The 108,957-nt window shown below is 43.6% G+C and overlaps 5 protein-coding genes and 1 long non-coding RNA gene across 15 annotated transcripts; 2 read left to right on the top strand and 4 right to left on the bottom strand.

The window, feature by feature from the left end:
- Nucleotides 1-19,237: 19,237 nt before the first annotated feature.
- On the bottom strand, nucleotides 19,238-23,178 carry TYW3 (tRNA-yW synthesizing protein 3 homolog). Of its 3 annotated transcripts, none has more exons than XM_085512472.1 (5): nucleotides 23,049-23,178; nucleotides 21,854-21,952; nucleotides 20,977-21,048; nucleotides 20,521-20,654; nucleotides 19,238-19,764 (listed from the first exon to the last, which is right to left on the bottom strand). In XM_085512472.1, exons 2-5 carry the CDS (start codon nucleotides 21,950-21,952, stop codon nucleotides 19,542-19,544), a joined length of 528 nt encoding a protein of 175 aa, XP_085368598.1. In that variant the 5' UTR covers nucleotides 23,049-23,178; the 3' UTR covers nucleotides 19,238-19,541. The 3 variants fall into 3 exon arrangements, 2 of the variants coding, with proteins under 2 accessions (XP_085368598.1, XP_015726384.2); XM_015870898.3 differs by lacking the exon at nucleotides 23,049-23,178 and adding an exon at nucleotides 22,618-22,983; XR_014933094.1 differs by lacking the exon at nucleotides 23,049-23,178 and adding an exon at nucleotides 22,618-22,983 and having other exon boundaries at nucleotides 19,332-19,764; nucleotides 21,621-21,952.
- CRYZ (crystallin zeta) lies at nucleotides 23,023-28,185 on the top strand. The gene is made up of 9 exons (XM_015870896.3): nucleotides 23,023-23,373; nucleotides 23,512-23,635; nucleotides 23,937-24,089; nucleotides 24,672-24,835; nucleotides 25,493-25,544; nucleotides 26,302-26,451; nucleotides 26,763-26,864; nucleotides 26,959-27,054; nucleotides 27,292-28,185. The coding sequence occupies exons 2-9, from the start codon at nucleotides 23,519-23,521 to the stop codon at nucleotides 27,451-27,453; spliced, it is 996 nt and encodes a 331-aa protein (XP_015726382.1). The 5' UTR covers nucleotides 23,023-23,373; nucleotides 23,512-23,518; the 3' UTR covers nucleotides 27,454-28,185.
- Nucleotides 28,186-28,295: 110 nt separating this feature from the next.
- On the top strand, nucleotides 28,296-46,881 carry ERICH3 (glutamate rich 3). Of its 4 annotated transcripts, none has more exons than XM_015870883.3 (16): nucleotides 28,296-28,447; nucleotides 32,035-32,128; nucleotides 32,981-33,106; nucleotides 33,642-33,713; nucleotides 35,454-35,582; nucleotides 35,864-35,947; nucleotides 36,374-36,532; nucleotides 37,023-37,241; nucleotides 37,649-37,829; nucleotides 38,208-38,394; nucleotides 39,083-39,378; nucleotides 41,014-41,232; nucleotides 41,683-42,186; nucleotides 42,961-43,119; nucleotides 44,257-45,763; nucleotides 46,166-46,881. In XM_015870883.3, exons 1-16 carry the CDS (start codon nucleotides 28,428-28,430, stop codon nucleotides 46,170-46,172), a joined length of 3,963 nt encoding a protein of 1,320 aa, XP_015726369.2. In that variant the 5' UTR covers nucleotides 28,296-28,427; the 3' UTR covers nucleotides 46,173-46,881. The 4 variants fall into 4 exon arrangements, with proteins under 4 accessions (XP_015726369.2, XP_015726367.2, XP_032302256.2 ...); XM_015870881.3 differs by lacking the exon at nucleotides 28,296-28,447 and adding an exon at nucleotides 28,596-28,615; XM_032446365.2 differs by lacking the exon at nucleotides 28,296-28,447 and adding an exon at nucleotides 31,313-31,477.
- Nucleotides 46,882-47,416: 535 nt separating this feature from the next.
- Nucleotides 47,417-90,667, bottom strand: TNNI3K (TNNI3 interacting kinase). Of its 3 annotated transcripts, none has more exons than XM_085512465.1 (25): nucleotides 90,562-90,667; nucleotides 86,281-86,389; nucleotides 84,944-85,029; nucleotides 83,779-83,876; nucleotides 83,174-83,284; nucleotides 81,729-81,827; nucleotides 80,912-81,050; nucleotides 78,418-78,562; nucleotides 78,232-78,336; nucleotides 77,269-77,363; nucleotides 76,458-76,607; nucleotides 75,705-75,791; nucleotides 74,453-74,509; nucleotides 73,338-73,430; nucleotides 73,195-73,252; nucleotides 72,878-73,072; nucleotides 72,410-72,514; nucleotides 58,998-59,050; nucleotides 58,218-58,270; nucleotides 57,716-57,848; nucleotides 56,054-56,163; nucleotides 53,336-53,395; nucleotides 52,499-52,668; nucleotides 49,986-50,065; nucleotides 47,417-47,990 (listed from the first exon to the last, which is right to left on the bottom strand). In XM_085512465.1, the coding sequence occupies exons 4-25, from the start codon at nucleotides 83,848-83,850 to the stop codon at nucleotides 47,920-47,922; spliced, it is 2,241 nt and encodes a 746-aa protein (XP_085368591.1). In that variant the 5' UTR covers nucleotides 83,851-83,876; nucleotides 84,944-85,029; nucleotides 86,281-86,389; nucleotides 90,562-90,667; the 3' UTR covers nucleotides 47,417-47,919. The 3 variants fall into 3 exon arrangements, with proteins under 3 accessions (XP_085368591.1, XP_015726373.2, XP_085368592.1); XM_015870887.3 differs by lacking the exon at nucleotides 90,562-90,667 and adding an exon at nucleotides 87,010-87,155; XM_085512466.1 differs by lacking the exons at nucleotides 77,269-77,363; nucleotides 78,232-78,336; nucleotides 78,418-78,562; ... (5 more) ...; nucleotides 86,281-86,389; nucleotides 90,562-90,667 and adding an exon at nucleotides 76,696-76,781.
- A 586-nt stretch (nucleotides 90,668-91,253) lies between these two features.
- Nucleotides 91,254-96,437, bottom strand: FPGT (fucose-1-phosphate guanylyltransferase). 3 transcript variants are annotated; one of them, XM_085512471.1, is made up of 4 exons: nucleotides 96,026-96,437; nucleotides 95,739-95,906; nucleotides 94,754-94,846; nucleotides 91,254-93,876 (listed from the first exon to the last, which is right to left on the bottom strand). In XM_085512471.1, the coding sequence occupies exons 1-4, from the start codon at nucleotides 96,420-96,422 to the stop codon at nucleotides 92,432-92,434; spliced, it is 2,103 nt and encodes a 700-aa protein (XP_085368597.1). In that variant the 5' UTR covers nucleotides 96,423-96,437; the 3' UTR covers nucleotides 91,254-92,431. The 3 variants fall into 3 exon arrangements, with proteins under 3 accessions (XP_085368597.1, XP_015726375.2, XP_015726377.2); XM_015870889.3 differs by having other exon boundaries at nucleotides 96,034-96,125; XM_015870891.3 differs by lacking the exon at nucleotides 95,739-95,906 and having other exon boundaries at nucleotides 96,034-96,125.
- Nucleotides 96,438-102,508: 6,071 nt separating this feature from the next.
- Nucleotides 102,509-108,091, bottom strand: LOC107317782 (uncharacterized). The gene is made up of 2 exons (XR_014932930.1): nucleotides 107,761-108,091; nucleotides 102,509-103,769 (listed from the first exon to the last, which is right to left on the bottom strand). It is a non-coding gene; the product is annotated as an uncharacterized LOC107317782 (long non-coding RNA).
- Nucleotides 108,092-108,957: the final 866 nt, after the last annotated feature.

The raw sequence follows: 108,957 nt of genomic DNA, 5'->3' as shown, positions 1-108,957 counted from the left end.
AGTGCCTCTTTTTTTTTGGACACTTTTGCTCATCATAATATTATGTTTGTCATGTCCATGTGTACTGAGTTGGGCTTTCACTCAGGTTTTTATTTTTTATTTATTTTGTGGTATTGTTCCTGTATTTGAAGTTATTCTTACATGTTTGATCACAACATTGTCTCTAGGAGCAGAAATATCCCATGCAACTCCAGCAGGTTCTCAAAAAGATCACTGCATGTCCTTGTAAATAAAAAAGTATACAATTTAAAAACAGTTTTGATGGGCAATTTCAACAAAATTGTGTTAGTTGAAGGTGTTGGTTTTGATGGAAGGCTATAAACCAGAAAAACCAGAAGATCACTTCAGCAAGCCATCATCTAAACACAGCTTTATTTGAATCTTAAGAACTGGAGCTAGATAAAGAAACCTCTTTAATGTACTTTACATGCTCAAAATGAATCATTCATCAGTTTCACTTAAGGAGAAATTTTAAAGAGAGTGGATGAGGAGCCAAGTTTTCTTTAAGTTCTGAGCCTCTAAGTTAGCATTATTGTCTTGGCTGTGTTCCTTTCCAGATGATATGATGCAGTCTCTGGTTAGTCTTAGAAAAGAAATTGCCCTCCCGTGAGTGAGTCTGAACAGAGCCAAGAAAGGGAGGAAATTCCCATGAAGACACTGTGTTACTCTTGCTCAAGGGTACTTTGCTTTTTCAGGAGTACAGTCAAAAAAAAGCACCACGTACTTGTGTATAAATCAGTAGAATGTTTCTTACATGGGTTGAACAGTCGCCTTCTAAGTATCACATGCCAGATTTCCAGAATCTCCGTGGTCTCAAGCAGAAAAGTCTGACAAGATGTGTTGAGTCTTGTAACTCATCTCACAGGGCTCAGGTGTGAATAGCTCCTTTTAAAGACAGATTTTGTAGTGTGTGAATACTAAATAAGTAACCACACAAAGTCAGTTTCTTTCCAACTGCTAATTCTGCTGTTCTTCATAGAGTCCTATAGCAAAACTAAGCTTTTATGTTTGCACTGAGAAACAGATATGCATATAAAATCTGCTATAGATGTAGTAACTAATAAAATACCTCTATTCTGATGTTTAAAGTAGCAAGTATGCAATGTTCTGTGTTGGTATGTAGGCAACTATTTGATAGATAGGGTTGCGGTGCTCAGGAGTGTATAGCCTAATTCCCGGGTTTTAGTTCCAGTAGAAATGATTTGTGGTGATTGCAGATGACTTCTTTTGTTCATGTTAACTTTTAACTGTAAAAGGCAAGTAGAGACCTGGCAGCCAAGAATTTTATGTAAATTGAATTTTACAGAGAATGCCATGACTAACATTTCTATTGCGACCTTGCTGTTTATTGGGATGGCTTTGCAATACTACAGTTTCCAAAAAAATCATTTCCATATGAGCACTGGTGTGAGATTTTACTTTCTGCACATATCTTCCTCAGTTTGTCAGGACTTCCAGTGCTGTGGAGCTAGGAGGAGTAGGAACCTATCTGTTTTAAATTGGTTGTCAGAATACTCACATACTTAGGCTGTGTGGTTTAGAACTGATTTATTTTGTGGATATGAAGTTGCAGTTATAACATTCTATTGAACAGTCATCATTGGTCGAGAGAAAGTTCAGGCACACTGCAAAGAGATTAAATACCTCTGAACCCAGGGGCTTTGGTCTGAGTGATGAAACAGAAAGCAGTCTTTTGTTATAGGACAGAGAGGGGCCTGGGATGCTCCACTGTCAACCTGCTATGAGATCTTGGTTTCATAGTGAGTACTGTGGTGTGTGTGATAATCAGTCTTCTGGACTATTCTGACTATGGGCAAAATTCCTCTTCGCTTTCCTTTCAGTCTTTCCTTATAAGAAGCTCTGTTTTTAGCTAGGATAGCACCAAGCTGCGTGTCAGAGTAATCTGAGCTAATGCACCAATGGTCACAGCTAAGGGATAGTTTTAATCACTTCTGTGCCTCTTCTTTCTGCTGTTTCTTGCTGGACTGTACATGCCTGTGAACACAGATGAGATATAAAAAATGTGTTTGGAGAACAAGCTGAGGACTCTGGGCATCAATGTTAAATTTCCCACTGTGTCATAGCTTCCTGTGTGCCCCAGGCAAATCATTCAAACTTTCACTATGACTCGATTAATGTGCTGCCAAATGGCACACAATGTGATCTCTTCAGGGCTTTAGAAGGAAAGATGTAGCAAATATAGTGAGTGCACAGCCTCTACGGCAACCCGAAATACTGTCCAAGCCTTGGGATCACAACTGCACCTTCACCACCAGGTGCTGGGCACTTTGCTTTGGCTAATAATGACGGGAACTCAGTCACAGAGTGTGGAGGAAAGTTTCAGGTATGTATTTCTCATGTTCATGTTTATCTGTTATCTTTACTCTGTCTCCTTATCTGATTAAGTCATCCAGGAATGAGTTGAAAGAGCTGTTTTATAATTACAAAGGGAAGATGTGGTTGAGTTTTCTTTTAAGCTGTTGCAGAACATGGAGCATGTGAGATAAGAAATGGATGTCAGCTTCCAAGAAGAGCTGAGTAATCATCCCAGTGATGCTGCCAGCAACTTGCTTCCTTCTGATGCAGCTATAAGGTTACTGGAGGATTGTTCACATCACTGTCACTGTGGGGACTCTGAGATCTTGATGAAAGTTCCTCTCTCTGTTTATTTCTCTTCCATGTACTTGGAAGAGTGCATATTGTTTTAGTTTGTTCAAAGAAGCCCTACTCATGTTTTTTTCCTCCAATTCTCTCAAAGAAACAAATCTGAAAAGGCCAGAGTCTTGACAGTATTTTGGCTCAGACCTTTGGCAGGTATTGAGTGAAAATATAATGTGAAAAGTGTAAGCTCACAGTATTTGCTTTTACATAGAACAGCTGGTAATAATGAATTGTGCTGTTAGATTTGTTACCTTTGAGTCTCAGTCACCCTTTGCAGCTCAAATGTCATTTACCACTGTCTGACCGCCGGGTATTTTAGGTCAGGTTTATCTGTGAATGTACAGATCACTACCATTATGCTTTTTCAGAAATGTCTGTAACTCCTGCTGGTATTTTCTGGGACAGGTAGCAGAAACCTCAGGCCATTCCCTGCTGCATATTAGTTTCAGCAAGTGTTTGGTGCTGCTGGTGCAAAGTAGAGACCAAACACTTACAAGGGGATGAAACCACCCCATCTTCTCCTGGGTGGCCGCAGGCACCCCCATCTGGTGCCCACTCCAGCCACTGACACAGTGCCCCATGGCTCAGGCTGGCACACAGCTTTTCATCTTCTCTCCCCTGTGCTTCCTGGGGCTGAAGAGACAATTTCTCCCCATCCATTCCCCATCAGGGTCCTCTTTAGACATCCAGCTTTCCAGGGCAGGACCATAGCAATGTTGCCTGTTATTTCTGAGTCTGCTGGTGACCTCCCATGAAAAACTACTCCAGGAAAGCTGATGTGGACCTGGATCAAGCTGCCCTGTAGGGTGACAGCAAGAGGGACCATATGACCACTCAGTGCAGACAGACACGGAGCTTACTTCATGGCAGTATCTCTTCTGCAATGCCCTCTGAGACCAGCCACCCTTTATTCTATCCTCTCCTTTGAGTTCACTTGTGTATCTCCTTTGGGGCAGGCTACATCCCTGTCTGACCCTGGCCGTCTCACATCAGCTTCCAAAAAGGAAACCTCCCCAGAGCCAGAGGTGAAATCATGTATTTCCATGCTTTACCACCTCCTGACCTTTCCTCTCTGTCCATCTTCAATAACTTCTCTTTTCTGTAACAAGAGTCTAAATTGTTTCCTGTGATGGATTAAGTAAAGTGTAAACTCAGTCTCTCAGTGTCACATTTTTGAGACTTCTGTGACCTATATGGTCTTGATGGCAGTCACTGTGGGGAATGATTACTTCTCATTTGCTAGTGGGATAGGACCAAAACTACAGCTACCCTTTATAAGCTGTCCTTTCATAGTATTGCATTTCCCTGCAAGCATCTTACATTTCTTCCCAAAGTAGCATCATTTCAATGAAGAAATAAATCTTCTTCTGTTCATTCCTAGTTTTGATATTCCTCTTGCAAAAAACCACCTCAACTCTGTTGAGAGATGAGGAGTTTGTTTTCATGTGTTGACATGACAAAAGTCTTCAGACTGGCCTTGAATCACAGCCTTAAAGCTGGTTCTGCTCATTGTTGAGATACACCTTTCCCAAGACCGTGGTGCAAAGAGAAGCTTATAAGTCCTCAGGTCAGTACATCCTCAGTACAGGCTCATCCCTGTGAGCAGCCCTCGATCTGGTCATGCTGTGCTGCTGTTGGTTTCACACTGTGTTCTGTGGTAACTTGATGGGCTGCTTTGGGGCTGTGTGCTGCCAGGTTGTAGCATGTGGGTCTGAGTTGCTGCACTAACAGGAGTGTTCAGAGCCCAGCCAAAGGTCGGTAGGACTTGAAGAATAACAGGATTGTTGGTGAGATGTTCTGCTCCTGGTTTTGCCTTTTAATGCTTTTTCCAATTGTGAAGGACATTGTTTTTCACTTCAAATGGATTCTGCACTCATGGTATGTAAGCAACTGCTTCTAGAGCTGAACTAGAGCCGTCTGTCATCGAGGCATCCCCTGTGCTGTGGGAGCTCACTGGCAGCAACACAACCATCCTGCCTGCATGGAGCCGTGATGTGATGGAGGCGGTGCCAGCAGCCCAGCACGGAGCGACTGTGTCGGTGCTGGTTGGAGCAGTTTGCCTCGTTATCAAACCAGAAGATAACAGTTCGGGTTGAGATCTCTTTCCTAACTGGACTTGAAAACTGAAGGAAAGAGAAAATACACACAAAACCACTGTTAGGATTGGTTTATGATTCTGATTGACCTGAAAGAATGTAGTTGAATGTTTTTCGCCCACCTCTCATTTTAATATTTTAACTTGCTTTAAAGTGGCAACTACTGAACAAATGCTTCTGAAGTGCCACAGTAGCTGAGAAGTTCAGCATCACTTTCTGAGCGGAAGCACTGCTTGTGCCTGTCGTCTTCATCTCACTTCTGATTATTGTGCATTTCTCATTTGATTTCTGCTATCTCCTATTATCTTCACTGGCACTATTATAATTGCTATTTGACATTATTATAAGACCCGCCTGTGCTTCCTGTCAGTTGTAGGAAGAATGGGGCAAATCTGATAGTCAAATTTCACTAAAAATTGTCTCTCTATAGAATATATTTTTTAAAAAGTTGGCTTTAGATTCAGCTTTTTGAGCAAGAAACTGTTTTTGATACTATACTAGACTATTTCACCAATGTGATCCTTGGCTGGAGCTTCCTTCATTCAGGATGCTGACGTGGGAGTACATGGATCTTCAGGCCATGATGAAAGTTCCAATCTATTTAAGCAACACTAAAAAGTAGAGCTTTTGGTAGTGTTTTGATTAGCACCACTGAAGGTCATAGTTTGCACTGGTTCCTGTGGTTCCTGCAGTGTGGCACAGAGAGCACAAAGGCAGAGGCCCCCAATGGAAGGGCTCTCCCACCACTACTGCTGTTCAGTGTGGAAGAGTTCTGCCTTCTGGAGTCACAGTCTTATGCTGCTGCCAGGACCTCAGGTGTTCTTGACTGCTTTGCCCTTTAATTAAAATCAAATGACATAGGCTGCAGGACAAATAGCAATAATCACCAATCTATTTTTCTTTCTTTTCAACAGTTTATGTTGGAACTAAGCATTTGTGGCTTGGAGCTGAGGTCCCTTTGCTTTGTTGTGCCAGAACAGAATGCCATGTTTTGGTGGCATTTTTTTTTTTTTTTTACTCAGCTTTGGACACACATTTTATCCCTCTGTGTGCTCCTTTGATTAATCTTTATTATTTGTCTTCTGATTTTCTTTATTTTAGTGTTTTTCCCTTCCTGCTTACTGATCATGGCAAACACACACACTAGAGAGTTTCTTCGACAGCTCACACTCAGTACAAATATATATATATTTTTAAAATGGAAAATGAAATAGGTTTTACTGTGTTCCCTGAAGATCAAGATAGAAGGTTTCCCATCAGTCAGTTATAGAAGATACCTCCAGAGTTTGGGGTTTAAAAGCTCTATCTCCTTTTCTGACACAGTTAAACTCAATGGCAATGAGATGATATGGATATCCCAGAACCTCTCAATGCCTGCACTGACCTCAATTATCTTAAAACTGAGCAAAGGAGGAGAGAAGTGTTCAGGGAACAAGGCTGAAATGAACTCTGCTATTCATCTACGCACTTGGAGAAGCTGTAATCTTTAAATTCAATGGATGATGACCTGAACTGAGAGATTTCTAAAGACAGATAAGAATGTCTGTCACTTTAGACTGCCTGAAATTTTTACCCTGAATTTTTTTTATTGGTTCTAGCTCTAGAATTGTGCAAGCCATTTGTATACATGTCTGAATGCTCTTGATATGAAGTAGCTTTACATCCTATGCCTAAACAACTCTGCATGAGAAAGGATTTTAGTCAACTCTGAAAAGAGCTGAAGAACTCAACAATGATATGTTGCAGACCCTTCAAAATTATCTAAAGTGGAAAAATAGGGTCAATGCAACAGTAAATCACATTCAAGATGAAGGAGCTGGAAAAGTAAATTTGAAATTATTGAATGAGATTTCATTACTATCTGCTGTGAGTGCTGTGGGATTAAAGAATTGGGCCAGATTTCCTGTGGTATGCTAGTATAATCACTGTGATTTTATCACAGCTATGTCAATTTAGTGCAAAGGAAAATGTGATCCTAGAAATGTTTGTGATGAGAGGTTAACAGCTCAAAGAAAACGAGCAAATTGCATGGCTTTCTATGGCACAGAGCTCATGAAGTCAGCAATTAAAACCACTATGTTGCTCCACGGGCAGTGTCTGTGGATAGAGATGCCAGAGCAGCAGGCAGTGGTGAGGTGGCACAGAGTGATGCCTATACCCTTGTCAAACAGGAGCTGGGGAGCAAAGATTCAAGCCTGGGTTGAGATCAGGGCTGGAGAAGAGCTGTGCAGGCTTTTTCCCCCTGTCCACAGCACACCTGCAGAGGTTGGGCAGCCTGGCACCCTGCTGGGAGGACTGGCTGATGCAGATTTGCTTTGCACACCAGGAACAGGTCTGGCCCTTGCACCTGGCTCTCTGCACAGTGTCTCCCAGCAGTGGCAAGCTGCTGACCTTAGCTTTAGCCAGCAAGGACTGACCTTGTCAGCTGAGCTCCTGTGAGGGAGATGTGATGTGCTCACAGAACTGTGGAGATGGTGAGATTGGAAAGTGCAACTGCAGCTTGTTGGCTTCGCTCCTGCTCTGAGCCACCTACAGCAGAGTGTGCAGGGCCTTGCTGAGCTGGCTTTTGAGTATCTTGGAGCATGGGGGTCAACAAGCTCTTCAGCATCTATGCCAGTGCTTGATAACACTCAGACTGGGGAAAGAAAAAAAAAAAAAAGTTAATTATTTAGTTTAAAGAGAATATTCAGTGCACTAGTTTTTGTCCATTGTATCTTGTCCTGGACAGCACTGAGTATAGCCTGCCTTCCTTTTCTTTGACTTCTCCACCAGGTATTCAAACACATGCATAAGGTTCCCCTTGGTGCCTTCCCTCTTTGCTACTAAACATCCCTGGTTCACTAGACCACTCCTCAAATGGAAGGTGCTCACCTCGTAGTCTTGCTCTGATATGTTCACAGCTTTCCTGTATGGGGAGCCCAGAACTGGACATAGCTCTGCAGGTATATGCCACCAGTGCTGAGCAGAGAAGAGGGATAATTTCCTGTTGGCAAAGTCCTTCCTGTTAGCACTAAGGGTTCTTTTGGCCTTCTTTATTGTGAGGGTGTGTTGTACTGCAAGAGGTACTGGAGTTGCTATGCACTGGGAAGAACTTCAGGGGGAAAAGAGAATTGGCTCTTAGTCCATTGAGGGAACATTTGGCAGTGCAGGGGCAGCGTTCTTGTCTGTCCCCATGCCCCATGCTGCTCCTGTAAGCTGTCCAGCACAGCATGTAAGAGTTACCTTATGGACCAGCTTGTGATGCAAAGATGTGTTTATGTTTTCCTTGGGGCAGTGCCCAGAATGTAAAGCTTGCAGTATCTTGCTTGAAGTTATCTTCAGCTAGATCCACGAAATCATATTAGCAATGTATTGTTTATTAAAGAAAGCTTGCACTCTGTTCCAAATGACAGAATTGAATGTGTGAGTCATTCTGCCAGAAATAGTGCAATGAGCCTTTGGTAGTTTGGGATCTACATCAGAAATAAAGTTTGGACAGAAAACAGAGTTTTTTTGGCTTCAGGTAGGCAAAGTGAACCCCTTGTGGAGAAAAAAAAATTGCAATTTCAAGTGGAAAATGTGGGATGAGGGAAGAATGTACAAAAAGAGCCAAGAAACGAACTCACTCCTCTGGCATAAAACAGAATGAAGCCTTTCTAGTTGATGGCGGGGAACCAAGAAGCAACAGAGCGGTCACAAGTTGGAAAATGTGCTGTTTTTTACACTGGTCAGTCGCTTTCAAGTAGATTTTGAGGATCCCACAGTATGTTGTAAAATCCTTCCTGGAGGATAAGAACAAAAAGCAGGTTCTGAATTTGTCAGATGCACATTCGTGTGTGGTTGTCAAAAGCAATAGAGCAGCCACTTCTTTTGAACTCAGTTATGGGTGGATACTGGGAGCTCCTGTATATCCATGTACAGCCATTAAGGGAATGTTTAATATTAATATGTTTCTTGAACTACAGATACTGGTGCTTCTAGCAAGTATGCTATTTAATGTAAGCGTAAATACCAGGCAAGAAAGAGTGCTGCTCTTTGTAGCCTGGGAAATCATATACAGTGATAAATGAAGTGAACAGTTTCATCCAGTTGTTAAGTGTTGAGAACCAGTCTTGAATAAAGAAATGCCTTTGGTTTGGGCTAAACAAAATGTCAGTGTAGCAATAATAATGAAGGCAGGCAGACAGGCTTCCTCCTGCAGTCCAGGTTCATTGATTTCAACATGTGAAGTAGAAATTCATATTTCTTACAGTATTTTATTTCTCAGCTTTTTTTTTCCTTCTTTTTTTCTTTCTTTTTTTTTTTTTCTTTTTTCTTTTCGTTAAATTTAATTATTTCCAACTTCTAATTGCCTTTAAAAGCTGGTAAAGAGTTGGGGCTGTGAATAGGCAACCTTTGTCATAGTGTTAAATGTCAGGGGCATTAGAGCAGTTTGATGTATTTATGGGGGGGAATTAGACGTCAGATATTGTTCAGCACAGCTCCAGGCTGAGCTCTGCTATTCCACAGATGTTTATCCTGCGAAAGAGAAAGAAAATCTCAGATTTTGAGCCCTTTGTTTTAGGGTTCTCTTCAGTTTATCAGCTTCTACTATTGAAGGCGTCCTCTCACAAATTCTGTCTAAAATTCTTCCATTCACATTTTTATGGACAAATGTAGGTCTTGAAGTGTATCGATCATCTCTCTGAAGTTCCTTTGTGAAGAACTAGAAATAAATTACTGCAGGTCAAGTTCTGTTTATGCAGTGGGTTGTTCCTGCAGAATTACCTTCTTGACTTAATAGCTTCCTTTTGGTTGACATTTCTCCAAGAAAGAAGACAAATTGTCTGAGGTCAGCCCGCGGATCAGCTCAGTGTGTAGGAGGAAATTGCAGCTGATCAGCTAAGTGCAGGGCTGTGCCCGGCAGTGCAGGCTGCACGCCGCTGCTCTGCGGCACGCACCGTGGGAGCGCTGACCCTGCCCTGCCATGCACTGCTCTCAGCTGCCTTTTTGCCCTTTTTGCCCTTTTTTCCCCCTCTCTATACGTTGTCCAGTTCAGGCCATTCTCAAGTCTGACAAATCTAACTGGCTTGGTGACAGCAGATTAGATCAGCAGAGCTGTCCTTCCTGCACAATGCTGAAACATTCAGTGCTCCCCAGTCTCCTTGTATTAACCCAGCAATCACCTGGCTGCGTCCAAAGCTGTCAGATACCTCTGCAGACGTTGCACAGTTAAATTTTCCCTGCATCTCCCCTCTCTTTGCCTCCTGCAGCCCTCTTGGAAGTGTATACGAAGTGCTGGGTGTTGAAACCCAGGGCTGGGGGAGAAGATTCAAGGACTGCTGCTTGTCCTGCAACTCTGCCTTTGGTGAACCTGATACTGCTTCACAAATGTGTACACAGGTTTCTCGCACTGTGAGTTATGCCTTCTATTTATTTCCACAGAAGCCACAGCAGATACAAAATGCACAATAACACTACTGGATAGAGCACATTCTCAGCTACAAAACTCTGCTTTTCAGCACAGTCTCCACCATGAAATGTGCATTTTCACCAGTGACAAACAAGAGCTTGCATGCCACTGTAATAACATAGGAAGCCTTACTTTCAGAGCAAGCCTGGTACATAACAAGTAAATATGATTGATTGAGAGTACATTTGCTGAAGCTGGTGACTTTTATTAGTATGAAATTCATGGTAAGAGAGCAGAAGATCTGCAGGCGCTGACTGCAATGGCACCAAACCTGTGCATTTTGGAGCCATGCTTAAAGAAACTAAGCTGGAACTTGGCTCTGTGTCTTTATCGTAGCACACTGTGCCCACTGGGGCAGGACCAGTTTATCTCTGTGTTGTTTCTTAGTTAGGGAGCTGTGGCTCTATTTTAACCTCGCACCTCCAAAGCTCAGCCAGTCCATGTTTGAGATGCTGGAATTACCTTTTCCCTTTGCGAATTCTTCTGTTTGTTCTGTGCTCCACAGGAGAAGAAAAATAAAAGTCTCCCTTTAATTAAGCTCTTTACCCTTTGAAGTTGTTTTGGATTTTTTTTCCATTGATGATGTAATTTATGTAAATAATCATCTATCTATGAAAGGAGCGCGTCTGTCAAAAGCTAAAATAAAAAACATCCGTCATTTTGAAGTGATTAACATTCTCCAGATGTTTAAATCATCAGATTTCAGGAGTTTCCCTTTGTTGTGATAATGATATAGTATCCAGAACAAGAATGTTTACTTTTTTGCATGGGTCAAACGCAGATTTTTCACAATCCCATTAAAGCGTTCTGTCTGTTGGAACCGAATGTGCAGGTGAAAGAATATGCAGTTATTATTATTTCCCTTAATTGTAAACTGCTGCTGGTAATTGTACTGTAAAACTGAAACAAAAGGAGCAGACTTGAAGGGACCACCCCTGCCCACTGATGTAATCGATGTGTGGAGCTCAGTTTGCACAGAGATGTTATCCGCTCTGCCATGGGGCCGTGATGCGCTGCCACCCTGCAGCGCTGCCCTGCTGCTGGGGCTGGCTGCGGGCTTTGGGTGCAGTGCAGATGGGAGGGAGCCTTGCCCAGGCTCTGCCTATGGTGGTAACCAGAGCCAAAGGGCCCTGCTGGAAGCCAGGGGGGTTCTATTCATGGAAAATGGCCTCAGGTGTATGAAATGGATCGTTTCTTTTCCCTTCTACAACCCCTGCATGGCAACATCCCGCAGTAGGTAGGACTGTCTGTCAACAAGAGAAATGTGTGGATCCTGATGTTGCTGGCCAGGCAGATTTCTCCCAGAGCTCTCTGAGCTCTCCTGGACAGGATTCTGAGCAGCTGAGCTGCCACACTCAGTGCTGCTTTTAGCTAAAGCTCTCCCATGATGCGCCTCCTTTTAAAAGTATCTAGAAAAATTGTGGGTAATGGTACCAGATAAGTAACTGCAGCTTCTTCCAACATCTCACTTGAGCTGACGTGTCAGCCAAATGATTGTTAAAAATTTAACATTTTCCTCTTCTCCACTTTTCAATGTAATGTGCCATGTTTTGGGAGCTTGATGTTAAGTGAGCAGTGTAACTGTGCCCCGCTCTGCCCTCTGCCTTCCCTGCACAGTTTGCTGCAGCACTGCTGTCCTCTGGGCTGCTCCAACCTGACTTTTTAGAACAGCAGCACAGACCTGTCAGGGTGATTTTCCCTTCCACCCAGAACTCACATCTCTCTCAAACTGCACTCACATGAGGTCCGTGAGGGGGAAGCTCAGCCTTGTGCCAATCCCCAGTATATGCTGTGGAACACGTGCCTCGTCCCAGCCATTATCTCATCCCCCCTCGGTGGCCTTTTCACCACTGGAAAAAAGAAGGTAAGTGAAAGTTACGTTTTGAGGAAGAGGAAAACCCTTAAGACACATGATTGTGTCTAATTTTATTATTTGTTTTCTTTTTCTATCTGGCTTTTTGGACTTGAACTTGCCTCTGGAAATAGTTTGAGAAACCTCACTTCAGCACTTCTTTCAAAGGTCTAAGTTACCTGAAGTAAGGTTTCTGCAACACATGGCCTTGGCAGGGTGCAGTTACTTGTCAGTGTACTTCCTTGGCATGGCCAAAATAACTCATGAATGACTTTAAGAGTTAATAAATGAAACAGATTTGCTCTGCAGCCAAAGGGAACAGCAAGCCAAGCCAGTTGGGAGGTAAGTGGGCAGCCAGGGCCCCCAGTGCTCACACCACAGCCACTTGTGCTGTGAGCTGAGGGCTTCTTCCCTGCTAGGCCTCTGCTCCTGGATCACAATTGCTTTCTTTTTGTGATGCTAAACTTGCATCTTTAGTTAGCTTAGACGGTAGAGATGGACAAAGGGCAGTTTTTCTGGTTGTGTTCTGCTTTCTTTTATATCATTTTTTTCTTCTCTATTTCTATGGCCCTGATTGTGATGGATGCATTAGCACAGCTAAGACTGCTAATAATGGATAGACCTCACTGTCAATTTCCCAAGCCTTTGCCATAGTGAAGAATGGGCTCCAGCCTTCCTGGATGCCCTGCAGCCTCTTGTCACCCCACTGTCTGTGTGGGATGTGGTTCTCCCCCCTGGGGCTGGCATGCAGCTCAGCTCTCTGCCTCCTGGGGCACGGGCCCTCAGATGTAGGCACGCAGTAGAGCTGGTGTTTTAACATTAGCTGGGATGGATTTGATTTCTTCACAGCGTCTGGTATGAGGCTACATTTTTGGTTCTAGGAGAAAAGCGATGTTGATAACACATCGGTATTTGTTTTTCCAGCCCTCATGATGAACCCTGTGGCTGCTCCAAGCCCTGTGATGGTCTTGCAGTTGCTTCCAGCTTCTCCTCTTGGACAGACCATGTGGTTAAATCTAACCCTTCCATTGAGCCCTGCAGGTGTCACAACCCTCTCAAACAGTCCTGTGATCACTTCAGTCCCCACAACAAGCCCTTCAGTTTAACCAGAGAACCAACCAGTGCCAGTGTCACTTGCTTCTATAAGCAAGACAAAAAAATATGCTCTGCTTCCCTTGTCCCCTCCCAGCACCCACCTCAGCTGTACGTTTCTGGAGCAAAGCTGAGAGCAGTCAGGAAGCACAATGAGCCACTCAAAGGATGCCTTCCAGAAAAAGAAGGAAGGTATAAATGCACTTCTTGGTCAGACAGTGGTTTTCAAGTGAACAAAACTCTACGGCAGCACCTGGACAGCTGTTCCACCCATGCGTTTAGTTGACATCTGTCATAGGAACCTGTCACGTCTCCATTTTTCATGTAACTGCTGCTTTGTTATGTGCCATGGAGTCCAGCTGATGCCCCATTTAGCTTCAGCTGTCGTTGTTCAACTTCATACTCTGAATTAAAATTCACACACACTATATATATATCTTTATATATATCTTAAAGATATATATATCTTTAAGAAAGAATATGGGAGTTGGAAGGGAAAGGAAAGACATAGAAGGGGAAAAGGCAAACATAAACTGCTACTTGCTTAAAAATATCACTACTTGATGGAGGCTAAAAGGTGGCAGCTGTGCCAAAGTAGTGGACCCTAAATAGCTGTGCAAAAAGGAGCAGGGAAAGCTCTGATTGCTGCGAGTACAGTAGTGAATGTGCGCTCAGCCTCAAATCAAGGAAGCTTTAAAAAAAAAAAAAAAAAAAAAAAAAAAAAGCCCCAATCAAGGCAATAATGGCCTCCACTTCACAATCAGAGAAGTGCTTCTACTTCAGAAATCCTGCCATTTATGGCTGATTGCTAACCCGGGCCTCATTTCTAATCTAAAGGGTGAGCAATAATTTGGAAAAGGAATTATAACAACTTCCCAACCATTTGGTAAATCGTTATTATTTTGAAGGGGTGTTCGGAGGCTGTTGCTGTTTTGTCAGATTTTTTCCCCCACTGCCGCTCTACCATTTCCACCACAGCGATTCGCACTGATGTCACACCAGAAGGAGAGTAATCTGCAGTGGAAATACATAAGAGACAGAGAAGCTGTGAGCAGTGCCAGATCCCAGGGCTGCGATGTGCGAGCGGCATGCGGGGCGCACTAAGGGAAGGAGAAGGCTCCCTCCCGTGGTCCTACAGCGTTTCCCCGCATGGGGCCAGGGCTCTTATATGTGTTTTCTAGGAAAAATCCAGAGTCGGATGGTTGAGATCATGCATCTCCCAGCCCTGAACCTGAGGAGTGCCCTGACTGCCCCAGGCCAGAGCAAGGGATCCCGCCCGATGCCTCTGTTCTGTGTCAAAGCACTGAAAAACAGATGCACTGTGTCACAGAACAGAAAGATGGGGACTCGTGTGTGGTGTCACCTTCATCGGTCTGTGATAACGAAATCATGGTAGCGTTTTGGTAATAACATGCATCTGTGAACAAAACACCTCTTATTTTAGTGAACTGAGGACAAAATGGAATGTCATCATCTCTCTGGATGAACGAGCTCTGTGAATTGATGTGAGATGTTTTGTGACTAGGACAATTGCTGTATCTTGGGGAATGGCAAAATTTCATTCACTGACTCAGGAGATAAACACAGCCACGGTCTGACAGCGGCTCTGTACCTCCAGTCCCTGGCTGTGCAGTGGAGGCATCTGACGCCGTTGTTATCTGTCTGTATTTCACATGATTGGAAGAGAAACTGATTCTAAAATTTCCAATGACCTGGTGAAATCTGAGCTACTTATTGCAGGACAAAAATACACAGCTCCAATCAAAATAACAACTTGGAATGTGTTTTATTAAACAGAGTTCATTTAATATTACCCTGGAGTGCTGTGGATTTGAAAGAGCATTCTTGAATTCGAACATTCATATCTTAGGCAATAAGAATGAGAGGAAAACAGCCATCTGTGATATTGAGCCATCCGGAGCACATTCTGATCCCCTGCGGAACCAACCACCGCATTCCCACAGCCGTTTCCCCAGCGTGGTGTGTCCTCGGGTCCTTTGTCATCCTGTGGTGAGGAGGATGCGGGGGAACCCACAGATCCCACACAACATTCTGCCCATTCTGCGGCCCCCGTTTTCCCTTCACTGCTCTACGTCTGCAGTGTTTGAAGCAAGTTTACCTGCAGCGAGAAAACACAGCCCCACTCAGCCTTGGTGGAACTGAGGTCTGAAAGAAGAGGGGAAAATAAATAGGTTATGGGTTATATACATAAATTCTACGAGCATTTCGCTTGTAAATATTGTTTGATTTTCGACAGCAGTGTTATGCAAATGTATTTAACTCAGCAAATGATGCAGATGATGGAGAAGCGCTGCTGGCAGCGCACACCGATACAGAACTGAGCAGGGACAGCAGACGTTGGCGCAGGGCTGCGCCTTTTGCCCCTCCGCTGAGCCCCGCGTGGCAGCAGCGCGTTGCAGGGACTCGCAGTGCCGGCATGAGCGGCACAAAGCTCAGGAAACGGCTTTTCTGAGCCAGGGGTGGGGTAAAAAGGACTCCGAAATACGGTGTGGGGAGAAAAAACAGCCCCGTGACTGAAACGACATTGAAATACCGCAACCTTTGTTTTTCATGGGAAACCCTACGTGAAAACGTAGTAACATTTATTTGCTTTGAGACTTTACAGCCCCTGTATTGTGAAAGGCGCTGCTTCCCCCGGCCAATAGCGCCGTGCGCGTTGCTGCGGTCGGGGCTGTCCGGGATGCGGCCGGAGTGCAGACACGTCCGGCATAGAGAGCGCTGGGAATAACGCGACGATGGAGAAACACGCCGAGTAGAAACACCGTCTGTTCATTGAGGTGGTAGCGAGCTACAGCTGCGGACAACCTCAGCTTAAAGCTCCAGCATCACTTACGGTACTAATGGAGAATCAGACCGTACACATTTCTAGCATCAAAATTACAAGCACAATAAGCGCGATGTGTTTATCTGTCCTGGAGCTGTCTGTGCCCTTAACGTAGGATGGAAAAACGCGTGTTCAGCCTTACTGCGAAAACAAACGGAAGCCCCGAACTCACTGTGAGCATCCCGGGGTGGGGGCTCGGCCTCCGAGAGCGAAGCGCCCGATGGCGCAGGGCGGGGCCGCTGCTCAGGGCCGGGAACCGCCGGGCGGCTCCCGAGTGCGGCTCCTCGCTGCCCGCAGCCCGATCCGCCGCTGGGCAGCCGAGGAACGTCGGCACGTGGGATCGTGTTTATCCTTCTCCGACGCTCGCGGCCGCTCCGCTGCGGTGCGCTGAGCAGCGTCAGGTCGCTGTGCGGTTTCGGACCCGCAGCCCTCGGGGCAGCCCCGCGCCCAGCGCAGCCCGGCGGGGCTCGGAAAAGCTCCCGGACAAAGCAGCAAAACGGACACCTGTCAGCTCTGCTGTATGGCACCGCGTTAAAATGATGCGAAGTTACACGTGAAAGGTGCCGAAACAGAGAGCAGGAAAATCCCATCCTGTCATACATGGAGCAGACGGCTCCGTCCATGAATGGAGCGCAGCCCTGAATTGGGGCCGCCCGGCACCTCTCGGGTGACGAGGAGCATCCCGAGCCGGGAGCGGCGCCGTCCGTAATGGGAGCGCTGGGGAGGTTCCGTGCGGGGCACAGCGGGGTCACAACGGAACGGTCGCGGTGCGGGTTTGGGGTTAGGGTTAGGGTTAGGGTTAGTGTTAGGGTTAGGGTTAGGGTTAGGGTTAGGGACCCGTCTCGGAAGTGCCTCGTTATGTAACTGCGGAGTGTGCTCACACTGTGCTGAAATGAGCTTTCGCTGTCTGATGAAAGTTCCACAGCAGTTGAGAGAGACGTGCTTTTGTTTGTCATGGGGCCATGCAGAAAATGAAAACAAAGTTAGATTTTTATTAATATTATTATTTTTTCCAGTATAAGATTGAATGAAGTCCTGCACTTGGTTACTCTAAACACACTGCATCCAGAGGACAGAACAAACGCTTATGTCTAATTTTTATATGGAATTCGGGAACGACTGTTTTAAAGCGGAGCCCAGGGCGATTCGGTTTCGATGGCCCCGGGCTGTCCCTGCCCACCCGCAGTGGGGCAGCGCTCCTGGAGGACTTTGCTTGCGTTTGGTGAGAACAAATTAAGCGGGCAGCTGAGAAGAATCGTGCGTGTGATTATTGCATCATTATCTGCTTTCTGAAGACAAAGAAATTCCCTTTCAAAGGTTTTTGTTGTAGTTGTTAACGCAGCGCGCCCTGTAGCGCTGCTGTGTGCATTGCGTTCAGCTGTCGGTCGAGCAGGGTTAATCCTCCTCCTTAGTACCACATTTCATCAAATCCAATTGGTAGGATATTGTAAAGCCGTTGTGTATTTCCAGAAAACGAAAGTGCAGAGGTTCTGTTATGTCCCAGCTCATGGTATATTTAATAGAACAAGTCATTATAGCATTTGTAAAGGTTCTGCAGTGTTTGTAGCTGCGCGCTGTTACAAACACGGGGCAGCTCCAAGCAGAGCTCACGGCGGCTGAGAGCTGAGCGGTGCGGGGCGGCAGCGCGGGGTCACACCGCACATCGCGCCCCGCGGGGCTGCAGGTGGCCCCGACACGTTCCGTTCCGCCGTCTCGGTGCTGGGAGCCGCCCGCGGGGTGTGCGGCCCTGCGGCCAAGCGGGGACCGCGTGAGGCTGCGCTGCGCTGCGGGGCTCAGGGCTGAGCGGGAGGAATGGAGCGGAGGAACGCGTCTGCTTGCCCAGAAACCGTAAGGAGAAGCGAATGACATCGGCCTTAGGAATGCTCTGGTGTTTTAAGAAAGAAAAGTAAATGAGGAACTTGTGCTGAAGACACCCTTTCGTTAACGGGGGGCCTCGCACTTAGGCAAGGATTTACCGATGGTTTGAACCTCTTCGCTTATCGGCGATTCCTTCCCTCTACGCGTGGGCGGTTCCGCCCTTTGGGCGCGTGTCCCGGGATGGCCGCGCGGTGCCGCTGAGCGTTACCCGCAACGGAGCGGACTGCGGGAAACGGGGACATCGCGCTGCGCGGGGCGGGGATGCGGGCGGCACCGCGCCTCGGAGCCCCGGCTGTGCGCCCACAGCGGTGCCGCACGATGAGCAGTGGCAGAGCTCCATCATTGCAGTTCTGTGCTCCATCAGTGCAGTTCTGTGCACCATTCGTACAGCTCTGTGCACCATCCGTGCAGTTCGTCGCCCCGCAGAGCGCTCAGGGCTTGCCCAGGTTTTTTCAGTGCCTGCTGCGAGAAGGTGGCACTGCAGCACGCGGTCGTCAACCAGCGCTCACCATCGAATTTGCTCTGGAGCGGCACCACGCGGCACACGTCCATCGCTTTTGGCATCTGCTGCCGGACGCGGAGCTTTCAGAATCTGTTTGAAGCCCTCAATTATTTTTCTCTTCGTCTCCTACATGTTTTGCCAGATTTTTACAGTGGAATTAAAACGTCAACTCGTAGGTTTAAGTAATAGAAACGACAAGTACCTCACCCACTTTGTAAGCTGGGAATCACTGCACCAAACATGCTGCTTCCCCCTGTCCCAGTGCTACAAGCCAATTCCTCTTCTTCTTTCTTTCTTTCTTTTTTTTTTTTTTTTTTTTCCCTGCAAAATATATTACCGTATGCAGTCCCTTTTCCAGTGCTACAATACAGCAATAGACAAACTATAGCACTGTCTGAAGCCTGCTAGTGTCATCTGGGTGACCTCCTGCCCGCAGCTGGGACTGGAGAAGTGCCCAGCCCCCCAGAAACACACCCGTGAGGTATGAACCACCAGCACGGGGCTGGCTGCAAATTGCAAAGTAAAATACCATTCAGCATCTGCTGCCGTGGGAAATGCACGACAGTGGGGCTGTAGCCTGAGCAGTAAGGTCAAGAAAGCAGCACAACCTGCTGCCCAGTGCCAGGGTCAGGAAGGGGCCCAGAGCTGCTGGGCTGCAGGCTGCAGTGGTACTTCTGTGGTTTCCTGTTCTCATCCCCAGCTCCATGCTGACACAGCGGCTCCATGTTGTTCTGAAAAGACCCTCCTCATTGCTGCACGTAGTTCTACAACACTCCTACAGGGATGAAAAGCTTTGAGGATAACAACCACAGTTTTGTAGCTGAAGGTCTCACCCCAGCACACAAAAGGGGAATGCTGCAAAGGAAACGTGGCCAAAGGCTGCAGCAAAACAGTGAGCTTTATGATAACCGACTTACACAGTAAGAGTGTAAATGCAACAGTGCTGTTAGAAACAAAGAAAACAGCCTAAAACATTGAGGTTTTGTTCTCTGTGCTTCTGCGGCATAAAATCTATTCACAATTCAGTTTAATGATCTCATGGGTTGTTTTGTTGTTTTTTGTTTTTTTTTCTCTTCTGGTTATGCCCAGCAGTTTTACTACTCAGAACAGAGCAATATTTGTATCTCTTATAAAGAGCACCACACGCATTGTCCAGTTTGCCATTTGCCTCTGAGTGGCAGAGTCTATAGCGTGATGCCAGCAAAAATATCAAGGCTTCCCTCTGGGTCATCCCCAGGCTCCAACTCCTTGTTAGGACGCTCTGGTGAAGGGAGCACGTCCTGCACTCGGGCAGTCCTCCTTTTCCTTCTGCGAACATAGACAGCACGAGCCTGCCCTGTGTCTGTGGAGGGCGAGCTGCTTGCACCACCTGCTGCTTCCAGGGCTGCCTCCAAGTGCTTGTAGAACCTAGAGAAGAGCCGTGCAGTTATTTTTGTTGTTGCTCAGGATCTGAAAAACTACTTTGAGAAATGAATGCTTCTGTGATGCAATCAAAACATATTAAGAAAACTATTACTAACACTGCAACAGTGTAGTCAATTCTGGAAGAAAATTAGAAATCTGTATAAATGTGTCCTTGTGTACAGCATGCCACTTCTCTTGGTAATGCTTTTGGGTTAGAAGTCAATCAGTGGATAAACACACTCATGTCCCATTAAGACTCAGTTAATCCCACAGGTGCACAATGGCACTGGAGATGAGATGCAATTTGGCCTTGGTGTCCTCTGCGCTCTTTGGCTTTTCTGCCTATTTTGTTCCTTGGCTGAAAGGAACCATAAAGACTCCTGGAGTGTGTAACCTTCCACACTACAGTACTTGTCCACACTAATATTCCACTATGGGAAACTACACAAAACATGTATGGATCGAAGCATGCACTGTAATCTGAATAATGAAATAGTTCCTGAATTAAATCAGAAAACTGCTGTTATCATCAGATAAATTCTACTCAGCAGCAAACACAGCCTAGAAACTCATTAGGTTTTACAGGTTTTTAATTCAATAGTTTATAGTCTTCTGAACTGAAAAAAATTAACTGAAATTGTAATGTAGACTTCTGGGGTATGTTCTTTTAACTTATTTTTCTTTTCACCTAACAACTCCTATGTGTTTTTCACTTTCACATTCAGATGTCATGGACAGGATTGGTGTCAGCTAACAAACCTGTCAATCCTCCGTGCATTTTCTTCCATTTTCTGATTAGCCACATGCACCAGAAATTCAATATATTCTTCAGAGACCATCAGTTTCCCCATGTGGCTCAATGGAACTTCCAAGCAATGAGCGCTCCGGACAGCCTAAAATAACACAAGTGAGGATTTCCCTAGAATAAGGTCGTTTGTTTGTTTGTATTTAATTATTATTATTTTGATCTTATAAAGGCTATTTAGGTAATAAGGGCAATTCACTGCAGGGAGAAAATAAACAAAATAATCAAAGTGACACCCACACAATTGCTTGGTTTGCTGACAGCTGAAGCAGAATGTTACTCCTTTGCACTGCACTCCTCATGGCAGCTGTGTTTCACGTTACAATTCAGAGCAGTGCTTGTAAATATCTGAGACTAATGCGAATGAAGCATTGTTTTACATTCCTTACAGGTAAGTGACAAGTACTTACCATCATAATTTTTCCTCCTTTGCCAATGGTGATGCCAGAGTTCTTGAACCCAGACTCCATAGCCACCGAATGCTGCAGAACAAATAAATGTCTATAACAAGTTACATACACTTTCACAGCAAGAAGTAACTGTGGAAGCACTGCAGTGCGGTTCACAAACTCTGCTTTGAAAAACCAACCAACCAAAAAGAAAAAAACCCAAACCCTCATTCAGAACCACTTCCCCTAATGAAGGCAGTAACAGTTCAACCATTTAAATGGTTCTGATAACAAACCCAAATAGTATCACAGATTTTGGTTGGTTTTCAAAGAACCGCAGTCAATGTCCTGTCTGATCTCAACCCATCAGTGCAGACAGGACACTCCTGTCTCTCCTGGCACTGCACTGTTTGACTGTGATGGGCTTGTAGTCACATAGACACTCACACAACACTTTCATAGGTAAAACTTCAGTGCTGTAAAAACACCCAACCAACTCTTTTCTCTGTGAATGTAGGAAGCAAAGCATCGTGCACTGCTCTCCAGAGTCATTCTGGAACAGCAGAAAGCAGAGATACTGCTCCAGGAGTTGAAATGCTGGAACCAGAGCAGCAGCAATGTCTGAAAACCCATCACTGAGCCACTGGGAGCAAACCCAGACTCACCAGCTACAAACCTGCTTCCAACAAAAGGCTACACTGGGGGTTGTTCTCTAAGAAGTATATTTTAAAAGTTCATTAAGTAAACTGAACACTGTGTTTTCTTCATCAGCTCTTACTGCCCCAGCCATTAAACACGTAACATAACACATCTGGGGCTGCTTTCAGGTGCAGATCTTTTAGTGGCACATCACGGCAGGTCCCAGAGCAGCACCAGGTTGTGCTCGCAGTGATTTTACCAGCAGCTGCGCGTCCTGCAGCTCCCGACACATCACGTGAAGCACAAACGGCTCAAACTTGAACACGACGTCACCGGTGGCTTTTTCCAGCGCTGCCATCTGAAAAACATACACAGTGTTCTGAATGATACTGGAAATGCACACTGTTAGTACCGGAGTGATGGAGATCACACCACGTGAAAAGACAGTGGGCCTGGAGCAGCTCCCCTATGAGGAGACTTAGGGAACTGGGTCTGTTTAGCCTTGAGAAAAGAAGGCTGAGAGGGGACTTGATCCAGGTTTATAAATACCTGAGGTGTGGGAGCCATAGCGGTGAGGCTGGTCTCTTTTCAGTAGTGCATGGGGACAGGACTAGGGGTAATGGGATGAAACATCAGCATAGGAAGTTCCGCACGAATGTGCGGAAGAACTTCTTTACAGTGAGGGTGACGGAGCACTGGAACAGGCTGCCCAGGGAGGTGGTGGAGTCTCTTTCTCTGGAGATATTTAAGACCCGCCTGGACGCCTACCTGTGTGACATGGTGTAGGGGGCCTGCTTTGGCAAGGGGGTTGGACTCGATGATCTCTAGAGGTCCCTTCCAACCCCTACAATTCTGTGATTCTGTGACATGGAATTAGGAATTTCTACATTAGGAATGTAGAAATGCGATCTAAGTGAACCTGCTCTTGCAGCTGCTTCCAATGTTTCACAGCACATCACACAAACAGCCCACAGATGCCCATAACTCCACACCGGACCGCGCTGCCCCGCGCCCCCCGCTCACCACGTCGCGTTGTCCGCACGGCTCGTGCGAAACCAGCAGCCACCGGCACTGCCGCTTCGGCACGGCGCACGGCACCCCATCATACAGCATCCCATCGCTCGCCATCCCATCATACAGCATCCCATCGCACGACACCCCACCGCTCGGCACGGCGCCCGGCAGCCCGTGGCTGCGCACTGCGCGTCCCTGTGCCAGCACGATGCGTCCGGCGCAGGAGCTGGTGGTGCAGAACGGCTCGTTCCGGTTCAGCAGCCGCACCACTCCCGCCGCCCGCTCGTCCAACGCTCCGCTCCGGCTGCGGTCCGCCCGCTCCAGGCGCTGCGCCTTGTAGCGACCGAACGCCGCCATCGGGTCCCGCCCCGTTACGGCGCTACATCACTACGGTGGCCGCAGCGCCGCCACGACGGGCGGCCGGGAGGGACAAAACTCACCTCGAGCGAAGGGCTCCGAGTCCCCGCATCCCGCTCCGGTCCCGCTCAGCTCCGCGGGTGTGGGAGGTGCGGGGCTGCGTGTCCGGTACAAAGTTCTGCTGCTTGTCGGAGTGTCGCTTTAACAACGAGCGGAAGCGGAGCGTCACGGGGCTGCGATGCCGCTCAGCGGGGCGTGACCGCGCTCACAGCCCGCTTGGCAGCGATCGCTGCCCCGCAGCGTGTCCGCGGGGTCCGCTGCTGCAGCGCCGTGTAACCACCGTGTAACAACCACCGCGTAACCACCGTGTGACCACCGCGAGGTCAGCGGGACTTTGTGCCAGTTTGGGTGCGTCTTATTATTATCATTATTTGTATACGGGCTCAACCAGCTGCTTGGGAAGAGGCGGTTCCGGTTCTTTCTTTCGAAGGTGTAAAATAAAGTATGAAGTCAATGCGCTGTTCTTATGTTTTCGTCTATGTCCAGGTGTCCGATGGCCGCAGCAGCCGCACGGGCTGTGATGAGGGCGGTGCGGGTGTCGGAGTTCGGGGGCCCCGAGGTGCTGCGGCTGCGGGCTGATGTCCCCATCCCCGCCCCGAAGGACACGCAGGTGGGTGAGCGCTGAGTCCTGCGAGCACGGACACGTGCGGAGCTGCCCTTCCCCTCCCGGCTCAGTGGCTGTTGTCAGCCCATTTGAACGCCCGGGACGTCACGTTTAACTGATGTGTCGGTGTTTGTGCTGTTACATTGGCTACAGTTGCACGTAAATTCCCCGGCAGGGCTGGAGCTGAGCGCCGCTTGGTTCCCCTCAGCGCTTTAGCTCAGCGCTGCTTTGTTGCTCGGTCGAAATGCTGTGAATTCTAAATTTTAAACCTTCTAAAATGCTATTTAACTAATGTCGTTCTTTTCAGGTATTAATTAAGGTCCACGCCTGTGGCGTAAACCCTGTCGAGACCTACATCCGTTCTGGGAATTACGCTAGGAAACCAGCTTTGCCTTACACCCCCGGCTCCGATGTGGCCGGTGTGATTGAGAGCGTTGGGGAACGTGTGACTGCATTCAAGGTACTTTACAGGGCTTCGATTTGTTATAGTTTGTAGAGCTGAGTAACCATGTGTTGTAATAGGTGCTGCTGTTCTGTGGGCAGGTGTATGCAGGGCTGGCTGTGTGCTCCCAGGCCTGCCCAGCACTGCCATTACAGGACTGTGTCCTGCAAACCTGTGACTGCTGTCTGAGTGGTCTCTGTTGAAGAACAGATACAGTGCTTGGTAACCTCAGGGTATAGTAGGAGTGTGGCTTTTTTCCATGCTAAACAAAAATGACTTTGTTGTTGTGTTTGGAATCTGGGTTGCATTCTCTGATGTTCAGGTTCTTTGAGGTGGGTATGGTGGGTTTGTGTGTCACAATGTAGAGTGGAGGATGTATGTTCATATAACTTGAATCTTAAGTATGTGAAATTGTATGGTTTGTGTTTGTTGCATTGATTGTGCACATGAGCATTTACAAAAATCTTTTCTGTGGCAAAGATAATTGTTTTTTTTTAATAGGAAAGCTTTGAGAAAGAGACCAAACTTGTTCTCAATGTATACTAAGGAAGGAAGGAAGGGAAATGATTATTTTCTCTGTTTTGTTTCCCTGTTTTCTAGAAAGGTGACAGGGTTTTTACCTCTGCTACGCTCTCTGGAGGATACGCAGATTATGCAGTTGCTGAAGCTGATACAGTCTTTCCTTTGTCTGATAAGCTGAATTTCAGTCAAGGAGCAGCGGTTGCAATACCCTACTTCACTGCTTACCGTGCTCTTTTCCTAAAGTAAGCTGCCAAATTAAAGCCTGTGCATTTTGCTATTGAACTCTTAAAATACTAAACCCAGTATTTTCATTGTCCTGTAAAATGAGGGGATGTGGAGGCATCAGTGTGTGGGAAGACTTCAGTTACATGTGTTATGCTGTTAGAACAGTAAAATGTTGATTACCTGTAAGATGCTGACAGCATTTAACTGGGAAGGTAAATCTTAAGAGAACAGACCTCAAAAGGCTTCTTTAGTACACAACATGTAATAAATGCTGCAGCACTGTACAAGGAAAAAGAGCCAGAGTTGTGCATCAGCTACAGGAGAACTTAGATCTGGAAGTCTGGTCCATCTTGGTAGAGGAGATGATTAAAACTAGTGTGGTTTACCTGAAGATCTGTAACAGGGGAGGATCTTGAATTGAGGTGAATACCAGGATGTTGGTATTGTTGTTGACTTTCTGCTTGCTGCATGTTGGTGTAGCCTCATGTTACTTACATTCATAAATTATGTGTTTTATTTCATTTTCCTGTTTTTCCAAAGAGAATGATTGTATTTCTTTAGCCATAACATGAATTGGGAATAATATTGTGTGTAAGATATGATCTGACACAGTGATATGTAGTGGTTATGTATGGTGATCATTGTGCCAATATTGTATGTCTTTTTTTGTTCAGAGGCCGTGCCAAAGCAGGGGAAAGTGTGCTAATCCATGGTGCAAGTGGAGGTGTGAGTATTCTGAAAAGGCAACTTATTAAAAACGAAGGTAGTGCAAATCTGTTTCTCTATGGAGCTGTAACTTTGTTGTGGGAATATTTACAGAAGCAATGAGATAGATGTATGGGGATGAAGCACTTGCTGTAGTGGAGAGTTCTTTGCTGTATCTTTTCTTCTGAGTCATGCTGTTTTCCATAACTATTCTTAAAAACATATATTCTTTTGAATGTTTATCTGAAAATCAGTCTGCTTGTGATATATTTTGGTTGTGTCTCGAAGGCTCCAAAGCCAGATCTCCAGCCAGATCCTGAGAATGCAGTGTCTGAAGATACCATTAGACCTGTGAGAAGTGTAGAAATAGTGCTACCAAGATTGTGCCTGCAGGTTTTCTTTGCAGCATACAGTGCTAGTATTAGTAGCAGGTGATTCTGTGAAGGGTTTTCTTGTCTGTGTATCAAGTATTATTTGGACTGGTTTTAACAGATGAGCAACTTTATATGTGGATTCATAGCAAATGTTGGTTGCTGTTAAACAAGCAGACAAACAAGACAACAAGACACAGAACTTCACTGTGCCTGTGGAAACATCCTTTCCTTTTTTTTTAAAATTCTCCTGGGAGATCTTTAAGATACGAATGAGTTGCTATTGCTGAAGAAATACATGACCAGGCAAACTTCTAAAACAGTTGAGTTCCAACTGGTAAATGTATCAAATTTAAAATGCAAAGAGTTGTTTTTGTTGTTTCGATTTCATCCTCTTTCCCCCTCAGGTGGGAATAGCAGCGTGTCAGATTGCCAGAGCTTATGGCTTAAAGGTTTTGGGCACAGCAGGAACTGAGGAGGGTATGAACATTGTTCTGAGAAATGGTGCTCACCAAGCTTTTAATCACAGAGAAGCTAATTATCTTGACAAAATTAAGGTAAGCATGTACTGGGTCTAGCTCATGCAGCATCTCCCTATTCACTTAATAATAATAATAATGAAGTTGTGAGAACTTGTTTGTGGACATTTTTTAAAACAAATTGATGCAGTGGCATTTCAGAAGATCCCAGTCTGGTGGTTTTCCTAATTTAGCATCTCTGCATTTGCTATTGGCCATCAGCCTTAGTACAAAGTCTGTATATAAAAAGCAATCAACTGCCAATGCTGTGCTTTCAGTAGTATATGAAATGTACAGCAACATCAAAGCACAAAGCGAAATGACTTTATAATGTATTATATTCTGCATAGGAATACACCAAGATGCAAGGAGTTAATATAATAATAGAAATGCTCTCCAACGTTAATCTGGCTGCTGACTTACATCTGCTGTCCCATGCAGGAAGGGTGATGGTACGTATTTTCTGTCTGTGTTGTGGGTTTGCATGTTTAGCTGTGCAATTTGATTGTGAGAGCTTAAACTCTCTTTTTAACGTGTCTCCAACAGGTTGTGGGCTGCAGAGGTTCCATTGAGATAAATCCCAGAGAAACCATGAACAAAGAGTCCAGCATAATAGGAGTTGGTCGGTTTCTTGAAACTGAGGTATGAAAATAACATTTTTCTTTTGAAGATTTCCTTGTTTGTCTATGCTAAAAACAGGAGTGAAAGCATAATTTGACTACTGATACTTTGTATATGAGTTCCTTTACACTTTGATTTAAGAACACCATAAAATGTTTTTGGGTTGCAAACATCGATTTAACACTGGCAGAAATAATTGATACTTTTCTAAAATGTGAAGGCTTTGTGGTGGTAAATGCTGTCTCTTGTTTTCTGTAGGAGGAGAGGCGTCAATGTGCGCAGGTGGTCCTTGAAGGCATCGAGGCTGGATGGCTGAAACCAGTCGTGGGCCCCGAGTACCCACTGCAGGAAGTAGCGAGGGCTCATGAAGACATAATTCACAGCAGTGGTGCTCGAGGAAAGATGGTGCTCCTGCCATGAAGTATTTCTCCTTTTACTTTATAGCTGTTCTAACTGCACCTTTGCTTACATGATTCACTGAATATATTTTTGTAAAATGCATTTTAATCAGGTTTCAGAACAGCAAGTGCTAGCTGACATTAATTAATTACATTGATTCATTAGCAATGTTTTCTTTTTGTACAAGCAACGTTGGGCCAAATTTATGGTAATTTTTATAACTTTTTTTGGCTGATGTGGAAATAACAACTTCACTGGCTTGACACTGTGATGGAAAACTGGTGCTGGGGAATATGGCATCTCAGCTGGAACCTGATATAAAGCACTACATGAAGTTATAGTGAGGGCACTGGGGAGCTGTAAGCAGTGCAGAGTGAAGCCTTTGTGAGCAGATGGACAAAGGTATAAAGCCAGTGATACACACATAACCAGAGCTGTACATTCATTAGCTGCTAAACTTGTTTCATTCATCTTTTGTCACAGAATTTTCTTGGAATCAGGAATCAGAATTTTCTTGGAATCAGAATAATTCACTTTCTAGCTCAGAAGGTGGCAATGGAGCCTTGTTTGCCCATGGCGGTTTCCTGCTTTGTGCCCTTTGGTTTGGTCTCGTTTGGTGTCACCCAGCAGTGCAGTTCTGTGCAGGGTGGCGGCTTCAGTCCCCACCATCTTCTGAGCTGTGGTTTCTCTGAGAAGGAGCTCATTTTTAATGACGTTTTTTTAAACTGAGGCAATAGTTGGCAAAATCTTTAAGAGTGTCTGGATTTCTCCTCTACATTTGTCATCTGAGCCCGCTGCGATAAACGGGTGCGGTCAGCGTTGTGCCGGCATTGCTCCTTGCCGGCGTTGTGCCGCACGGGGGCGCTGTGTGGGAGCGGCGCCGCTCCGCCCCGCATCCCGTGTCCTGGTAACGACGCGGGACGCGGGCGGCAGCGCCGGGCGGCACCGAACAGAACCGGGAGACACTGAGCGCTGCCCCCGGGGCCGGCACGGCCATGAGCGGCCCTCGGCCGGGGTGAGTGGGGCAGCGCGGGGCTGGGCGCGGCGGGAGGGGTCCCGGCTGCCCGCTCCGGTAACGTGCGGCAGGGCGGGGACCGAGGCCGGCTCCGCTCGCGGCTGCGGAGCTCTGCCCGCGGGGCCCGGGGCGTTCTGCACAGCGGGGAACCTTCGGGGTGAGGATGCGGTAAGGAAGCAGCGCCTTCAGCTGCCGCTTGCAGGTCTGGCTGCGCTCCAGGCGTAGCCCCAGATGAAATACCGAACGTCTGATCCCGGGAGCTGTTTCTGTGCTGGTTGCTGGCGCTCGTGCACTGGTTGGGTTGTTGGGAAATAACCTCGCAGTGCTCACAGCTCTCCCGGGGTCGCTGTCTGCACTCACTGCAGCACTGGGGCTGACAGCTACGGGCCCTCCCCGCTGCACGTGAAGCATCTCTCCTTGCTGGGCTGGACCCCTCCAGCAGCTCTGCATCGCAGCTGCCCGCTGTGGGGTGGGAAGAGAACAAGAGGTGAGAAGTCCTAGGCCAAGGAGCAGCTCCTGGTGCTCCCAGCCCTGTGCTGTCAGGGCAGCACGAGAAGCAGAGAAGCCCTTGGCCCTGCAGCACTGCCCTGCACCAACTGAACCGTCATTGTGCTGTCACCCTGTCTGATGGCTCTTATTTCAGCCGGTGTCTGTTGTCTCTCTTCCTCCTGCTGTGCATGACTGCACAGAGCCTGGCTCCTCTCTACCATCTCCTGGGGCTGGCCGCTGAGGTTCCCAAACAATGAGAAAGACACTGAGGTGCTGCACTGTGCCCAGAGGACACTGAAGCTGTGAAGGGTCTGGAGCTTTGGGGAGCAGCTGAGGGAACTGGGATTGTTCAGGCTCAACCAGAGGAGGCTCAGGGGACCCCTAATCACTCCCCACAGCTCCTGGCAGGAGGTCAGGACGAGGTGGGGGTCAGCATCTGCTCCCAGGGAACAATGATAAGATGGGAAGCGATGGCCTCACATTGTGCCACGGGCCCTCCCTCTTGCTACACTGATCTATCACCTGAATAACACTGCACACTTGCAGTTTTGTGGCCTTGAAATTAAGCAGTTAATTATTGTTAGAATCCAAAGCACCATCAGAACATCAAGTTATCTGCTGACCTTAGTAAGTTCTGGTTCAGCAGTTGTGATCTTGAATGGTTTATCGTAATTGGTTGAGTCGTAGCTGACAGTAATGAATGCAGCAGCCCAAGTTGTGCCTGGTGCTGCAGTTTGAAGGCTTTGTGTCCATAGGATCAGTTGGTGACTGCTTGGTGGGTGGCTTTCCTCCTTTGAAGGAAGGCTCCAAAGCAAATTAACAACTGTTTACATGGGTTAATAGTGATAGGACAAGGGACAATGGTTTTAAACTAAGATAGGGAGATTTAGGTTATATTTTAGGAGGAAGTTTCTCACTCACAGGGTTGTGGTGCACTGTAACAAGTTGTCCAAGGAAGTTGTGGATACCCCTACCTGCAGGCATTCAAGGCCAGGCTGGATGTGGCTCTGGGCAGCCTGGGCTGCTGGCTGGTGGCCCTGCACACAGCAGGGGGTTGGAGCTGGATGAGCACTGTGGGCCTTTGCAACCCAGGACATTCTATGATGATTGCAGATGGTACAACCTGCATCCTTGTGAGGCACAAACCTCCTTGTGTGGAAGCTAAGGATTATTCTCTTGGCTTTTCACCATCTTTGTGAAAGAAAGGAATCCAAACACATCCCAGTCACCTTTGGCACTCCCTTCATTTTGCTTAGTTCTGTCTGAAAGTTTTTTGTCTAAATCCACAGCAGAAAGCATGTGCAGTGCAGTAGTTTATTAAGGTTTGGAATGTATCTCCATCAGAGTGAGAACTACTGATTGGACTGGAGTGGTAATGAGCTGCAGCTGTAACATACAGCACAGGAGCTACCTATGAGCCTACCAATCAATAACTAAAGCTTTGATGCCACCTAAGATTAATCCTTTGGTAAACAGTCACTGACTTACTTGCACTGTAAATTATTAACATTGAACATTTGCTGCCTAGGTCCAGTATAGGAGGCCTACTGAGACTTTGTCCTGCTGTTCCTGAGTGGCCATCAAAGTCATTGTGACACAGCAGTGTCTCTGAGCACAGTGCGTGGTGTGATGTAAGCTGACAAAAAACAGGTGCTGTTAAGTAGACAGTGGTGGCAATGACAAAGCAATGAAACTCCTGGAGGGTATAGGATTCTGGGCAGACAGTGCCCTGATTGAGTGGAGCTGCAATGATCTGCTGTGTGTTCTGCTCTGTTTTGTGCTCTCTGTGTCTGCACAGCTGTGCTTCCTGTGCTGCAGAGCAAATCCTCTGGGCAGTTTCAACTGTTGTGTGTTGGACTTTGGCAGCTCAATACATTTTTTAAGTGGCAAAATAAACCTCGGTTCTTCTGCTGTCTGTGGCTCTGTTCTGCCAGTCAACCTGAATATTTGTACTTGCCTTATTAATGTGTTGCTTCTGTTAATGGGGAAAAAAGAAGAGTTGACTCCAGTGATGACAGTTTATTTCTCTGAATGAGTTGTGGAGATGCTGCCAGGCAGTGCAAGTGACAAGGACTCATGAGGGGCACAGTTGAGTTGCTGCCAGTCCCTGCTGCCTTGGCACAGCTGGACTGGGGGTGCTGGGTCTGTGCAGTGCATGATGCTTCCTCCCACCAGGGCTCCTCTATGGCCACTGGGCACATATGGATTGTGTGTCATTTCTGGTGGACTGTCAGCCCAGGAAGGGGATTGGGGCTGGTCTCTGCAAGGGGAGAGCCCCTGGGCAGGGCTGTGCTCACTGAACGCCAGGCTTTGCTCTGGGTCAGTCCAATGACCTTTGGAGGTCCCTGCCAACTCTTTCCCTCTCCTTGAGGAAGCAGGAAGTTTTTGGTCTATTGAGTTTCTGGTTTAGAAGTTTCTGTGGTCAGAGGAGAACTGCGCTTTCACTGTCACGCGGCCTGTGGAACATGAGATGGAAGGAACCAAGTGGAATGGAAAGGAGCAGGATTGGGTTTCTCCTCTGCCTCCACATGCAGTCTCCAGGTGATACTGCAGGCAAACACTCAGTGACGCTGGTGTGATCTGCAGTTCTGAATGCAAATACAAACAGTGAATGAAGAGAGTGATGCAGAACACCTGCTGTAGCACTGGTGTTTAATCAACATGCATAAGAGGGCACTGCATTGTTTGTATGAAGTTCAGCATATTGTTGTTAGGCTGCCTGTGAGGCTGTTGTGAAACCTCAGGTGAATTCCCTGTAAATCCATCATCTCTCTCAGCCTTTTATTTTGTTGTTCTTTCCTTTCTTGTGTGTGTTTCTGTGCATAGTAATGCAACCTAGCAATGGAAACTTATTGTGCTGAGCACTGAGCTGCTGTGTCTGACAGAAGCCTGTTTTTCCTGGTGTGTTCTTCATGGGGCAGTGAGGTGTTACTTTCACGTGACCTGATGGGCTCTCTGACAGAACACTTGACACAAATAATCAGGACATTCAGCATTTTGTGCAGCAAACTGTTGGGTTGTTCTTTGTACCCAGCCAAAAGCCCTGACAATTAGGCCATCAAGGAGATTTCATGGCATCTGTGCTGATTTCATTTCAGGCTCCTTGCAAACTACAACAGCCTTACGGACAAACACCTGGCTGGATATTTCAGCAATGCTCGGATAAGGAGACATCTTCAGAAATCAGGACTGGTGAGAATGAAAAGTTTCCTGTTCTGAGAAAAAAACACAATTATGTTGTTAATTTTAATATCAGTCAAAATACTGATGTTCTTTTGCTTACTTGTTAGAGGGATGTGTTGTTCCTGGTAAGAATGTGACCTGTGCCAAACAGTTGCAGTGATGCTGTGCCAGATTGAAGCACTATGACTGTGCTTTGTCTCAGGCAGGATTGTTTAACCCAGGCACTTCTCACTGCACTGTTATCCAGTGTTGGTCTGCAGGATCCATGGGGTCATGGATGGGGCCATGGCACATAGGGCTGGAAACAGAATGTTGGGGAGCTGGGTACAGCTGAGCTCCATATACAGATAAGTTGAAAGGTGCTGGTACAGCTGAGGAAATGCTTTGGCTCTCCTTAAGTAGTCTCAGAGCTGTTCTTCAAGTGCTCAGTGAAAAACTGTGAGACTCGATAAAGGTAAATGTGCTGAATATTTCTGAAAATACTTGAGCAGTCCTGGGTACAACTTGGGCAGAGTTGAGTATTGAGTGGAGTTTTGAGCAGAGGCAGATGCAACCCTTACACAGTAGGAAGGCAAATATTTAATGCCCCTGTGCTGAGTTAAGGGGTGCAGCCCATGAAGAATAAGGCTGAGCCTCAACTGTTAGGAAGTGTGACTGTTTCTCTCCTGCTCTCTTCATTTGTCTGTTTGGATCTGTGGTGAAACTGCAGTTCTGTGCTGGGAAGGTGAGCCCCAGCACCATGGCAGGATCAGAAGTTGTAGCCAGTGGATGAAGAAATAGTGCTCCTGAGAAGCTGCAGTCTGATTAGAAAGATTTCATTTTGTTCTCCTTTTTAGTTATGTTTTATTTTTTTAATGGCAGATCTCAAGGAGTGGAAGAATAATTCCAGAGAAAGAATACCGGCTAAATGCTATGAGGAAGGATCACCAGCGATATGTACAGGAGTGCCTGGCTCGAGCCGTATTTCTGAAGGTCCTTGACACTGGGGTACGTGTTCACTGCTGGTGGATGAGCCTTCTCAGCTGCTTTCTACTGGCACTGGTGACTGTTAACTCATACTGGGTTGTTTTCTGTAGCTGTGCCCTCACAGTGAAACTGCAGAAGTGCAGGAATGATAGCTTTAGTGATACAGCTGAATCCTCCTATTTCTTCCTGTACATGATGACAAAACTAGTTAAAATTACTAGATTATAGGTTAAAATCCAGAGGGCTACTTTGTCTGATATTTTTTCAAGCTGTATTAATTTAAATATAGCTGTTAATCTTATCTGAGCACAAAATTTGGTCACATTCCTGCTCTGTATCAAGGACACAGCATTAAAATGCTCATTCCCTTACCAATGTTAAGATGCAGAGGTGCAATGCAAATGAACTGAAGCACTCACTAGCAGTTTAATAATAGGGTTCAGCAAGGGTAATGATGAGGGAGAGGGCAAGTGATAAGCAGAGCAGAAACAAATGTTCTTGCATTGACACCTCATTATATCTGTTAATGAGATTACTCTTTCTTTTACATTGATAGTGTTATCATCAGCTGGAAGAAAGAAGGAGACTTGAAAATTCTGTGAGGAAGGAGAGGGTGCAGAAAACCAAGGTAAGAATTGAGTGCTACTGAATGCTGGTAAGGCATGACAGTTTTGCTGCATTAAATAACAGCCATAATGAGTCAGGCCAGAGATTCATTGAAACAAATGTCCTGTCTCTGTTGTTTATGGAACAAATAAACAGGCAAGCAGAGGATGATCCAGGTTATGTCTTCTATTCAGCAGTTCAGAAACTTCCATGCATGCATCTGATTTCTTCCGAGGATACTTCTGCAAAATTCTTGGTTGCACAATTGAATGGAGAACTGTGTGAAATAGTGTGCAATAACTCATTTATCTATTGTCTGATTATTCTATTCAATGCTCCACTGTTTGCAGTATGACAAAGTTAATATCTGCTCCTCTTTTCCAAGACATGTATGGCTTTGAAAGCCTTTCTAATATTCCTTCTCAGCATTCCAAGCTGAAGAGCCTCAGTCTATTGAGTCTTTCACACTCATTAATGTTAACATTTTTTTTAACCTTTTCTAGTTCTACTATTTCTGTTCTGAAAGAGCAAACCAGAACTGGATGAATAATTTAAGATAAGTGATGCAGTTCTTCCCTCTTAGTAATCATAGACAGAGTCTGCATTTGATTGCTGCTGAGCACTGAGCTCATGTTATCAGTTGTTTGCCTCTCCATGTGATATTTACCAGAACCAGCGTGTAAGTAATGAAGGAAGGTGTGAGGTGTTCCCTTTGGTGCCCTGTAGGTAAATCCTGATTCTGTGGTTGTTACTGCCATGCAAATCCCACAGAAGTCAATGGTTTTTCTTTCCATGAAATCATCTGGTGCATATGGGAATTTTTATTTTTTTTTTCTTTTTCTTTTTTTTTTTTTTTTTTTTTTTTCTCATTTTGGCTGAAATATCCTCAACTTCTTATTTCTGTATTCGGATCCTGAATGCATTGAGAAGAATATATTGGGAAGACAGTTGTTTCTTTGAGCGGTGGAAAAATGATGTCAAATCTTTTAGAATTAAATTAATATGTATACGAGTAATTAATATATATATATATATATAAAGAAGGAAATATACTTGAAAGATACTCATCACTCTGGTAACTGCAAGAACATAATTTACAGGCTGAGCTGCTGCTAGAAAAATGGAAGCAGCATAATTCTACTGGAAAAGAGTGTGATGAAAACATCCTGTTAAGGGATTCTGGACTGGGATAAATGTGGAACATTAATAAAACTACTTACAATGAGCAGTGTGAGGGAGGTGTTTGTAGGTAAGTGCTCTCTGCTGTGGTGCTCCACTGGTACACAAGGACCTGGCAGGAATTAGCAGTAATTCAAGTCTTACCTCAACCATTCAGTGGAATTGCCTGAGCAACCAATCTGAAAGGAAGGGAAAGGAATGGCAAACAATGGAGACTGAGAGGCATCGCTCTCTACTTCCAGAAGAATGGTCAGCCCAGTGCGGAGCTTTGGAGAAGAAAAGGTAGAGAAGGGGCAGCACTCTACTGCCATAAGTAGTGGGAGAACACAGATTTGAAAGAGACCTCCAACCAAGACAAGGCTGGAAGAGAAACAAAGGCTGATGAATTGAACTTGGTTGTAGAAGACTGCAGAGAAATGAAACAGAGATGGGAACAAATCTTTTCCCTATTCCTCTCTCACTCTCCCCTTCTTCTCTTTTTCTTTCTTTCATTAGCAGATCTTCCACGGGGCCTAGGCAAGCTCTTTGCTGTAAGCATGGCTGTTATTTAGTATCTCAGGGATATACGTTGTTGTTCTTTCAGACATACCGATCCAGAAGACCAGTGGAAGGTGCTAACCCTGTGCTCTCCCCACACCCACCTCTTGGGTCCAGATATCATTATGGACACCATCCTTTAATGGCTAGAGAACCATCTGCTCATTCACACCTGGTGAGTTTCACCAAATATGCTGTAATGTACACACACGTAAACTAAACTGTGCACATATACCTGTAACTTCTGTGCTAAATCTATGCCACTGTCCTGATGGTTGCACACAAGATCCTCATCAAGCAGAGAAAAAAATGTTTGTATAGGCAGGAAATACAATGATCCCAAAATCTAAGGGCAACGGCCAAATAAACAGTCCAGTTTTTACTAGTTCTCCATTTCAATAATGCTATCTGGTGATATTTAGTCCTGAATGACCCTCTCCTCCACATCCCATACAGAGGGCTCCTGCACCTGTAGTTGAGTATAGTGGTGGACAGCCTTCTCATCAACATGGATCCAAGGAGTCAACCTTTTTAAAGGCAGTAAGTGAATTTTTGATAAATTTTCTTAGACATTAACATTTTACTTGATATTCTGGATTAAAGAAAAAATGTCAGAGAAACGTTGAGACTTGAACAAAGACAAACATGCTTTTATTGTGCATTTTCTCAGCATTCATGTGTTCAAGTCTCCCAAGCATTTTGCTACAGTTCCTGTGAGCTCATTATGTTTGCTTCAAGGCTGTACTGTGAATGAACAGTAACAGTTTTTGGACACTCAATTAGAGATTCCTAAAGGGATCTGGCTCTTCAAGACTGGAATGTATTAGAAAATTAAATTTCCTGAAGGTACTTGAGCGCCACTCTTCAATACTGATTTTCAGCACTGTATTTTTCTCCTGTATGGTGCTATTCTATATGGAAACTATACCCTGATATTTTCTTACTGTTTTCTTTTTCCTCTTCTAGACTTCTTCCCATAGACCAAAAACAGCCCCAGGAAATGTACAGTACCCACTTCGACTTCAGCCTCTCTGCGGCTGTGCTGCAGCAGGGACTGCTCCAAGGAGTTCAGGCTCTAAACAGAAGCGCCGCGCACTTGAAAATTATCGGCAATTTCCTTGTGGGGTGAGACCACATTTCATTTGGAAAATAATATATTGTAGGCACAGCTTTATAATGCTGCCAGTACTGTAGTTCCCAGAACTGGATACTTACTGCAGATAATGTGCCTGCAAATTGGTTAGCAGCCTTTACTCAAATTCTCCTTTTTAACCTTCCCTTAATAGTCAGGTTGGGTTGTGCAGAGTTCCCTCGGCTTGCGCTCAGGACTCTGCACAATTACCAGTTGTACGCAGTTCACAGTGTCACATTTATCTGTGTGTGATGTTTTCAAGCAGCTGACCTTGTTTTCTCCATTTGTGCCTGTTGCTTTTCAAGCTGAAAATGAAGCGTTTAGTACAGAAGTGTTCTCACAGAACTTCTTAGCTTGATGCTTGCAATTCTAAAAGTATGTATGTTAATAAATGTAAAGAGCAGTCAAACCATGGCTTGTTCAATATGCTCAGTAGCTATTTTTGCATGGCCTATTTAATAGTTACTTCTTCTGTTGTTGCAGAGGGAGAGAAGTGAGTTAAGACTTATGAACTCAATGGAATATGTGACTGGGAAAACCCCATACCGACTCCCTGTCATTAACAACTATCTGATACCGGTGCCACCTCCTACCCTGCAAAAAAAAGACAGGAGTGTAAAGGCAGTGAGAAATGGGATGTCCAGAAGGAGACGATTTCGTCCCACCACTGCCCCAAATGGCTTAGAGCAACCTGTAACCAAGGTAGGTTATTTCAGTCTAGTTTTCTGGTTATGTGCCGGTATGTTGCCTTCCTAGCTGACATACTCAGAACCTAAGGGAAATTTAGGAGTGTATGAAAGTTACATTGAATCTTCAGCCAGCTGTGGCTTCTGGAAGTAAAGCTGTAAGAGTACAGGATTGGAATGAACTCAGTGGATCATTAAATTTTGTTCCTTCAACCTCAGACAATTAAATACAAAGGATTTTCTGTCCTAAATCTTTTATTGCCTTTCTGCAATAAAGCTGGAAAACACTTTTCATCTTAAGCAGCTCAAGGCCTGTCTTAAAGCACTGAAAGTCTCAAGTGCAGGTGGCATGTTTGTGATCTTTTTGTTCACCTTTTGCTGTGGTTGAAAATTGAGTACATTTTTGTGTATTTTCTACTGTAGAATTCTGGAGAATTCCCTAAGCCCTCATTACGTAGCAATGTGCTCGTTACCATGACCTTTCTGGGAAAAAGCGTGCGTTTATCTCGTGATGATCCTGATTATAGAGATGAAATCAAAGTCTATCAGCAGCATTGTGGAGGAGAAAACCTTTGTGTCTACAAAGGCAAACTGTTGGAAGGAGGTAAGGATAAAGAGTGGAAGAGTTCATACTGATACTGGCAATGTCTTCTTTTTGGCTAAAACACTGATGTGATATTAAATTGATTTCAGCCGAGCTCAGTCTTGATATGTGTGTATACAGGGAGAATGGGTGGCTGGACTAGAATTAGCTTGTCATTGATGTGTCCATTTTCATAGTCCTGTGCTGGAAAGAGATAAAATTGTTGTCTTTGGAGGAGGGTGGGGTTTTACCAATTACTTTATACAGCTGAGAATGAAAGAACCTGACCTGGAACAGCTAGGTGCACTAACAATGATGCAGATGAAGTCCAACAAATGCAGTGGGCTGACAGTAAAGCACAAACTTATTCTCTGACCTCTCTCCTTTCCATGGTTTCAGAGACCTTTCAGTTCATCTCCAAGAGGCATCATGGTTTCCCATTCAGTCTCACCTTTTTTCTCAATGGGATACAAGTGGACAGATTGAGCTCTTGTTGTGAGTTCAGACATCAGAAGCGTTCCAGACTTGGAGGCAAGCATGGATACTTTGGATTTCTCAGTGTGGAGGGAGCATCTCCTTGCTATAGGTGCGGAAACAAATGCACTTTATGAACAAAGTGTTACAAGCTCAGTTTCTAGAGTGTTGTTTCCTTGTTATTAATCGTTCTTGGTTCTGATATTTCTTTTTTTTTTTTTTTTTTTTTAACTAAAACTGCCTCTAAAATGGGATTCTGCTGAAATACTACTGGCTGCTGAATATAACAGTATGGAATATGGGTTTTGATGACGTACATGAGCCTCCTAACCATAAAATAAAGAGTGTGGCATTCCTCCTTATGCAAGTAGAGCAGTTTCAACATGTCACTCAAAGTGCTTTGTTTTCCAGCTGTTTGGGTTTCTCTTAGATAGGAAAAACAGAACAGGTCTTTTAAATAGTCTAGATTCTGCCTCCTTCTCCCACAGTTATTTCACTCTGCAGTGAAATAATTCATAAATTCATAATTCATAAATTATAATTCAACTGTGGGGATAGCCTTACTGTCCTTAAAGGGAGATCACATCTGTGTTTGTGGAGCATGTGAGGATTTGAGAGTGTTTCTCAGAGATGTATATATCCCTATCTGAGAGGTGAAGCGAAGGCAGATATGTGCCTGATTTCACATCTAGTAATGAGCTAAATAGGTCACTGTCTGCTGCTTTTCCACTGTGCACTGATAGAATAATGTGACACTTTCCAGTACTCCAAGGTGTGTTGTTGTGTTTTGTTTTTTTTAGGTGCATTATTGCAATGAGTCTGGACAAAAAGCCATCCCCTCCCAAGAGAGAGGTGAAGGAGGACTGTGAGGAAAAGCAAGTGGGTACCTGGAAAGATGGAATTCACAGTGAGCCAAGTGGTAGCAGTGCTGATCAGAAATCAAGCAAAGAATCAGTGCTAGTCATCTTACCAAGTCACGAAGCGGATGTGGAAACTGTTGAGGACAAAATGGAGACCAGACAGGAGTATGAAAGAGAAGAGACAAAACTATCCAATTGTGAGACCAAAGATAGTCAGGAAGATACTGTTAAAAATGGTACAGTATTCCAAAACACAAGCATGAGATGAAAACTAGAAGAGGCTAATTCTGGAGGAAGTATAGGACTGTGGGCCCCCAGCTTCACCTGAAGAGCATACCTCACATGTGAGGAATGTGCTGAATATAGGCCAGCAAACAATAACTGTATCTGAGCAATAAACTAAGTGGAGATCCTTTCATCCAAGTAAGCGAGTCGTGGGGATCCTTTCATCCAAGTAAGCGAGTCAGCGAGGCTGAAACAAGAGCCTGAGGTGGATGGGAAAAGAGCAGGAGGGCGAGGTACAGTGAAGGGACAGCAGTGGAGAAAGAGAATGGCAGCAGATGGAGAAGAGCAGGAAGAAGAAATGAGGCTGCATGTGGGTTGGGATCCAGTAAATCTGAGACAAGACATCATTATGAGATGAATGGAGAGATGGTGACTGTTGTGGTGGGAGGTGGAGGACTGCCCGGCTCCTGATCCTACGTGGTGGGGAGGGAGGTGGGAGGGACATGCAGTAGTGAAAATGTCTGCAAAATTGAGAGCCCGGTGAAATACTTCGGTCTGTTCTTCTACTTGTTGCCAGTGGCAGTGAGATGCTTTGTTCACCTAAAGCTCTTTCCAGTCCCTTCTCCACCAGTTTCCCAGGGCAGTGGGCATGGACCCTAGATGACAGAGCTCAGGGATCATTTGGGCAGCACTCCCAGGTATAGGTTATGGTGTAAGGTGAGAAGTGATCACCTGGAAGGGCAGCTGGGGTGTCAGCAGTGGCTGCTCTTCTTCACAGTGTAGATGTGTTGTCTCTCTGCTGTGCAGTGAGCTAGTGATAGCAGAGGTACTGCTGAATGGTCAGTGGAAATCATGGCATCGCTGTGCATTCCAGTGCCTGGGATTGTAAGTAGTGCAGCCTTCTCTGGAATGTGTGCTTTAATGCACGTGCATAATGACAATTTTTGCCCGTTGATCTGAGCAAAGTAATCTGTCGTATGTTACAACTTGTTGGGCCAGCAGCCTGGGATGAAAGCCAGGCCCTGTTGATATGAAAATGGCAATTCTGCTGTAAGCTTCATTTTTCACCAGGGTTTTCATCTGGGGACTGAATGAGCATAGTAGAGCAGTGTGAGAATAGAATGTTCTTCTTCATCACCCTTTGGCTGGGCTTAATTAATTCACTTTGTAAGTCACTTTGTTGATTAGCCATATCAATCCACATTTATCTTATCTCCCCATTACTGTGTATCACCTTTCTCTGCTTTTCTCTGCTACTTTTTTTTTTTCCCACTGCAACAAGCTTTTCTCCTGTAGTAAGAGACTGTCTTGCATTTTATTGCTGAGCTTGCCTAACTCTTCTAGAAGTCTTCTCAGTGGTTAATGTTATTTTAATTTATTTTTAATGTATTAATTGTACTTGTTGCATCATTCTGTAGCTTTATTGAATTTTTACTACTCTACCTATGAAGAATTTGATGCTTTTCTATGTTACTGTGCTCTTGAAATTCCTATCTGTTGTCTTAGATTCTCTCATGACTTCTAAAAAGAGTGAATAAGCTTCAGGGGAAAGGAAAACTGATGTAGCTGGCCTCCATCTTCTGGAAAAGAACTTCAGGAGTTGTGAATTCCATCTGCTGTCCTATAATATATTTCTTTTATTTTAGAGTATAATGAAGATTTTGAAGCAGATGAAGTTAATGAAGAAGAACAGGCTGGTGATCAAAGGAATGAAACATCAAAGTCATCCCCAGATGATGAGCAACATGATTTAGACTGTGAAAAGGAGAGTAAAAATGCATCACAGAAGGCACCGCAGGTCTCTGACAGCGAGAATAATGAAAGTGATGGATATTCTGACAGTACCTCAGGGGATGGCAAACAAGGTCAGCTTTTCATGTAATGAGGCTCACAGATGTTGACCTAGTGCTTGTTCCACATTTTGTATATGTTCAGTTATATATGTTGAATCTGTGTGGGAAAGATTATGTAACTGAATTGGTAAAAGATAACTATCTGTCTTATCTGTTCTTACCATTCAACTGTCTGCCACTCAACTGCAGCCAGATCTGTGGGGCACTGTGTGCTGAAGTATTTGTTTGCAGACTTGGAGGTGGTGCCAGTCAACAGATTAGCTCTAAATGTTGTGGGCAGACAAACACTTAATGATCACAGGCATCCATGAAGCTCTTTTATTTCTGTTACTAGAATTCTGTCTCTGTACCCTCAGATGGCTTAATTCAGAGATTCACATGAGACATCCACCCGTCTGTGGGCAATGAATGCAAATGGTTTTTAGTCACATACTAAAATGAATTTGTGTTTGCTATTTCTAGACAGGAGCTCTGCACACTCTCTGTCATCTACCAGCACTCAGTATAGCAGCGAAGATGATTCTGATGCTGAAAAGATGAAAGAGGATGTTAAGGGCAAAGAGGAGTGTGATGTCAAAGATGCATCTGATGAAAACACAACATGTGCACAATATGGAAATGAGAATGGGGAAAGTAAACTGTTCAGAACACAGGACAGTCGGGAAAGTTTTGCTTTGCAAGAGGAAGGAATGGATGAAGCAGAAAAGACAAAAACAGAAGCTCTGACAGCAAGGGAAAATACTGAAACTTTTCATGAAAACATAATAGCGATACAGCATCAAAGTCCTGATGTTAATGGGGAAATGAAACAGGCTGGGTCAGTAGTAAGTAATGTAAGGGAAGAAGAGGAGAAGAATGCAAGCAATGGAAGGGATGGTAGGGAGAAAAATGTTTCAGTGCCTTTGGAAAACAACATGATGGAAGTGGAGGATAGAAATGAGGAGTCTCCTCAAGGTGATGGAGGTGGTGAGTACAGTCCCCATGCAGAACTGTGTTAATGTCAGTGCATGCAAGTGTTGCTGTATCTGCCTGTATGTCACGGTCGTGCACAATCTCAGCATAGAGAATGCAATTGCTGGACTATTTTCTAGCTGCTAAAATACTCTGTATTTCTGTGAGATAAATAACCAGAATGTACCCACATAACCCTACACAGCTTCCTTGCCATCCTTTGGGCATCCTCCAGGGCCTCTATGTCACCCTTGCAGCTAAGGACTAACTGCAAAGCATCACAGTCACTGCAAGTACAGAGTCAAAGGTAGCTTCGTAACATCCCAACCTACCTGTAGAGAAGTAGAGGGCTTCAGTCACGTCTTAGTTTGAGGAAGTGAGGAATCATAAAAAATGTAGTTGGGAGCTTAAAATAGAGAAATGTGTTTTTTCTTTAAGAGTAGTTGTTATAGAACACTTCCAATTTTATGCCCATTAGTCATCATTGTTGCTTGTTTTGAATCCCTCCATCCTCACAGAAGTATCTCACAGTTCTGTGACTGTGCTGTGGAAGATGGATGGTGAATGTCTCAGTAGGTGCTTGTGCATGAAATTCTCCCCCTGCTCTCAACCCCTTCCTTTTTTTCTGATGGTTGTTTCCATTTGATATTAATGTACTTCAGAAAAGGAAATCCTTGCTGGTGCCAATCACTCTGCAGCGATGCCACAGACCTTCAGTCAAGCTGCAAGAGCTGGGGGACTTTGTCCTTCCTGCTTTCTAATCTCTCTTCCTTGCTTCTTTTGTGATAGTTTCTGAAGATGATATATCAGCACAGGAGGAGATAACAGAGGCAATGGGAGAAGACCATCAAGTGAATTTTGAACCTGAATGTAGTAATTCTTGTGTGGATGAGGAAGTAGAGAAAGCAACGAGTGCAGAGTGTGATCCTGGCAAAGGTGACACTGCAGGTCAGGGATGTGGACTGAATCTTATTAACCTGAAGTCTTTCTATAGAGTGTTGGCCTTCTTACTTTGCTTTCTGGGCTTTTAAGTCCTTTTTTGTGCACTTTTTTTTTTCCCCTCAGCTTGCATGACCAGCCATCTCCAGCAGCCACATGTAACTGATGTAGTTATGGTGACCCTGGGTGAGGAATCCAGGGCATGATCACACTGCTTGAAAACATCTGGGTGAGGGGGCTGGGGGGGACAGAAATCACTTAGTGAGCTTCCCTTGCCTTTGAGAGGTATGGGTCCTTCTGGAAAACTGTGGCACGGGGCTGCTTACATGGGATGTGAACAGCAGAACAGGAATAAGACAGGACTCCAGACCTGACCTCAGGAGACCAAGAATGGAGTTTAGTGGCATGGGCGGTGGCCCAAGCAGAAAGCAGCAGCTGTGGAGTGCAGCAATAATACAGGAAAGTGAAGTGAGGCCAACAGGGAGAGACGATGTGGGACAAGACAACCTTTTTCTGGTTTGAGGAAGGGTGGCACAGGAGAAGCAGTGCTCCTCGTTCCCCTCAGTAGCACAGAACAGTCAGTTTTCTAAAGAACCAGAGCATGCTGTGTTTGTGTAAAGTGTGGCTGTGGCACAGCACGGTGTGTCCACCCAGGGCTGGGTCCTGGAGCCCTGAAATGAGGGAGCACTGTGTTAGCTGCCTGGGGGTACGTGAAGGCTCTTGGTTATCTCTAGTGTAGTTATGGAGTCTGTGGGAAGCAGTTACCCATTGTATACAAGAACCTGAGTACTTTCCTTCCATTTATGCGTATTTTTCATAAACAATTTACTGCCTGTTTGTGAATTTCTGAATGTTACTGTCTTGCTTGTAGGTATGTCATGTATATCCCTGGCAGGCAAAAAGCGGGGAGAGAGGGCAGGAAGGGCAGAACAGGCAGAGCAGGACATGTCATGCATCATTTCTGCTTACATTAATTGTGCCCGATGCAGCACCAACAGCCTGGTCACAGAGCAGGCACATGCAGAGAAGCATCATCTCAGCCTCCTCTGCACTGCGCTGATGCCCCCTCATGGCTTGTTAGAAATCATGTCTTTGAGACTAACGCTGTAAAACAGCTCACAGTGAAATGAATGTTTTTTCTCTCAGCAGCAGCTGATGGAGCTGATGCAGATGGAACAGGAGCACCCAGCACGCAGTCAGCAGCAGTGCAAGTGGTACATGTGGGCCAAGACTGTGAGGAGGATGAAAGCCGTGCTGCTGAACGAGGGCATGATGGCACAGACTGTGCTGGGCACGGAGTGGCACAGGCAGGAATGCTGCAGCCTGAGGAGGAGGCAGCAGCTGTAGCCCCTGAGGGGCATCTGCTTGTGGATGGGTCAGCACCTGCCAGGGGGGCAATGGCAGAAGGTGATGCTGAGGAGAAGGAACCAGGGAAGGGGATGGAGCCTGGTGCAGAGGCCGAGGATCAGGACACTCCCACAGATGTAGGGGAGAACATGGGGCCATGGAGGGACTCAGGAGGTGAGGGAGAGGAGCAGGTGGGCATGGGGACCCCCCTGGGTATGGGAGGGGGCAGGGGAGTCATTGAAGGGGAGAGGGCTGTGAATGGGGCCTCTGGGGACCAGCGGGTGGGGGGAGCAGCACCTGTGTTGGGGGTGGTGGTGCTTGAGGGACAAGGGTCTGCAGGGGATGCAGACCTGGCAGAAGGAATTCCTGAGGTGGGTGACACTGCAGCACTGTGGGCTGCGGAAAAAGCTGCTTTTGAAGGGCAGAAGACTGTGGAGGAACCTGGGGCTCTCCTAGAAACATTAGGGGATACAGAATTCTGCACAGGAAATGAAGAGATTCTAAAGCCAAATGAGTTTTCTCAGCTGAAAGTCACAGGGGAAGAGCAGGTGGAGATGGATACCCTTGGGGCAGTGACAACTGAGCCCGACGGACCACTGGAGGAGGAAGGCAGCTCTCAACCAAGGGCAGAGGATGGGGAGGAGCCCAAGGACTCTGGCAGAGGCACCACATTACACAAAGCACCTGGGAGAGAAGCTGGGGTGGGTGCTGGAAGGGACCCTGCCAGTGGAGGGTCAACTCCATTGGAGCAGACAGCAACAGCTGGGGATAAGGAGGGCTCAGCAATAGTGCTTTTGAGTGGAAGCCTGTCTTTGGGCAGTGCTGCGAAGACAGATGGAGCAATGGAAGAAAAACCTGATGGGGTGGTAATAGGGGTGTATGGAGAGAGAGCCAGAACTGAGTCAGAAGATGAAGAGGTGGGGGGGAGAGCAGCAGGGCCACGAGAGCACACAGCTATGGGGCAGGGACTGCCAGAATATAGTGGGGAGCAGGCAGTGCTGGGAGAGGGGAAGCCTCCAGGCCAGGGTGTGTTGGGGTGTGAGACCCTGGAGACAGCACAGGGAGCCCAGGGCAGAAACTGCCTGGGGTTGTGGGGGCAGCAGCCTGCAGTGCCTGCACCAGGGGCAGCAGAAGAAAGCACAGTGCCAGGAGGAGTGCAGACTGAAGGGAAGCTGCCAGAGCTGAGCCTTGGAGAAAGTACCCAGAGGAAAGAGGTGGAGACTGTGTCAAAAGGAGCTGTGGGCAACTCTTGTGCACAGGAACAGAGGGCTGAGAGTCCTGAGCAAGGGAGCACAGCTACAATGAGGTGAGTGCTGCCTGGGCCCTGCTTGTATTTTCCTCTTGGGGCTGGTGGGAGCAGAATGTCATGCTGTGTTGCTGTCCTGTTTGTTGTACTCCCCTTAAGTACCTGCCACAGGTAGCTGGGGTGTGGGGTGAGAGTGCTCCTGTACCTTTGCATACTGGTGCCCAGGGCACACTCCACTCAGTGCTGCTGGGGCTCATGCCTGCCTGTCCCTTCACCCTCTGGCAGCTCCAGTCTGCCCCTGTGCTGCTGCAGAGCAGAGCCATCCCTGTGAGCCCTATGCTGTGGGTCATGCAAACTGCTTCCCATGTCACTCTGGCAGCTAATGGGAGGAAATGTCAGACAGCAGTGTATTTGTGCATCAGTGTAGTGCATTTTCAGTAAAGCCAAACATCTTGTTGCTAGGATGTGAACCTGGATGCAGCTGTCACACTCCAGGACAAGGAAGAAACTATCCTCTGAGCCTTTTCTTCAGCTCCCTCAGTGCTCCTTCCCACAGCATTCACACCAACCACTGATTTGTGCCCTTTGGATGTTCTGTATTACTCCACAGTACCTTGGCCATCGGTCACATACCACAGCGGCTCTGCAGTGTATAAGCCCATAAGCACCAGCACTGTCCTGCGGCTGCCATGCTTGGTTTCTCCAAAACACAGCACAGTATTAAACTGAGTGTCCCCTCCTGCTTGTACCCTGTGCTACTGCGGGCCTGTGGATGTGTGTTTGAGAGTATATGTGCTTGGCTCTATCTCCTCTCCATGTATTTTTCTCAGTTATTTTACTTTTTAAACTACAAATCTCACTGTGAGGTGGGGCTGTGACCTCACTGGTGTATGCATATGTGGAAATGTTTGCAGCACTCATGCAATGAGCTGGGTTTCACTGGCTGGGATTTTCATGGGAGCATGATGGCTGCTCTGCTGCCTGCAGCCCACCCTGGGGCACACGCCCACCCCCCAGATCCTCTTGCTGTGCAGGGGCTCCTGCAGGACATGCCAGGTGTGGGTTCCAGGCTGTGTGCTGGTGGGAGGTATGGCTCACTCGCTGGGATGCTGGTTTGTTTTGATGTAGATCATCTATTCCTGGTGTGTTTGTCCTCAATATAACAATTTGAAATATCACTGTGGTTGCAGGTGCTGCTGTTCTTAGAAGCAGGATATCAAAACTCAGTAACTTGTTCTGTGTGATTATTTCAGCCTGTTCCTTTAACTTCTCCGGGAATGGCACAAATGAATTCCATTCCTGCAGTTGACTTTTAGGGTATGTTATGATAGGACAAGGGGCAACAGGTGCAGACTGGAACATGGGAGGGCCCACAGAAATGTGGGAAAAAAACTTGTACACAGTGAGAGTAACAGAGCACTGGAACTGACTGACCAGGGAACTTGTGGGTTCTCCTTCCCTGGAGATGCTTAAAACCTGCCTGGATGTATTGCGGTGTGACCTGGTCTGAGTGTTCCTGCTCTGGCAGGGGATTGGACTGGATGATCCTTTCAGGGTCCTTCCAGTCCCTGACAATCTGTGATTCTGTGTGATTCTGTTCAGCAATTTGTATTTTGCAGAGCTTTCATTTGTATTGGGAACTGATCGCTGCTTTGCAGCACGCTTTCCCCTGAAGCCTGGTGCTTCTTTAGTAGACACTAACAAAGACATCACTTTCTTCAAGGTGCCAGCCATTTTAATTACCAGTAAAGTTGTTTACAAGCACTTGGCCCTGTAGAGAGCTTCTCAGACTGCAAAAGTTTTTCCTGTTGTTTTCAAGTGTCTGCTATTGAAATGTCACCAGGAGATGGTACAAAGTAGCCATGGGTGGGCACATATTGATGTGGATGTAAGTGCAGTCTGTTGCCCTGATCTGTAGTCTGTTCCCTAAGCCTGCTTCATTGAAGGTTTTCCTTCTGGTTAAAGGTTTGTTTTGGAGTGCCTGTGTTGCCTTTTTGTTACCAAACAACTGAAGCACATGATGCCAGTAAAAGCTTTGTTAAAGAACAAATACGCACCACCAAAAGAAGCTGCCTCCTCCACATCAGCAGCAGCTGCTGGTGCACAGCACAGAGGGATGCTCGCCACCAGCAGATGAAGTGGTTTTGTTCAGGGCTGCCCAGTCTGACTTTCACTGCCTGGCTCCTGGCAGCTCTCTGCAGGAAGGTGTTGTGCTGTCAGCTGCTTTCTTCGAAGCTGCTGCTGCATGAGTGAAACCTCATGGTGCTCATGGGATCCGACACGTACCCTGCAAGGTGCAGAGCAAAGCTCAGTGCATCCTCACATGAGGGTGGAAGTGCTACTTCTGCCTTCTTCTGTAGTGACAGTGACAACAAAATGATGTGCATGCAATTTTGGCACGTAGGCACAGACTATGCTAATACCTTTTTGCTGTCTGCAAAAGTAAGCAGACCGATCAGTCATGGGAAGAGGTCATGATAGGCACAAAGAAGCTTTGAAGAGTAGTAAAAAACCATGAATCTTATTGTTTTAATGGCATAGTGGGAATCTGACATTAAAAATACCTCATTCTTTCCTTTCAATTAGGGCTTAAGAGAGCTCAGAACCAGCGTTCTGGCAAATGCTTTTAAATATATTTGGTTCTGATGCACATGACATCATGAGCATCAGCATGGACAGCAGCTGCTCTTAACAGAGCTGAATTTCCAATGAGTTTTTCCAGCTGACCACTACACTGCAAAGTTGTGAGGCATAGGGAACCTTGGTTTATCTTTTAATTAGGGCATGTTGTGCTTTGAGAGCTGGGCAATGAAGCATATCAATATTCCTCACAAGTCTGTGCTGTCCTTCAGAATCCAGCCTCTGCTCCTCAGCACTGATGTCACTGCTATTCTCCACCATCAGCCCATGGCTCCCACCATTTTTGTTTATCTCCTTTGCCCACCACACAGAGATGGGCAGTGCCAAAGCCTCAGCATCTGCCTGATCTGTGGTCCTTTCGGGAGAGTATGTCAGATCTTTGTTTCACATCTTGCACTGCTGAGCATACCGGCAACACACTGACATCCACGAGAGATCATGACAGAAAATACCTTCCTGCTTTGTTGTGCATGCAGGGTTTCCTGGACTGTCATGTCTAGCTGGGAGCTGGGAAGAGCCAGACTGTCTGCACGGCTCTGAGCAGACATAGGAAGCACCATCTGTGGTGTTGTCACAAGGTGAAGGTAACTGTGTGCTGTGCTCAGGTTTGCTCACTGAATGCTGCAGTCACAGGGGATGAGCTCAGTCTGTGTCAGCACGTAAACATGGAAGTGCCATCCTGTCAACATGGCCCTGAAGCATCTTAGGATGTTTGGGCAAACAGATCAGCTCATGATGGTGGAATGAGCAGCACTGTGAGATGGCAGCTGGAGCCTTTCCAAAATCACATACTGGATGTGTATGCTCGCTTCTATATTGCTGCACAGAAAGTTACTGAACAGGGATTTACTGCTGCTTCACAGCTGAGCATAAACCATGTACTAAAGCTGCTTTCAATAAGGGAAGGCATTTCTTGGATGCTCAGCTGAGCATCATATGCATGAAGATCTCATGAAGATGAGATTAATGTCCTACCTTTAGATTCTACATCAAGAAAGAAAGATTTACCTCAGTCCAGTCTGGTTGATAGCACCCTAATACTATACATGCTTTCATATGCTATTTAAAAGTTGTATACGTTTTTACTTCAAAGAGGCAGCTGCTGACTTCACAAGCCATTGGAAAAGGGGGTGGGAAAGCAAGAAGTAGACTTCCAAATTGATGCCAGCAAGATAAGAGCTGAACAAGAACTATCCAGCAAGAGGTTTACAGGGGCTGGGAAGTGCCAGAATGCTGCTTTGGGGGCAATGCATAAAAATATGCTCAAGTGTGATGGGATGCTTTCCTGCTGCTGTGGTACTTTGGAAATAGGTCTGTCTAGCTTTTTTTTTTTTTTTTTTTTTTCCAAAAAATTATTATTATTATTTTTTATTAACAAGAGCAGCATGGAGGATATAATGCCACATCCTCTCCTTATTCACAGATCCACATGCACAGACTGAGCATTCCCAAAAGCCAGGGAGGGCACAGAGGGAAAGGGGCCAGCAGCTGCAGTAGAATGGGGTGAGACATCATGAGCTCCTGCTGGCTGTAACTTCCAGTGTGCACCGAGCATCAGTTTTCTTATCAGGCTGTTAAAATGTCAGCTCTGCACTGGTTAAACACACTGAAGTGCTAGGAGGAGTATTCTGCAATAACTCACCATTTTTGTCAATAGGAGGGTACTGGAAGTTTCTCCTCATGTCATCCAAAGACAGACCCTGAGAAGGGTGTTGCCCAGTGCTGCAAATCAGATAGAAGCTGTCAGTTCACAAAAGATTAAGGTACAGCTGTGGAAGGAAGAGGCAGCCATGTGAAATACACCAGCTACTTAAAAGAGACCATTAATTGTTGTCAGACATTGTCGTCAGGCTCTGGGGGTGGGGGAATATTAAAGGTGGAGAGAAGTGAAACATCAACATTGAGCACCTACAGTGTGATGAGCTGACATTAAGCCGCCCTGTCAGACAATTAAAATGCATTGCTATTACATTCAGCTCATTATGAGATTGCAGCAGCTCACCTCTCATTACTTTGCACATAGCAACAGTTGCCATGCAGGAGGGAAGTTTGTGTTTGCTCAACACAGCTAAAGTTACAAAGCAAGAAACAAACAAGTTCAGTGCCATGGCTGTACCCCATGGTACACAGAGATTTCATCAGAACTGTTTCTGTGGTGAAATAGAGCTGCGTGCTGCACAGGACTTCATGGGCCACAAAGGTGTCACAGCAGGCGACAGCCCAGGAAAAACAGCCTGACTAGGGGAAAAACTCCAAAACACGGCCCAGCCCTGCTGAAAATGATCATACTTCCAAAACAAACAAAGAAAATAAACAGCCCTAAGGAACAAATGCCATCAGCAAGTGAGGTTGTTAATCACATCAGTGTCATGTATAATTGAAAAATTAAATAAACCTTTCCCTTTGTGCTGAATGCTGTGCCTCTGGGTAACCCTTCCTGCGTGCTATTGGTAGCGCTGTCTGTTGTTAGTTTGTAATGCAGAACATGCAATAAAAGCTCCCAACTCTATGTAACTGCTCGGGCTACAGGAAATCTCCTTTTGGTGTGCTAACAAGCCTCAGCATGTTATGGAGAACACTGAATTACAGGACAAGAACTCCCTGTTTCCTGCCCTTGTAGCTACAGTAGAACCTAAACCCATCACTTTCTTATCCTTTTCCTGCACATCCATTACACTCAGGAGTAATGGCAATCTGCCCCTTGACAGAAAATTAAAGGCTGGCTCACATTTCCTCTATGCTGACTCAGCCCCCACTTCCATGTCCTGTCGGCATGGCAAAGTAATTCCAGGCACCTCTTACATTTCCAATGAACATTTTGGGTGTCATCTGTATTTTTAAGTGGAAGATTTCAGTGACTGCCCCAAATGGGCAAAGGTTCGATCAGCCTCATTCCTCTGATGCAGCTCCTCAGTTCAGCTGACTGTATCTCTCAGTTCCCATGTTCCAGTTAACAGCAATGAGCGTTCTGCTATTACAATTTCTGACTGCTAAGTGGTGCTACAGGGTAAAGTTTAGACTAAGAGCACAGCTCTTCTGACAGAGATTAAGAGCACCATTCCATTTTCACTCAGTCCCCATGGGTCAGAGGAAGGAGACTGCTACCTTTGCCTCAGAACCAGGTAGTAGGTTACTCTGCCTCAGATATTAATTTTGGTGTTACAGTAATGCACAGACCCCACATGTTGCTTTGCCATAAAAATACTGGGAGCTGCCATGGCAAAACCATGATGATGGTTTTTCATTGGTATTCCACATCATAACACCACATGGTGTGCTGGGAGTTAAAGAGTTAACTACAGCTCCCAGAAGACTTCATTTTTCTGCTTCTGTTTTTCATTTGGAGGGATGGACAAAGTGGGCTGGGGGTCTCCAGACTTTCTTCTGTGCCCTCACTGCCTCTCTGGCTATTTTGCCTACAACATTACAGTAAGAAAGCTTCTGAACCCCAGCTCCTCCCTTATCTTATTTGATTTATAAGCTTTATTTCCAATCTTACAGTATTGTTGTATTATCTCACATTACGCTATAATATTTAGTAAACTAAGTTGTTTTTTGTACCCCCTTAGTTTGCTGCTGCCATTACCATTCATCCAGGCCCACCTCCCTACATTTTTCCTATACCCCACTGTCCCAGTGGGGTATCCATGGGTCCCTTTGCCTCCTTGTCATGGAACATAGCCCAAACTCTTATTCTTTTGTGCATATATATTGACCAAAATCCCAGCAGGAACATCAAAGGCAATGCTTAGTGAGGCTGAGATCCCTCCCTTTCCGTGTGTAGAGCCTACACAGGACAGGTTCTGATTTTCCACTAATTTGATGCTATTCATAGTGAGAAATGCAAATGCTTAGCTGTTGTTTTGACAATGGGACAGCTTCATCAGCATTCAGATAACCCAAAGCACAGTGCTATAGCAACTACAGGAGAAGACAGGACTGCAAAAGCACTCTTCCAGTCAACCCCAGCAGGGGATCTTCTGTGTGATGCATAACCCAGGGTGTTCCTACTTCTTAAACAGCCTTACCTGGTAGTGAGGGGCAATCCCTGCTACAGAGAACTCCCATTTAAGGCAGGTGAGCCATGCAGCCCTGGGAAGAGCTATGGCTGCTTAGGAGCAAGAGCCCTCCTTGCCTGCAAGGACAGGTACGTACCTCTGTGACCAGACAGCGTAAGCTCTTGCATTCAAAGCATATTCCAACTCAAAACGACTGCGTAGTGCTGCGACATGACTGCGGCCAGGTCCTCCACGTGCAACAAGACAGTCAGAGGATGAGGAGGGAGACAGAGAACCACTGCTGTTGCTGGAGGCTGGAGACATCAGCTGCATTAAAACAAACAAACAAAACAACAACAAAAAAAGCACCATAACAGGCACTGTTAACACATACAGTGCATTATTTTTTCCTCAGCTCTTGCAAACTTTGTGCTCCATATTGCCTTTATAGTTTGGCTAAAAAGAACAGTGACTCTTGACTGTGAGGCAGCATGAGTGATGTGGCTTGTGAGCATTCCCTGTGTAGCCAGGAGTCATTCCAGCCTCCCCTATGGAAACCACCACCTGGGATTCCACCATGTGTACTGAATGGTGGCAGTGCTGTGTGGTGGGAGCAGTCTGATCTGGGTACCTCAGGGTGGGAGCTCAGCCTGGTGGGACAATGCTAACACAGGACTAGCACGTGAACATAAGAGCATTACATATAAATGTACACAGCAGCAGCAGCTCCAGCCTTGCTGGAGCAAGATATCCTCACTGCACCTGGGTCCAGAGAGATTTAAAAGGAGCAGAAATTATTTGCTGAGCAAGGAGAAGAAAAATATTAAGAATTAGGGGGAGAGTTCTCATCCTTCACTGGATGCAGCATTTAACAGGATGGAGCAGCTTGCAGACTCCAAATCCAATGCTTTCCTCATTACCTGCCCCTCTCCCCTCGTACTTCTGTGCATACATCACAGGCACAGATGTTCCACAGGAGAAATAAAGGCCTTACCTCAATGTTGCACAGACATTCTTCTAACTTTGTGACCACTTCTGAGAATTCTGGTCTGCCCTGTGAACACAAGAGGAAAAACAGAGCTGTGTAAAATAGAAGGAGCAACTTTAGTAGTTAAACAGACTCACAGACAGATGAGCAACAAATCCCCTCCATGCCCCTCCTTTGAATTTGAGATGTGTGTTTAATGTTATCTACATTAGTACTCTTTTCCTGAAACAATCAGATTTGAACTCAGAACAATTGGGCCATAACATGTCTGTAAAAGTAACAGTAGATGATTGACTATGCTTATATATAAGCTATGCTTCCTCTTTGCCTATAAATGAGATTTTTAATATAACAACAGCTGTGAAGATCAGAGGATACGTTCCTGAGCAATACTTGCCCTTACAGAAACCCTCACCTTCCCATTTCTGTGTGCTTGCATCATTCCTGATGGAGGATTCTGACTTTTAAACACCCACTGAGCCCTGAAGTTCACCATTTACTTCACCATTTTCCCTTAACAGATGACTCCTCTCTCTAATAAAAGTGGAAGCATATCCTTGCACCTTCAGTGTAATTCTGGACAAAGTACTATGGACAAAGAATGGGATGGTGATGCTTTTCACTGCTTAATTATTTCATTTGTTCTGCTTGCTATGGTGATTAAGTAGCAACACTTGTTCTCTCCTCTTGTGAGGAATGAAATCGCTGAGTCAGGGATTATTATGCATGTTAGATACATATATGGTGTAAATGAATCACTTTAAAATAAATGCTTTTTAATCTGTGCAGTGAATTCACAGGAGCATTTGGGATTTGTCCTGACAGTTTTAGGACAGGTGCTCCCTGCACAGCACACAGCTCACATGCTGACTAAAGGCTCTCCTTCTTCTTCATCCCCTGGACCTACTGGAACTTTCCTGAGGCCTTCAGACATAATTCAGAGTCTTTGTAACTGGGCATAAAGTCATTTCATATAGAAAAAGGCCTTTAAAAAAATCCAATTTCAGTAAGTTTTTTCCCCACACTTTGTGCAAAATTCGACTTGCCCACTGGCTGATTGAGCTATCAATTGCCTTCTAATTCTGCCACACAGTTCTCAAGCATTAGGAAGATGAAGTGATACTGGATTGAAACTGATGAGCAGCAAAGTGCATTAAAATTCCAAAATGGTGTTTTATTTTTATTGGTGCTCAGTGAGCTGCTAACAAGATACAAGACTCTATCTGTTACATACTGCTCGCTTAAGTCAACAATTTAATATAACATCCTATTAATAACTTTAATCAGAATGGGAGCTACTTGCTGATGGTTATTAGCTTTATAGTTACATGGAATAAAGCAAACTAACAGCCCCCTCATCCATAATATAACATTACTTCATAAAATGGAAGATGAGCGTATTCAAGTATCCAGAAAACACTAATAGCACCAAAATAAAATAGCTAACCATACCCTGCATAGCAAACACATTCTATCTGCATTTTTAAGCTGAAACATAAGGTTACAGCATAGAATATAGTAAGGGGACAAAGCTCTCCAAAGTCAGTTGGCAGCCCAGAGTCACACTGACCTCCCTCTGCACCATCCTGCTACAACACCTACATGCGCTTTAGTTCACTCAGTTAAGAAAGCTTTCAGGTATCCAGAGCAAGGACAGGCTCAGGCACACGATTACCTGTCTCTCTTTGCTGAATCTTACACTGACCACATGCTCTCCAGTTAGCAAGTGCTGGTGTTGGAACCCAAGGTTTTATGCATTAGTCCTGAACAGATCCAAAATGCTCCTTCAAAACATGTGGGACTGTCTTATTTTCAGCTGAGGCAGAGTTGCTTTTCTTCACAGTGTCTGATATGATGCACTGTTTTGGCTTCAGGAGATGAGCATTGTTCATAACACATCAGTGTTTTAATTGTTGCTGAGCAGTGCTTCACAGAGCCAAGGAGGTACAGCTTCTCATACAGCCCTGCCAGGAAGGGGCTGGGGAGCAGAATCAGGACAGGGACTGTAAATGTATCACTAAGCCATCACCTTACTGGAACCAGTGCTTTGGACTGGACATTAGTCTTATCTAACCTTTGTCTGAGAAAAGGAAAGTAGAATCCAAAGTCACTTGTTATAGCAATTGGAGAAGAAGAACACAAAGGAATCAGAAGTTCTGAACATTGTGTGCTGAGAGTAACTGCCATGAAGAAAGCAGCCCTGGAAAGAGGAGTGTTTGCAGCCTGACCATAACTGCTCCCAGAGCTGGAATGGTGCTGAGAAGGGCTCTGCTGCTGCCTCCAGGCCCTCTTGTCTTCTGCAATCGTGCAGATATCTTTTCAGTGCATCAGGGAATGGCTTTAGGGCATGGTAGAAAAACAGAAGTTTATACTTTTTTAGCATTATTTTTAGAGCAACTCTTTTGATGATAGAGATTTCATTTTTCACATGGAAACATATCAATAATTCACTGAAAACACCTGCAGAAGTCTGAGAGCAAACAGTATTTTTCTGTTCATTGCAAATCAAAACCGAACTTTTGCAACATATTCCCTCAAGTTTTCAATGAATGGCTCCCTGATCATCTGCTTGCCCCATCAGCTCATCAGCTCTGTGCTTTCAGCCCACACCACTGTCTGTCCCAGAGCATTCTGCTGCAGAATTCATCTCAGTGAGCTCTTGGGGAGTGTGGAGCTGAACCCATGGCTGACCCCACTGCTGGGGCTGCATGGAGCGGCACTCACCTCTGGGCAGGCATTCCAGCCCTGCATCAGCAGCGCGCAGATGGGTTTGGGGATGGAGTACCCGATGGGCGGGCGGATGTGGTGGTACGCCATGTCTGCCGCCGCTGCCGCTGTGGGAACAGCCCGGCACAAAGAGGTGAGCATCCAGGAGGTGCAGAGCCCCTAGGAAAGCACAGCCTATCTGCTGACACACAGCCAGGGCACAAAGCGCATGACCACCCTGTCCATTGGTAAATCATGTAGCAGTTCCAAATCCAAACTATTTCTACAGGCAGCTAACACAATCCATGGCACTGAATGGAATGACATTATAGTTATGACCAAGCAAGGATGTAGACAACCTAATTCTGTCTAAGCCCTAAAAAAATGACCTGTGGTCAGAGTATGTGGAATATGCAGAGAGCTGTAAGATTGCAATCATGAGATAGCAAGAATACTGTAATTTTTTAACTGCATCCCATTACGGTCACAGCCTTAATGATAAGAATAATTTCAGCCACAGTCCATTCTGATTGCAGCTTTTGGCTGCATACCATTGCTTCAGAATGTTAATATCATGTAAATCCTGACACTGGGTCTAAACATGGTCAGAAGAAGCAAACCCAGTTTGCCTAATGTTGGCTGCACTCTGGTGAGTATAGTTTTGGAATCATGCTTTGCCTAGAAGACAAAACAAAAAAAGAGAAGGCGAATGCAAAATGAATTAAGATTTCAGTAAAGAATACTCCCTCTTTTCACCAAAGGTAATGAAATATTCTACCTGCTGGCAGATCTTGTGCCAAATAAACAGAATTTCTGCCATCAGTTTCACAGGGTCAGGATTAGAACAAAAGGAGGGGAAAACAGTGTGTTTTCATCTGTGTATGCAAGTATTGTGCTTGACAAAGTTTATCTGTCACTATCGTTTTAGCCTCCTTTCTCTATCTGCAGGACTCTTTCTTCAGCTAATAATCATACTGGTTAAAAATACTTTAGAGAGACTGCACTAAAGAATGTGTTAGATTTCATGTATTATTTGAGTAACTTATAAAGCAATTGACCAAACCAGGGAATTGTACAGAGATAGGCAGCTAAGAGACAGAATTAGATGTACAGATGCACCCGGGAAAATAGATGAGTGAGTACAGATGGATTTATGCAATATTAGCACCATTTATATTCTGTTTGTGCCCAAACATTTGTATGAACTAAAAGAAAACCACCTTTTTAAAGATCAAAACGCTGTCTCCAAGAATAAAAGAAAACAATTTATCTGAAAGCCACCTGACAACTCTTGCACATCTCTTCCCCCGGCAGCTGCATTCTGTACCTCAAACCCACTTAAGAAATCCACAATTTTTCATGAATTTTTCAGTTACTGGAGTGAAATGCATCAGTGCAGTTCCATCAGGCTGCCTCCTGTGTGCAGAGTGCTGCACAAAGGCACATACACAAACCCACCCCAAACCAAAGGTCAAAGAGCAAAGGCTGCTGCCAGTGGCATGGCAGGTTGAAAACCTCTACTGTAACAAAAATAAATAGCACATGGCCTTACAGTGGGGTAGATCTGTGCCTTTCACTGAGTCTTAGCACCTAATAATGATGGTTAGTAAAACATCAATTAACCCTTTTCCACACAACTAGTTCAGAGCCCTTGAAACATTAATTCACTGATGATCTTACCTGGCTTTAGGTGAGCAAAAGGAATTTCGCCTGTTAGCAGCTCCCAGAGGCACAGAGCATAGCTGAACACATCAGCTTTTATGGTGTACCTTGTGCACTGAGTGAACACCTCAGGGGCCATCCAGCGCAGGTTCTGTATGCGAGGAAACATAAATAGATACATATTATACAATATATTAACAGAGTTTATTTCCTCCAGTGTTTTTTCCCCTAGTTATATGGTAGCTTCCTTTTGTTTCCTTGCCTCTATTGCTCCATAAGATAACTGATAAGTCTACTCAAGAAAGAGCTGTATAAAAGTTATTCCCACTGCAGATTAATAATTGTTTTGTATTCTGTGATCTCTGCTATAAAAGAGACTTAGAGGAAAAAACGAACATTAAAACATCTCCAACACTACTTCAGTTCATCAGTCCAAACAAACCTATTTTAAGGTCATTTTCTCCTAACATGAATTTGCCCTTAAGCTTTACAGTAACTACGTGGAACTAAAGAAACAAACCCCAGGCTGTTTTGTCATGTTGTCTTCATCCAAGGATTGCAAAAATCTTGATTCTGAAACACACAGAACAAAGCTGGTTTTACTGTTTAGTCACCACAGGCACCTGCCTTGTAAAAGATTCTTTGTAAAAGGTATTTCTTAATAATACCAGGGTTTAGAAAATCCCCCCTGATATTGCACAGCAGTAGTGCCCATGTGAAGGAGCTCAGGAGGAGCCAAACCCAACTCACTGACCTCCACCCTCCAACACAAACACGTTCCCATGGAGCTGACAGACACCACAGCAATGCACAAGCTACACGTCCATAGAACATAACCTGGCCTACTTCTGAACACAGGGAATAAGAAAAGTCTGTAACTGAAATAAATAACATTCTGGTCTTTAACCTAAAAGGAAATAAGCCTGTCTTATCACTCTATGGTTTGGCTGCAGACCTGCACATCACAACATGCTTACATTCCAAGCACTTGTCTGAAGGGAGTCTGCAGCATGGAACATGCCTTCATTCTCACTCAACTCTCTTCCTGCCACTTAAACTTACCCAAACTAAGAAGGATCCACCTCACTGTTACCTGGGCTTTCTTCTCATGCATATAGCAGAGTACCCACAGCATGAGATAACTTAGACGAGACAGAAATAGGGGTAATGTCATTTGTAAGAGTCTTTTTCCACTCCTCTCACAATAAAATGAAGAACGTCCTTAGCTTTTCCTCAGTAAGGACACGTTTAGTTTTAGACAATTTGAGATTAGTTTATAGATCTTTCATAAATTCATTACCTCCAAAATCAGCAACAACCGCATGTCCATCCTCATACAGCAGAATATTGTGACTAGAAAAACAAATAATCGTTAGTGTCTTACAGACAACTTCAAAAAACCCCCTGCTTAAGAAAATGAACACCTTAAGATGTCTCCAGGTGCTGATGAAGAGAAGACACATCATTCATCCTATAGCATTCCTCAGCCTAAAACCTGTAAATTTGTTCCTTCTCACTCTAATGGTGATTTGTAAGATTTCAGTCCTGTCCTCCACTCATATTCCAATTACATGATGTCCTTTTACATCTTGATTTGGAGATCTAGCAGAGTGCTGCTGGTGATGTAAGTTTAAGCCAATGTCCAGCAAAAAGTGGATGCTTCCTGCTCATTGTGTATGGTTCTGTGTTCAGCCATCATAACAGCAGATCTGACAGCAAAACAGGTGAGGGCAGCTGATCAGTGACATTAATTCAAAATTCCAGATTAGCAAAGAGCACTTACACACACACACACACACACACACACACACACACAAAGCATTTTAAGCTGCTTCCTGGGGAAACCCACAACATAGCAATCAAGGACTTCAGGTTCAAAGGAAAACCATTCTCTTTGTAAGATGTCTGCTCTGACATCATCCTGCTGTGTTATCAGCATGTTATCCTTGTATTTTTTATGTACTCCTATCATTCCTAGCAGTACTATGCTCAAAAGAGATTTACCATTGGTCCACCAGTCTCAGAAACACAATTCAGGCTTACAAAGCATGAGAACATTTCACAGTGCACAATGAAATCATTAACCTGAATGACTATGGAAGCACAGCCCTAAGTGTGCTGGGAACATTCCAGGGGGTAAATAAACTGAGGTAACTGGTGGAATTTTTAGTCTCAACTCATCATCAGAGACATCAGCTTGCAAACATCTACTTGATATGGAACCACGTTAATAATTGAGAGCCAGAAGCTGTTCTTCAGCAGCTTAATGGTAACACCTGGCACTCTGATACAGAGAAGTAAGAAGCCCACAGGCAAGCCAGGGTCACACACGAGTTATATGTTGTATTTATCAGTAAAATTCACATTTTCATAACTGACATTGCATTTTGATTGGGGATGTGGAACCTTTGTTGGCATGCCCTTCCAAAGCTCCCTGGAGAACTGTTCCATACAAAAGTTAGGTTTGATGGAGGGTGCAGCTAGGAATGGCAACAAGGGAGGAACTGAGGTAACATCTGATGTCCTGTTGAGGATGGAACACATGCTGCTCACTGACCAGAGCTGTGGTTTAGCCAAGCAGAATTTCTTAGACAGAAATACCATATAACGCTTGTGCACCATGCCCAACACATCCTGAAAATTCAAGTTACTGTGTATGGAATGCACAATTAGCCTCAGCCTGTCCCTGCACCTCTTTGCTCTGCCTCCATGTGCTACAACCAGAGCTGCCTGTGCACTGTGGATGAAAAGGATTTCAGTAGCTTGGGTGATGCTGACAGACCTCTGTAAGGCATACTGCAAGCAAACAGAAATTCCAGGAAAATATTATATTTATGTGTTAGATGTATATGCTAAGTTTTTATCTCTATGTAGATTCTTGATGTGGAAAGGGGATAATAAATGCAGGAGCACTTATTCAGTCCACAGTTGTATGGCGCAACCTCTGTCAGGACGCCTGAGATCAAAGACATTATTTACCCAAGATAATTACTTGTACTCACAGAGGGTGGTGCTCTAATTTCAGTGAAGTCTTTGAAACCATGGGAGCTACAAGGCTGAGTGTAAAGAACTGGGTAACCAGCACTCTACCTAGGGCTGTTGGCAGAGAGATATTTAGAGGCTTAACGTTAAATCCACTGGATTTGTCCTAAAACTACCAGGACTGCAGATATAAATTATGAGAAATATGGTGGCTTAAAAGCATTTGTTGAGGTTAATGTGAGGAAAATTCAGCTTTATTTGCATATTATTTGTTCAAATATAGTGATAGATGTAGATAATATCTAGAAGGAACACATGTATGTATATAGCCTAACAATTAGAGGATTTCCAGAAAGAAGCTTACAACAGCTTTAACAGAAGCTTACAACAGGAAAAACAGCTGCAAAAAGATTTCTACAAAGGACTATAAATATTTAACAGTTTTACACAAGTGTGGTCTCGTGAGCAGCGAGGCAGGACAGCTGCAAACCTGATCCAAGAAAGAAAGTAACTCTAACACTGGAACTGTGAAAAGGGAGATACTCCAATTACATAGAACCGAATAGAAATTTATTATATCTTTTTACCTTGTTAGCTTATAATAAGAGGAAGTAGAAGAAATGTTACAATTGGAAATGAATTCCCTTTTTGGGGCACTTTATCTAACAACTTGCACTGAATAAGAAAAAAGATGAAAATACAAATATAGGAAAGGCAGAAATTCCTTTTTAAAAGAAAATAAAAAATAAAAAAAAAAAATGACTGAGTGATCCTGTCCATGTCAGCTATTTCATAGGGAATCCGCTAATTCACTTTTTTGTGCTACCTAAAGGCATTCATCACATACAATCCACCTGTACATATCTGGCACTTCCACTGCAACTTTAATTGAATCACTACACTGGGGAACTGGAGCCAGTCTGTTTCCTGTCTGTGCACACCTTGACAATTGGAGGACATCAGCAGACAGAGCCGTGTTTCTAAGCCACGCACTGGGACATTGGATATACGAGCTGTGCTCCCAGGTGGCTGGCATTAAAACAAGTAACCAGCCTAGTACAAGTACTTGTCTTCTTTATGAAGAGAGGAAAATTTCATCCTCAGAGCAACACAGTGCTTCAAACAGTGGCTCCTCTAAAGCTGCAGTAATTACTACACCTTGACTGAAACTCCTGGTTTAAGAGCACCACCTCCAGCATCCTCTGGCTTTCGCTTTTGCTGGTGGCAAATCCTCCACCAAAGCAGTTCTAATGCTCAGTTTAGTGGCTGGCGCCCCTGCTCACAACAAAGGGGTTGGAACTGGACAATCTTTAAGGTCTCTTCCAATCCAAACTATTCTATGATTCAACAAAAGGTGCTCTGGTTTCAAATCCTCTGCCAAAGGGAAGGAGGCAGGAGGAAAAGTCTGGAAGAAGGACAGAGCAGGGGTAAGCATGCCAATGTGCAGTGCTAGCTGCAGCTCCATCACAGGAGGAAAAATCAAAGACTGAATTCTATCCACATTAAGAAACTCTGCGGACTGTGTTTGTGTTGCAGCATTGTAAAGATGCCCATACATATGGTCTGTCACATACACCGGGGACACTGTGTTTTATTTTCTGCCTGTCCAGCTCTCTGTTCTCTCAGAATTCCATCCCCTCTTCATTTGATCATGATGATGTGTAGCCTTAAAAGAAGGACTGTATTCTCCCTGCAGCTATCAACACTCATTTCCGTCAGTATCTGTATTTCCAGGCTCTCAGTTGTGTATCTCCAGTGAATACTGTAAAGAGAAAGGTTTAGAACTACAGGGCAGCTTCCATCCAAAAAGCATAAGGTAAAAATCCTGCTGTGAGATGTTTCATTCCTTAATAACTACAAAAAATGTATTGAAAGGAACTTTAATAGCTGTAACCTCTCATTTCTACCACACCCCACAGTCTGAGTTAACAAATAGCCATTGAATAAAGCATACACTGATTTAGAACAGGTTAAACTTGCCATCCAGCTCTGCCTCAGCTCTTAACTATCATTTTGCTATTTTCTTTACAACAGCAACAACCTCCCTTCCCTAAAAAACCCACCAAAAGTAGAAATGAGAATTCAATATAATGATTCCCCGTGTAACAGAACAGATGGCGCATCGCTCCTTGCTGCACCTCTTGAAAATCACACGTATGGAAAAAAGAGGGGACTCAGTTCCACATTCTCAGACGCTAATGAGGTCTGGAAGTGAGGCCTTGTCTCTGAGCGCAGTGGTGCTGTGCCCCAGCTGTGTGTCTGTCGGCTTATGGAGCATTATCACCTCTGAGGGTCAGAACCGGGCAGGGCAACTCCTACCAGTAATTCTGCTTATTTCTGAGCTCAGACCTAGCAGGGAAATTGCAGTCCATTTACTGCTTTCCCAGATGAACCTAGAGGGTCATTTCTGCTACAGTCTGGTTCTCTGGCAAAACAGCTTGACATAGCATGGAACAGCTAATGCTTAACTTCATTTAAAAGCCTCAGATAACACTTTTTACTGAAAGAATGCATGAAAAATTTGCCTCATTGTTAATTCTATTTTAGTCAGTTGTAGCTCAGTAACAAAGTCAGATCTGGGCTGAGCTGTGATTTGCTGATGACCATCCACAAAGAACAGAAAAAAATAATATTCTGCCACTTCTAATTTATCTCCCTGCCTGCTGATCACATCAGTGACACAGTGTTACTATATAACTTCAGAGAAACAGAAATATGGATCTTTTCAGTTAATCACATGCAACTGGCATATTAATTATTTTACTCAGACACAAGCATTTTTGCAGAACAAACTCCTCCAGAGAAACAACAGAAGCCAGTTTACAAGGTAACATTTAAAACAGAGCTGAATGAGGATTTAGGGAAACAGAACAGTCCTGCAATAGCTACTAATACCTGGATTAACAAATTAAAGCCTTTAGGCAGCACTACAAACTTCCACATAACACTGAACATTCAGCTCCTCTGAACTGATAAGCCTAAGTACTGTGGCTGAACATCTGCTTTGGATGCATTCCTTGTTGGTAAGACTGTCACTCTGACAGTCAAAAAGCAGCAACTACAGCATCACCTTCAATGCTATTATAGCACAGACTACATTACTAAAACATAGACCTTGCTGGAAGGCTTTTAGCCTGCACTGTTACACGTGCCTTGCACATGCATTGCATCTGTAATGCGTAGTAAGTGCAACAGACATGGAACCACATTGACCCACAAAACACAATTCCTGCAGGAAACTGACAGCATGCAGAGCCCAGGTTAATGTCCCGGGGAAAACTAAGCCTTGAGGTCTTGAAAAGAAACTCATTTACTTGGGCGGGTGGGGAAACAAAGCCAGAGAATATGGAAACGTTTCAAGATTTCAGCATTTGCTTTTTTTCCTAAGTTGGAATGGAAAGAAATGTCTGGAAATGTCTGCTTTATGTGTGTGCCTGCAAAGCACAATTTCCTGTCCCCATATAAATAATCTGATGGAAATGTTCCAAATTTGTTCTTCATTGACCCATGTAATAAATGACAGTATTTTTTTTTTCCTAAGTAAGTCCTAGAAACCTGCATTCTTCAGCTATCAATAGGAAAAAAAAATAGTCATCCCCAGGTGTAACCTCAATAAACTTCACGCATTACTGAAAATAAAGAAGATCTCTACAACTTTTGTCAAAGAAAGAAGCTCAGGCGGAGTTAGGACCGGATCGAGGTTTGTGCGCAGAGCGGTCACTAGGGGGGGATGCAGGGCACCATTTGCAGGCATGTCTCAGTGCCTTCGAATTTCCCTTCTTCGTGAATCTCCGTGAAGGGACTAATTACAGCCTCCATTAACACCTATTTTAGCTTAGACGTACTGGCTCATTCTAGAGAGAGAATTCAAACTACGTTTTTCTTGTCAGCAGTAATAAGCACTGAAAGTGGAATGCTGTTTCAGATATTCCACGTTAGAAAACCACAGTTATGAAATAATAAGAGACAGTTGCATGTTTAGGACCTCAGTAATTTCACATTGCCATCAACCTGGACTACAAGACTTCCCATTGGGAAAACTGGTTTGACTAATTCCCACTGGGTCTGATGGAGTTGCTTATGATTTGGAAAGTGAAACAGAAACAAGATGTGTATGTATATAGAATTTGAGGTCACTAGGGAGTTTGAAACTTCAGTTATAGTCACCACACCACATAACTTCAGACAGGAATCAGAGTTTATAGTGGCTAAAAACTCATGGTGAGCTAGGAGACAATTGGAAGAAAAAGGTAAAGCTCATCTGAGAAGGCATAGAAGACCAAAAAGGCACCTTATTTTAACACAAAGCATAAAAGCCCCATGATTAAACAGAGGAACAGGTCAGTTAATCAAAGCCAATAGATACAGGGCACCTAAAAATTTAAGCAAAGGTAAGCTATGAAAAGACTACCTGTTCCTTAAAGTCTTGAATACACAGTGATATTCCAGGTGAAATGAAAGCATTGGTCAACCAAACTTACAGCCTACATCATACATTCTCCAAAATAGTTGGTTCTAATGGCAGTTAATGAGGCTTGTTGCCTCTCATGATGTCTCTGTCCTAAACTGACTGGTAACCAAAATGATTTCTTCAGTCTTACCTGCAGAGCAGATGAAAAAGGACAAGGTATGGTGTAATGCAAAATGCAGCAGTGACAGCAGAGCAGTAAGATCCCAGGTTGCAACAAAAGAGGATTGTCTCAAACACTACAGCTGCAGGCACAGAACCAAGGACAAGAAGCTGTCAACCTTCAGAAAGCCCCAAATATACAAGGATCTCTAGCAAGATACACTCACCTCCACTGCCAGCCCTTGAATTAGGTCTGGGAAAGGGTGGATCCTGGCTCCAGCCCTTCTGGTCACTCAGGTACATTACATGCACCTGAGCTCCCCTACCTACCCACCAGGTGCTCTATCTCTGCTTCAAGCCATGACTCAGCATTTCTGCTGTTTGACAATACCTCCCAGCTGGGAAAAACAATGTCCTTTCACTCCTGAGTTTGCAGAAACAGGCTGTTTTGAATCAAAGGTTTGTTGTTTTTTTTTCCCAGGCTTCAGGATTATTTCAGATTCATGTCTTGTTCAACATGACACTCTCAACTGAGGGTCATTTAGAAAATAAATTGGACTGCAAGATACGATAGTTTGGAAAGATTCTGTGAAAGCCACATTCTGAGGTCAATACATTGTGAAAAATAAGGGATAACTGTTTTCAAGTAAAGGTGGTATCTAGGTAGGCTAAAAGGTGATCTGACTCACTTCTCTGTATTTACAGCTTCTGATATCCTTTACTCCTATCTTCAAAGCGGATCACTGTAATATCAGTGTGAAGTTATAAATGGGCATATCCTGCCATGGGCATTGATTTCAGAGGATATTGCTCTGCACAGTCTTCTGATGTGAGCCATATACATATTGATTTCATCAGTGACCAAATTACTTTTCTTGTAATATTGACTTTTTCAGTGCAAAAGCATATACACATGAGCAGAACTGCCTTCACGGTAGTGAGTCAGGCTTTCAAAACAATTAAAAATATTTCTCTGCTGCCTTCCTATTCCCTGAACAATGTTTCTGAATTGCATGCTGCCAGGCTGTATGCAGAAGATGGCCAAGTAAAACATAGGAGTCAATAGCAGGAGCTCCAAAATTTTCCTGCAAATTGAGGTTTCAATGCCTCTCAGAGGTGTGGTGGATGCCCAGGTGTAGAAATACAGACTTAACAGTGTGATATGGTTCATCCTCATTTAAATCCTTGTCGTGATACCCTGCTGCCTCTGCCACTTTTGGAAAAGCCCTGTAAGATTGGTGTGACAAGGGCAGAACAATGCCTGGAGATGTGAGATTTCCATCTCCGAAGCTTTGAAAAGAGGCTGTATGGATCCCAGCATTCTGTGAGGCTTTGTGTAGGGAAACTTGTGAAGAACAAGTAGAGGAATCATTGAAAATGAAGCTCTGATTGCTGCTTTGTTTCTACACCCGATCAAGGCAAAGCACTGCCAGCAGCCCAGTGAAGAAGGAACTCACTGTATGTCCCAAACAAAATATTACCTTCAGTTCAGTTTGGAAAGATCAACTCAACGATGTCACGATGTTACAAAATCAATAACACTGAGGTAGCTGTTTCATATGTGGCATGAATTATGGCTATTTAAAAGGTGTTTGTGACATTCTCATCGACAGGGAAAGATTTGTACACCCAAGGGGAATTGAAATGTCATTACACGTGGGGGTTTAGGAGAGAGTCACAGCTGCAAACCAATCCCTGCGCACAGCCCTGAGCTGGGTCAGCCCTGCACAGAGAGGGCTCACACCCTGCAGAACTGAACCAGTCACATCCTAATGGGGAGCAGCTGTGACTTTACAGGTAGCTCAGAAATTGGCTAAAATTTGGTAAATATCAATTTTTTAGCAGAAAAACAAAAACAAAATTCTAAGGTTTTATGTAAACACTCACTTCTTTTTCAGGCCACTTTAATGTGTCAGAGAACACAAATGCATATTGAAGCAGCATATTTTCACAAATATATGTATTTCTCTCTCTGTTTTTTTACTAAATAAGGAGTCTGTGCTTTGTAGATATTTGATGAGAAAGGAAGCTTTTGAGATCATTGGGGAAAGTGAACGATGGCCACATTCACAAATCTGTTTGTTCTCAAGAGAATCTGGATGAAATGAGGAAAAGGGACAAAACAATCCTTGCCAAATAAATGTTTGCTATTTATGTATTTGCTAACAAAAGGCATATACATTCTCACACTGTATCTTAGATGTAGCACGATAACGTGGAACATGACTATGAAGGCAAAACATCCTTTGCCTTTGGCAGCATGTTACTCAGTGAGAAAAAAATGTATATAGAATCTATTGAAGATTGATTTAGTGAGTGAGGGAAGCTGTTCCAATTGATTTAATTTTCAGCGAAGAACACATAAAGAAGCAGAACACCAATCGCATGCTGTCAATAAAGATAGAGGCTTTAAGAACTAGCACTGCAAACACAGATCTTCAAAGAACTGAGAATGTGGGGAAGATTCACAGAGTGCTTTAGCGAGGTCAAAAGCTTCCAGTAACTCTGAGGATCAAGATCTTCATACGACAGTCTCTGCATAGTGCTTTTGGAAGGCTGAGTAAATTACAACATAAAAGCAAATGAATGTAGACACAACAGTGTTGACATGGTATTTATCAAAACGTTGGCTGATCCAAGTAAATTCAAGAGAGTGAAAATTATATGAAAAAAAGAAATGAAAAGGTTGGCAAGAGCATACATGCTGAAGGGAAAATGAAAGTAATATTGATGGTCTCAACAAAAAAGCATAACTCCCTCATGTTAGAGATGTAGATATGAGCAAGAACAGCCAAGTGAAGAATATGAATTTCAGCAGCTTATAGTTTTTAGAACAGATAAAATTGAAGCTCTCCCAACCAGGGTTTCCACAAATCATTGTCTGCGATTTCAAGCTTCACCAGAACCCAAACTGCAGGACAATAAAAGTAATCATAAAAATGTAATGGGTTCATATAATGTAGCCCCGACTCTCTTTGTTTATCTTGAACCTGATTTTAGCACTCATACATATATTTTCTATCAAAATATTTAAGTGATTTGGGTATGGCAAATGGAACTGTTTTAAGAACCTCCTTCAAGATGGCATCAGTCACATGCAGATGCTTGGATCATACAGAACTGCTGTCTTTTCTATGGCCACAGTTCAAATTTGGCTTCTGTCAGTAGCAACAAAAACTATCACCTTTTCTCAATGGGAAGAAGACGTACTGAGCCCTAGCCCCAACTCTGATCTGCTTAAGGCTTGCATAGGCCTTGAATGCATGCAGCCCTCATAAGCTTAGTCAGAACCCAGGCATCAGTTTTTGTAAGAAATAAACAGACCTCCCACCCTTCCTAAATATGGCATATGTAAATGCTTCCAACAAAAAGGTGCTGAACTGCCCATCTCAGTGCTGAGTGCATGAACATACCTGGAAGCAGGAGGCAGCCTCAGGCTCAGTTTTGTCAATTTGGTACCTTCAATGAACACTACACTCACTAATTTTACTAATGTAAAAAAAAAAATATATATATATATATAACCCACAGTATGTATAAGATTTAACTCAAAATTGCCTCGTTATTGCCTCAATGGCACTTGGAAATTTGAAAACGACAGATGGTGAGAAAGAGACTGAGACTCTGTTGTGAGAAACAGGGGAAGATAAATCTGGTCTGAGCTGACAAAAGGTTAACAATAAGCTCAGCAGAATCAGAAATTAATTGTGCTCTGATAAGGCCACACACAGTTTGAAATGGTGAGACCAAGCATCAATCTCTTCATGAAGCAGTGGACGGAAAAAAAAGATGAAAGAATCAAAGTGTGTAATTACCCCAACACTGCAAAAACAAGTAGTGCTGCAGCCTGGCAGACACGAGTCTCTGCTTTCAGGGCAAGAGACAGAGAAAGTGTATTCAGTGCATGCTCCTTTCCCGGAGAACACAGCCATGAAAAGACCCTTCTACCTTTAATACACTGTTGGTTTAATGAAAGGCAACTGCTATTTTAAGATTTTAAGGGGGTTTTATAACAAAGAGCAGTTGCAGACACCATCCCCATTACCACCAGGCCTCCGTCCGCCCTTTCATCTTTCTTGCTAAGCCATCTCTCAGAAAGTTTCACAGAGTTACAGCCATCAAATGAGGGTTAGTTGCTCAAAGACTGGGCCCAACCGTGTTCAGCTCTGATGGCTTAAATTAAATTGATACTAAAATAGTCTCTTTTGTTGTTAAAGTGCTATAATCATTATGACTACAATCCCTCACCACTGTAAGACTCGATATAAGGAGTAATAAGCTGATACATGTCACCATTGCTGGTAGCTGTCAGAACATCTGTTTTCAGAACTGGAAAGCAAAATAGAACTCCCAATTATTCTCAGAATGGCAGGATAACCCCTTTCCCAGGGTAGAGACATAAAAGATTCATTTTCTTCTCTGTTCTACCAAGACATGTTGCAGTTCCATTTAATGCATTATGTGCATTGCATTAGATTTCAGAACTCACAAAGGAGGTTACACGCTATGTGAAAATCTAAGGTTAAAAAAAAATACAACTCCTGTGAAGCTACTGGCAGAACTTAACACAGGAGGGTCAGAATTTCGTTCTCAGTCTTTCTGTGCCATTATGATGAAGATTTTCATTTAGTAATTGTGTCCGTGGGCCGACTGGGATTCATGCTGAAAACAAGACTTTTGGTCTCAGACTAAAAAGTTAAGCTACTGTCAGCACTACACGTCAACCACACTGATGTCCTTGCAGCAAATTTATCTTTTGACCCTCGCTAATGTGATCTGACGTAAGTTCTATGAGGCAATGATACACTTTTTGGCTCTTTAGTGAGACTCCCTTTTGGATGTGGAGAATATTATTTAAAAGTCTTTCATTGGAGAACTATTTAGGTAACAGCAGTGACAAGGTACAAAGATGAGCCATTTGCTTTGGATCTTCACTGTCCTTAAACAGCTACTCAGACTGCAGTATTTGGGTGTGGGGCTTTTGGCCTGGGCCGTGATAGAGACAAGAACTCCAGCTCCTAAATAAAAGCATTTGGGCCTGAAAGTAAATGGTGGAAAGGTATGGGTCTATGGAGCAGACACAGTGGGAAAGTTCAAGATGCATGAAGTGGGAGACAGCGGGGGGAGGAGAGGGGAATCTTCAGTGTCAGGAGGAAGACAACAGGTAGTAGATCTTAATGATGTGCAGTGCACAATCCCAGTTTATTGTATTGTATAGGTGTATAAGAAAGTTAAAATGGGGTAGTAAGTAGCCATTCTTGCTGGTCATTTTTGCAGATTGATGGACAGGTTGTTCTGTGCACAGCAAATTCTAGTGAGTCCATCTTTTGCTTTAAAAATTGGATGCTCCTTAGGGCTTAAGCCAGCTATTTTCATCAATGTTTTCATATCTCTAGGACTGGTGAAGCCATGTTGCTGTTAACAACTATACATCTATGTATATAATACATGTGTGTTTATTTATTTATTTGAGAAAGAAAAGTTAAGGTAGAAAAATCTCTGTCCAGTGCCAATTTCTTCCTCACTGAACAGTTGTCTTCCTCACAACTTATATGGGACTCCTTGTAAAAGCAAAATGGTAATAATCAAAGACAGAAAGCTGTATGTTCAAACAACCTACAGCTGATCTGTGTAACAGCAAATCCCTAAAATTCCCACAGAGAATTTCTTATTAGAAAACCTGCAGAACTAAGAAGTATATTTTGTTTTTACCAAGAGGATGTATTTTTATATAAAACCCTCACAATTTGATACTGTCGGGTATTTCACTAATCCTCCCTGGAATATACAGAGCATGAGACTATTTTCACTACAGTATGGGACAAATTTTTCCTGTATACACCAGCCACTGTCTGGATCTTAGCTCTTAGAAATGCAAAAACACAAAACTGTTAAAGGAAGGGAAATTAAGTTATTAAAGGACAAAAGGTTATTTTGAAATGATAGTGCTAAGCTGTAAATAAACCGAGAATCTCTCAAATAAAAAGTAAAAATTAAACGCCAAAATAACCAAACTGATTTTAAAAAGTATTTGTGTCCATCTTTCCAGAACAGTACAATAAAATGTATTAATCTGTGTGGGAAATCTAATGAACAAGAAAAGAAACCAATGAATTACATGCAAGACTTTATCACCTCCACTGTTAAGAATAAGTCTCCAAAATGACAAGCTGCAAATGACAATATTCTCTTCTGCACTGAGGAGAAGCAGTGAGATGGGGAGACAGGAACTGAAGAAAAAACAGTTGACATTACCAAGAGGCAGAGTCAGAACACTGTGTTAGATGGGCTTTGGCTTGCGCTTCTCTGACAGTTCTTATGCGCATATCTACCCATCTCTACTCATGATATGATAAACTTCAAATCTCAAAAAAACTTCCATTTGTAGAGGACAAATGTTGCATTTGAAGTGTTGTCATTGTAAGTACACTTGAAGTAAGAAAAGGGAACTATGCCATGTTGTCCTCTTTAAGATGTCAATATCCAGAAAATGGGTTTTTCTTTTTTTTTCCTACACAAGTTGATACCAGAACCCTGAACTAGGCACAGTCTGGTTTACTTCTTCACTCAGCAATGGGAAAAAATTTTTCCCCCCAAAAAATCCTTTCCCAAGAGGATGAGTGTTTAACAGGGAATCTTTCAACGCAGCTCTCAGTATCACTAGGAAATGGAAACTTGGAGCAAGATGTGGGAAAGTGTTCTTTACCTTATCATCACTGCTCTATAGGACTGGTCACTTGAGATATAAACAAAATGAACACTTCTGAAATGTTGTTTAAAACAAGTTGTAAAACTAAAGGGGAATGAAGACATTTGTCTGATGCTGAAGAAAACCCACTTTGTAACTCATCTCATCTCTTAAAAATTCTTTCTGTAGAAGCTTTCTTGTCACAGTGATCACATAAATACACAAAGGAGCTGTTTCCAGGCAATCCAGTGTGGCTAAAATGTGCCACAGCTGTTCAGCGCTAGCTCTGCTTGTCTAGCTGCTTTCCTTTATATATAACTATAGGTTAGTCCACTACCTGATGCAGGCAGAATTTCCTTCCTTCGAGCTCCTCCAGTCTCAGTGAGATACCACACAGGTGAGACTGTAGACCACTGCTGTCATGCTAAGGTTTCACATTCCCTGAATTTTTGGAATGAAGAAAAACATTTACCTGTTCAAATCACGGTGTATGATGGGCTGTGTGAGGTTGTGGAGATACTCCATTCCTTTGGCAACATCTACAGCAATTATTAACTTAGATTGCAGATCAAGAGTTCTATATGTTAGGAAAAAATATAGTATTACTCAAAGCTAATAAACAGACAAAAGCTATATAAGTCATTCTTATCTTAGGACTATGAAAGTTTACCAATGTTTTAAATACAAAATTATGTTATATAATGTATTGTAAATATATGTAATAGAACAAAATGACTAAATCAAAAATTTTGATGACTTCTTTATTTCCCTTGTATACCCAATAGTCTGAATCAAAGCCATTTTAAAAATATATATATATTTTTCCAACCATGTTCCTTTTACTATTATTTTAATCCCAAATGAAAAGGATTCACATCAGAACTCATGTATTTGTAGTCCAAATTCTCTACAGGTCCTTGCAAAGAACATGTTGGAATACCTCTTTTGTTCATGAAGCAGGGAGAAGAGCGATCCTCCAGAAATGTATTGAGTGACAATAGCAAACTGACTTGGGTCATCCAAACACGCCCCAACAAACTGGATAACACATGGATGATTCAGTCGACAGAGAATGGAAACTTCACGGCAAAACATGTCCACATCAGACTTGGAGCAGTAGGTGTTGGCTCGATAGCTTAGAATTGACATGAGAGAAGTCAGTAAGACAAAAATATCATAAAATCTTATTTTTTTTAAAAATTTTTATACTTCAAACTCTATAATTAGCCAAACAGAAAGGAAGTCTGGTAAGCTTACCGTTTAATTGCTACGATTTTATTTCTGCAGCGTCCCTTATATACTTTTCCAAAAGACCCTAAAATGTTTTAAGACAAATAAGCATAAAGATACCCTTCATGAACATCAAGCATTTAGAATGGAGGCTTTCTTACTCCTGGTACCTGAGCCAATGATCTCATGGAACTCTATTTCAGAGAGCTGAAGATGGAAGTGTGATGGCAAACCAGCACGAAGGAGGAGCACATCTGCTTTTTCTGCAAAAGAAAGCACTCAACCGATTGGTAAAATGCAGGGTTACAGGTGCAGAATATCAGTGTCTAGCTTCACAAAACCATTCTACAGTAAATGCTGTCTCTCTTCCTGCATACTGGTTGGCAGGTAATCCTGTCCTTCCTTTTTTTAAACTAGATTTACCCTTTCCAGTAACCACAATAAACCCCAGTAACAAAGAAATAACTTCAATGTTGCAGCTGCCTTGTTCCTTGTGTTTAAAACTTATCACTAATGAGCACTGTCCCATGAGCATATTCCACCCATGTTGGATAAGGATTGCATAAAAACCTTTACATGGAGAGTAATTTCCTTTCCCTCTATACTTGATGCTTATCACTAATGCAGTGTGTGTTATTCCCCACCTACTTTCCAGTGATGTTTGCAATCTGAATTTTACAACATAATTTGGTTAACAAACATCTCTATCTTGAGAATGCATTTGGTTTATTGCTATATAATCCATCAGAATATTTCTCAGTGGAGCATTTAAATGCTGCTATGTAAAGGATATAAGGTTTTGATTACATCCAGAGTGAATACTGGAAAGGAAAAATTGAAAGGACCATAGAAAGTGACATATTTTGAAGCATGGATATTCATCTGAATGTTTTAACTGAAGTTATTTCAGAATAACACAATATATTTTGGGAATAATTTTTCTTGTAGAGATCACTCAGGCATTTTACAGGGGATTTCAGCAGCATCCTTTTCTCCACAACAAAACAACCAACCAACCAAAGGCATATATATTTATTAATGTAAGCTAAAATAGGGTAAATAGAGGAATTGTGCTGTGGAGAACCTCTGCAGACAATGAGAAGAAAAAATCTGAACCGTTTCCTAAATCTATCCCAGGGAAGTCCATCTGCTGCTGTGCAGAACATCGTGCTTGTGAAGAAAAAGAAATCCAAGAATCATGAGTCTTGCATCACATGTTTAGGCTAAACAGCACCTTGGGTAAAAGAGTATAAAGCTCTGAGTTTTGCCTGGTTGTTGAGAATACCTTTAGTCATGCTTTTAATCTTTCCCAGCGGGGATGGAACTGACACATAGGAACCATCTGAAAGACAAGAATAAAATTAGCTCTATGGAATTCATAGGCACTGTAAGCATACTAGTAAATATACTGATAAATTAACAAGGAGGAGGCTGCTTAAAGAACAGCTACAACAAAAACACCAGGATGTGTATATAAACACACGATAGGACTGTGACTTGTTATGCTGCCGTGTTCTTGAAAGGAATTTGTTTATAGATGTACTAAACATAGAACAAAACCAACTTTTGCTAATGTAAAAAAGACCTAAGACGAAAACTGTGGTCTTTTGTATCAGCCAGACTTTGTAAAGGCACTCAGACCTGATCAAGAATTCTGACAGCTGGGCTGCTTTTATTTTACTAAAGACCTCAGCTTTGTCCGTGTACCAAAACCATCACTTCTTGTTCTTTGACTTAAATGAAAGCTAAATCATTTCTAACAATCAGAATTAAAAATTCAGCTGTGTTAATACCCAAATTAATTTCCAATGCATACATAAACTCAGTCTTCTGTAGATCTACGTACATTCCAGATACCCTAAACCTAAGCCTAAGCCTGTGATACAGCTCTGCAGAGCTGGAAATGTAGGAAGGAGACAGATCCTGCTGTTGGCCACAGGGCTTTTCCCACTTCCATGGCAGGAAGAACCAATGACCAGGACAACACACAGTGCATACTGTATTTACCATCCCTGCAGACAGCATTCTCAATTCATTGTAAAATGCTTTGTTTATCTGCTTGTGCTATTGCCATTCAGAAGCCAATAAAAATTGGTAACTTTGTAGCAAACAGGGTAATTAATTCTTCCCAAGGGAGACTTAGGTATTCAAATACATAAAAATATAAAGGGGACTGAGTATGGAGATCCACGGAGTATTGGTAATGAAAAATCTATCAGAGGCAGACAGCAAAAAGAGAACGGCTAAACGAAGTATTAAGGATGTAGAAAGGTGTGAGTAATTGTTGGGGAATTACCACCTTTCAGCTTTTGGCTTTTCTTTCTAGAGAGCAATATGGAGCGAGAATTTTATTTAAAGGCAAAGGGAGAATTTGAACAGAAATAGACAGTGTGTAAGATGGGAAGTAGTGATTTTCATGACACTGATCTTTGTGACAGACAGAACTGATCCAAAGCATCAGTGAAGTTCTCCCAGGGATTCAGTGCTCTTTGGATCAGAGCACTCAGTCAGGATTAAAGTGACCTCTCAGACCATACCTCCTCCAGGCTGTGAGTATTCATTACAGGGTGATTCATCCTGAGGCCTTTTGTAGTGCTTCAGTAGGGTCACAATGGCATCATGACCTGGGAATGGAGGTATGAGGGCTTGCAGGTAAGTTCAATTGTCAGTAAATTTTTTTTATGTATAAAAACAGAATTATGTGTATCTAAAACATGTAAATGAGAATAACACTGAAATACTTTAGATGAGCGCTGCTTTATGTCCCAAAGCGCACAAGATGTGCACTCTGTATTTCTGCAGACAGTTGCTGTGCTCATTGTTCTTCTTTGGGGAAGAGCAGAGCAGTGTGTGCACAACACGCTCCATCTCTTGGATGTCTGATGTGCAAAGTTCTGCTTGGTAAAGCTCAAAAGTCTCTTCTAAACATTTCAAAGCTGATTTTTCCCTCAGTATATTTTGAGCAGAATATTTTGCCAACATGTTGTTATTAAAAGGGCCCTGAAGTCTGTTTTACTATCTACAGTCATTCTCATGACATTACTGCAGTGCCTTGGAGGATCGAAACCGAACTTATGTTTTTTCCCACTGCTGTTGTGCAGAGGTTTTTGCTCTTCTCTCATCCTGCTCCCCCAGCAGCACACCCAGCATTGCTGACAGCTCATCTCCACAGCAGTGGGTCCCCTTTGGAGCAGCAGGAGCTGACTCTGCTCTGACATGGGCAGGTCATAGAATCACCTATCTCCTGCCCATACTGTTCCTGTATAGATTTCTGTAGAAAACAGAAATACCTTTCTCATAAGCCCACATTAAGCAGGTCTGCTCATCCTTTTCTCCACTGGACCTGCTGGGATCACAAGCGACCAGATTCATATCAGCTCCATTATCCAGCAAAAACTGCACCAGACGAATATGGCCATGGTAGCAAGCACAGTGCAGTCCTAGAACATCAGAGACGTGTGGGAAGCACAGCTGTCAGAACACATCTTAGGACTTGCACCAATACCTATGAAGCACAGATCTATTTACCTGATGAAGGAATATATTGTCAAACAAACACCCAAGGCAACAGCTGGAAACAAATTTGAGCTGCTAGAACCCATCCATTGCCTGCTATACAATGTGACAGCATTCACTCTTCCACCTACAAATCACATTTAACAACTTTGTATGCAAGGAGAAGCACAAAGAAACAAAGAAGCCACTCTTTTTTTCTTTATCTACTGTCCAGACCCGAGGAGGGCAGCCCTTCAAACATAGTATCCCGCTTGCCCTAACAGAATAACAATGAGGCCCAATTCTTGGCTCTGCTTACAAGCCCAGACACAGGGGGATCATTTTAAGGTCAGGTTTTACTATTAATATACAGGCTAACAAGCTTGACTCATCCTCGCTGAGCTCTTAGTATTTTTCTATGCCTTTTAGCCAAATGCATTTAAAAATTAAATAAATCAATCAAATTGAGATCTCTCTGAGAGGTGACTGGACTCTGATCATTGACTCACTGTGTTAATTACCTTGAAAATTCTGATTGTGTATAGCTTCCATTTTTTTGTGTGGTGCTGGTATATGATTCACACACAATGAGGGTGATGATGTTACCTGTATGTCCATCTCTTCCCTGGTGATTGATGCTTACGACATTCTGGTCGAGAAGGAATTTCACAAGTTCTATGTTCTTTCCATAGGTGCAAGCACTGCAGAAAGTGAAAGGAAAAGTGAATGTTGCAGCACGTGGGAAGGTAGATACTTTGGGTACCCAAAGACTTCAAAAGAGCTACAGAGAGATAAGAATGGAGTAGAGGACTATGAGAAATGTGTAAATGCATGATTAATCCATGAAAAAAATAGATGTTCATTTCTATTGCCTCATAAGCTTTCTTGAACATTCTTGTACAAATTAGTTTTGCACAGTATACAAAATTAACACACTGTTTTCCAGCGTGTCTCTTAACCAGCACTTAGCAGCCTCACAGCACCGTGACCGATCTTTGTTCTGCCACCTCATTTCCAGGTCAGAATGTCTGGAATCCAGGAAGTTTCTGGACAGAACTCCAATACCAATTTCAAAAGCAGACAGCAGGAGAAACTGTTACCCAAAGAGATGCTGATGAATCTGATATCCTTCCTACATTTATTTTTCTCCCTTGCTCTCTCCCCTCCCTCACGTGTCCTCTCCCATATATGAAGGTATGAATTTACTATCTGGGCTGTTTACAAGGCTGGACAGTGATAGGACAAGGGGGAATAGTTTTAAACTCTGACAGTGGAGGTTTAGGTTCGGTATTAGGAGGAAGTATTTCACTCAGAGGGTGGTGACGCACTGGAACAGGTTGCTCAAGGAGGCTGTGGATGCCCCATCCCTGCAGGCATTCAAGGCCAGGCTGGATGTGGCTCTGTGAGCCTGGTCTGCTGGTTGACAACCCTGCATATGGCAGGGGAGATGAAACCAGATGATCATTGTTGCCCTTTTCAGCTCAGGCCATTCTGCGATTTTATGATTCTTATTGGGTGTTGTGTTGCACGCACCTTCATGTGTCCATCATGGTGTTTCAAGCACCTCACCTGTGGAAAGCCGTTTCACTGAAGATGTTCTCCTTGGTGAGACTTTCTGTTCCCGAGAGTTGAATCATTTCTTTGACCACATCAAACTTCCCGCTGTAACAAGCACTAAAGACAAAGGGTTGTTAACAGTGCCGATTTTTCAGTTAGGCCCTAAAAGTGAAAACCAGATTTCCTCACATGACTCACAGGTGTAACGGTGTATCTCCATAGATGTTAACCACATGGGGCTGGACTTCAAAGCTGCTCTGCAATAAGAACTTGACAATTTCATGGTGCCCAAATCGACAGCAGAAGTGCAGAGGAACATGGTCTTCGTTGTCCTGAGCATTCACTGCCATTGCACCCAGAAGGAGAGCAAAGGGAGTATTTTATATTTAATAAAGGTTTATGTACATTACAGATGAATTATGAAACCTCTTAGAAAACGTTGATGGTTCTTTTTCTTTAAACCTGAAATTTCTGTGACCTGTTATGAATCAGAACAACACTATTTGGGGTCATCTGTATTGCATCATCAAGTCCACTTTCTGGGCTTAGAGTATATAACTGCTTTGTTCCAGTATGGAATGTTTTCACACAGCCTTTAGAAAGCTGTCAGTATGGTACAATGCTGAACAAACTAAGATCCAAGTATAAATGTAATTGTTTTTAAACAGTATATTATCTTCATATAATATCAACAGCTGAATAAAATCAGCTACACAGTGAGAAAATGCATTTAAACAGAATGAAGGAAACACAGTAGGATATATTTTTCATGGACACTCTTAAAATATAAATACATAAAATATATCAGGTAAAAAAGGAAAGGGAGAATTTATTCAAATTTCTGGATTTCCAGAGTTTCCATTTTGTTAAATATTTATTTTCCCCTCTGAGGATGATTATATGTGTGCTTAACATTCCTCACTGGATATTTCAGAGGATGGGAGTGTTCTTTTAAAGAACATGGAATTATATATTAGAATGGGCAAAATTAGAGGCATAAAATATTACAGTTAGACAGAGTTGTACTTATCTCTGTCTGTTGAACATACTTTCTGTGATCATTAGTATTTTTTTTCTATATTTAGGTAGAGTACAGCACAACTGATTGATGTCATAATTGCAAGACCTGACAAATCCAGTTCACTTTGTCCAACATTTTGTTCTCAATTCACAAAACCTTTGACATTAATAGACTACTGAGGAGTAATACGCCCATTAGAAGTGTCCAGACTTGCAATATGTGGGCTTTTTACAACTGCTAGGTTCAAACATTTCCTATAGCTGACCCTCCCTGGGACAAAGGACACACCACATGCATTCTGAGGTTCCTTCTTGACACAATTTTCTGTGACTAAAAAGAACAATGAATATTAGAATATAACCACGTTTAAGAACTTTTTAGAACTTTTCTGAAGTAATGCTGGATGATCACAAGAGAGGGCAGTCCTTTCAGCTGAAAGGAACTTAAAACTTCACTGATGTCTTCTGGCAGAGAACTCCAAAGATGAATTACATTTCAGACTAAAAAAAAATTGGCCGAATAAACAAAAAAACCTACCAAGCTTGTGGTCTGCAAATTTCATTAACTGCCTTTGCCAACCTTTCCAGCAGCCTTATGTACAAGGGAGTGAAAAAAGGAAATTGTTTTATTTTGCTATTCCAATATTATTTTTCACTTTATAGATTGATGTGACATGTTAGCCTTACTTTTTTATTGTGATATGGTGCCAGACAGATTCATTCTGAAGTGAAATAAATAAGAAGGAAATAAATGTCAAAGTTTTGTAATAATAAATGTCAGTGCTTTACAAAGTGTACACAGAGAATGGCCTGAAGGACATGAGGGGTGTCAAGGCCATGAGCTTCTATAGAATATTCCCACAATTACACCATAGAATAAGGTGTAAGGGGGCAGAGGAAGGAATTGTGCACCTTCTCCTTCATTTTGCAGTTAGAAATGGTGTCAGGTTCTTGAAAGCCCTTTTCTTTACTTCTTGGAGAATATATAACTACAACATATAAACCTACAACATAGGATGATGGATTTTGTTTTAATTGATACCTAACGTTCATAGAACACATAAATAAACAAGAGGACTTTCGTCACAGTTCAACCCACTATGCATCTCTCATACATTTTCTCTTATTATAAATAAGAATTCCACAATGATGGATATGAAGCTTGTGCAGCATAGTGAAAGGTGCACTGAAAAGATTCAATTTTTTTTCCTATGTTGTTTGTGTACCATTTCAATGTCTTGTCTGAGTTATTTTAAGTTGACCGCTTTGTAATTTTGACTTAAAATCCTTCATCTTTATCTCATTCACTGGAAGTTCACTGTGCATCTCAGATATTTAACTGGAGATATACATTACACAGCCAAGTCTTCTCTGAAGTACTGTCTCAATAATATTATCTTGTATGTAAACCTTTATTTTGTTTTCTGCTATTGTTTTTCACCTCAATTCCTGGAAGCAGAATACACGTGAGATGGCAGCTCAAACCAAGCACACAAAACAAATGAAGAAAAAAATTCCTCAATTGTTTCTTTTTTTCTTTTGTTTCAGTTGTCCAAAGGCAACAGAAGAACAAACACACACATACTGTTAGGAGGTGAAACTCAATACTGAAGACCTGACTCTGTCTATTAGAATACAGTGAAAGTTGATTTTTTAAAATACTTTTTCTTACCATCAACTTTGCTTCCTTCTTCCATCAGCAGCTTTGTAATATTGAGAAAGCCTTTGGCAGAAGCCAAGTGGAGAGGCCTGTCTCCAACTTCTCCACTTGCATTCACATCAGCTCCAAACTTCAGCAGGAGATGAGTAACCTAAGTGGTTCATCAACATTGATTAAAATATCACATGAAAATCTTGTTCTTTTTTTTACAAAATCAGATAGAACATTGAACTGGGTAATACTTTATGTGCACATCTCCTTAAAGTTGAAATGGGGAGAGGAGATCCAATAGAAAACTTACGTTTAAGTTATACATCTATGAAAATACTAAAATGCTCACAGAGATATTTCTTATCTCAGATGGGATGTGTGGAGAACGGCTGGACACAAGGCCTGCATTTGTTTAAATGACCAGTCAGCATAATAAAGTGCCCTGGATGTACTGGACAGAACTGTTCAGAAGCTTCCTTTGTGACCACAAAAGCACCGGATGTGCTCTTCACATCATCTCACAGGACTGCAATGATTGGTTCTGAGTGGTTCATGGCAAATAAGGAAAGCAACCTCTCAGACCAACACACAAGGTGTTTCTTAATGTGCCTGGGTGGTGAGGTGCTTACATATGAAAGAAGAAGGTCCAGCATAGAGGATTGAATACAGATATTTCCTGTTAAAATTCAGACAACAGGGCAACCAGAGACTGACTTCAGTATATGAAAGCTTTTCACAGTAGTTCCCGCAGAACTGTAATTCAGATATGTAACAATAGACCTACAGTTACCTGGAATGTTCCACCTTCTGTCTTTCTGAAATCTCCCTACGGTGTTACCTGTTCATGGCCATAATATGCAGCAATGTGCAACGGGGTGAAGAAAACTGCATCCTGAACATTCACATAAGCTCCATGCTGCAAAAGAATATCAACAGCCTGGAAGAATGCAAAGAGAAAATTCCATTTAGAAGCACTATACATGTGGAGTCAGCCAGTAAAACAAGATTTCAAAACATTACATCACCAGTTTAAAAGAAACAAAAAGCCCTAAGCAACCTAAACAGCAAAGAACTAAGTACAACATGTAGAAGTGACAAACTTAAATAAACTGAACACTGAATGTCACTGATGCTTTATAAATCAGGCTGAAAATGTGTTTTCACATTTTCACTTTTTACATCAGTAAAAAGCCTGATTTGCAGCATAGAAGCCATAGAAATGAGCCCATCCTTTAATTTTCTTTTAATCGTCCTGAACAAAGAGCAGTAAAAGCATCAGAGTTCTCCTAAGTAAGTAAAACATAATACAAATCCTTTTAAAAGTAAATCTGTGTAGGTAAATCCTCAGCATAATTTACTGATTGTGTACAGATTTATTTGTGTTCTAAAATTTAATAACTGTGTTTTCTTTCAAATTAGCACTTGGTATAGACTTTCAGGAGGCCAATGCTGTCACGAGCAGCCAGTAATTACCAAACATGAACTATCTGAATAACTTGCAGAACACAACCTGAATGAAGCTGCTTTGGATTATTTACTGAAGCCTACAGAACTGCCAATGTGTTGGGTTTTTTTTGTTTCTTTGAGGCACAAAGGAGCCTATGCACACTAAGTGCTGGCAGCTGGGTTGTGTGGGCAGTTCTACATGTCATTCTGATCAAACTTGAAACTTTCTAATGATGATGAAAGGTGGATGACTGTGAGGCACCTGAAGGGAAACACTTCCCTGGCAATCTGCAGAAGTCACAAAGAAGGGGAAACAGCCTCTTGGTGCTGTGCTCTTCACTCCTGTACCTGCCACTGAGATTTCCTCTGATGATGCCAATTAATCCCATCTATGATAATGCACAATTCTCTCAACTGCTGTCTAAGTTAAGACTATTGACTCATTTCATACATGCAGCAGTTCAACCAGTCAGTTAAATCCATGTCATTCACCAGAACTCAGATGACTAGAGCCTGTTACTAAGCAACATTAGTGTTCAGAGATTATTTCTTCACATAGTTTAAATTGAAATGCTTTTTTTTTTCCCCCCCATGTGACTGCCAATACATTTGCACTATCATGTAAGACATGAGGGCAGATGAGAGACTACAATAAGCTTTTATATCTTCCTTAGCTGGTCCATTCAGATGAAGCAGGCCACTGATGAAATACATAAGGAGAGATTCAGGTAATGACCTCCTGGAACATAACGATCTACTCAGGTTTGCTTTTGCTAAAGGGTAGCCACAGATGCTGCGTTCACATTTCATTTCCCATTGGGAAAAGGAGAAACTCACCTGATGATGCCCAGCTATGGTGGCAATGTGAAGTGCTGTCAGAGCTCCGTATCCAACCTGCTGAATGTCGGCTCCGCCATGCAGCAGTGCTGTTATGAGTTCTGTGTTGTCCTATGGGGTGTGCATATCAAGTGTCTTATTTCTGCAGTAACAAACAAAGCTGGCCCATCCCAAATACTGAAAATAAATAGGAGGCTGTCTTTCCTCCTAGACTCAGACAAAATTCCAAATGCTGCTGCTCACATCTTTCTTTCCACTCCTAATGCTCTTGGCAATAGCTAGAACATTGCTACACTGGGAATTCAGTGTCTTCTTTGCACAAATAACAGCAACAGCAATAAAGAGAGAGCTCCTCTATCCCAGGATGCACTGCATAATTCAATCAATACTTGTAAAGCAACACCATATCCTCATGGATGACAATGCAAAAGCATATGTTGATTTCCCATGCATGTACTCTTTGTAGGTAGTTTTCCTGCACACTGTAAATGTAAAATTGATATTTTCACTAAAAGCAGCAACTAGAGAGTTCAGCTGAAGAGTGCAGACAACTAAAGCTAATCCCTTCTGATTCCCTGTCATCACTTTCATGCAAAATAATTTACCCTATAAGCTGCCAAGTGCAGAGCAGTAAATCCATTTCTTGTTAATCTGGATGGGCGCAGTCCTTTTAGCATAAGAGTTCTTATATGCGATTTATTACCTTTAAAATGAAAGTTGGAAATAAGAATCATTTACACACACACCACAACAAAAAAAAAAGCCATGCACAGGAATAAAAGTGTGAGTTTGAAAATAGAAAGAAATATGTTCATGAAATATTGCACCCTCAGAATCAAATTAGGTACCACTGCTTTACCCACTGACAGAAGCAGACCTGGCCATGTACAGCCATACTATTCATAATTCAACAAGGATTGGTTAAGGAGAGTCACACTTCTAAATAAGCTGAACCCTCTTTTAACATCCAGACTGTGCTGCAAAGAACTGCATAGATTAACAGATGCTTCCTGGAGCTCTGGTTTCTCAGCCACAGAACTCCTCTGTCCATTCAGAAATGAAGCATTGCTCTCCCTCTGTCTACAACATTATTACAGGGACAGCAGTTTTAAGGGATGCTGATGACCATTGGCATGGGCAAGTAACTTCATTTCTATCATTCTGATACGGTGATGACCTCAAAAATATACCTCCTTCTGAATAATCATGGCAAGCCGCAGCATTTTCCATCTAGACTGAAGGCCTCAGAATTGATGAGTTTCTCCTATAGATAACCTTTGGCTATTTATTATACCACCATTTTTGTATTATCTCCTACTTTCTTACTGTACACTCTTTTAACTACTGTGATATACAACACAGGTGTTTTCACTGTACTAGAAAAATGGATGCTTTATGGATGGCAAGCATATTCAAACTGGCTCCATGTCCTGAAATCTGTAGCATGTACAAAAAACATAATTGTATAAAAGTACTACATAACAAGTAAAGAGTAATGAACTAATGCATATTGCAAGTAAGATGAATTAATTGAACATTTGTAATAAAACATGACAAATTATCATCCACAGCTTCTCTCGGACCAATGAATCAGTCATAATAAGGTTCAGCATAAGTTACTTCAGTCTCCTTGGCAAACAGAATTGAGGGTAATACAGATAATTATCCAAGTGCCAGTGAGGACACAACTAAGAAATTGAAAATATAATCCCCCTGACAGTCATTAGAGACAAATACTAACCGTGTAAATAAGATACTTAAAATACCTACCCTGACATATGCAGCATAAATGAAGAAGAGAGAGCCCATTATCTGTGCGGTAATTTAGATTGACTTTGCAGAAGGCTTCATCAGAGCTGAAGAAAGATTTTACAGAGGGTTACTGTTTTCATCCTTTAGTAGAGTTTATTTCATTTGGAAAACATTTAAAAGAGAAACCTCAGTTGAAGCTTTTGCAAACACAGGGCTAAATTTAGACTCAATCTGCACTCTGTAAACCTAGAAATGCTTCATTGACAGCAAGTGAGAATCCAGATTTATCTTTCAGTAAATTAAATCTGAACCTACCTTGCATTACTCTCTGAACACACTGGTACCAGTACCATCCTGCTAAACAGTGCATCCCTTCTAAATTCTGATAAATCAGAGGGAAAGAAAGAGCAGAAAGACACTTCTTATAGGTAAGACTTTTTATAATAAAAGAAGGCAGTGTGCTCATTGACATAAAAATAAGAATTAAAAAATACAAACAAGTATTCATTCTACACTGATGAACATGACATAAGCACAGAACTGGTGGCAATTAAGGTAAGTCAAAGGAATACCCAGAGGGTCTTCAGAAAGTATGTCTTTTTCTGAAAACATGTCCAAGAAACACAATAAAATAACTACGTCAATACACGTATGTGAGAACACTACAGAAGCACATACAGTCCTGGTCATTGCCTTTTAAAACCTTATATACATAGCTCTAACTTTCTTAAAAATGATATGTCGTCTTTAGCATTGAATGTATTGACATTTCACGTTGCCTTTTTGGAATTTGTGATTTATTTTGAGAAGTTTCCATCTTTCTTTTCAAGTAGCTTTGATGTCTGACATTATTTAACTACTCATTTCCTTAAATTCACTTAAGAGTTAGGTCAGTATGGTTGGGTTGTGGTTGGACTTCATGACCTTTAAGGTCTACGATTCCATGAGCTTTTTAGATGGTGAATATGTAAGAGTGCAACCTGGCTGGGGAACACAGCTGTTGGCATGTGCTGTCCTGAGAAAGTGTCTGCAGGTAGGGATTTGAAATTCAATTTTAAAGATGATCTGTCTGTGTGTTCCTTTAAAATTTATTATTTTGGAACCTACAACTTAGATGTGCCATTAAAGCTAATTTGTTTGCAAAAGAATATAAATGTTTGCTCTAAAATATTGGCATTAGTAATTAATAGCCACTAATTATAGTACTGTGCTGTGGGACTCTTATCCACATATTCCCAAAAATAGACATTAAAGAACAGGCATCCCACACGTGAGAAATTCCTTCTGTAAGAAAACATTTGAAGCTGAACATACTGCCTAATAGGTTTTGTAAGCAGATTTCCTGAGCAATTTACCTAAAAACGTGCTTCAGTTCTGCCAGCTCCTTGTCTTTGATTTGCAGGTCATCTTCTAATCGCTCAATGATTATAGCATATGATTCACTGACTTTCTTCTTCCATTCATCTGTCAGCAACAAAACAGAAACATTTCAAAACATATGGAAAACAGGGACTCAAACAGCACTGTCCCGCTAACAAAGTGCTAAATTTCTAAACAGAATTATATGCTATTCCTGCATTTTTCTACTGAAACATGAAAGCTTAATTAAAATGTTACAGCCATTAATCCATTCTTGCTGCAGTGCCAACACAGACACATGTATACTGATTTTGTAGATGGCGAATACGTATGAATCCTTGTCAGGAGTATTTTCAATCTTAACAAGAGAGAACTTCATAGGTTTCATTTGTTAGTTCTTATTTCCTGTATATTAGCATATATACACAGCATAGAAAGTTCACAAGTTTTAAGGTTTTTCTAATGAAGTATGAGTTAACACAATAATAGAAGCTCATATGACCTTACACGACAGTGCAATAAACTTAATTTATTATTGTTTTGTCTTTTACAGACAGACATGGACTAAGCTGTTATTATTGTAAGCTAAGAACAATACAATACCTTACCCTTGAATTCAAGGGTAAATTTGCTATGAGTTATTATCCAAAACATCATTTGCTTCTTGCAGATGGAGACATGGCTCGCTTAGCTTAAAAAAAAATAATCACGATAATGTTAATTACCAGTGCAAGTTTGGGTTGGTCTAGATTTGTAATTTCCCATTTGTTCAATAGATCTTCTTTGTTTCAGCAAAGTTCTTGCAGTAATGATTCCTCGTTCAAGAGCAGTGACGGCCCCACTGAAAAGCACTGATAGCCTCTGGCTAAAAATAAACCCTGTGCCAAATGGAATGTCATGCAACAATGACACGGAGCACAACAGCATGTGCTGCCGAGTATGAAAAAATAATACAGGTACCTAGTCAGCTTCTTTAAAAATCGACCGTCTGTTTCAATAGAAATGTTTGCTCTCATCTGTTGCAGATGTAAAACTGGTGGAGGGGAGGCAATTTGGCAGCTGGTTACCAATTTTGAATAGAGAAAGGCATTAATGAGGCTGAAACCCAAACAGCCTTCCAGGATCCGCAAGGAGAGCTGAGGGTCCTTGGTCTGAAGATGCCAGAGAAATCTCAGCTGATAAAGGTAACACCAGTTGTAGCACACAGGATGGTTTTGGAGCATCTGAGAATATTAATGATAATGTACAAATTGTATCATACTGGACAGTACTGACTTCTCCTTTGGTAACATTTGCATATGTTGCTACATTGAGGACATCTCACCACCTTAAACTGGAACTGAGTTTGCTGATGGGAATTCAGTATGCTTACTTTGTATTTTTCTGTCCTTATGCAGAAAATTACCACAAAGCTTCAGCCCCTTCACAGCCACAGAGCTGCAGCTCAGCAAGCCAACACGTTCACCAGGCTGCTAAGAATGACCTGGACAAAGCAGGCCCATCACCCATGCAGACTCACTGCTAATGAGGGAGGCTCTTCATTATGCTCTGGCCCTGCAACAGCTGGAGTTTCCCCCAAAACAAGGTATTTGAGCTGCTTTGCTCACATTCAAAGCAGACTGTGCACAAATCAGTGGAGGGCCAAGATCTGAATTGACCTGAGCGAGCTGAGCTCCCTGTTAGCGCTTTAGTCAGGACCCAAAACCACAGTGGAGTGTAAAAAGCCCCTTGATTCAGGTAGATTGAAGGCTGAAGAGACCAAAGTGGGCTACTGGGCTTTGTGATTACACATCTGAGCAAAGAAACAATTTCTTAATAAACTGATGTTGTGAGCATGGATGATTCCTCTAAGAGTCTCTGCTTAAGAGACATGCAAGAAAATTGGTCAATAGCAAAATAACTCTGCCTTCCATTCAAATAATCAGAACCTCCTTTAATCTGGTTAGCACAGATCTGCTGTCTGCCCCCTTTTGTATCCTCTTCCCTTCAAACAGGAAGACTTCAAACTCATTTTCCCATCCCATTTTGGGATTTATGCTCTTTTCTGTGTGTCTTTTTTCTTCAATTACTTTTTAAACTAATTTTATGTATATGTTGATATGTACATGTACACATATATATTTAAAGTCTGCTGATTGACCTTGACAGTTGTTCTGTTTAATCTTCTCAGTTGAGGATTTCAGGCAACAAGATATGTAAATAGAATACAGAGACATCAAATCCTCAGCAGGCTGCATCCCACCACAAACAAACCTGAACTCCCATGATAGCTCCTGGCACGTCTTGAGCTCATCCATTTGTTTGCACTGATTTACACATAAAACCAAGGACATATTCTGGAAGACTTTGAACTGCTGACAAGATGCCCTATGATATGTGACCAAATATTTGCAAAATGCACCAGCCTCTGAACTGATCCTCCACATCCAGTTGCCAAGCAACGAGGAGAGCTGTAAAAACGGCACCCTATGGGTACCTGCTCTGCCTCTGCTTTTGTCAACTTAGTGCTGCTTTTCTTCATTCTCCTGAGAGCAGCTGCAGCCCAGGAGCAAACTTTCAGCCACCTCCCAGCCCATGGGCCTGCAGGACACTTGGCCATGAGCCTCCCTCCACCTCCTGGGATGGGAACTTGGTGACACATGGAGCACTCTGAGCATTTTGTGATCTGACCTTTAGGGTTTTTCCCTTTGACTGTTCAAAAAACCAAAATATATCTGCCTGTTCTAGAACTACTCTGAGAGCACAGGTGATGAAGAAGTGCTTGGAGGTTGTCCAGGGGCTGCATGAACCCTGCTCTGCCAGGTCCCACAGCTCCTGCTGCAGCTGCCACACGGTTCCTCACCTCCTCAGGGCTCAAAGGCCGCCTTTTTCCTCATATTCAACACGCAAGCATTCACAGTTCTGCATTGTGCCCTCACCACCCCTCCCTGTGCAGGCTGCAGGATGGCAGAGTAAGGACAAAGCTGTTGCAGCCCTGCTGCCCTCCCAACCCATCCATATCTGCACCCGGGGAGGCAGCGAGGAACCAAGCCAACACAGCCGCTACTTCACCCACACCACAATGCTGGGAACAGTGGGGTGTGAATCCCACTGCTGGCTCTGTGAAGCAATTTCAGAATACCTGAATTCAGGGGAAAAATTAATAGCAGCCCAGCTTGTTTACAAACAGACACCAGAGAGAACTACACTGACTCCTGGGTTAGACCATTTCTAATTAACGTCTATCCGAGCAGCACTGAAATGTTGAGAGCAGTGTTTTCTCAGTGAGTATTCAGATGTAATTACAGAATATTAAGCTATGCAATTTTTAGTAACACTTGGGTATGTCATGTGAGCAGGGCATTAAAATATATCATTATAAAACTAAAGCAGTAGGAAGCCTATAGGCCACATAACAAAGCAGGTGCTCACAACATCTCTTGTGTGGCAGTGGATTAGAGGAAGTGTACAGAAGCACAGCACTGCTATTTTGGTTATCGCAGTACTACAGTGGCATTTGCACTGGGATTAATCTTCCACATGCGCAGAAAGGAAAAAAGGAATTTGTTGCATCAGATTTAGGAACATGAAGCTGGAAATGCTGAGCAGCACAAGCTCCTTATCCAAGCCAGGGAGATCCAAAAGATGGAACTTTCTTACCTTGGTTCCCCAAATCCTTCTGGCACAGATATCTCTTAGCTCCTCTTACCTCTTCCCCTCCTTAAACTAATTTCAGCTGCCCTTCCCTGCATTTATTTATTTATTTTTTGTAGTGCCCAATTGCTCACATTTCAATTCCCAGCCTAAAAGGTTACTCAACTAAATCTCCGCACCCAATTTCCATAATGTAATACATACAGTACCGCTAAATCTCTGTCCACTATTACATGCTCTCAAAGCAGTCAGTGACATTATTAAGATCATGTTCATTATGAGCCCTATTATTACACAACAGAGCAAAACTAATTAAATAACGAAAGCTGACATGAATAAAATCATTCAACACTCATCTTCTTTGAGACCATATCGGTCAGAGTTGCACTTCAGGATGGATGGAGACAAGCAGGATCTGGAGGCCCACACAAATTCTGCACCCACCTAGGAAACTCAGTGAGCCCTTATCAAAATCAAGCTCCAAGTTTCAACAGGTGTCTCCTGTTCTTAGGAAGTCCTGTCCGTCACTTTCAGCATTGCAACCTTTATTGTTCAGAGCACAGGAAGATCACAAGCAAGATGCCACAGCAATCTTGTTCTAAGAATCTGATATTAGAAACCAGAAAGACCAGAACAGCAATTACCTGACTGTTAAATGTTACTGTGTGGCCTTGGACAAGTCTTTCGACTGCCGTGGGATGATTCCAGCTGGTTGAATGAGAACTTGTCACTTGCTTTAGCAGTTGAACTGTGAGAAAGAAGTGAAACTTTATAAAGTTCAATATAAGTAAAATGCTCTGTCATCAAACTTCGATTATTACAGACGGGAACTGCCTGGTTTGAAGTCCTTTAATAAGGTGTCATCACATTATAGGAGCCCTTGCTTTAAGGACATGAATTTGTTATAGCTAAAACACACACACTAGTTAAGTATCTGTAATACATAAAGCAAACAATTATTTCTTGCCTAAAGAAATGCAGCAGATAATGTTTCAAATGTGTCATGAAGAATTGACAGAAATACTGGCTTGTCTGTTATCTCCTCTCTCTCTCAACACAAACAGTGATTAACTCAAAAATGACATTGCATCCTTTATAGGATGTGAATATCCTATATCCTGCATTCTGCAGCTCCTGTGCTTTCTCTGCCTGCTGAACTGCTCACCCAGTGCCCAAAGTCACCAAGCTGTGCATGCTGCAGTAACACAGCAAAGGTCTGGTTGGTGAACGCACAGCTTTACCTCCCCCTGTCAGGGTACTTAACGAGAGCACTGCCACGCACCACCACTCTCAACGCACAGTCCACTTTCTCTATTTGGTATAACATTTCCACTGCTTTCTGCAAATTATCACTATTTTATTGATAGTAAGAAAAGGTTATGGGTACATCAGATGTTAAATGAGAACATAAGCAGTTCCTGCGGCTCACTGGAAACAAGTGGAAGCTTATACACAGAAGTGCTTACAAGTAATGAAATTACAAAACATGGACACATACAAAAACATATAGAAAAATTATTAACAGGGCTCTGTATCAAAATTTGATTTTAAGGTTTTCACATCATAAAGGTGGTGTAAAGGTAGCTAATATAAAGATGTTGACCAAGACGGTGATAAACAGTCAAAGGTTTTTAGTAAAGAAAACTCACCAATGTTGATGCCTTGACCAGACAGCTGAGGCAGCCTCCACTGGGGAGCAATCTCCAAGAGATGCTGCCTCAGTGGTGGTCAGCCCTTAAATGAGGTCTCAGAGGAGGTGGAGTCAAAGTGCACCCCTTCCAGGAGCACAGTTAGATTACTCTCACCTGTGCTCCTGCAGCTGACCCAACACTTGCCTCAGCTGATTAATCAGTGGTTCAAGCTGTGATTTCCCATACACACATATTATGCAAGAAACCTGATTTTATTTAAAAAATGAAAAACAACATGAACCCAGATATTTTGATATCTGTGGAATAAATTCATTCAGACTGCTGTCATTGCTGATAGCCAACACCAACCAAAATCTGACCTCTAGAATTCTAGACAATATTTATTGTAAAAGGGAAACACAGAGTAGCATAAAAACTGAAAGCAGTTTAATGTTCCTTATTTAGTGAATCAAATCTATACCTGCTCCACTATGAAAATAACTGCGAGCACATCTCAGATCTGTACCAGATCCTGGTGCAGGACTGTGAGTGAAAGCAGCCACCTCCTACCTGTCCAGCCTGCAGCTGGTCCAGCACACCCAAGCAGGACAGCAGAACTCCACAGAAGGAATTCTGAGGAGAAATACACTAATATCTTTTACTTCCTTGTGATCTTGATGGAGCACTGGCCTGCTGACCCATGTGCCAGACATGGCAGTCTAAAACTATGACCAGGAGTGTACTACTTCTTTATGCTTTTGCTTAGAAGGAACTGAAAAGATCCGTTGTACATTTTACTTACAATTACTACAAACTGGCAAGTAATAAATCACCCACAAATTGCAGACAAATTAAAGACAGGACATTTGTTCAAGCACCAGTCCTACAAATCACATTTCTCTTTTTGTCTTTGTAGACAGATTTCATCATGAATTTGATTTCTAAATTTCAGCATGTCTTCTACATCTTTGTAGGCAAGCATTTCCTCAACAGACAGGAGCTTAAAGCCATTCAGTGTAAAAGCTGACACACGCTGCACAGAATTTAACATGCTCAATGACATTCTAACCGACTCACTTAAGCTGGAACAAACAGGAAAAATCCTTGCAGTCCACAACCCAAACCGTGAGCTATCACCAGAGAAGAGCTGGTTTGAAAGCTGCACACCCCAGAGGTCCAAGCATTCTCGTAGGCTGACTCCAAAAAACCGCAGTGAATTTGTATCTGACAGCAATTCTACATTCTTTTTCAGGTCATCTTCTACACTAAACACCATACTTACATACTTTACCTGATCATCAATTTTTACACTTAATGAACTCAGAAAACAGTTTGAAGGTATGTCTGCTTCCAAATTTATACAGGATCCACTAATAATGCAGTTCTCCCCTACCAAGACTCCAGGTCCAATTCTAGAGTATTCAATAATGGATCCAGGTCCTACAAAGCACCCGGGCTCAAGTATGCTTTGAATAACACTTGCTGATCCACCCATGGTCTCATCTTTGTCAGAAGAGACACTAAAAGTCTCAGGCAGTAAGTTAAGCTCAAATTTCAGTTTGCTATCAGATGTAAAATGAAACAAATACTCTTGAGTAGTTCCAATGTGATAGAACTTAGAGTTGTTTAAGACTATGACATTAAGTGAAGTTCCTTTCAGAAGAGAGCAGAGCTTCTGCCGTACTTCTGCTAACTGTGATTCCTCTTTTGTGACATTACTTGTATTTGCTCTGTAATCTTGAGTGGCTCCACATCCCAGGGCCTGCAGGAAGTCACCATATGCATCTATTTCACAGCATAGGGTATCAATTTGCTTATAGAATGTCAGTAACTGTTTTGCAGTGCTACAGTCAATGTAAAATATACTGTCTGTATACACACACTCTGAGTCCTCTTCCAAGTCACTGTAGTCTGCAAAGGAATCCAGCTGGGAAGAACTCCTTCTTACACAGACTGCACCACACCGGCGCATGGTCTCGACATCTGGTTTGTGCAAGAAACGACGGCAAGACGTGTATTCAAGTCCTCCTTTTCCTGAGAAACTGGATGGATCTAAAACAAACACTCCATGTGTGGTCCCGACTGTCAAATCTGAGGGGTGAGCTAACGCAGTAAAACCAGGCTTATCAAACATGATTGTTTCTGTAGTGCTGTAAAGCTCTATGTCATCTGAACAAGTAATGAGAATTCCTGGTTTCATGTGACTGGGGAAATCAATGTACATGGCAAGCTTCAGCTCCAGCATCTGGTAAACAGGATCGCCGAAAGGCAAGGCTGTGAAAATCTTGCCCAGTGCACTTGCATTTGGTAAACGCTGACTGTAACCACCTTGAAGAAAAAGACATCTTAAATTATACAGAGTACACTTCCTTAGAGCCCACAAGGCTGCGCAGTTGGTCCTATGCCTTCCATTCCTCAAAACAGTCAGATTTAAAAAAATGTTATCATATGCCTTCAAATATTTCTTGAGACAGATCTGACCTAATGTTGGCTTTTCAGAACACCTCAGATAGCTTTTATTAAACCTGTGGTTGATTTCAGTATCTTTAGCTTGATTCAGGGCTGGAATACAAACAACTTGTCTATAAATATAGACAACAATTGACTCCTTTTTGAAAGCTAAGGGAGAATGAGAAAACACTGCAAAGCGATTCTCAGTGAGAGATGAGTCAAACAAGCAGCAGTTTGGTAAGGTGACCTCATATTTAGTGAATGGCAACCCTGCCCACAGCAGGGGGGAGGCGGAACTAGATGATCTCTAAGGTCCCTTCCAACCCAAGACAATCCAGGATTCTATGAGCTGGTTTCTTTCTTCTCTGCAAAGTGGATAGTTTCCCAGCTACAGCTTTCGGAAGGGTTTTGCCAATCTTGGTAAGGCAGCAAACATTTGTTCTCTATTTATAAGTTCCCTTGGTCCCCTGTGCAGCCTACAGGGAGGACGCGACGGCTTAAATGGGCATTTCAAGGCAGAAGTTTAATTCTATTATTCTCACTGATCAAAGAACTGAAGTGCTGAAATGCTTAAGTGACAGTTACATCTCCAGAAGTTCCAATGGAAATCGAATGACCAGCTCCATTTGAGATTACTTTTCTAAGAGAACTGTGTTTCAGAATTCTAATTCCTTACCTATCAACAGCGGTTTTTTTTGTTTGCTTGATTTTTAAAGGTAACATTTTAAAGTGTGAAATGTAAAACAGAACTTACCAGAATGAATGAGTAGCACGATAAAAGAAGTCCATTTATCACCGTAGAGATTTTCCAGGCACTGAAGAACATGAAGTGTTGATCCACCATTTCCTATAGTAAAAAGAATATTTTTTATAAAGAGCTCCAATAATACACACACTGATATGGGAAGCATGCTGAGATCTGCAGGTGTTTATTAAATGTTGTTATTTTCTGCTGTAGAAATTGAGCTGTCACTTATTTTTTAAAGGTAAAGTTTTGTTCTTGTTGTTTGAAACATGCATTGATGTCTATGTGAAATTTCCTCAACCAGCTCCTCCAGAACAGCCCTTTGAGGGCACTGCAGCTGACAGAATCATGCAGGGAGGATGCACAGTCAGTCAAAGCAAAGGACACCTCGGCTGGGCAGGTCTGGTCCTCCTCAGAGCAGCCTCACCATCCAACGCATCCCAGCTGGCCCAGCTCAGCCCTGAGCGACAGCTCCTGTAGGAAGTATCTCACAAGTTCATTTCTGACTTCAAACTTCCAGAAGGAAAAACGTAACACTTCTGATATTCTCATGTGCTTCTAAACCAGCAAGATTTCTGTAAGTTAATCTGTGCCTAATGCCTTATATTGCAGATGGCCTACTGAGGCTGCTTACCATCTACATGCCAGAAATTGCAGTATTATTATTATTATTGTTGCAATATAATAATAATTGCAATAGTAATAGCATTAGAGCCTACATTTTTACTGCAAAGGACACTTTTTGAACAGGATTTTGAAGCCTTTCCATTGGAAGAGAGGAGTCATAGTGGTCACGCACAAAGTCGACACCGGTGTGACTCAAACCGAGTACAATTATACGGGTGCATTACGTGAGCACAGATACCCTGACGGAACAGACGAGGCACCAGGTGAGGTTAATATCAGCCCGGCTGCACAGCAGCCCTACGCCCCGCAGCCTGACGGCTCGCACCGCCCTCCGTCCCGCACAGAACCGGCCGAGCGGGGCACGCACCGATTTTGGGTCCCGGGGGATCCACGAAGACGTGGTACCGCGCACCCAGCGGCAGCTCCCCGCCCCGCAGCTTGGCGGCCAGCTGCAGCCGGAACGCCCGCTCCTGCTCCGCGTCGGCGGCGGTGATGGCGACCAGGTCCCAGAACTCTCCGGGCCGCACGGCTCTGCCTGTCCGGCGGGGCGGAACGCGCTCAGCACCGGGCCGGGGCTGCGCTCCCCGCGGGGACACGGAGCCGCGGCTGCCGCCCGCGCCCGCCCCGCTCCCCGCCGCCCGTCCCCGCACCCACCGCCCCACCTCGGAGCGCAGCGAACCGCTCCAGCCGCCGCCCCGTGTCCGCCCGTCTCGCCGCGCTCCGCCCGCCCAGCGCCGCCATCGCCCCGCGCCCCGCCGAGCACCGACGGGCGCCGCCTACACCGAGACCCGGAAGCGCCGGGCGGGGGCAGGCGCGGAGGCGCCGGGTTGCGCTGCCGGGCTCGGTCCGTCGCGGCGCTTCGCCCGGAACTGCTTCGTGCAGCCGTGAGCGTCGGGCTGTTGTGGAGGCTGCAGGGTCCAGAATCGCGGGGAGAAGCAGGATTTGTCCTGCAAAAGTCGCTGGAAAAGAACTGGGGAAAAGAAAAAAGCACAAAGTGAAATGCAGCTACCAAAAATAATTCGGGAACTTTAAAAAAAATCCACAAACCCATCGTTTGTCATGTCTGTAAACAGGAGATCACAGGCAGGATGGCAGACACCTCCCTGCTGCGTCCTGGGTGTGGGATGTCGCCGTGGCACTGCCCCCACCAGCGCAGTGTGGCCGCAGTCTGAGCCCAGCTCACACTCTGCTCTCTCTATATGAGCACCCTGCAGCCTCTTGAAAACATCTCTCTGCTCTTCTCTTTTACTCTGAGAGCTCTGGGCAATAAACGTGGAGGTTGGTGGCTCTGCCTGTGGCAGGTGGGTTGGAGATTCGTGATCCCTGAGGTCCCTTCCAACACGGGCCGTTCTGTGATTCTGTTCACTGACCTGATGTGACATTTCCAGCTGCAGCCCGGCCCTGTGGAACTGTTGCTGTTGGTGCCACTTGCTTCCCAGGGCAGCCCTGTGCTCATGCCTGGGGAGCATCGTGCAAGCTCTGCATTGCTGGGAACAGGTTACCTGGTGTTCAAAGGGCAATGAAAGGAGTTTGACTTAAGAGCTGTACTTCAAAATAAACTCCTTCCCAGTATTTTGCACATGCTTTAGGAGTGGACAACTGGAAAGTCACTGTGACAGCACCTATGCTGTGAGCTGGCCGTGGCTTCTTGCCTCTCCTCCTCTGAAGGTTTAATCAGCCTCTCTGCAACCCGCTGCCCTGCCCTGGTCTTATCCTGCAGGCTTTCCTGAAGCACACGTCTTCCAGTTCTCAGATTTAAGCAGTGATTAATCTACTATTTAATCTTTTATTCACGGAACAAGAACTGAACTTCTGAGCTGTAGGTGTGCAAAAGAGAGAACGAGGCAGATGAACCAGAAGGAACACTGCTGTGTCTGCTTTCCCCTTTTGCCCTGTTACTCACACCCTGAACTGTGGCGTGGTTGTACCTTTCACTAAATTGTTTGGAAAGCTGTGTCCTCCACGTGTGTAATTTACCCCTCAATTAATGAGAATGAGACCTAAAAGAGTTGGTTCTCGTATATTCCCAGCTAATGTCCTCTCCGCACTGTTAGATTATTCAGCTTTTGTAGATGCATTTTTGTCTCCTGGAAGGCTGCTGCACAGAAAGCCCTCACCCACTGCCTTCCTTCTCCCCTGTGTCCTTCCTTCTCTCCCCCTCTCTGCCCATTGGTAAATCGAGGTATTGGCTCCCAGGCTGAAAATCCTACATGAGAATCTCACCGAGCTGCTGGTCTGACACAGAGTAACAGAGTGAGAAACAATTGTAACTCCAGGCCTGGGGGAGGTCGAGACAGCTCTAGGAAAAGGGCAATTTCATCACTGAAAGAAATGGCTGCAGCTATTTTAAAAATCAAATGTGTAAGATAAGAAGCCATTCATTATCACATCATATCTGGAAGGGATTTTTGCTGTTGTTCAGATTTTTTGGCATGGGAAGAAAACTGCTGGTGAAGATTCATGTTTTTTGGATGTGAGGGAGAACACACCCCATGCTGCCTGTGGGCTCTGCTGGGTGTGGAGCTGCCTCTTGTCACCTCAGTGACTCCCAGGCTCATCAGCTGTGTTCTTTTGATTTATGCTTGTGATGAATAGTGAATTGGTAGTACACAAAATGAGGCTTAGTTCAGCTCACTCCCCTTCAGCTCTTTATTCTTCAGGCTAAGTGAAATAAAATCCAGTAGTGGTGTTGCAGAAGATAAATGGGAGACACAGAGCCATGTGAACTGCCTGGGTGTATCTGTTAGTCCCAGAGACAGGAGGGGTGATGCAGTCAGTGTCTACGTGACCCCCGTGAGGGATTCACCCTGTGACTGCAGGCTGGTGAGATAGACACGTGGAGAATAAATAAAGAGCAATTATTTAACAGGCAGTGTAATTGGCCGTAGGAACAGCCCACTTAGAGATCTGGTCGATCACTTGGAGTCACTAAATCAAATTGTATGTCTCTGCTCTATTCAGCCAGAAATTATGGGCTTCGGATAGGAATACTGAATGAAGATGAGCTGTCTTATCTGGAGGGTCAGACTAGATAATGACAATGTCTCTGTCTAGCTGTATATCAGTAAATACTTACTGTTGTCCTAAATGCCAGCGGGTACGATTGTGAGCATACTGAATTACAGCCCTGCAGAGCAGTCCCTTGGGTCATTTTCTCCCACTGCTGGCCTTCTCTCTCAACAAGACTTACTTCAGCATCTCCTGCACTGGGGTGTAATGATAGAACAAGCACATGCATCTCTGAGCATGGCTGTTTCACTTAGTCATATTAAACCTAAATCCTATCAAAGTGTGTTTTTCTTCTAGGAACAGCACTCTTACATGCTCCCAGCAGAAGACGTGTTATCATACTGTTGCCTCAAATAACATGTTCAAGCTGTGAGTATTTATGGCAATGCTGAAATTCGGTGTCATTTCATAATTTGAACTGAGCTCTCATATAGACTTAATTGCAGAGATGTAATATTCCTTAAAAGCTCTTGTTCTTGGAATTTATAAAACACTGAGAAAATCAGCAGTGCAGATCTGAGCCACAGAGGGTGGGATTCTGCCTTCCTGCAGGAGCCCGGCCTGTGCCATGGGCAGCTCCCACCTGCAGCTCTCATGGTCAAACCTTCTGCCTTCATTTCAGTCATTATCTATTCTGGTTCATTCTGCTACTTTGAGTGCACTCTGTGCTGCTGTGGAAATACACTCGTGTGCAGAAATCCTCCTCTAGGCCCAGACCAGATCATAGAATAACAAACTGTGTATTAGTATTAATAGCACTGTGCCATTGGACAAAAGGGAACACAGTTGAGAACATTTGACTGCAAATGGCCTCCCTCCTCCCCCCCACCCCCGATTAGTTTTTCTGTGCAGAATCAATTAATTTTTTAGCCATACCTAATTTAGTTAGAAAAAGCTTCTGCAGAAATGGACATAAAGTATTTTATTAAAGCTGTATGTGAGGCAAATGTTAAATATTTTATGTCAAATATTTTACAGGTGCATCAGCTGTACTTGAAACTTCTTTGCCCTTTTTTTAGTTACCATTTGAAGCCAATATCTGTAATCTACTGAAGTAAAAGCAATTGAAATACTCAGCTTAAGATAAATGATCTTTTTAGCTGGAGTAGAGAGTACATAATTACAGTGTGAACAAATCAGGGAAAATCACATTCCGTCATGTCTCTTGTTTAGCATTTACAGAAATTCTGCCTGCTTATTTAATATTGAGATGCCTGATCTCCTGCAGCAATCTCTATGTGGTGTGGTCTGGCTGAGCTCTGACACCACCCACCCTCCATACAGACGGTTGGTTTCTACAGTTCTTTCTTTTTCATCCACAGAGTATTTTGAGCCATGTGCTCTGTTGAAATGTTAATACTCCCATAGGTAAAATGCTGAAATTAAACATACATTATCACCTATTTTCAATAACAATAAGAATTAAAAAAGAAGAAAGTGTCTCACTACACCTACATAAATAGATGTGGCTAAAATACTCTGCTGAGTAGTTTGGGGCTGAAAGAAGGGCTGGCTCTGATGTTTCTGGTGCTTCCCTGAAGTCCATCCACGCAGGACCCTGACTGGGCCATGTGCTTTGCCAGTGGGCAGCTACTTGATTGTGGCAGTTTTATTGGTCATGTTTTTCCATGCATTGCTCAGACAACAGTTTGTTTTCCTCTGCTTGCTAAAGCGGGTTACCTCGTAACAATTCTTTAAGTCATGCCTAATTTGTTCTAGCAGTCCAGTGTTACAAAAAGTAACTCCCTTCTAAAAGGGTGTTAAGGCAAGAGACAGCAAAGATCCTGCTTGCTTTAATCCATGTTCCTCAGCACAAGTGGATTTGCTGGCCCTGAAATTCCCTTGCTTCTGTTCCTCATCTCTGTGCTGAGCTGACCACGGCACAGCAGCAGCTCCTGTTTGCTGGGCATTGTAGGGTGTTGCTGTTTGCTGGGTGCTGTTTGCTGGTCACTGGGTGCCCTTTCTGCCACCCCATCCACCTCCATTCCTAATACTCCTAGGTGCCTTCACAACATGGGTATTTCCCTCTGTAATCATCTAGCTGTGCTTACCCAGCAATGAACCCTTACTCGAAGGACTTCATTTACTTTGTACGTTTGTATCATAGTACCTCATCCTCCACTGTTCCCGTCCTGAATGTATTTAGCAGATATAATTCCATTTCTTCCCCGGTGCCGTCCTTGAACAGATATTGAATTTAAAATGAATTTGTAGAGGGTTCTTGCTTCTGTGGCTGCTAAAGTTCTCCTTCCAGCAGATGGCAGCATGAATTCAGGCTTTCTAAAGAGTTCAGATTTTTTGAAGTATGAAGGAAATGCTTACGAGGTTCCAAACACCCTCTTATAGTGTTGTTTACAAGTATCATTTTTTGATAGAATTGGGAAAGATTTGATAACTACTGATCTTAATGCTAATAAATACTTTAAGAAATTCCTGTGGAGAGGCACACGGTGAGATCTCAGCGGAGAAATGTCAGGGAGGAACAGGAAGGAGCTCTGTTCCTGACTGCAGGGTGCTTTCAGCACTGCAACACTGACTGGAAAAGCAGTATTGGATGTGTCCCCTCAGGGAATGAAGGTTGGTGCCTCACATCCCTTGGGTATGCTCCCCTTGGGTAAGCAGTGCTAATGGAGGGCACACAAATGATTATTTTGTACCACTCTTGGCTGCATTTTCAATATTATTATTCTCTTTCCAGGCAGTGTCTGGACAGCAGAGCCAGTGGGTGCAGAACACCTTGTGGGAAAAGGGGCTTTTACACACAGTCATGTGTCATTTTCTGCTGGGAAAACCACCTCTACCCCTACACTGGCCGGGCTGCAGACAGGGAGGCTGCCAGCAAAGCACCCTCAGTTCTTCACTGACTGCTTTGAAATACCTCCTGCATCTCAGCCTTGGGGATGTGCTTGCAGGACATAATGAGCTTGTTCAGATTTTGAGGACAGAGAAAAAAGGCAGGAACCTTGTCTGTGCCGCAAGATGCAGTGGTTAGGGCTGATATACTGAGGTTGGCTCATACCTGGCCTGGGGAGCTAGAGGCAGCTTGTGTCCTTATTGTTTGCTTTTATTTTATAGCTGTTGGCAGATACCAAGAGAGCTAGATGAGTACTTTTCTCTATTCTGTTACAAAAAACAATGCAAAACAAACAAACAAAAAACCCACCAGTGTTTTATTTCTGTAGGATCACCATGTTCCTGTATGAATCAGGAAAGTATGCTATGTGCAGGCAATTGTCAGCACTTACCCCACTGATGTCAAGAGGCAGCAGTGTCTGTGGGCAGGTAATGTCATGTAGCACGAGAAAGGCTGTAAGCTCTTCATGTAGCCTGTTCCTTCCACTCCAGATTCCAGCATAGGTGTGGAGTGCCAATGGATGTTACCGCAGACCAACTAATGGATTTTAACACTTTCACTCCTTGTCCATTCTTTGCTGCCAAGGGGCAGAGTACAGCTCTGCGCCAGAGGGATCTCTGCTGGCTGGAGGCGCTTTGAGATGCTTCATGCGAATGAAGCAGATAGGTACACACACCAAGGCAAACATGTAGTATTCATCTGTGATACATAGGTAGGTATAGCCGTGTGAGTGTGTACACATCGTCCCCCACCACATGCTGCCTTCCCCTACAGCCTGAGGTCCTCCTGGTTGGATCCTGGTGGCTCTGCACCCGGAAGGAGCCCAGAGTGCTGCGCTCTGACCCCATATTGCTGCATGAAGAGAAAAAGAGTGGCCCATTATAGCATTAAAGGAATCATGCAGTGTGCCCACAGCCAGTGTGGATGCAGAGACATGTGGCCTGGCTCCTGATAAGCAATGCTGCCTTTCATTACCCCTTACAATGGTGAACAGCATGGAGCCATTCTCCTGGGGCAGGCTGTGTGCAGGATGATGCTCTTGCTCTTCTCAATCTCTGTTTTTCCCAAGAGTCTCTTGTAGATAAAGCTGTGCAGTGTATCCTGCACACCTGTCTGCAGGGCTGCTGACCTCCTGCTGGCAGCTGGTGCTGGTCCCAGCCTGCTCAGCTGCTGCAGCCTGCGGAGCTGGTGCTCAGCGTCCTGTGAGCAGCAGATAAGGCAGGATCTTGCTGAACCCTTCTTGGGCAATTTCTCTAATGTATTAGGCACAAACAATCTTTCTTTCAGAGTCAGGTGTGTGTGTCTCATTCTAATTATTTTTTCCTCTTTAGCCCATTTCAGTTCAAGTTGTTGCCACAAGCGATAGTGATAATGTTCTCTTCCCATTGTTACCATAGAGAGGGGATCTACTATAATTATTTCTTCAATTGAGGTTTTCTTTCAATGAAAGCGTTAAAATATCTGGGTGAATAATAATGGATTCATACTTTGCCCAGAGGATTCATTTTCAGTCAGGGCAGAACTGCTCCTTTTACCTTGGTCCACTGCAGGACGTGTGTGCAGGGCTGGGAGGGGGACAGGTACACAAGAGAGTGCTGATACACCATGGCAGCATGCAGAGTGCTGTGTCCTCATGTGCACACAGAGCTGCAGTGCTTGCTGTCCCTATGAAGGACAGCCTTATTCCCCAGGCCAGATCTTGGCCAGCAGCACTGGCTGATCCCTTCTCCCACATCTGTCCAGAAGCACTGTGCTCTAAAACCTCTGAGAAAACAGCAGCACCATCTGCTTGTGGTTGAACCACTGCCTGGCTAAAGGTGTGATGTTGTGCTATGCAGTGCAATGTGGTTTCAGCTCTGCTGGCTGCTTACCATTGAACCAGTATTCCACAGGTCTGTTGTGATGCTTTACTCAGCTGCAGCTGAGTTGATGTACGTGAGGTGTGGTCACCTCAGACCTGATTTGAGCACTCCACTGTGCTACAAAGTGCTGTCGGCTCCAAGATGTGGTTTATTGTCCTGTTTCCAATACAATGATCCTTACAACTTTCCTGCCTCCATGCCAGCCTGTAATGCAGTTACGAATGGGAGCAGGAAGTGGATGAAGATGAGTTGCAGCAGAGAGGAGAAGCACATGCTGGCAAGTCAATGGAACTGCAGCTTTGTTGAGGTCACAGTCTTTTACTCTGAGTACTGACAAAGTTGAGACCTCTCCTTGGAAACTGAAGCACCACTCATCGTCTCCAAAATTGCTGTGGAGCAATAGAACAGCCTCTCCTCCAATGCCATCATACAGTTGGAGGGTGTCACTAGTGCAGGTTTCCATGGGTCTCCTTAGGGTCCCCAAAGTGCTCTGTCACATCTGAAGCACACGACTAGAAGATGCTGTGCTCTGCACACACATCTTGGCAGACAATGAACCAGCTGACACGGGACTTGCTGGGGTGTGGTCTGAGTCCTGCTGAGCTCAGCAGCCTGCTTGGCATAGGAGTGTGCTCCATTAAGTGCCTAGTATTTAGGAGATTGAGGCCTTTCCCTTAAAAAAAAAAAAAAAAGAAAGAAAAAAAATTAAAAAGAATTACAAATAGAAGTATTAATGGTGCTCTATTTCCCTAGCCCTGTCTTCAATAAAAATCTAATGAAACTATGTCAAAAAGGGTAAGTAACTGTTAGATGTATAATTAAAACTTCCTATTTAATATGGGGCACTGCAAGATCAAATGAATCGAGATTTCCCCTCTGGATATATTACCTTACTGAAAGCTGTCAATACTTCTTAACTGGAAAGTCAGTAAAGATGTTTTCTTCAAAGAATGGGAAAGTTGTAAGTCACCTCAGTATTGAATATTAGCTTTAGGAGAGAGAAGTGAAGACTACAGAGAAAGGTTACTGATTGCTCCAGGGAGAGCAGGCAGTGCCTCCAGCTCTGGGTACTTCAGTGTTTGGTGGTGCTGTCCTCAGCCCTTTGTTTACAGGTTCATCACCAGCATTTCATCCTGCAACAGTTTGTGGTTAATAAAAAGACAGAGAATGTTACTGATGGCCCTTCCTATGAAAAGGGTGGATGAAAAGGTGATTTCATCCTCCTTATCGCATCCTTAAGGAAAGAAGAAACAGGTATGGGGAGCCCTGCACAGCTGGGGATGGAAGGAGCTCCAGGAATGCTTCTGAGTTCTGCTCTGAACGGATTCCAGACAGCACAAAAGAGCAAAGCAGCTTTTAAAGTGCTGGGAAAAATAAATATTTTTAAAGGATTTCAGCATAGTTAACATAAAATATCTTAATTTATGAGTCTAATTATTACCATCATTAAAAGACTGTGATTATCATTAAAAGGCTATTATCAGAAATGAAATGCTAAAAACAAATGATATATATAAAATAGAATCATACATATTTCATAGAACATATACTGCAAAATAAGTTGTCAAGTCGCCATGGCAATGACTTTTAAGTTACCCTTTTTGATGCCTTAATGCACTGCTCTGCATGTTGCGACGCCAAGTCTCTGAATGTGCCCAACACTCACGAGTTCCAACTGAGAATGAACATAACAGGGCAATTATACACCTAGCTGGCCACTTGCATGCATAAATACTGTTTAACAGCACAGGACACAACCTGCAGTTTTGCTGGTGTTCAAACTGAAGCTGGTGTAGTTCTGCCTCTGCCGCTCCCTCCTGCAGGATGAGGCTGACCCAGCTCACTCTACTTCCCACCAACCTGCAGGGCCTGTTAGGACGGGGTACTGCTGACACAACAGCAAGAACAGCTCATCTTAACACCTGCTGGTTAGCATTCCATGGTTCCGTGCCTCACAAGCATAACTTTCAATATTGGGTCCTCCATCCAGTTCCCAGTACAAAGCATTTAAGCTTCAAAGGTACGTGCCTGGATCTCACAAATCACAGATGTATTTAAGACCTTGATTGCTTGTGCTTCTATGTACCCACTAATGAAGAAAGCCTTCAGAATGTAATTAAGGCAATATTAGTCTTTTCGTTTTAATTAAATTTGAGGCTACAATAGGTAGGAATAGTTTTATTGTAGACTATGGGGCTCCTCTAGATTGTGTTTCTAAGAAGGATGTATGGCCATAAAAGATTTAGAAAAAGAAAGGGGGGGACTCCTGAGCGATGTTTGTGCACTTAAATATCTTAATATCTTTATAGATATTCTCTTCCTTATTCATTTCATGAGTATTGTCCAACTTTTGTGCCAAAAAGCTGATAAATGTAAAATCCAACTGAGATTAAAATCAATTCTGTTTTGTGGTGCAGAAGAGAAGAGGTTTTATGTATCCAATCTTAGGAAAGCAGAAAAGATGTCTGTGTGGAGGGCGCTGAAGTCTCATGAACTCTCATTGCATTGCCTAGAATGGAAGCAAGCCCTCAGGTTGCAGAGAGCATTTGGTCACAATCCCTTCCCTGAAGTTGAGAAGCCTGGAGATGCAGTTATCCAGGTGAATTTCTTCCTGATGATGTGGAACTTCTGGTAAACAACCTCTCCTCTGTCACACTTTGCTCTCTGACTTTCCTTCTTTCCTGCCCTGCTGTGCTCTGGCCCCACATCAGGTCAGTGCTGAGAGATCTGTATGTGTAAACAAACATCATTCCCTGACACCTGGAGAAGAGACCCTGCCAGAAGTTCCTGCCTGGAACAACACATCCTGCAAAATGCCCAGCATCCTGCACCGCAAAACAGCCTTAGAGATGGAGACCTGACTGCACCAAGCAGGGATTCTGTCTTTCCTTTCTCTCCCAGTATTTCAGCATGAAGCAACATAAGATTTTCCTTTTCCTTCTGTGTTTTTATTTTCCCCCACCTCCACGCTCTGTTTCTATGTGCCCTTAGTTTTAAAGTAGGCCTTGTGGGGAAGTATTCCAGACTGATGTGTAGCTGAAAGGTGAAGGCACACTTGGGCTAAGCTTGTATCCTCACGCATGCATGGATTACAACATGGCCTTCTGAGACACATTCCTGCAGATCTCTGATCCTGCAAGGCTGGAGAGAAGAGGCTGGAAAAAGAGGAAAGATGTGAGGAACAGGAAGAGGTCTGGGGCTGCAAGTAACAGAAGAAAAAGAGCTGGGAAAGATTTCCAGGGGAGCTCTGAATGCTCCAGGTACATGCGATGTTTTGCACTTCACAAGTACTTTTCTTCTCTGGATCGGCGCAAGTTTTACTGCTTCAATACAAGAAGTAGGAATCCTATACATTTAAAGGGATTATCCCATGTCCAATATGATTAATATCTGATTAGATATTGATTACTGAACCAAAAAAATTGGGGTAGAGGAGATAACTGCTATGTGCAGCTCTTTATTTTAATCCATTAACACATTCAGCAAGGGAGCTAACACTTATTTCCTGGTGGTCTTTGAGAACCTTCCTTCTTGCTGCCCTTACTGTATCAAATCCTCCAATTTCCTGATTGAAAAAAAAATGATTCATCAAATTGCTAAAAATAAAAACATCAGGATTCACACAGTTTGTTATTTCATTGCTCTGAGGACTGCAGTAGTTTGCTCAGAATTAGCACATCTAAGAGGCAGAGAATGGAGACAAGTGTTTCTGTGTGTGAATGCAGGTGAAGGATGAGTTCAGGTGGGAGTTGAGCTGAGGGTGAAGGAAGTTATTTCAGATCATCCTTGTGTTATCTTCTCCCTGGTTACAGGCTTTCCTACAACTATAGGTGAAGGAGCATTGTGTGCACAGGAGCAGCTGTAACCACAGTGCCTGCCTACACCCAAACAGCACACCCTATAGACAGGGCAACGCTACAAACATGTCATTACCACAATTAGGGTGCCTTCAGCAAGCTTCAAGGTGACACTGCAGTCAATCAGAAATTACACAGCTGTGTTAGTGACATTCATGTCATCCTGACACAATGGTGACATTAGCATCTAATTATCTTGTAGTCAATTTAACATCAGTCACATCCTGTATATCATGTATTGTACAGCCTTGATTAACTGAATCTCCTGGGGGCATTAAAATTAGTTCAGATCACCAAGAACTCCAGTGACTGAGGAAATTTTCAATAAATTTGGTAGGTGTTGCAGGGCTGAACTTTGATGGAATGAAGGGATATAATGCCTGGGTGACTGGGATGTTCATAAAGGTGAGAAAGAACAGAAAGGAAAAGCCTGAATTCAGATAGGTACATCTGAATGGCCACCAGACTTCCAGAAGCTTCCCAGCATACCCAGACATAGTGACTGCAAAATGCAGTAGCAGCCTTGGTTGTGTGGCAGAGAAAAGCATGTGGGGATACAGGATGGAAACTGAGATAGGAGGAGGATCCTCATTATCAGCCCAGTGCAATTACAAGTGACTTAACTTAAGCTTTCTCTTCTGCTTAGGGCATCACTAATTTCTCATTAGCAGCAGCTGAAGCCAAGGTAATCATGCCATTCGTAGCAACAGGCAGATCAGTACAATGGGAAAAGCTGTTTCACCAGAGGTGTAATGGTGGAAGGACCGGTGGAATAGAGAGATGTTATAAGGGAAGAAGTTTGCTTACCCATATCAGAAGATTCCAGGGGAAAGCTCCACCAAGGAACGGACATCCAGCCAGAGACCCTTCTCCAGGGGCAGTCAGCCCTTAAATGAGGTCTAAGAGAGGTGCAGCCAGACTCCACCCCTTCCTGTCCCACAACTGAGTTGCCCTCACCTGTGCTCCCAGGGCTGACTCGCTGCTTTCCCCAGGTGCTCAATCAGTGGTTCAGGCCAGAACTTAACAGTTCCTATACACCATTATTGCACAAGATGCTGAAGCTTAGTTTAGATGAGCAGAGGATAGGGTGACCATTGCTACTGTTACTGAAGGTGGATCTCTCTGTTGAGGCACTGGATATCCCACTGAGGCTGGTCAGACAATAGAAGCAAATGGCCAGTAATGCATGCCACAGAAAAAATCCAGCCCCAGTGTGGGATAGATGAATGTTCTGCACTAAATGGCCAGTTATGCAATCTTAAGACTGCACCTCTGTGAGATGCTCTTTGTCTCTGGGTGAATTTTATTGAATGATGTTGAGATCTCTGTAAAAGCATGCACATTGAAATGACACTGCTATTATTATTATTATAAGTGCTCCTGAAGAACAAGTGATTTTCAGGGTTCTTCAAGGCTAGCAGCAGAATGCTTTCCTTTATTTAATTAGATGGCAGTTGATGTATTTCTCTCAATAACTGTTTGTTGTAAATGTCAAGTTTTCTGTTTCTTAGTTTGCCCCTTTATTTTTCTCCACAATTTCTGATTTTGATTGATCTTCACTTGCTATTAATGTCTTCTTCGTTGTTTTACTCAAAACTATTGATATCTGAATCTAATGATACTCGTGTTAGAGCTCATAACAGAAAACAAACCAAAACACGAATACTGTTTTACATCTCACTGCTATTGAAATGAGTATTTATTATTTTTTTTCTTTTAATGGGTGACCTGATTTGGGGGCAGTTTTATGCTGGTATTTTGTGTATGTAATCACACTGCAATGCCATCACTTTGCTTACTGCTTACAGTCGCTTATGGTAATTGCAGAACCTGGTTTTAATGACATGGTTAGTAACAAATTGCACCGGCTACTCAGAGCAGTTGTCCTGATGTTATAAGTCAGCTGCCTAGATAGTCACAGGGGAAATCTTATCGTTATTCACACAGACAGAGAAACAAACATTAAATTTAATTGCACCACCGAGCACCACAGTCATAATCTTT

The sequence above is a fragment of the Coturnix japonica genome, chromosome 11 (genome assembly GCF_054131305.1).
Source record: "Coturnix japonica strain WE chromosome 11, WE-NBRP24, whole genome shotgun sequence".
NCBI lineage: Eukaryota > Metazoa > Chordata > Aves > Galliformes > Phasianidae > Coturnix > Coturnix japonica.
This window is presented reverse-complemented; position numbering and strand designations above follow the sequence as displayed.

Coding starts and splice junctions, on each gene's coding strand:
- TNNI3K (XM_015870887.3), bottom strand. CDS start 87,049: ATGGGAAATTACAAATCTAGACCAACCCAAACTTGCACTG. Junction 75,792..76,457: donor AATGTGGGCTTATGAGAAAG/GTATTTCTGTTT, acceptor CTCCATTCCCAG/GTCATGATGCCATTGTGACC. Junction 73,431..74,452: donor GATTAAAAGCATGACTAAAG/GTATTCTCAACA, acceptor TTTCTTTTGCAG/AAAAAGCAGATGTGCTCCTC.
- CRYZ (XM_015870896.3), top strand. CDS start 23,519: ATGGCCGCAGCAGCCGCACGGGCTGTGATGAGGGCGGTGCGGGTGTCG. Junction 25,545..26,301: donor TCCATGGTGCAAGTGGAGGT/GTGAGTATTCTG, acceptor TTTCCCCCTCAG/GTGGGAATAGCAGCGTGTCA. Junction 26,865..26,958: donor CCCATGCAGGAAGGGTGATG/GTACGTATTTTC, acceptor TGTCTCCAACAG/GTTGTGGGCTGCAGAGGTTC.
- TYW3 (XM_015870898.3), bottom strand. CDS start 22,965: ATGGCGGCGTTCGGTCGCTACAAGGCGCAGCGCCTGGAGCGGGCGGAC. Junction 21,953..22,617: donor CGTGCGGACAACGCGACGTG/GTGAGCGGGGGG, acceptor TATGTTTTTCAG/ATGGCAGCGCTGGAAAAAGC. Junction 21,049..21,853: donor TGCAGGACGCGCAGCTGCTG/GTAAAATCACTG, acceptor TTTGTTCTGCAG/CATTCGGTGGCTATGGAGTC.
- FPGT (XM_085512471.1), bottom strand. CDS start 96,422: ATGGGTTTGTGGATTTTTTTTAAAGTTCCCGAATTATTTTTGGTAGCT. Junction 94,847..95,738: donor TCCCCCGGGACCCAAAATCG/GTGCGTGCCCCG, acceptor TTTTTACTATAG/GAAATGGTGGATCAACACTT. Junction 93,877..94,753: donor CGTGCTACTCATTCATTCTG/GTAAGTTCTGTT, acceptor TTTTTCTTCAAG/GTGGTTACAGTCAGCGTTTA.
- ERICH3 (XM_032446365.2), top strand. CDS start 31,407: ATGGAAGGAACCAAGTGGAATGGAAAGGAGCAGGATTGGGTTTCTCCT. Junction 41,233..41,682: donor CTCAGGGGATGGCAAACAAG/GTCAGCTTTTCA, acceptor TGCTATTTCTAG/ACAGGAGCTCTGCACACTCT. Junction 43,120..44,256: donor TGGCAAAGGTGACACTGCAG/GTCAGGGATGTG, acceptor TTTTTCTCTCAG/CAGCAGCTGATGGAGCTGAT.